Source organism: Megalobrama amblycephala, linkage group LG5 (genome assembly GCF_018812025.1).
Source record: "Megalobrama amblycephala isolate DHTTF-2021 linkage group LG5, ASM1881202v1, whole genome shotgun sequence".
Classification (NCBI taxonomy): Eukaryota; Metazoa; Chordata; class Actinopteri; order Cypriniformes; family Xenocyprididae; genus Megalobrama; species Megalobrama amblycephala.
This window is the reverse complement of record NC_063048.1, coordinates 4608600-4734419: the sequence shown is the minus strand read 5'-3', so window position 1 is coordinate 4734419 and position 125820 is coordinate 4608600. Positions and strand designations below refer to the sequence as shown.

Genomic DNA, 125820 nt, shown 5'->3' with positions numbered 1-125820 from the left:
ATAACAAGATCGTTCCGCCCTACTGATTGTCCAGCGATGGGCGAGTGAAACGCTGCAATGGCTGCTACGTAAACCTTGAGCGTGGAGGGGGCCCGTCCCAATTCCAAACGCTCCTGGAGGAAGGACAGTATAAAAGATACGTCGCACTCCTCCGGGTCTATGTTGCGTGTGGAACACCAGCTAACAGAGACCGACCACTTCTGGGCGTAGAGGCGTCTCGTGGACGGGGCTCTCACCTGGGAAATGGTATCTAGCACATTCCTCGGGAGGTCAGACAGCTCCCATCGAGGGTCCACAGATGTAGAGCCCAAAGCTCTAGCTGCGGGTGCCAGATTGTTCTGTTCGCCTGAGAGAGAAGGTCTCGTCTCAGGGGGATCGGCCAAGGGGCTTCCGTGGAAAGCCTGAACAGCTCCGAGGTCCAAATCTGGCTCCTCCAGAGTGGGGCCACTAACAGAACTCTGTGTTTGTCTTCCCTGATTCTCCTGATAACCTGAGCGATCAGGGCGATCAGGGGAAAAGCATAAAATAGGGTATTGGGCCAAGTGTGGGCCAATGCATCGTCCTCCTTCGAATAATAGGTTGGGCAATGAGAGTTGTCTTCTGAGGCGAAGAGATCCACCTCTGCTTTCCCGAAGAACTCCCATATAGTGAGAACCGTCTGGGGATGGAGCATCCACTCGTCTGAGGGGACGTTGTTTCCGAGACAGCATATCTGCTCCCAGATTTTTCTTCCCGGGTATATGAGTCGCTCTGAGCGACGGAACCCTTGGGGATGCCCATTCCAGAAGGCGCTTCGCCAGAGCGCACAAGCGGCTGGACGAAAGACCCCCCTGTCGATTTATGTAGGAGACCACCGTCATACTGTCCGACTGGACTAAGACGTGGCGATCTGTCAAATAAGCCTGGAAAGCATGGAGGGCTCGTGTCACTGCCAGCATCTCGAGGCAGTTGATGTGTAGGTGGCTTTCCTCGTGAGTCCACGAGCCGAAGACCGGACTGCCCTCGCACAGAGCGCCCCAACCCGAGTTGGACGTGTCTGTCGAAAGCACCATTCTTCGTGACACCGCCTGTAGGGGTACTCCAAGAGTGAACCAAGTGGGGTTCGTCCAGGGCTTCAGGGCTGCTAGACAGGCCTGATTGACCTTGAGGCGCAGGCGTCCGTGACGCCAAGCGTGAGGAGGGACCCGAACTTTCAACCAGTACTGCAGAGGCCGCATGCGAAGCAGGCCGAGCTGGAGGACTGGGGAGGCGGAAGCCATGAGCCCTAGCAACCTCTGGAACAGCTTCAGAGGGAGGTAGGCTTTGTTTTTGACGGAAGCCACGAGCTGCTGAATGGCCAGAGCGCGCTCTGGCGAGACTACTGCCGTCATACGGACAGAGTCAAAAACTGCACCCAGGAACGAGATACGTTGAGTGGGAAGCAGTGAGCTCTTGGCTGGGTTGACCCTGAGACCTAGGCACTCTAAGTGGCTGAGGAGCACGGATCTGTGGTGTTCCAGTTCTGTACGCAAGCTGGCCAGGATGAGCCAGTCATCGAGATAATTCAGAACGCGTATTCCCATCTGTCTCAGAAGGGAAAGTGCCGCGTTCATGCACTTCGTAAAAGTGCGAGGAGCCAGGGAGAGCCCGAACGTGAATCTCAAGAATCGCCTGTGATGGGGGGCTATCTGGATGTGAAAGTAAGCATCCTTCAGATTCAGCGAGCAGAACCAGTCCTCGTGGCAAATCTGCGCGAGGATCTGCTTCAGCGTCAGGACTTTGAACTTTCGCTCCATGAGGGAAAGGTTCAATAACCTGATGTCCAGAATGGGCCTGAGACCGCCGTCTTTCTTTGGAAAGAAGTAGCGGCTGTAAAAGCCCGACTCACTCTCTGGGAAGGGAACTATTTCTATAGCCCTTTCCTTAACAGAGTTAAAACCTCGGTTCGGAGGACATGCGCGTCGTCCGCTTGTACCGAAGTCTGAATAACCCCGCCAAAGCGCGGAGGTGGAGCGAAACTGGAGCGAGTAGCCCTGGCTTATGACTTTTAGAATCCAGCTTGACACCCTGGGGATGGCTTTCCAAGCCTCGGCCCGGGCGGCAAGAGGGAGAATAACATCGGATGACGGCCCGCTTAAGAGGGGGCCGTACACCGAGATGGGTGGAAGAGGAAATTTGCTCTTTTGTGGAGTGTTTAAAAAATGGGTCGCCGTGAAAACGGCGGTTGGAAAGGATGCAACACTTGTGGGCCCTGTTACAGTAGGCTGTGTTTCTCCCACGCCCAGAGATAAACGAGGCGGAGGGGAGATTGCATGAGAGAGCTTTTGGGGTGGTCCGGCTGCGGCGAGACATGCCCCAATCCTCTTCCTTCTTCGCAGATCAGGACGACTTCGGTGTCGCCGGGTCCAGCGCAATCCTGGGCCGGGGTCCCTGGGGTCTGGGGAAGGATGAGCGCTTGGAAGGGCGTGGGCGCTGGCGGTGCTCTTTGGGCGGCGCTGCTTGAGAAGCAGAGGGGGCAGGCTTCGTATGCTGAGCCGGCGCAGGCCTGGGGCGGCTGGAAGCAGACGCAGAGCTTGAGCGTTTCGGCAAAAAGTGTCTCATCGCTTGAGGAGACTTCTGAGCAGCCGTGAATCACTCCGTGAATCCCTCTACCGCTGGTCCAAAGAGTCCTGATGGGGACACAGGGGCGTCTTGTCCTGATCTTTAATTTCCGTCAGGTTGAGCCACAAGTGGCGTTCAGCACTACCAAGCTGGCCATTGATCTGCCAATGGCCTGGGCCGTGGATTTCGTGGTGAGCGGCCGCTGCTTCATCCAGGGGCAGCAGGTGCTCGTAGCCCTTCTCTTCCGAGCCGTCTACAGTGGTGAGGGCTGAACGGTGGGTAGTGTGCAGGCGGGCAGAGTAGGGAGCACGCCATGACTTTGTCAGCTCCTCGTGTACCTCGGGAAAGAACGGGGCAGAGTGCTGGCGAGGGGCCTGGCGACGGCCTGGGAGAAACCACTCGTCCAAGCAGCTCCGCGATGGCTCCTCTGGTGGGGCCCAGTCGAGGTCCAGATCCTCTACGGCTCTAGAGCTCGGCGTCCATACCCGTGCCGTGGTCGATGGGCTCCAGAGAAGGCAGGGGACGCCCCCGCCTCGCCAACCCATCCTTCTGGTTCAGAGGCTGCCATTGACATGGAGTCGAAGAGTGGCTCTTCGTCGGATCCGCCGAAGGAGACAAGATCGCTCGCATCTGCTGAGGGACGTTGCTCAGGGCGGGAGAACAAGACGGGGGAGTGTTCTCTGTTGGGAGAGGGCGAGGCACGCGGGTGCTGGGCCGACGTGGGCTCGTCCATCTCCATGCGCTGAACCGTACTGCCCCGAAGAACCTTCTGTCACTGATGCTCCAGAAGGATGCATTAAGAGCCGGGGGTGAAAACTTTTAAACATGATGAAAATGGAGGATTTGGGCAGTTAAACTGTTGAACAACCATCACAAAAAAACAAACAAAAAGAACAAACAAACGAACAAAAACCAGCCGTGGGTCACCCAGGTAATGATATACAGTAGCTTATTAAGAATCAAGCTTATGTAAAATTTTAAACAGGATCATTTTCATAAATTTTATAAATTCAGTTATAATTTTGCCTTGTGGACTATCTATAAATATCTTTTACTGGTATGCATTAAAAAGTGAGTGTGCACTACAAATTAAAATACAGGAATTCAGCACAACACCTGGTACTGCGCATTGGTGCGTAGCGGCTCACTTCAATCACTGCTTTCACATGGAACACTTCTCTATTGCCTAAAGTCTATAGCACCAAATGCAGCCCGTACTAATGATCTAAGTTCTCTTTAATTGAAAAATAGCCTATGCATTTTCATTCATACATACTGTATATGGTTGCAACAACATTTAGTTGAATTTGTGCATTCAATATAGGGCCATTGTTTAAAAAATGCTTTATTGACTGAAATTTCAAAGATGTTCAGTTGTTATATAAATTTTACACCACACATGCATCTTCCTTAAAAAAACAAAAAACAAACAAACAAAAAAAAAACATTTAAGTGTGTTGTTTTGAATAGAGGTTGATATTTAATTTGCATTAGTGTAGCTATATCCTATATAGAAAATGAGTAAAATTCAACAGTTTGAACATGGAGCCCAGGGGTGTAAATTTCATCTGACAGTGGGGGGGGGGGGGTGCTGGGGACAATAAACATAAAATTTCTCAAGTGCAATTTTTGAAGGGGACACAAATAATACAGCCAAAATTTACTTATAAAAGGATATATATAATGTTACACAGAAGAAAACCTTACTACTATATTATTGTAGCATGGAGACTGTGCCATTATGCTTTTTTGTTGTTGTTTCTCTTTGATCAATGAAAAACTAAACTGACCAAAATATTCAAAATAATTTATTTATTGGAATATTTTTAAAGTTGTTTACAACCAAGTCACCAAAATACGATGAATACACAACCCAACACACAACAGTAAATCAATTAGCCTTATTACAGTTCACATATTCTTATCACGATGTTAATTGTTGTTGGTGTGGGTGACTTAGTATTCAACAAGCTATCGTAAACAAGCTAGGTAGCAGTATAATCGCTAAAATAGCGGACTCACGGAAAAAAATACATCAGTTATCATCTTTTTTTTTCTTTTTTTCTGTTGTTATGATTAATTACTCAGCATCGTAAGTATTAACAGAAAATAATCACTTCATCCGATGTTTTTGAATAAAATAGCCTTGACAGCCTACTTACAGGAACTCTTCTCAACTAACGTTACTGTCTGTAGAACTGTTGAGTAGTGATGGCCGCCTGACACCGATGCTCCGACACAAGCTTCGAACTCGAAGCAGCATTTTTCTTGAACTACTGCTTCGGAGTTTGCTTTGGTGCGGAAAAACACACGTGACCGATGACGTCCGAAGCAGCAACTGACACCCAAAATGATGCACAAGATGTGGGTTTGTTGTATTAGGAGTTTGCATAGTTGTTATTATCACTGCATTGTTTGATCATCATCATGGAGCCAGCTAGGAAGAGAACATGTTCTCCAATGTGGGAACATTTTTATCTGATCAGTCCTATAATAAGGTGCTTTATTATACCTTGGTTATCCTACTGCACCTGGCTTATTTATTTGTGGCTGGTTTATTTACATCATTCACACAAACCCTAGTTACACTCATACAGACATTATATTGCTATCTACAATTTCACCACTAGATGTCACTGAAACGAAGCTTTGAATGAATGAACCCATTTTCAAAACAATTGATGAAGTGGTTCAATACTGATTCATTGCTTCATTTGGACATCACTACTGTTGAGAGCATAGACAGTAAAAGAAAGAGAAATTATTCTGATTAATTATTTTGTATAGTATTTTAAAATGTAACGCCAGTACGCCATATTAAGTTAATGCATACTATTGCCTGCGAGCTTCTCCTCCTGTCTGTACGGTAATTTCTCTACTGTGCGACAGAGAGTCGAGTGGTTATGACGCAATCGTTAGCCTATTTTTACAAAAACTGTTTCTACGGGGCCATAATGTAACATAGAAGGTAATGGAGCCCTTTATACATTGTCGTGTATCTTTAGAAATAAATAATGGACAAATTGAGTCTTTAAACGCCTCAGATGTAAAGTTATTTGCTGTCAAAGTGACGCCAAAATGAATGGGAGTCAATGGGATGGCTAACGCAAGTGAAGTTCTGCTACAAGATGGCGGCACGCGGCCGACTTCAACTTCCGGTCGACTTCCTTGGGCACTGGTTGAGAGCAGCATAGACATCATATAGGTAGACGCCCTATTGGCCACTGGGCGCCGAGATTTGCGGCCGCCATCTTAGACCGGTCGTACTCCTAAGCTGCGTCCCAATTCGCCTACTTATACGACGTCCTAAAAGCATTTACTGTTTTGTAAAGAAAAAGTACATACTTTTGAGTGTGTAGCAGAAGAGTAGACAAGCTTTGGGACATACTACCGTCATAACTGCGTCTTTAACGGACGTTATGTCGCTTATTTACGCAACCTGTAACTGTTTAAACTACCCTGTCAATCATCTTGTCACAGTTAAAATCCTCCACATTTAATTAAATTTATTTTCCTACCGTTTCGGAGAGATGTAGTCGCACGTTGATCTGCCAGTCATGGGTCTTTCATGCAATAACTCTCCTCATCTTTGCATAATGATGCATTTAAAAGTTAATGACCAAACGCATCGTTATAAATGTTCACAATGCTGTTGCAGATTAAATATAATGTGGATAACATTTAATAAATATATTTTCGTAAGGTTATATTGATTATTAATTATTCAAGCCCCTTTATCTTAACCGCTCTGCTTAACCGTCGGACCTCGCAAGTGTTTTCCACATAATTACTATTCAGATCAGAAGGAAGTTCGAAAGCACAAGAATGCGCTCAATGCACGAAACTTACTTTTAGCGTTAGGTAACGTTAAGTGCCTATTATCAACACAATCCAATCTGAATTTAATAAATACATTGTTCGACCGGACAAAATAGTTATTTGTGTTTGTGCACGTGATATCAGGAAGCATACACACATGACGGCAAAGCGCAAATCGAGTTACTTCTGCTAGTATTACTAAAATATCGTATTTTACTGCAACTATCTGTTTCTGCTTCTTTATTATATCTATAATGTGTGATTTATAAATTACCTTATATCCTACATCACATATTTTGATTTTGGACGTCTGGTCACTTTATATCTTATTATATCAGAATATTATATAACTGTTAAGTCTACTATGAATATTAAAATACATTCAACAATGTGTCCTGTATCATAGCTACATGAATTACCTTTGCAGCAAAAAAACCCGAGTCAAAATCAGTTAGGTATTCTGTGAGATATGATTAATTAAATGCGCTGACAGCTCATTGCACATGTCAAACAAGTTACACTGAGTGGAGCTGGCGACCGATCCAAGATGGCGGCTCCACGGCTCGTCCGTGCCAATAGGCAGTAGCATTCGATAGGGCGTCTAGCTATATATGATGTCTATGGAGAGCTTTCTTTTACTGTCTATGGTTGAGAGCGAGAGAGAGCTGAACTGTTCTCTTCTCTCCCGCCGGCGCTGCCGGACACGAGTGTGACGTGCGCGGTGGACCAAACCACTGTGAGGCAAGGGAGGGGTGACTCAAAATGTTTCTAAACTTCAAACGCCCGTTTGCGCTCGTATTGCTTTACTACTTACACAATTATATTGAGTATATATAATTTATTTACAATACTTAGCGTGGTTTTTAATTATATTTTTTTGGGGGGACAGCACTCAGATGGGGGGGTCCTGACCCCCCCGGTTCCCCCCGCGATTTACGCCCCTGGAGCCACATTAAGATAATCATATATATGGGATTGAACCATATAAGGCCTTTAAAATGAAGATTACAACAGAAAAATTTATTAAGAATAAGAATATAGAAGGATATTGAGATGTCTTTAATACTTTTAGGGCACACAAACTTTAGAAAAGACTATTTGGCACTGCAATTTAATTGATAGGGAAAAAAAAGAGGTACTTTACTAGTTTCAATATTATCTGTTCTTCAGAAAATGTGACCATTAAAAATATGTACAATTATAACAATTTACTCATACAGCCACACTGAGATCCCCCTATCTCTGAAAATTAACCATATTGGACCTTTATCCCTTGTAGTGTTGCAAAAATGCAAGCGTTTACAGAGCTTTATTTTGATTATCAATACTTTGCATCTTAAAATGTTGTTTTACTGTTCAGTAGTCCCGATGTAAAACTGTGGTGCTTGTAATTGGTAAAAAGCGGATGCAAAGCTTGTACAAAATACATATAGCCTTCTCATCACTGGAACAATAAAATGTGCAACACTTTGTTTTATTACCAAATTATATGTAATATCTAATTATTTTAACTTTTTGAGTGGAACTGGATTCATTGACTCATCCATTAATACTGACACATTTACACACTTCCCTGCTATATAATGTGTGAAAAGCAGCATGTGAAATGACAAGTATTCATGAAGGCGCAGGAAAACGATCATGAAGTTCATCAAATGTAGTAGCAGTGTTCTGGAACCATCAATTTGATGGACTCACTCAAAGACGGGCACCTGACGCCACCTGCTGGTGTGTCACAGTAAAACCCCTCACACACAGTCTGACTGGAACAAACACAAACTATCAGAGTGATGGCCCTGTCCCAAATGACACACTTCATATGCACTTTTGAACGTACAATGCCTGCCGTGTGCGCGTGTCTGTTAAGTCCACAAGACCGTAGGACAGGGGTGTCCAATCTCGCTCCTGGAGGGCCACTGTCCTGCAGAGTTTAACTCCAACTTACCACAACACACCTGCCTGCAAGTGTCCTGTATGCCTAAAAGCCTTGATTAGCTGCTTCAGGTGTGTTTAACTGGAGCTTAACTCTCCAGGACAGTGGCTTGGACACCCTATTTGTCAATTTTAGGTTTCAGAAGGGTGCTCGCAAGTGCCCACTTTGTGGTCCACATGCGCCCTCGATGCGCTCTTTTGCAGAGCCTGCACTAGTACGAGCTCTGCACTTCTTCCCGACAGTCAAATCAGAATTAAGTCACGAAAGTGTGGACTTGTAGGGAGACCACTAGTGTTTAGGGTGTCATTTGAGACAGGACCACAGTGAACAGACCCAGTGCTGTTGAACTGTTACATCAGCACTCCTGAAGCTCTGCTCAACCAATCAGATTCAAGGACTGGAGCGTTACATGATGCTAAACATGGAGACATACTGACAATGAGCTGCAAGAGAGAATCTGAGTCAAAGCACAATTAAAAAGCAAAAATAATGGAATAATTAAGAAGGATTTGCTCTGGAACTTTATTGAAGTAATGTTAAGGCTCATGATTGTGAGAACAACTGCTGATTGGTTCAGTTTAACCGTCTCCTCTTTCTTGCCTGCAGTTCCTCCAAAAAGTCCTGGAAACGCTCAGGTGTCACCTCCTAAAACCAAACCAGAGACCATTTAAAACTGAGCTTTACTTCTTATTGATCTCAGTAACTGACATGATCTCATCTTTACCTTACTCTGGTTTGACGACTGTTGAACAAACTCACGCAGCTCGTCTTTCAAGTCATTGTACTCTAGACACAAGCAAAAAAAAAAAAAAAGTCCACATTTCAAGAAAAGGCACTTCTATAAGAAATCGTGTGCGTCAGTTGGTCCTACTATAATAATATTGAAGGTAAAATTAACTTATATAGTATATTCTAGTATATAAGTAAATTACACTCGATGTTTTTATTATAAATAAAGTTTAGAATTACATAATCATTTCTACATTCAAACATGCATTAAATATTGAACACCGTTAAAATTTAGAATGAATATGTAACTGTGCATAGCTATATTTATCAGAATGTTTCTTTCTAGAGTTCATTTTTCTAGCTGACTAACGAGTTTATATTCACATTGTTTACAAGATGTTTTACTGACGTCTTTTCGAGGTTGAAGCACTGATTGAGCGATTACACGAGACATGATACAGATTTCAGTAAGTTGTACTCTATATTTTAACATACCTTCAGATGTTTATTCATGTTTATTTAGCGCTGTAACTGGTATTAAAGCGGAAGAGAGGATGATCACATGCTTCTCTTTAACTGAGGCGCTAAAGCGATCTGTCACGCCACATTAAACAGCGGCAAAACGGTATTTATTTTTTAAATCTCAAAATAAGATGGACATCACTTGAAATCTGAGACTTTGCTTCATATCAAAAGTAACAAAACACAAAGATTATTGCGATTTATTGGATGGGAGGCGCTACATATTCTGCTCATTCATCAACTGAAAACAGACTAGACTAATCGATTCTTGGGATTTAAGAATCGATAATGGTTTGTAAAAATGAGAATCGATTAAAATCAAGAAATCAATATTTTTTACCCAGCCCTAAGGGCCACACTTACGGTAAATGACCTCGAGCTGCTGCACGTGGGTCAGAGAGGTCAGTGAGGTCAGAGAGGTCAGGCAGGACAGCAGCAGGTCGTCACTCGTCAGCGCTTCAGTTTTGGCTTTCTCCTCATACGCGAGCAGCGTGTCCGACTCATCCAGCAAGAAAGGAACACCTGACTCTACATACATTCTCTATACAGAATATATATGAAATTAAAAATAATCAAAATATTACAGAAAAAGACCTCTGTAAAGCTCAACATGACGCCCACCTTGCAGTCGGTGCATCGGCAGAGTTTCGCTCTCCAGTAATAAGGCCAGAACACAGCGGCTTTCCTCACACTCGCCGCATCTTCAGCTTTAAGCTCTTTTAAAATGCATTTGCCAGCTTCTGAGTGCTGTTGATCTGAATCACGGCCCGCGGCTCCGGCTGCATCAGTCTGATGAACACATGATGTCAAACTCATTCACAATGTTTAGGTTGGGAGATTTGAATTCATGTTTGCACCGTTTGGCAGTCGCTACTCTACATACAATCAGGTTCATGACATACGACATGCTGTTTCTCACCGCTTCTTCCTGACCCGATGAGGGCGTATCATGGACACTTGAACATTTTCCCTTTTCATCTGACGTATTTTCAGCATTCACATGCACTGTACAAAGGCTTTCTTTATTCAAAGGAGAACCTAGAGGAGATCACAAAAATAGAAACCATTTAAAACAACGCAGTGACTGCAGAACTGAACTTTGTCATCAGCTGACATCAATGTATTTAAAAGCTGAACATCTTCAGTGCTGTAGAAACACAAGAGAACATCCTACAGACCTGCTAAATGCGCTGCATACATCCAGAGGAACGGCGCTCGATTCATGCAGTGAACGCAGATCATCTCCGTCAGCTCGTCACCGTCCACCGCTGGAGAATCCAGATGCTGAAACATCGAGATGCACTTTAACACAAGAAGACCAGAGGAGGAGCAGAATAAATCAGTGTGTGTGAGTTTACCTTCTCATGAAACCAGTCTTCACACACGATACACTGGATCATTTCTTCATTAACCTTCAGAGAATAAAAACAGCTCAAACCTCACAGATAATTCAGCAGACCTTCATCACAGCAGAGGATGAGGAGGGTCACACACACCTGATCGTCTTCATCAGGATACGGCCGGTCACATGAGCAGTATCGGCCAAAGTAGTTGTGATTGTACGAGTTCTTCGCATTTCGTGCTTCTTTTCCCTGTGAACATCAGATCACAGAACAACATATTAGATCTCATGCGACATCTGAACAACCCCAACACTGCTTTCTAACCAGACGTGTCACGTGATAAAAGGAGCGTTTTCCATGATAATCAGGGTTTCTGTCCTAGTCTCGCACAGCCAGACATTCAGAGTGACAGGTCTGGACTCTATCGCAGCTTTCATTGGCCAAGGATCGCCCAAGAGGACGTTTGTCTGACATGTAACCAATCAGAGTTCATTTTGTGCCGTGTCATGTTTAGGAGCATGAAAATAAAAAGTTGATGTCCCTACAATAACAGGCCAGTGTGCATCTAATAAATGATTCATTTAAGAGCATTGTGCAAGTTTACTGCAACAATGGAGCCTCGAACTCCACATACTTTTGAAAATCCAGCGTTTTGTTGATCCTGGTAAGCGCATGTAAACACAACGGCGCTCTTCTTCCATGAGGGGGTTTGGCATCATGGCATTTGTTTCCAGGCGGACCATAAAAGAACGCAACACACGTCTCCTGGACATCCTGTAGAATTCAACCAACCAGATGAAGACTTCGACTCCTGAAGTGTTTCTAGTCAAGTGTGCCATATGCATCAGACGTTCAGACAACAGTCGGTGGGCATGACGTCTGAGGCTGAGACTATTTCTGTCCTAACAGAAACAGTTTCTATTTCACTGACACAGTGAAATATTGACAGCAAATTTTGATTTAGTTTTAGTCGTAAATGTGCGCTATTCATTAACCGTGAAGCAGTCTGATGTGCAATAGTGCTGTGTTTCCTGCGGTTAGATCAGCAGTAGTTACACTACAAAATGTGTGCATCTTCCACACAGGACAGCAGTATCTTCCCAAATCGTCCCTCCCTATCATTTTCGTTTCATTTTTATTCGTTGACGAAAATTACAGTAGATTTTAGTCAGTTTTAGTCATTCAAAACGCATTTTTATTTAGTCATCGTCTCGTCTTTGTCCGTGAAAAAAAGTCGTTGACGAAAATTGACAAATTATTCATCAATGAAATTAACACTGCACTGACTGACATCAAACAACAAAGTATGACAATGATACTCTCAGCTACTGATTATGTGCTTCATTTAATATTAAAAGAACTTAGTGTGAATATCAAGTGTCTAAGACACGGATTGATTCAGTCACTCATTATGTATTTAAAAATGTTAAAATGGTGTAATATTTATGAATTTGATTATGTGTTTTCTCCATTTATTTGTGAGTGCAGTGCACTTGCAGAGAGACCCCGCCCATGCGCTCTTCTGATTGGCTGTGATTTTTGATTGATTTTGTCGCATCACATCTGGTATGGACAGGCAAACTGCTGGAATCTAATCTCATCGGGTCTGGTTCATAACACTTACCATATGAAGTTTGCATTTGAAGCCATTGAATTTCTCATTGCCACAATCACAACGAAAATTCCTGTGAGAAAACAAAAAACAAACAAATGAACAAACAGTAAAACTGAATAATGGAACAATCAGTTTCTCGCTCACAGATGCCTCAGTGAGTGAATGTCAGTCTCAAGCTCCAGAAGAGCCGATCAGAGTGTTTGAGGTGAATGGATGAATCTTTCAGACCTTTTGGTGTAAAGTTCACAGATGTCATGCCCATCATGACACGCGTTTGCACAGGCCAGACACACACCGGCCGGCTCCATGCCAGCCTGAACACACGTGTTACACGCAAACACTGCCTGCCTCTTCATGTAGCCCTGAAACACACAAACACACACCTGAAACACACCTGAAAAACACAAACACAGACCTGAACAACACAAACATCAGCATGCCATACCAAATAAACATCTGTACTTACATACGTCTACACACACACACACACACACACACACACACACACACACACACACACACACACACACACACACACACACACACACACACTCACACTCTCACTCACTCTCTCACTCTCTCTCTCTCTCTCTCACAGACACACACACACACAGGCAGGCAGGCAGCTTACCTTTGGATAAGAGCAATGATCAGGGTCACTTCCGGCCAGAACAGCGAACGCTTCATACAGTTCATCTACTGCACACTGATCCATCATCACACACACAACACAGCAAAAACAAACACAGGAAAACACACAAACACAACGCGTACACAAAGCAACAACACAACACACGCGCGGTTAGAAATCACGTGGTCAAAATCACGGCGAACTAAACATGAGGAGCCAATGAAAGAGCTGCTTTCCTAACCCCGAACCGCCGCAACACGTCACTTCCGGTGTCGAAAGATTATGGCGGGAATCGTGTTTATGTATTAGTGGGGGTTTTTTAACCCTCTGTTAGTTTAAGCAGTAGCATATCGTGTGGAATTATTAACACAAATATAAGCGAAAATCAGCTATAATTATTTAAAACGTTTATGCCATTATTATTTTATTATTATAATCAAAGCGCATAATTGTTGTTATTATTATAATGTTATTTTCAAATGATTTGTTATGTTTCTTACTATATCTCATAGGTGAATTTGCTTCTGTATTTTTGTTGTGTTTTGTTCAGCACGTGCTGTACTCCGCCTCCACGTTGTCAGGGTAACGTGATGCGTCCTGACGTCAGCAAAGAGCTAGCGCTCCTCGAGCAGTCGATAACGTTTCTTGCAGCATTTGTCGGTGTATTATCGAGTGCAAATGGAGGTGACCAGTCGCGATGGACCCGCTGTTTCTGGCCTGGAGCTGCTGCAGGAGACGGAAGTTCCAGAGATGCTCCGATATTTGCTCAAAGCTCTTGTCAGAAAGCCCGTATGACCAGGTCAGTGCGCTGTTAGCAGGTTAGCTGAGGAGCTCAGTGGATTAGTGCTCATAAGCTCATTATATCTACTGTCAGGTCTGAGATCTGTGTTTATTAAACTAGAATGTGACAGCCAGGTTTTATTAGTTATGTGCTGAAATACAAATAAAGTGTTCACACTCTTCCATTACTGTTTGCTAAGGAGCCTGGTACTGGTCCAAGTTTCTGAGGTAATTGTTTATAACGTTAACCCTTTGATTAAGCTTGCCAGCTGTGTTATGATCCCTAAAGTTCCAGTATTCCCTATTATTTGTTCAGTATTCCCTGTACCTTTCCTTCAGTGAACACAGTAGCATCCTCCTGCTCTCAGAGAGTTTGTTTAGATGTGACACACGTGATGGTCCGACTGCACACGTGATCAAGCCTCTTCTGAAGAGCTGAAGATGATGTTCTGGTTCTGATGGTTTCAGGCAGCATGGAGCTTGAAGACCCGGGCTCTGACGGAGATGGTGTACATCGATGAGGTGGAGGTGGATCAGGAAGGCATCGCTGAGATGATGTTGGATGAGAGCTCCATCGCTCAGGTGGCTCGTGAGTATATAACTGACCCAAAAAATAATTCACATAGACACATCAAGTTTATTTGTATATAGTGCAGCTCAGTTTTTCAACATCTTCAGGCCCCAGCTTTACAGGAACTACACTTTAACTCTTTCCTCACCAGCGTTGTTTAAGAAGTTTAGTCACCAGCATTCTTGATCATTTTCACATAAGTTTCATGTAGGGCTGTCAAAAGATTAATTGCGATTAATCGCATACAAAATAAAAGTTTGAGTTTGCCTAATATATGTGTGAGTACTGTGTGTAATTATTATGTATATATAAATACAAACACATTCATGTATATATTTGAGAAATATTTACAAGTATATGTATTTATTTATATTTTTATATAATTTATATTATATAAATAAAAATATTTTGTTCAGAAATAAGATATTTCTCTTAACTATATACATTAATTTGTTTTATATATATATATATATATATATATATATATATATATATAATTACACACAGTACTCACACATATATTAGGCAAACTCAAACTTTTATTTTGCATGCGATTAATCGCGATTAATTGTTTGACAGCCCTAGTTTCATGGCCCACAGTATATTTTGTAGTATGAATATCGGAACATGGAATATATCAAAAGAAAGAACAGATCCTCTAGCTTCCTGCATTCTTTTTATCAGCACTTGAATGTGGGTATGTTTTATTAAAAAACACCAACATTTTGAACAAAAATGTTACATCGAATTCGCCATTTTGCGCCGCCATGTTTCTACAGTAGCCCTAAATGGACAAACTGCTCTACAGAGCACATTTGCTTGACTGACTGCTCTCTGTTGTCTCAGATGACTACATCTTTGTCCTGTGTCGGCCACTGTAGCTTCTCTATATGCTTCAAAAGGGAGTTGTGTGTGGTGGACTGAGCCGTTGGTTGAAATTTGCTACCTCACTGCTAGATGCTGATAAAATTTACACATTGTACCTTCAAAGGGTTAGTTCACGCAAAAATGAAATTTGTCATCAAGAACTCACCCTCATGTCGTTCCACACCTTTGTTTATCTTCAGAACACAAGATATTTTTGATGAAATCCAAGAATTTTTTTTATTTTTTATCCTCAATAGAAAGCAATGAAAGCAAATGGAAAGCAAAATTACCATATTCAAGTTCCAGAAAAGTAGTAAAACTTTGTTAAAATAGTCAACGTGACTGCAGTGGTTCAACCTTAATGTTATGAAGCGACGAGAAAACTTTTTGTGTGCAAAAACAAAACAAAATGAGGGTGAGTAATTAATGACAGAAATTTCATTTTTTGGTTAACTAACCCTTTAATGTCTGTACGCCCACAATGTTGACGTTTAAGATGTTTACGACATTACATCTTGTTTTGGTTTCGTCAGGTCCAGGAACATCACTGAGACTTCTGGGAACGAGCCAGGGCGGAGCACCCACTCCAGCTGTCAGGTGCCTACTTCTGACCTCTGACCTCAGCTGTTGTAAAGCTACACTGTGTAACCTTTGGCCCTCGCGCTATTAAAGCATAAATTACTTGCAGAGCAACATTGTTTGTTAATTACAAGAGTGTTTTGGCTCTGGATGAATCTGATGGTGTGAGGTGTATCTGTGTATTCACACTGATCATCTCATCATTGCACATGTCACTAATGATGTCAAAACTCCCTCCCTCCTTCCAAAAAAGAAATAAATCAATAAATGATGAAAGAAAGACAGATATCTGAATAATGACCTGAGATATCTAGGTCTTATTATTTGGTAAGTCACATACATGTCACTCATTATGACTTTTTTTTTTTTTAAACGCATAACTTTTGCTACGGTTACACCTTTTGTTTACACTACTCTAGCGTTCTCGAACAAGCTGTTTGTGCGGTTTAGTCCAAATTTTCCATTGACAGCTACGCAACTACTCAAATATTTTCCATGATCCTCACATATGTTATAGTTCAAATGAGGGTTGTCAGGGTTGACATAACCTCATAGAAATATTAATTGTGTTTTGTGTCCTAGACCAATGACTCAGTCAGGACGTCCCATCACAGGATTTGTGAGACCAAGTACACTGTCTGGTCGACCAGAGACGATGGAGCAGGCCATCAGAACACCTCGAACCGCGAGCACAGCCCGTCCAGTCACCAGCGCTTCTGGGAGATTCGTCAGGCTGGGAACGGTAGGATTAACCCTAACCCTGACCATTCATATACAGCAGTTCCTGATTCTGATGTTTCACAGAAGAACTAGTTTGACTAACAAACATTAGTAGCTTTGAAGCATTGTAAGTTAACTGTCTTTTTTTGTTTCCATCTCAGGCCTCCATGCTGACAAATCCAGATGGGCCATTCATTAACCTTTCTAGGTTAAACTTGGCAAAGTACGCCAAGAGACCGAACTTGTCCAAGGTATTTTTAACCTAAATGGAAATTTAATTGAAGTTTTTTGAAAAAGTTACTTTGTGAAAGAAAGTCATGATTTAATGTAATATCTGTGATCTAATTGTTATTAACACACAATAATCAAGTGTTTGTCATGACTCGCTGAAACCTATTTAATTTTAACACTCTGTCTCTCCCTCTCAAACACAAGACCTTGTTTGAATACATCTTTCATCATGAAAATGATGTGAAAAATGTAAGTAGGTCTCATATGATTTTGTGCTAATAGCTGTTTGCTGTGTGTAAGACATTAATTTTTCCATCTTGCCAATCTGCAGGCATTAGATCTGGCTGCTCTGGCCACGGAGCACGCTCAGTTCAGAGACTGGTGGTGGAAAGTACAGCTGGGAAAATGCTATTACAGGTGAGAATCAGTGGCATCATGCTTTCTGATGGTGTTATTCAACGGTTTTACACAAGTTTATGAATCGTTTTGACCTGCATGAAGAGATTTGTTTGAAAGTACTGATCAGATGCAGTAGAGGATTTGTGTTTGTAGACTCGGTTTGCACCGTGAAGCTGAGAAGCAGTTCCGATCAGCTCTCACGCACCAAGAGTTTGTGGATACTTACCTCTACCTTGCAAAGGTACCGTTCGGCAAGTCAAGATTTGTAGCTTACAGCTTCCTGTGACTGCTTTCAGTAAGACTGTTTGTGCTGCGCAGGTGTATCAGCGTCTGGATCAGCCCATCACGGCTCTGAATGTGTTTAAGCAAGGCTTGGATCATTTCCCAGCGGAGGTCACGCTGCTCACGGGAATCGCACGCATCCATGAGGTATTGTAAGCTGAGCTGGGACAATACATTAATGCATCGTGAATCGAGAAATGACTCTGGATCGATCAGCAGATGGCACTTTGTGCTTTAGAAACAGCCGAGCTCTGCTTCCTTCCAGTTCCTTTACACACACCACTTGAACCTTCTATAAAATAATCATTCATAAAGTTCGAAAAGGTTGAAGTGAATTACGAGGGTGTTTGCATTGAGCTGTTTACATTAATCTTGCGTCATAAAAGCATTCTGAGATGCAAATACATTCTCAGACTCAGCCGAACACACAAGCGCTCTTCTTCATGAGCATTTGAACATGTGTTTAAAATCTAGCCTAGAGCGCCATCTGCTGTTAAAAACTAATCTATTTGCGATGCATTTGGAAAATATCAGAATCGATCCAGGAATCATGATGCATCAATATATTGCCCCAGCCCTAATTTTAAGCTGTCATTTATGTTCACATCACTTAATATACTTTGGATTCATTTGTCTGTCTCCTCCAGGAAATGAATAATGTGATCTCGGCCACAGAGTACTACAAAGAAGTCTTGAAGCAGGACAACACACATGTGGAGGCCATCGCCTGTATTGGCAGCAATCATTTTTACACAGACCAGCCGGAGATCGCCCTGCGCTTTTACAGGTGGGATTGCTTTATTCTTTTCCTCTTAATTGTCCTTGTTGCATGCATGTAACCATCAAATTTGAAATTCTAAATTTGAATCTGACATCTGGTCACCTGACCTACAGACTTGTGCTCTGATACCCATCCTCTCACTCGGCATCTGATCAGGGCTGGGTATCAATACAGATGTCTCCATTCGATTCAATGAATAATTTTCACTGGCTCCACCACAAAAAACTAATAAGTAAATAAAATAGTTATTGTTTTTGTTGTTTTTGATGACAACACACACCATTAATCCACTCGGATCAAACGGCAAAAGTCATGGATAAAGACTTCAGGCTGAGCTGTATTTGAAAAAATTCGTACAAAGTGCACACTTAAAAACTTTTCTCAAGTACAGTAATGAAGTACAAATACTTTATTGTCCACCGCTGAATACAGTGTTTTGATATTTTGTCAACCACTAATGATACTTTTAGGAGCATAAAAATAAGAAAATAAATTTCTTGCTTTAAAAAAACCTTATAAGTGTGAGAAAATTGAAGAGCGTGAACACTAAACATAATCGGTTGTGTTCATATTCAGCATATGAGAAATATTAATAGTGCTGCTGTCAATGCATTTTGGTGCAATACTGTAAACAGTGCGATATGTGTTGAATAAAACTTTAAAGGAGTAATGGGGAAACTTACAGTTATTATTTATTGGTAAGTTAACCAAATGATTAATCAACTATGGGGGTGGGAAAATTGATAGAAAGACTAATTGTTAGGAGCATCCCTTTAGTGAAGGTAAACACATGGGACATATGCGTGAAAGACGGGATCTGTGCATCATGACTGGTGTTTGGTTTCTGTTCAGGCGTTTGCTGCAGATGGGGGTGTTCAACTGTCAGCTGTACAACAATCTGGGCCTGTGCTGCTTCTACGCCCAGCAGTATGACATGACCCTGTCGTCCTTCGAGCGAGCATTAGCCCTGGTGTCCAGTGATGAGGAACAGGCTGATGTCTGGTATAATCTGGGACATGTTGCAGTGGTGAGCAGACACTCTGTGTCCAATGTCACACATGTTTAGGTCAACTGTATAACAGTCTGCAGACGAGGAAGAAATCACTGTCCCGCACTGGTGGAACAAACTCCTCACTGGAGTATCACTCAGCAGTTCTGACTTACTCTGACATGTGATTTAGAGACTTTGTGATTTATACAGAGTCAGGAGTTTGATTCAGACTGATTTCACTCGATGAAGATTTTTTGCAAACCAAACATTTAATGGAGCAAGAAAAGGCAGATATACTTCTACAAACAAACACAGTATATTTACTTGTTTTGTTCCTCTTTTACTGTAGATTTTCTGAGATTTGTGTATAACAGCTGGTTTAAAAATGTGTGTTTATAATAAAATTGCAAAAGTATTAAATGTTGCCATTGTGCCCAAAGCAGAAACATTGGTTACACTTTATTTTAAGGTGATGTAGTTACATTTTACTCACTCAAAGTAAGTACTGAGTGATATTAATTAATTAGATGTAACTTAATATAGAGTTACAGTAATTGTTCAGGGTTTTCGTTTAGGGTTAGTTACTTGTAATTATTCATAATTTACTGTTATTACTATAGTAAGTATATGTAATAACGTGTAACTACATCACCTTAAAATAAAGTGTTACTGAAACATTTGATGGAAAAGCTGATTCCACGTGTAGTAGGTCTTTGATGGATTATGACATATTGCCAGTAATAAACAAAGTTATTAATGAATATATTTTTTTGGCTTTTCTTTCTCTCTTGCACAGGGCATTGGTGACTTGACTCTGGCTTACCAATGCTTCAAACTGGCCTTGGCTTTCAACAACAACCACGGTGAAGCTTATAATAACTTGGCCTGTATTGGAGCTACGGAAAGGCCGGATCGAGCAGGTCAGGTTCTTCCCAAACAGTCTCGTGATAGCTAACGTAATCTCTACGTTAGTCCAGGATCAGGATTGAACATCTCTGTAACTTGTTTTGTCACAGGCGAAAGCTTTTCTGCAGACGGCTGCTTCATTGTCTCCTCACATGTATGAACCACATTTTAACTTCGCCACACTCTCTGATAAGGTACGGCTCGCAACACTGATGTGTGTTACTCTGTCATTGTTTTATGATGATATGGCTTCTGGTTTATTGTTTTATCTTCAGCTATATTTAGATATTACTAATCAAAATGACAAAAATAAACATGTTTACATCCCTCACAATATTCAGAAATATATTTTCAGGGTTTTTTCAGCTAAATAAATTTGACAGTTTAATGAGCTTTCTTTGTGACTTGAAGGTTGGAGATCTTCAGAGTAGTTACACGGCTGCTCAGAAATCAGAGGATGCGTTTCCTGAGCATGTGGACACTCAGCAGATCCTGAAAGAACCTCAGACAGCATTTTGCCACTCTATAAGATGATCAACTCTTATATCATCACATCAATGTTGGGAGATGCAAATGACTTGCACAGACTGGCTTTACATGTAGGTTTCTCATTTAAAAAAAAATAAAATGAAAATAATCTTAAAAATTGCATTTTTTTTTTTTTTTTTTTTTTTTACCACTGCTCCAATGAGGCAATTTATTTCACATAAAACGGCTCCAGCTCGCTCCAACACACCTGCTCAGAAGCTTCTAGTAGTCTAACTCCTGAAGACCTTGATTTACTGGTTCAGGTTATAATAATAGTTTAATGTATATATTGTTTTTCCCCGAGCTCAAAGTGTGTTACAATCAACAATACATCCAAAACAGGTCAAATACACTAAACAATACATTATACACATCAAACACCACAGATGACCATGAAATCTGAGTCAAATGATTTGTCTGAGGTGTGAAGTTTTGTATTTTTTTTATCTACAACAGTCAGAATTTGGGTATTGTAACGTGTGGTCACTGGCAAACAGATGAAGAAGATGAAGGGTAATTCCAATAAGAAGTTTAATGACAATAATTCAGGAACAGGTATCAACACACACATGAAACATACGGGACCGGACACTGAACTGAACACAAACAGGAACTGATTTACACAGAGCAGAAGATGAACTACTGATGAACAGTGATGGTGAGTTAGTGTCCATGTGACTGATGAGTGGCGGGAACTTAGAACAAAGGAACGTGACGAACAGAACATGACAGTGACCGTGTGACAGATGTAACTCTATATTCTGTACTGTAATGCTCTTTTTATCTGGACTACCAGCACACTCCATCTCCCGCTTGCAATATATTCAAAATTCTGCTTACTTACACTTACACTAAATCTAAGTAACTTACACTAAAGGTTCTGCTCATATTACTCCCCTCTTATTTAACCTCCACTGGCTATCCCATTGTCACAGTCTCAGTGCCATCCAGACCTGTCAGCTCCGCCCACTAGACAGCACTGAAGTTGAACAGAAGATTAGAGAAACAGGTGAATACAACAACTGAACCGCTTAAACAAGACGGACAAGGAGCAAACTGAAACTGAGGGATTATATACATGGAAAACAAGGGAGCAAATTAACAAGACACACCTGAGCAGAATACTCAAATCAATCAGTAACCATGGTGACAAACAAGCAGGTGACAGAACTAATGAACAACCTAGAAGATTAACAAAGAAACTCAGACAAAAGAGATCAAAAACATGACAGATATATTATAAGCTGGTCAGCTGTTGAATTCTAATGGTCAACTTTTGAGTATTAATGAACCATGTCTTGAATTTAAGTGTCATATTTCAGTTTAAGAATATTGTCATGAATTCACTATCTCTGTTCAGAAATCAGGCACTTGGTGTAACACTGCAGGAAGAAGGTCTCCATAGATCATTTAATGAATAAGTGCAGTAACCAGTCGATCAGATCTCTCTTTGTTAATATCTCTTCTCCCCCATCAAAATTTGTGTATGTTTCCCTCATTTGTGTGGGAACATTTTTGGGGAGTTCTTAGTCTGTATTGTTTAACAAATATATATGAAGCTATTTCAGGCATCCAAGGCCAAGTCCTATCTATTTGAATGGGGGAATCCTGAAATCTCAAAAACTGCCTGGCGAACTCACAATTAAATAATATATTTCAAATCAGCAACAAAACCTGACATGAACTGTCCCATAAATGTTGTTTCTTATGATCAAAAAAAGATTATTTTTCAGGCTAGTGCAGTCATAAGCGCGAGTCTCGGGTTTCTATGGGAACCGGAGCTTAACCCATTTTAGCTCAGAGTATAGTTGTCATTTTCCGTTTGTTTTTTTATAGTTGTAATTTTCCTTTTGTTATTTTTCTAGGTGTTTTTCATGTTTTATGTCTCAATGACATGCAAGAAAACAACCAAATAAACGATTTCAAGAACAAACAAAAAAAAGGTATTGACTTCCTTCCTGTGACATGAGGCTGTCAACTTCCTACCCCTACTTATAGGAAGCATATTGAAGGCAAACCCTCCCAAAGAAAAGTAATTTTCATGTTAATATGAAGTATTTTTTGTTGACATATATATATCTACGTAATCATGAGGGAATCATCCAAACAAAACAAATCTTACAAGAGATCTATAGTTTTTTGTATACTTAGTCAAAAGTCCAAGCGGCAACTATAGTTGAGATAGTAGATCTTTACTTAATATCCTAATGATTTTTGCCATAAAAGAAAAAAAAAAATCTGTAATTTTGACTCATAAAATGTATTATTGGCTATAGCTACAAATATACCCGTGCGACTTATGACTGGGTTTGTGGTCCAGGGTCACATATAGGAGTAATTTTTTTTGAACAGTGTAATTTAACTTTTTTGATTCACAATGTCCTGTTGGAGCATCTTAATGGCTGCACTTTGTTCTACACTATGTTTTACCACTTTAAAACAAACAGATTTGTTGTTTGTTATGTTTTCATATTCAAGAGATTATAAGCTAGATGCAGATTTTTTGGGTTCACATAGAATGTTCTTTGACTTTGATTGATCTGCTGATCTGTTGAAAGCAGTTATTTTGAGTTAGATGCATAAATGTTATCCTCCTATTCAAATTTTACATTGAAGGGGTGCATACAACATATTTGCCCACCGGCAACTATAGTTGCCACACATTTAAATACATTTTGTAAGGAAAAAAAAAAAAAAAACCTGTGGAAAACAAATGCAGAACATGTTCACACAGGACATTATTAATAGGACTATATGCATGAAATCATTCAGAAAAATTTGGGCACAAATGGGTTAATGGCAGCTGCAGTGATGCAAAGACTTTATCAATCAGCGATTGGCTCTTTTACTTTAGACCGTTTTTTTGTTTTTGTTTTTTTTACGTATTCCACCAAGTTGCAGTTTCTCCCATTCATAATAGGAGTGATCCGTCTTTCTATATCTAATCTTTGATATCACAAATGTTATGTTTGTAGGCCCTAATTGTGAAAGAGTCTATTGTGAATATCTTTCTTTTGGTATGAAATGTCACAAATGAATTGCAACCTAGTCTTAAATATGTCACCTTTTTTACTTTAATTAAATCAATGTCTTTTCCAAAAGAAAAATATATATTATCGATATATTTGTCTCACTGCACATGGTTCAAATCTGAGAATTTGAAGTTAAATTCAATTTCAGTCTCAAGATTTTATTACGCTGCAGTCGCTGCTTCCGGTCATGAGTATGAGGAAACGCAGCTCTGTTTATCATATTAGATACACTTGAGAGTGTTAAAAGATGTTATAACGTTACTCTGTGCGTTCACTCGGCGGCTGCTGTGAGACACTGTTACACACTTGATGCAGAAACTTGAGAAAATGAGATCCAGGCAGTAGATAAAGTTGATGAAAAATTATTTATTCATTACAATTAAATTTAGCCTCACACGCAAACTTTAATCGATAATGAAATTACCTAATAAAACCAAAAGGTAAAATAACAACCATAAAGAAGCAGTTAATAGTTAACAATGAAATTTAGAGTATTGTAAAATCCAGAGTATTGTATCTAATAGATGAAGATCAAAAAGAGCAATAACTAAGACATTTGCAGATAAGAGACAAGAAGTAGAAGCCCAGGAGAGCAAAGGAGGGAAAAAAGCTGAATTATCAACAACTCAGTCCATATTATAGGCTACCATAAGCATACATGGAAATTCTCAACCCACACAAACGGATGTTTTTATATTAAAAGGAAAGGTTAAATGGTTTTACCCATTAGTCATAGACTGGTCCAATGTCAAAAATAGATATAAGAGTTGTTTTGACCCCCTTTGGGGAATTTTGCAAATCTTACCTTTTTAAATGTCATCAGGAATAATAACAGACATATTTTGATCAGATTTCAAATTCAAATGGTTAATTCTGAAAAACATCACTTATACAGTACTTGGCAGGCGTCCAATGTCTAACCACAAACGTGTCAGCGTGACCTGTCACACTGGAACACTTGAAGAACAATTGAACATAACATACTCTTAAATATAAAATAAGAATAACCATAAAGGTACAATCACAAGTGAATACTTGAAAATATGATGTGAATTAATATGTAAAGTAGAAGTACATAAATATAGGAAATCAAAAGTGAAACTGATAAATCATAAGCCATAAATGATTAAAATAAATATTAATAGAAATGCATGAATATGAATATTGACCATTTTGGATCCATCAACACTGCAGTAAGATAGATTCGATTTTAGAATATCATATTAAATGCTGGATGGCTTGTGTTGATAAATGGCAATACATTTTAAAGCGTATTTTATGATGGAGAAAAAAATAATTATGCTGTAAGCTATGTTAGCTACTTGACAAAATAGTGTTTTTCTCTGAGGCATGATTAAAAACATGGTACTTGCGGAAAATCGAGTAAAATAGATTTAAACAATAAGACTAAACGTGTTGAGCTATATAACAATAATTAGTTTTCTGTCAAAAATAAAACTTTTCATATCAGACAAGGGAACAACTGTTTGGATGCATTCATTGACAGAAAACTAAAACACATGATATATTAAAGTGTCTTTGGTGTGTTCATGGTTTCTACAAAATCAAGGGTAACGCAGGTATGATGTCATTGATAAGCGACACATGGTCCGTGTACTGATTAAAATTACTTATTTCTCTGGATTTAAGCATTCTTGGAAACATCTGGGATAATGTAAGTACACAAGTCAACAAAATATATAACACTGATCTAGTGGTTTTTGGATATCATATTTTAATCCAACAATCCCACATATTGATATTGTGCCTATGAGTCAACACTTTATTGAATGCTACCACCATTAATTATTTTATAAAGACATACTAAATACATTAATACAAATGTAATACAACTATAACTGTAATAAAACTATAGTTTGTATTCCAAAAGTGAGCTTGAACTGTTTTTTCTCTCTCTCTCCATAATTATGAAAAATTTATCTTTCATTAGTCTTTGTCTCCCTCTGCTGGTAAAACAAACACAAATATATTCAGGCTCTATATTTTCTCTGTAACAAAACTTCAGCCTTTTTGAATTTATACTGTGTTTATACAAATAAAATGGTTAATCAATGAATGAGAAACTGTAATTTGTTGCTCTGAAATAAAAGGTGCTTCACTGCCGCCTCATCAGGTCTGTCAGAGGATCGTTGAAATCTAAATGAATCTTAATTTATAACAGTGAAGTCACTGTATCTTCAGTCTGTTGATTCTGTTGACTGTGAGTCTCTGTAGTGGATCCTTATTCACCATCAGATGAACATGAGGAGATCAGACTGTCATGTGCTAAAATAAAACACAAACAGTCACATGTGCAGAAGGAAACATTACGTCTGTCACATCTTTTCCTAAGAAAACTAGATAAGCTTTATCAATTCATTCTCACACATGATAATATAGCTTCTGTCTGATGCTCAAAGTCACTTTACAAAATCAAGAGGTCATGAAAGGTCACTTTCACACAACGGACAGCTGATCCAGAACCAGCAGAAATCATCATTACACTCCACTACAAATTTAATATCAGATGTTGCAACTCATAATATAATAACTGCACATAATGTAATACGTATTACATTATTATTGTAATAAATTGTTCATAATGTAATGATTTTATCAAAACAAAATAAAATCTTGAGCTCATAATGTAATTTTACATTATGAAAAATTTACATTATAAACTCACCATATTATCATAACTGAAAATAGTATTCTCTTTTAAAAAAAAAAAAAAAATTCCAGTCTTAAACTACCTGCAAAATGCAACAGATTTTAATATTCATCCAATTATTATGATTATTATTATTATATTTTTGTTAAACATAAAGCATTGGTATTCCCTTACAGTACATTTTAAAATCTAAATACAATCTTAACCTGCCTACAAAATCCACCAGATTACGGATATTATTATTATTATTAATATGATTATTATTACTATATATATAATGTTTACATACTGTTAAATGACAGTTAAATACCAACACTGTACAAATGCTGTGTATAAAAAACCCTCACGGTTTCAGTGTGTGTGTGTGTGTGTGTGTGTGTGTGTGTGTGTGTGTGTGTGTGTGTGTGTGTGTGTGTGTGTGAGATAGATCACATTACCTGCTTCAGCCAATCACAGCACAGGGTACAAGTTCAGCAAACATTTCTTCACTTTAATACAAGTTACAGCAAAACAAATCCTGAATGTACATCAGAGGACATGTTGAAAAATACAGTATAACTTACAATCATGTACAGTGGTTATACAGGTGCTGGTCATATAATTAGAATATAATCAAAAAGTTGATTTATTTCACTAATTCCATTCAAAAAGTGAAACTTGTATATTATATTCATTCATTACACACAGACTGATATATTTCAAATGTTTATTTCTTTTAATTTTGATGATTATAACTGACAACTAAGGAAAATCCCAAATTCAGTATCTCAGAAAATTAGAATATTGTGAAAAGGTTCAATATTGAAGACACCTGGTGCCACACTCTAATCAGCTAATTAACTCAAAACACCTGCAAAGGCCTTTAAATGGTCTCTCAGTCTAGTTCTGTAGGCTACACAATCATGGGGAAGACTGCTGACTTGACAGTTGTCCAAAAGATGACCATTGACACCTTGCACAAGGATGGCAAGACACAAAAGGTCATTGCAAAAGAGGCTGGCTGTTCACAGAGCTCTGTGTCCAAGCACATTAAAGGAGAGAGAGGCGAAGGGAAGGAAAAGATGTGGTAGAAAAAAAGTGTACAAGCAATAGGGGTAACCGCACCCTGGAGAGGATTGTGAAACAAAACCCATTCAAAAATCTGGGGGAGATTCACAAAGAGTGGACTGCAGCTGGAGTCAGTGCTTCAAGAACCACTACGCACAGACGTATGCAAGACATGGGTTTCAGCTGTCGCATTCCTTGTGTCAAGCCACTCTTGAACAACAGACAGCGTCAGAAGCGGCTAAAGTCAAAAAGGACTGGACTGCTGCTGAGTGGTCCAAAGTTATGTTCTCTGATGAAAGTAAATGTTGCATTCCTTTGGAAATCAGGGTCCCAGAGTCTGGAGGAAGAGAGGAGAGGCACACAATCCACGTTGCTTGAGGTCCAGTGTAAAGTTTCCACAGTCAGTGATGGTTTGGGGTGCCATGTCATCTGCTGGTGCTGGTCCACTGTGTTTTCTGAGGTCCAAGGTCAACGCAGCCGTATACCAGGAAGTTTTAGAGCACTTCATGCTTCCTGCTGCTGACCAACTTTATGGAGATGCAGATTTCATTTTCCAACAGGACTTGGCACCTGCACACAGTGCCAAAGCTACCAGCACCTGGTTTAAGGACCATGGTATCCCTGTTCTTAATTGGTCAGCAAACTCGCCTGACCTTAACCCCATAGAAAATCTATGGGGTATTGTGAAGAGGAAGATGCGATATGCCAGACCCAACAATGCAGAAGAGCTGAAGGCCACTATCAGAGCAACCTGGGCTCTCATAACACCTGAGCAGTGCCACAGACTGATTGACTCCATGCCACGCCGCATTGCTGCAGTAATTCAGGCAAAAGGAGCCCCAACTAAGTACTGAGTGCTGTACATGCTCATACTTTTCATGTTCATACTTTTCAGTTGACCAAGATTTCTAAAAATCCTTTCTTTGTATTGGTCTTAAGTAATATTCTAATTTTCTGAGATACTGAATTTGGGATTTTCCTTAGTTGTCAGTTATCAAAATTAAAAGAAATAAACATTTGAAATATATCAGTCTGTGTGTAATGAATGAATATAATATACGAGTTTCACTTTTTGAATGGAATTAGTGAAATAAATCAACTTTTTGATGATATTCTAATTATATGACCAGCACCTGTAAAGAGTCTACACACCTCTGTTAAAACAGTTTGGTTTGGTCAACATGCCCTCTGATGAAGAAATGTTTGCTAAACTTGTACTCTGTGCTGTGATTGGCTGAAGCAGATAACGTGGTTTTATGTTTTTAAAGCTGTTACAATTATGACAATATGACATGTTTTGGTGAGTTTATAATGTAATAATTTTCTCATAATGTAAAAAAAAAAAGTTATTACATCGAGCTCAAGATTTCATTACATTTTGAGAAAATTGTGACATTATGAACATTTTATTACAATAATAATATAATACTTATTACATTATGAGTTTCTACAAACCCAAATCTCAGATTATCACAAACACAGAGACAGTTAAAGGGTAAAAGCTGGAAATAACATTAATATTATTTTCACAATCAGTCACAACACTATGAGCAGAATTAAACTCAATTTAAACAGTTTAAAGTTCAGAGACCTACAGAAACTGAAGCTGAATTTAAGACTCATTATCTGATGATCTCAGACACAATATTCACACACATGTGCTGTTACTGAACCTGGTACAATTTCCTTTTATTTCTAGAGAGTAAAACAGCCATTTAAACTTTATATGAAAATATGATGATGAAAATTGTTAAAAACTATTCTTACATTAGTATCTCCAGTTTATAATGTGGATCATCCTTCAGATCAGAGAGCAGCTTCACTCCTGAGTCTCCTAGATAATTCTCAGACAGATCCAGATATCTCAGGTGTGAGGGGTTTGATCTCAGAGCTGAAGCCAGAGCATCACAACCTTCTTCTGTGACACCACAATCCCACAACCTGTAGAGAACAATGACACACTCTTCACTCTCTCAGATCAGATCAACACACATTAAGCCTCCAAATCTACAAATCTTAACATAACCAGTTAATAAACAAATAAATAAATAAATAAATAAATATCAATGCTGTCAATATGAAATACATACTCATTTTGTCATAAAATACATCAGTTTGGTTTAGGGGATATATAATATAATATAACAGTATAATATCATTATTTCTATATTAAGTCACCATAAAACATTGAAACCCAATGTGTGTGTGTGTGTGTGTGTGTGTGTGTGTGTGTGTGTGTGAGTGCGTTTATTGACATATCAGGACACAAATGTGTATAATGACATGGGTATGACATAAGTATTACAAAAAGAGGTGACTTATGAGGACATTACTCCATGTCCCCACTTATAAATCACACAGAATGAGTTTTTGTGAGAAAGTAAAAGTGTGCAAAGTTTCCTGTGATGGGTAGGTTTAGGGGTAGGGTTAGTGTAGGGGGATAGAAAATACGGTTTGTACAGTATAAAAACCATTACGCCTATGGCATGTCCCCACAATTCACAAAAACAAACGTGTGTGTGTCTGTGTGTGTGTGTGTGTGTGTGTGTGTGTGTGTGTGTGTGTGTGTGTGATTAATGTATTTGTAAACATTTTAAGGAACTCTTGATAATAATGTAATTAATGTCCAATAAAGTCGATGACTCGATGACATTTTCAGTATTTCCGTGACCTAATCTAAAGTGAGAACTCTTTATGGTTAATAAGTTTTTAACAAAACATTATTTAACTCTTTACATATGAGCTAATTAAACAATAACAATGAATGAAGAACTAATTTTCCGCATATAGTCTATTAATGTATTAACTACAGTTTATAAACTATTAATTAACAATGTAAGAGCCATTATGTCTGTAATTCTGTTTTTTGACCACTGGGTGGAGTATTGGCCTTAATGAGTATATAGGTAGGCAAAGAGTAAGAAAGGGCAGGTGTGTAATTAGAGGGAAGCACAACATTTTTTGACCGTGTCTGGAGGTAAATCTGTGATGGTATCCGATGGTATTTTATATCTGCACTGGGCAGAGGAACTGTGAGATAAAATGACCTGTACGAACTGTGTGATGAATAAATCTGATAAAGCAGTATTTGGAGGACGATTTATCTTGATTGGATCTCACGCGTCAGAAACCACCCTACAACACCTCAAGTGACAAAATGGCTATTTATGTCACTACAAACTATAAACTAATAGTTTCAGGGCTCGACAATAAGGACCGCCCGATGGCCGGGGGCCAGTGTGAACGACGCTGGCGACAGTAGACAGAACGGTCACTTGCCCGATCGGGCCAATGCTGTAGGGTGTGAGATGTATATCGTCTATGATATCGAAATTGTTGATTTAATGATCTGAAATTATCAAGTATGTCCCTCACTTTACAAAAACACACCCATTGAGCACACGCATGCACTACGTGACGTAGTCTAGTAGGTCTAGTAGGTAAATCACACCTCTGAGCTCAAAAACTGGGCGTGTAAAGCTCTGGAAAAGTGGGAGTGTAGAGGGAGAGAACAACCAATGAAGCACAGACATACAACACACTCATTATACAGAATAATGAATATTAATATATGAGCACAGAGAATATGACAACAAACTCCCGAGCACAAGGGAGAAATGCGAAAGAATATTTAATAGGGCGGATAATACTTTGATTACGTTTACGAGCACTGCAGTCTCATGATGAACAACACATAGTTTAACACGGAAAGAATAAAGACAGTTTATTTTTTGTCCATTTTTCTTTGAATTTTCAATCTGAATCAGTCTTTTGTCTATTAGAATAATTGTGTCATCGTGTTCAGACACCACTGTATCAGTGTCCAGTTTGCACATATAATTCATTTGAAGAAGACTTGATGAAATATGTGTGCATAACTACACCGTGCTGGTTAATGTTTGGTGCAGGAGAATGTGTGAAATAAAAACTTTAAACACAGATACTTTATTCTGTATGAGCTATGAGACACGTGGCTAGTGTTATTAAACTCATCGTGAAGCTCCGCGCTGAAACCGATCATATGCGCGCTACGCGTCTATATCATAACAGTCGTATTTTTCATGTGTTCATATTCAAACTCCAGTTCTGACCGCATCGCGAGCAAAAAACAAAACAACACTCATGTTGTGCTGAGGGAAACATACACACGGCTCGCTGTCCGAACACAGAGGTGAATGAGCCGCACTTTTGTGACATTTGAATTCTCCGCTGTAATGCGATCTCATGCGAACATATTTTCCATTTGTGCTGGTAGATTACAGCAAAACAATCCACATGCACACAAACCTCTGCTCTGGTCGCAGGAAAACGCATTTTTGTGTTGTAGCACTGAGGAAACGAGCAACAACGATATGTCTCTGAATGACAACAACAGAGACAGAGGAGAGAGAAGTGATACTTCCTCATTCATAATACCGCAATTATAATCTTATGCATACTACAGCGCAGTGATTGGATTGAATGAGCTTTTTGTCATGAATAAATGTAGAAACTGATGTCAGCATGTTCGTCCAGCCCATATTTGGAGCCAACCAGCACTCCGCATCTTTCTGGTAGTACACGATGACGTCAGATTTTGTGACGTTGCTCCGACTTTGCTTTTCAAGAAAAGCAGAAATCGCTCTAAAAAATGCAAAAATAACTAATTTCAACTTTTAAGTAAAATTAATGAGTACCTTTAGTGTTTTCAATGATGTGCAGCCTGTACATATCTGTTTACATCTCAAAAAATGTGTTCTGGGGTTTCATGACCCTTTAAGCATCTGTAACTGCTCTTGACTGATATACTTTAATAAAGTTTCATCTATAGGCTAGTTATATTGTTGTACATTAGATTACAATATCTGTAGCTTCCTGTTTAAACCTACATGAAAATCTTGAAAAGCAGTTTCATTTCTATGTTTGTTCTGATGTATTTATTTTTGCTATTACTCATAATTTGATTATTTGTTACTATTTTATTACTTACTGTTTATTTGTCTAACAATATTTAAAATTTAATTGAGTTAATCTAGTAGTTTTTGGTGTCATAACCCTATTTATAAAGGTTACATGTATCAAAAACAACAAAAGCAATAACTAGGCTTATTTTATAGGCCCATTTTCTTTTCTTTTACTTTATTAATTTTTTGTTGTGGGGCAAGTGAAAATTTGAATCACTGGCCCGACTGGGGAATCAATTTGTCTGATAGCATTATTATTATTATTATTGTTATTATTATTATTATTATTTTATTATTATTCAAGATTTCTATAGATATATTGTTATCGTGAATTATTTTGGTCATGATAATCACAGTGAAAGATCTGATATGGTGACAGCTCTGGTTCAGGTGAAACACAAAACTTCCCTCTTTTCAGCTGCAGATACACATTTTGAGGCAATGATCACACTTTTGAAAGGTTGGTCTGTTTGCTCAAGCATTACAAGATAAGTTGATTTACACCAAACATTTGTGATTTAAAAAACCCTCTTCACTGTAACCTGTGTCTGTTGTCTGGTTTGTAGTTTGTTTGGTTTATTTAACTGTTAGTTTTACTTTCTTTTGCAGGATAATAATTAGGGCTGTCAAAATAACGCCTTAATTTCGATTAATTAATCTGAGAAAAAATAACGCGTTAAAAAAATAACGCAGATTAATCCATTTCGTATTGACCTTTGAACCTGGAACCGTTCTAGCCACCATTCGACTGTAAAATGAAGGAGGGAGACGACTGCTGCGCTGATGGACAGAACAAGCAGAGCTCCTCCATCGTGCGCGCAAGAAAGTAAGCACCGTCTTTGCACTCTCTCTACCTCACACATAATATCTAAATCAACTGACACAATGCTAAAAGTTCGTAAGACCGAATCCATGTTTCACGAGGCGCATTCGGAGAATGTTTTTCCTGAATAACTGCTGGGTGTGAGTAGTGCTCAAAAGAACGTCACGTCATCTTCTCTGACAGGCGCCCTGCACGTGCAGCTGACATAAACCACACTTTCAGTAAACAAAAAGAAAATCCTATCCAGTGGTGAAGTGTTTTCTGTGTTGACTAATCTTTTGCGATATCCTAATAACAGTCGCGATTCGCACGCAACGCGTCAACGTCCGCTAATGTCCGATTCGCGACCTAATGACTCATTTGAACAGATTCATTTGAATGAATCATGACAACAACTGATCTGTCCACACGGGTCTATAATGAATAATTTACTCGAACAACTCTGAAATGAGAACACAAGTGTGCTTACCCCATTTAGCAAGAGTGGTTAGTAAAATTAGCCTTAATAATCCACAATATTTTCAGGTTATTTAAATGACAATGTGTAGTAAATTAGGCCTACCTATAAAATCAGTTAATTTAGACTGGAGTGAGGTGAAACCAGAACAAAGCAAGTTGTTGTTAGCTAGGTGCATTCAATTGTATATGGTAGAAAATTATATTATTAGTTAATATAACTTCTAAATGCTACTTTTTAATATTTTTCAAGTTTAGCAAAAAAGCATCTTCTCTTACAAAGCTATAAAATCACTTTTTTTTTTTTTTGCAAAGAGGGCAAGAAGGAATTATTACAGTGAGAGTGACGGGTACTTTATTGTCAGTATCGGGCTCGCAGATCACGTGTGTAGGGCACTTTTTACTGTTTGTGTGGATGACCATGTCTATCACCACCGAAGACCATTTTTGACCCAGGAAAACCCTGCATTGATTCATTTTAATTGAAATATTTAATACTTTCACAGCAAAAATTATGTATGCGATTAATTTAGATTAATTAATCACAGAGTGTGTAATTAATTAGATTAAAATTTTTAATCGATTGATAATATATTTAGATCTAAATTTTCTTTTTTTCAGGTAGACTCCTCACTCCTTCCTTCTACTGCCGGCAGGATCTGACGGTTCAAGCAGGAATCTGTCACTGAACCACCGGATGGGGTTTACGCCAGAAGATATTTAGTATGAACTATCTACATATTAATCCTTATTCACTTCGAGTCTTTATGATAGAGATGATCTTACTCTAGTTCCTCCAGTTTACAGTGAGGATTCTCCAGTACAGCAGAAAACAGCTTCACTCCCAAGGTGAGAGAGACAATGAGAAAAAATGAATCAATTTAAAGATGAATAAAGCCAGTTTCCTCTGAAATCTTCTTCTTCATTTGCCGCTGAACACAATATTCAGAAACTGAAACTCTGACATCAAATTCTACTACAGATTTATAATAGTGAATAAGAATAATTGATATGACATCTATAGCTCTCCTATCAACACACTGATGTGAGAATCACCCAAATACATTTTCAGTAACACTTTCTATGAAGCCTGTGTTTATAATGCATTACAATGATATTCTTAATGCATTATAATACATGCATAATGCCTTATAAACAACCTTATAATATGCTGCATCATCTTATAAATAATCATAATAATAATAACAATATGATAAAATACTTGGCTATTTGTGGTTATAACTTTTAAGAGTATGATGCATTATAACACCAGATGAAGCCTGCATTCATAATGCATCATAAGGGTAATCTTAATGCATCATAATGCACACATAATGCCTTATAAAAACGTATAATGTTGCATCATCTAATGAATATTCATAACAGTAATAATACTTAACTCTCTGTGGCAGGGGCGGAGCCAGGGGGTGGCCAGGGGTGGCCGTGGCCACCCCTTTGGCTGCTCATAACCGCTGTTTCTGTATCCTTTTTTTTGTTGACAAGAATTGCGTTTATTTAAATGCAGAACCGTCTCTTTAAGACCACAAAAAAACCCCCCCCAAAAAAAAAAAAAAAATGGGAGACTATTCAGACGCGCACTTCAGCTTCACCTCAGCGCCAGGCGCAAGTCAAACACGCGCGGAAATGATACAGGTGCCGAATGAGCTTCAGCAGAACAAGTGAACGGCGCACATTGTATATAGCTTACGTTAATGTTTCTCAACTGGTGGGTTGCAAGACGCGCACTTTTCAATCACGCGCAAATACGGCGCGCTGTAGGTATATTAGGCTACTCACTATAAATAAAGCGCAAAAGAAACTACGAGCATGCAATGTAGTTCTGTCGTCTATTAGCTAAGTCATGAAATAACCAAAAAGGCGATTAAAGCTGCATTAGAACTGTGCATGCATGTACGTAGGCCTATTTGAGATATATGCGTCACATGTCTCTGGACTAAAATATTCTGCTATGCCAGATCACAATATAAGGCACAAACTGATATGTAAGTTTTTAATGCATAAATAAATGTGAGAACTGTGCATTTGTTTTAGAAGATGATAATTTTGCAATCATTTATAAAGTACAAACAAAAGTTATCACTTTTAAATGCATAAAATAATTAATTTTACATTCTGGCATTTATGTGCTGTAGACTTCCGCATCAGCAAATACAAATTCAAAAGAGAACACATTTTTTGTCTTTGTACTGAGTTTAATTTAGGTATCATAGAACTGTTGCAATTATTTATTTTGACAATATGGAAAGTTTGAAATTTAGTGTTTACTTTTTGGTTAATTTTTGAAACAGAATAATCTTTGAAGTACAGTATGTAGGTATCTGCATGTCTCATCCATGGATATGCAACAATGGAGAACAAGTTATTAGGGGTTTTGAGAACCAGAACAAGCTGACTGAACAAGTTGAAATTTAGCTATAGCTTGAGCCACTTTACGCAAAAGAAAGAAAAGAAAAATTCTCAATTAATTAAGTGCAAATGAACTGTACTCAGTTGTGTTGTAGGCACAGTTCAGTACTTTATAGTCAGACTCATTTTTATGTTGAAATTATGAAGATTTCTGTGCCACCCCAGACTGGTTGCCGGCCCCTGCCTGGCCACCCCTATGAAAAAATCCTGGCTCCGCCACTGCTCTGTGGTAAGAGTATGATTATTTATAACACACAATGAACATAATTTTATCCACTTAAGTTTCATATTTTAGTTTCCCAAGTCTCATATCTTCACATTGTTTCCTGAAGATCTGCACAGTATAATACTGCATCTTATGAGTGTAATTTTACTGCTTAAAGTGACTTGAGCGACGCCTACTGAACAGGAGAGCGTGTGCTGCATCGATTGAGATATTGTCATGCCACAGCTTGAAAGTTTGGATAATTCAGACGAGGAGACGACACATGTATCTCACATCACCACACGCATGTGTCATGCTGCTTTAATGAGAAGAAGGAAGAGAGGAAATTGTTGAATAAAGTCATTATTTTTGTTTTTGCCGCACAAAGTATTCTCGTCGCTTCATAACATTAAGGCTGAACCACTGTAGTCACATGACTGTTTTAAATATGTCTTTATACCTTTCTGGGCATTGAAAGTGTAAATTAACCTGCTGTCAATGGAGGCCTCACTGAGCCATCGGATTTCATCAAAAACATCTTAATTTGTGTTCTGAAGATGAACGAAGGTCTTACAGGTGTTTATTCAGCATTGTCTTCTCTTCCGGGTCTGTTGTCAATCCACGTTCACAACTTCGCAGTGACGCTGCTGACATGTCTAAGGATTTCAACACAGAGGAAGACTTGCATTTTTTTGCTCAGCCATATTTATTTGATCCCGAATACACGGACGAAGAACTAAGAGCGGTGGGTGGAAGAAGCTCCTTCACTGCGGAGTCGTGAATCCGGATTGACAACAGACCCGGAAGAGAATACAATGCTGAATAAAGTCGTAGTTTTTGATATTTTTGGACCAAAATGTATTTTCGATGCTTCAAAAACTTCTAACTAACCCACTGATGTCACATGGACTACTTTGATGATGTTTTTATTAGCTTTCTGGACATGGACAGTATACCGTACCTACACTTTCAATGGAGGGACAGAAAGCTCTCGGACTAAATCTAAAATATCCTAAACTGTGTTCCGAAGATGAACGAAGGTCTTACGGGTTTGGAACGACATGAGGGTGAGTCATTAATGACGTAATTTTCATTTTTGGGTGAACTAACCCTTTAAGTAATTAAATTGATTTTGATCAAAGTCATCACAGCTAAAACTTTAGTTTATGGTCTAATTCTCACTATTAAAGTTGCTAATTAGAATGCATATTACTAGGATATCGGCTGTTTATCAGTACTTATAAAGCACATAACCTTATTCTGCATGACCATATTCTACATCCCTTAATCTTAATATCTTAACTTATCCAATAGCTTACTAACTATTAACAAGCAGTAATTAGAAGTTTACTGAGGCAAAAGTTGTAGTTAATAGTTAGTTAATAGTGAGAACTGAATCCTAAACTAAAGTGTGACCTCATCACAACATCAGTTGATGAACAAAATAAGCTACAGAAGATCAGAGTTTGCTCAATCACGTGACGCTGCACAAGCACAGAAAAACATACAGCGGGTGAGAGCGCTAAATACAGAGGGAAGAAGAAAATCTCCCAACATTGTTTCTTTTGGATATAAACACTTTGAAATAGATAATATTTATCAAAGGAGATTTGCAGCATAAAAACTGTCAAGGGATATCGATCGGACACGACCATCACAACCAACTTCAAAAAGGAAAGCATGTAAGCTAACCTGTTCGTTAGTTAATTTGACTAAATCTAGAGAGAAAAAATGGTCAAAACAGCATGTCTTTATACAAAACTATTTTTCAACTGTAGCTTAAGGTTGTCAGTATATTAAAATGATAATTAATGATGGCACGTTTTATTTTAAATCATTGTGCTTTAATGTAAAATATTGGTTTACCAATTGAACATAGTGGTGTTTTAGAGGTAAAAAATTATATAAATACTGTTCAGTTTCTCAGACAAACCGATCGTTTCGTGTCTTAGGACATCAATGTGTCATCACAAGCTGCAGGGTTTTATTTGGATTTGTCTATGCATTTGTCTATTTTTTGACTCTTATAAATTGTGATACCATTAACACCCATGATACGGCTGACAGACGGCAATGGTTGGAGTTAAAAATCATCATTTGTGTTCTACTGAAGAAACAAAGTCACCTACATCTTGGATGCACTGGGGGTAAGCAGATAAACATCAAATTTTCATTTTTGGGTGAACTATCCCTTTAAGACAAATTGCAAATAAAAATAAGTGTTGTCATTTCAAATTCCTCAACTGAACTGAGTTAATTTGTTTTATTTGTTCTTATTTAATGTTTATTCGTCTTTTTTGTAAATTCAGTTCAGTTTGAAATCAAGTTTGAAATCAATCTTTCTTGCGCTGCATGTAAGCTATTGCAACAAAGTTACTCTATTGTAAAGACAAATACACAGAGTGAACAAATGTTTAAGTGAGATTATATGATATTTAATCAATGTTTAAATATGTAAACAAAAGCCTAAATTAAAATCTGTTCATCATATAAAGTGGACGTGTCTCTTCAGAAGACTTGAATTAAACCGCTCCATTCAAATGGATTACTGTTACAATGAGTCTTGTGCTTTTTGAAGCTTGAAAATAATGATGGCCTTGACAAAATGTACAAAAATTGAGAAATTAAAATATCTATATGGCAGTATACAGTATGTTGCGGTTTTCCCCACGGTATTGAAAATTATACTGAATATTGATATTTTTCAAGGTATCGTATTGAAGTTAGAAACTCCAGTATCATGATCACTAATTCAAAAAGGTAAATCTTTGCTATTTTCTACACAGATCTATGATTTGACTGAATATATATTAGTACAGTAATTCATTAAATATCGCCAGCTAAAAAGTAACCAGTAACTAGTACTCTGAGGAGTTTTTGAGAAGAGACTTTGTAACTTTTGACACCAGTAATTTTACTTGTAATTGAGTATTCAGCAATGTAACAGCACTTGTATTTAAGTACAGATTTTCAGTTCTGACAGAAGGAAGTTATTTCAAACTGGTATGCGATGGTGTGATTCTTCAATAAATTAATGAATTAATTAAAGATCAATTTGACTGATAGCATTTTTTTTTTCAAGATTTCTATAGATATCGAAATATTTTGTTATCGTGATTTATTTTGGTCACATTATTCATGTAAAAATGATTCAGGTGAACCACACAAAACTTCCCTCTTTTCAGTTGCAGATACACATTATGAGGCAATGATCACACTTTTGAAAGGTTGGTCTGTTTGCTCAAGCATTACAAGATAAGTTGATTTACACCAAACATTTGTGATTTAAAAAATCACACCCTCTTCACTGTAACCTGTGTCTGTTGTCTGGTTTGTAGTTTGTTCAGTTTATTTAACTGTTAGTTTTACTTTCTTTTGGAGGATAATAATATATTTAGATCTAAATTTTATTTTTTTCAGGTAGACTCCTCACTCCTTCCTTCTACTGCCGGCAGGATCTGACGGTTCAAGCAGGAATCTGTCACTGAACCGCCGGATGGGGTTTACGCCAAAGGATATTTTGTATAGACTATCTACATATTAATCCTTATTCACTTCAAGTCTTTATGATAGAGATGATCTTACCACAGTGTCTCCAGTTTACAGTGAGGATTCTCCAGTACAGCAGAAATCATCTCCACTCCTGAGTCTCCTAGTTTATTCCCAGACAGAATCAGTTCTCTCAGGTGTGAGGGGTTTGATCTCAGAGCTGAAGCCAGAGCAGCGCAACCTTCATCTGTGACACTACAATACATCATCCTGTAGAGAACAATGACACACTCTTCACTCTCTCAGAAGCCCATATATGTTTTAAAGATAACTAATAAAGCATCTCTGTATGATATAATGTAGCTAATATTCATATAATCATGTTCACACTAACAGAGTTATAGATGGAGACAGAAAATATAATGTGAATTTAATGAGATTCTTCTTCAGTTATCACAAATTAACATTCTTCGTTTTGCTTCTTTCTGCACCTTTTTTCATCATCATGTTTATTGATAGAGTTTATTTGTTTTTGTACTATTTATTATTTCATTAGTTTAGTTTTGGTCTCACTATGAACTATTTAAAAATATGTCTCTCTGAGCACCAGATCATGTGACTATCAGAGAAATGATCTTACCCCAGATCCTCCAGTTTACAGTGAGGATTCTCCAGTACAGCAGAAAACAGCTTCACTGTCGAGTCTCCTAGATCATTCCAAGTCAGATCCAGTTGTCTCAGGTGTGAGGGGTTTGATCTCAGAGCTGAAGCCAAAGCAGCACAACCTTCATCTGTGACATCACAAAAACTCAACCTGTAGAGAACAATGACACACTCTTCACTCTCTCAGATCAGATCCTCCAACAGAGACTTCATTATTAAAAAGAAAAAACAAAAGCACAAATCCCCATGTTTGATTTTAGTTTTACTATGTGTGTGTGTGTGTGTGTGTGTTTGTGTGTGTGTGTCTGTGTGTGTTTGAGTGAGAGGGAAACTAATATTAAAACTGATATAACAAATTATGTTAACAAATTATCACATTAAATAATATGGAAAGATGATCACAGAAAAAAAGATGGATGTGATGATCATTAAGGATGAATTCATGTTCTTCAGGTATCAAAGTCCTGACTGTGAGAGTTTGTATTTACAGTTTTTTTTTCAATTTCTAACATACTTTTATTCAATCTGTATCACAGTTTCAAATCTCTAAACACATTTAGCAGAACGTCCGTCTGTTGTGACCTTACCATTAACACAATTCATGTCGTTTTCACACAAAATGCAGTCAATTAACATGTTTCTGAAAGGTTTAAATTTTCTCTTCATACAAGTTTACCCCATACCAAAATCATGGATCTTTCTGATCTTATTTACAAATGCTGAAACACAGCATCACAGAAATGAAGACCGAATGTTTCACTCTTTAAATATAGTATAAACCTCTACTTCTGTAACAACAGCAGCTCAAAAGTATTGAAAAAAAACCCACATAAAACAAATACTGAAACAATTGATAAGCATTTTTAATTAGCAGATCACTGAAATATTGAGAAATAGCAGATTTTACACTTGCTAAAACACATTTCTTGAAACCACTTATTTTCTCAAAACATTAAACACAAACACAAATCTTCCAACTAATTTCACAAAACCTCTGACTCTTATGGCAAAATCAAACAAAGCTTTCAGATCGTACACACGTTAGGCAATATATAAACACTACAGATCATTCATTAGACACTACCAAAGCCACTGCAACCTTTAGCCAAAAGCGTAACGGCTAATGCTAATGCTCCGTGCCCGGCGGTACGAATGGAAGGAAACCAGAGGCTGTTTTTTGAATGGAAGTCAATGGATGAGAGGCTTCACTGTGCTGATTAAACAGCTTTTGTGGGGAAATAATCATTTAATTAATTGACAGCCTGTTCTCCAGCATATTTTACACTAAACAATACTTTCAATGGGAACTATATGTAGATTTTAGCTTGATAAAAATGTATTTTAACCCTCTACCGCATAGTGTTGCCATATGGCAACATACACTTTGTGTTCATTTCCTTGCCACTGTCTCTTTAAGAGAACATTCTCGTTTTTTTTGTTGGTAAGAGAAGACCTTAGTTTAGCCAATGATGTGCTTTGGTTAAGTCACATGACATGCAATTTTTTTCTGTGGCACGATTTTCTGACAGACTGCCGTCTTGTATGTAGTTGCTGAAAGCAAATTAAAACTTCAGTAACAAACAAGAACCCGCCCATGTCACGTTCACAAAAAAATTGTTAACATCTCAGGTAAGTTATGATAACATATTCACTACTCAAATTTTTTTTTAATGAAATTAGTTTTTGGTAAATCGATAAAATGTCTGTGTTGCCATATGGCAACACTGTGCAATAACGGAATGACATTATTATAATAGGTTAGCTAGCGAGGAAAGGCCAGCTGCAGTCTGTTAAGCTGTAACAATAACAACATTAATGCTAGTGATATAATGTTGAATAGTCGTATGTTAAGGACTGCCATGGCATTTATATTATGGATTAAATCAACATCAGAGACCTGCCACCACAGCCAGTATACTGGCCCAGACCAACCACTGGCCTACCATGGTGTCTCAAAAAGGCAGGTGCAAGTGGCTGTAAGTGTATTGTTAGGGTAAAGTGCACCAAATGTGATGTGTACCTGTGTCTCACCTCTGAAAAAAAAAGCTTTTTAAAGTTTCGTAAAGAAAAAAGGTGAAGTTTCAAGGATTATGGGGGGTCCATGTTCATAACCTTCCTCTCATAAGATTGCGTAATGTTGAATTTTCATGAACTGCAATGTTTTTGGTTTCATGTCAATGTTTTATGATACATGATGATACGTATTATATTTGTTTTTAACTGTCTACATTTGCAATTTAAATAATATTCAAAGAATATAAAGCATTATTCAGCAAAAGAGAATGGAATAAATAAAAGCACAAGATGTTGGAAAATAAGTATAAGGTGTTGTTTATATTTACTGCTAAAGCTTATAATAGCACCAATTGATTCAATACAAACAACATTTTTGAGGAAAAATATTAACTATATACACTTACTCTTATTCTAATTTATTTCCACTATTATATGTTGTTGCCATATGGCAACATATCATAAAGTACCTTAAAATAATATTTTTTTCCAATTTTTTTTTTTTACAGCACTTCAAGTTAAGCCATTCTAAGATAAGAAAAAGAGTCAAATTTATTTATTTATTTTTTTTAATAAATTTATCATAATACGTGCAGTAGAGGGTTAAGAGAAGGCAGATTAGGGAATATTGTGACTGATGTCACTGCCATGATAGGCTGAGAGGAGCCGCTCGTGATTACAGTTTTTCAAACTGCTTACACACAAAATCTTTTCATGTCACACGATTTTTGAAACTTGACACTCAAACAGCAGAACCACACACCAAATCTGCAAAACCACACACTAATTCTTGGCCTTTGACTCATTTTTCAATTTCATAAAACACTTTTTGCAAAACACAACACACAATTCTCTATGTAAGAGAATCTAACAGGAAGTATCTTGATTTCCTTTTTCAAACTCAACCAATCAAAATGCCACACTAATTCATCAGTGCCTCACACTAACTCCTTACATGCACAAACACTTATTGCTTTACTTAACACCAACCAGTCATGGCTTTAGAATAGGCCTATAATTAGGCCAAAGGTCAAGTTATGGGTTTTGAACAACGTTTCTGTTGTATACTTGCTTCCACATTGATCATTTCTAAACCCTATTGAGGATTTTTTTTTCTCCACATGGTGCTGGAAAGTCCATGATCATTGCCCTATGTCAAAATAACACTTCTCCAGGCAATGGAGGAGGCATGTGGAAGACACCGACCCTGCTTCCATTCCACAGGCATAATGGTTTTATACTGTACAAACTGTATATTATATCCCCCTACACTAACCCTACCACTAGACCTACCCATGACAGAAAACATTCTGCTATTTTAGATGTTCATAAATACAGTGACCGGGAGGGGACATGTTCGGTTCACTTAGTTTTGTCGTGGCCATGACATATAAACTCGTGGGAACGTGATAGTAACTCGTGGCCACAAGATCGTTTTGTCGAGGTAATGACATCCTTATGTCGTGGTCACGTGATGTAAATTTGTGGCCTCGAGATCATATGGTGAGGGAACGATATATTTTTCTCGTGGCCACAAGTTAAATGTGTAAACAACCTGCGCTACCATAGCAACCTGGAATTAAGAATGATAAAATAAGGGCGGAATTAAGAAATTAATGCTGTCTATATAGTCAACATCGCGCTCAATGTAATAAGCTATAAATAGCCTATTGCGCACAATGTTGCCACTATAGCATTCAAATTAAGTTTGTTATTATCAATTTGATAAACTTCATTTAATGATAAAAGAATATGTAAGAACATTAAATAATAAAGGCCTAGAAGAAAACATTTATCCATCCCATCTCACAGCCTTTTAATCTGATCGTGTCTTTATTATAATTATTATTATTATTATTAATATGCCTATTAATATTAGTTCAGAGTTTCAATGTCAATGATTGTAATTACCTCGACAAACTATACATCATTAACAAGATCTCAGACTCAAGCTTCAGTATTTGACCTTTATTTTATTCTGAAAAACTTATTGTGCCAGTTATGTCTTAATTTGTGTCAGGAGTTATGAAAATTAAAAACAGATTAAATGCCTTTAATATGAATTATGAGCATAAGCAGCATCCATTCAGAAAAATACTCCTGTCCTTTTCTTTATTAAAATGGTTGACAAAACAACGTCTCTCAGGGCTTTTAGTTCACATTTGGAGAAATGTTGATAGATCATCATATGTTTACGTCAAATTTCTAAAGAGAGGAGTAATATTTACAGGGTGGTATTTGCAAGCAGAAAAACTGAATCGAGGACTCTATACTCTAGCGAGGAAACGGATCTGCTCGTGCGCGAGGTTAAAGCCAGCAGACCATCTACAGGAAAAGCTGGATTCCACCAAAGCACTTCCATCTTTATGCACACAGTAATAATCTCTTTCATTGTAATCCTTTTATTTTTAATATTTGGCATGTTTGTGTGCTGCTGCGCGTCCCTGTGTGTGTAATAATCAGAGTGTACATGCAGGTTTCAGTTGGTCAATGGCTCAGTCTATTTCATTTGCCTCAAAATAGTAACGTGCCATCAATGCCCCTGAACACACCTCGTTTTCAGATCAGCACAACCACAAATCGCACAAATGCATTCGCTATTTACACAACGTGGCGCAGGCTGTGAAAATGATAAATACATCAGGCTTGTGCCGTGCCGGGTGTATCATATATCATGTGACATTCCAGGAAATCTCTTAACATAAACAGTACTCCCAGAGATCACTATAACATGCAGATAGAAATGTTTTGGAGACAATAAACACATGATTGCAACAATATATGGTTTATCTAGAGCTGTTCAATGATTAATCACGATTAATCTCATCCAAAAGAAAAGTTAGTGTACATAATATGTGTGTACTGTGTATATTTATTTTGTATATATAAACACATACACATACATGTATATATTTAAGAAATATTTACATGTATATAATTTAAATTTTATATATATATATATATAATTTTTTTTTATATATATATTTTTATATTGTTCTTAAATATATACATGTATATATATAAATACAAAACAAATATACACACTACACACACATATTATCTAAACAAACTTTTATTTTGGATGAGATTAATAATTGGCTACCAGGTTGAAAAAAAAAAAATCATTTTTGAGTGAACTAGCCCTTTAAATTGATGAATGTTAATTTGAATGAATGAATGTAATAATAGGTTTCCTTGCATTTTATTCCATTTTAATTGAATTATTGAAATTGCAAAATTCACAGTGACAGTTTCATATGAGAGTCACGTATGATCTTACTGTAGCTTCTCCAGTTTACAGTGAGGATTCTCCAGTACAGCAGAAATCATCTTCACTCCCGAGTCTCCTAGATTATTCCTAGTCAGATTCAGTTCTCTCAGGTGTGAGGGGTTTGATCTCAGAGCTGAAGCCAGAGCAGCACAACCTTCATCTGTGACACCACAATCACCCAACCTGTAGAGAACAATGACACACTCTTCACTCTCTCAGAAGCCCATATATGTTTTAAAGATAACTAATAAAGCATCTCTGTATGATATAATGTAGATAATATTCATCTAATCATGTTCACACTAACAGTGGTATAGATGGAGACAGACAATATAATGTGAATTTAATGAGATTCCGGTAACGCTTTAGATTACAGCCCGGAAAGTACTGCGTAATTACAACAAATTTACAGCATAACTTTCGATAATTATAGTGTAACTATACAGTAAATATGTGTAAGTATAGGGGAACAGTATTTAAAGTCTTGGGAATAAAGGGGTAACAACCAGGAAAATAACAAATTATTTATACTATAAATATTTTATAACTAAGGGGTACTTATGATAGGGGTACTGTTATGATAAAAGAAAATACTGTAAATTCAAATAGTATTCCTTACTATAAAAACACTAGTATGTTTACTTGATTTTAACCAAAATGTTGACTTTACTACAAATTTGTAATTGTTGCTGAAATTTTAGACCAGATAGTTCCCATAACTAATGTAATTTGAGTAAAATTACAAAAAATTTTCAAGACATGCCAAGACATCCCTCCACACAGTGCAGAATTACACGGACTGAGGATTTAACATTATGTTTGCAGAGTGGATCTACTTCGGTGAAATAAAAGTAAAAGCTATTCTCGCTGTCTATTAATGGCTTGTTTACTCAGAAAACCCAAGTTAAGATCAATTAGTTTGATGTTGATTTTCCTAAAAAGTTTTTTTTTTTTTTTTTTTTACTTACCATGGTGATTCATGTTCCCTTTGGTTGGGCACTTGGAACTTTGTTAAAGATTTTATAATTCTCTCCATTTTGGTGCAGCCATGCATCAAGAAATCATTGTTTGTGATTTCAAAGGAAGAGAAGTAATACAAAAAATAACTTTTAAGAGATGATCTGGGGGGTATTGCACAAAAGCAAGATAAGGGATTAAGCTGGGATTTTCCAGTTATCCTGGCTGAATTTAGCCCTGACTCGGTTGCATGAAGGGAGGCTAAATTAATCTACATTAAGTTACTATGGAGATTTACACTTTGCAGCTAGCCTGTCGGAGCAGGCTAACTGTCAGGCTAAGCTGAGCTCCTCTAACACTGACCAATAGGAACGCAATGATATTACAACTGACTCTCTCACATACAATTATTTGACTTTATTAACACACATATATATATATATATAGTGTGTGTGTGTGTATATTATGTGTATATTATTATGTGTGTATATTTTATATATATATATATAACACATTTACTAAATTGTGCTAAATAAAAATAAGAAGAATACAAGAGGATTACCAAATCATTGTTTTAAGTGTGAAAATATAGCAAAAGTAACACAGAAATTCAAAATCAATAAACCTGTGACAAGGCCCCTGAAACAATCAGGCCTTCATTTGTAAGCTTTCATTAAGTGATGAGTGATTTTTTGCTAGACAAAGAGCAGGAGAAATACCAAGTGAGTGTTTCAGAGCCAGCAAAAGCTATGAAAAGAGTGACAGAGTAAGATGCAGCCTGCAGAAGTGGCATGCATGGTTGTTGTCCACACTGAAACTACCCACTGTAGTCAAAGCACAATAAAGTCAGCTAGCCTTTTCCAAGGCCCATATTTAATCTATACTCTGGTCTCATATATATATATATATATATATATATATATATATATATATATATATATATATATATATATATATATAGGTTTTCCTTTCTTACTGGCTAAATGTTTTGTGCCCAATATTTAATTAGATTGTTTTAAAATATATGAATACATTTCTCTCTGGTTTTGTTTGGCAGTAGTACTCTTTATGGTTTTTAGAAGAGCAGAAATTAAAATCACAAAATTAAAAATTAAAATTAATATGCACAGACTAAATTTTAATTGGGAAGATGAATCTAAACTCAGTAATTGTCCCAAAGTATATTGATTTACCCCATTACAATAGTCCATTTACAGTTACTATCATAAAAATACTCTTACTTGTAGGTTTGAAAGTGTACATAAGGCACATTTAATGTCCAACATCAAATATTTTAGCGAAATGTATATTTTAGAATTAGTGCGCTTCTATTGCGTCCCGTCTGTTTAGCGCGCATGCGCGCAGCAGCGCTCGTTCACTGTGAAGTTTAGCCTCAAAATGGAAATATTTGCATTGACTTTCTAACATTTACAGATGGAAAGTAAGTTATGCACTAAGGAAAACACCATGTCTCAAACGCATAAAATAGCACAAAATGTATGCCGTTTCCTATGGTGGATCGATTTGATCCATGATCGACCTCTAGGGCTGCTTAAGAAAAGTGTGCACGCTAAATTATCTTGACTAGGTGAATCTGGATCAAATTAGCAGGACTGCGTGAACTTCAATTACCTTTTATGAAACCGTTTTAGCCCAAACTCATTTGTTAGGTTAATTCAAGTCAGGTTTTGGAGTTTAATCCTCGCTTTTCTTAGCATCTTTTATGAAACAGCCCTCTGATTTCTAACTGAATGTTGTTTAGTTAGATGTTTAATTTTTGTATTCAGTAGTAATGTTTTAAAATGTTTGTGCTAACACTATGTTATCAACATCTTGTTAAACTTTTAATTGAGTATCTGTAACAGTAGCTTACAGCTGACCACGCTTGAGCCACACACAGATCTCAACATTCAGCATGCAAACCACAACAATGGTGACAATAAAATTTTATTTAAAGTAAATTAAGTACTCTCTACAGTTCTTCTTTTAGTTAGTAGTACTCTCGTGTAAGTGAACTATACTAACAAAGCTTTTGTCAGTACAACATACTATTCTTCTTTCACTTTACTTGAAGAAAATGTGGAAACCGATTGCACATAGTTTTTTAAGTCTACGTAGCATAAAATGACAGATTAAAGCCATGTTGAGAATAATAGTATTTAAGATGTTTGCAGAACACAATATAACACTGTTAGTTAAATGGAATTTCTCGTGTAATCTTACTACTGAATCTTAAGTAAGATTAGTAAATATTCTAGAGTATGTTAACTAGAATTGACATTAAACTAACTTGATATGTATTACTTAATTTACTTGGGAAGAGTTAGATTTCTTTACTTTTAATAGATTATTAACTTAACTTCAGTTTTCCCTTTAAGTTTGCGTTGCAAAAATAAGGCAATCGGTTTCCAAACTTTTTTTAAGTAAACTGAACTTGTTAGAATTTACAGTGTAGCCTACACCCGGAAATGTGCTTGTTTACTCATCTTTTACCCTCATGCCATTTGAGATGTACGACTTTCCTTCTTAAGATGAACATAAAAAGGTTTTTAGGAAAAAATAAATCATCTGGGAACGCAATCATCAGCAAACTCATGTGTTCCTAAAAGTCGAAGCATCAAACAGCACAAACAGTAATAACTACAGTAATCCATACGACCCCAATGGATGAATCAATGTCTTCTGTAGTGAAACGATACGTAATTGTAAGAAAAATACCAAATATTTTAATATTTTTAAAACTTTCGACCAACTGTCTTCTGCACGTGCATGCGAGGGTTGAGAGTTCATGCGTGACGTAACTTGAAGCGTGACGTAAGCGTGCCGAGAAACTCGTCGGACAAGGGGTTTCAAGATGGCGCCCTAAATACATGATGTAAGGAGAACCGCTGAATTTAAAGTGTTATATTAAAGTAAAGCGACAGTTTAATTATCACATAGTCAAACAGTGTTGGCTATTAATTGTCTAAACAACTTCTGGATTACTAAATGACGACCTTTGATCGTAAAAGGGAGAGAAATCAAACAAAAACGAAGTCTAAATCAACCATCACGTCAGATGTTAGCATGGAGGAAAATGTCCATGACTATATATCGGCCGAGAAAGATTTTACCCCTATACCTGTCACCCCCAGCAAATCACCTGTGCCAAAGAAAGGTAAATCGGATCAGTTACCTACCTCAGTCGCAGTAATGGAGACTTCTGACATAGTGCTACAACTCTCGCAACTCATTAACTCCAGATCTGATGTGCTGGAGAAACTGATCTCTGATAATACCCTGCGAATTGAGGGTCTCAAGAAAACCATTGACTTTGCGTGTGCTGAGATAAAGGACGTTAAGGAGAAATCTGCAATTCTTGAGAAGCGCATCACTAACGATGAGGCGCGCCTGGGCTCAGCTGAGTTGCGCATAGCAGAGTTGGAGAGTTATTCACGTAGATGGAATCTCCGCTTATTCGGAGTACCGGAGGCAGATAAACAAGATGTGCGACAAGAAGCTATCTGCATATGTCAAGCTGTGCTGTCCTGCCAGAGAAGGCCAAACTCCCTAGTTTCATTGACAGAGACAGGCACGCACAGCGCTTTATATCACAAATATGCAGTGTTTTCAACCACATAATGTTTATTTTAGGTTTCGGTCATTTAAATACACTTGAGTACAAACAAAACGATACATGTAGAGTTATTAAAATACACAATGATGTCTATAGAAGCGGCAATAACAATCCTTTATAATTAGATGACACGTTTTATTCATATCAGATACACAATGTGTAATAGCTTTAAAGTTTACTCTGTTCTTCCCCAGTTCAGCGGCTCAATTACTTTCATGTATTTCAGGAGAAGTGGGTGAATTCATGTGTTGTAAATCCAACAGATTCGATTCTCTGTGCAGCACAAACTAACATGGCGGTGCCCATCGCGAGTAGCTCAACTAATACAATCGTTATAAAGGTGCTTAAACAGCAAAACATCCACTTGCACATATTTGACAATCGCAATATCACATATTTCATGCTATAGTTAACAAATAGATTTACAATCTCTTTATGAACTCTTTTAGTTCTGTAGCTGTCTATGGAGGGACAGAAATTGCTTAGATTTCATTAAAAATGTTTTCAAATATATAAAGAGTCTTATGGGTTTGGAACAACATGACTGTGAGTAAATTGGGTGAACTAACCCTTCAACACTGTTGCTGCAAACCCTCACCCACCACCCTAATAACTGTTTTAGCATTTGCGGGAAAGGGAAGATAATGTTCTCCATTTTAAACAGGTGCTGCAGCTAAATCATCTGTTGCTTTAAATGCTTGAGCTCTTTATTTCTGATTGGCTTCTAATGTTTTTGTTCATCAGTTGGAAAAATAAGTTCCCCAAAAGTGATTCCAATGATATTGTTCCTCTTGTGTCATTATTGTTACAGTTATGGTACAGTTATCACTATTGTCTAAGAATGAAAGTGAGAATTATGCTAATTTGATGGTTGTAGTCAGTGGCATAACTTAGTAATGACGGGCCCCAGTGCACGCTATTCCGATGGGCCGCCTGCGGCACAGTTATGAAACACATACAAACACACGCGCTCGTCTAGAAAGGAACCCTATAGCTATATAAGCAAATTTGTGTCTAATCTACTAAATTTAGACCAACTAAAATCAATATCTTATCAATTAATTAAGTATGCCTAATTAAGATGTAATGTATTCTAATTAATGTATTCAAGAAATGTATTAAAAAAGAAAGACGCAGTGTTTCACAACAAAAGCCTTACTTTATGACTATTTACACCAACATTAGCTAGCTTGATCCTGAGGCTAGACTACCTGCTACATGATGGCAGCGGTGTAGTTGGTGAAACATGCTGAACTGATAACGACAATGTACAAATATTGCAGATGGGAAGGGACTTGGGCTGAGACAAAATTTCATCTGAGTTTAAAACATCCGAATATAACTTTTTAAAAGAAAAAAAAAAAAAAAACTTCAGGAGGTTTTGGCTGAGTTTACAGTAAAAACACTAGATTTTGTTGGTGTTTTTTTTTTTTTTTTAATTCTGGGAATTTTATCCATTCTCAGACAAAATAAATGTAAAATTGGCACTTTAAATGAGCAAAACTGAAACTTCAAATTGTCCTGTTTAAAATGATATATGGCACTTGATGCTGACTGCTAGAATGGGTTAGAAACCCAGAGAAAAGTGCAGGCGAGTCAGGAGCCCCAAAAATGCTCTAGGTCTTTAAAGGTTAAACCTGGAAAAAAGTTAAACTTTCTCCAGTTTTCTCCTACAATTAAAATAAATGGACTGTGTTAATACTGACTGAATGTGTTTTTCAGTGTGACTATCAGTACGAGAGCAACACGACGCATGTGTGTTGTTGATGCGAGACCAGATGTTGATGTGAGAATGTGTTGGAGATTAATATTTTGTAAATTAAGTGGTAAATAATGTTGTTTTTTTGCACAAACAATGCACTCGTGACACTTCATAAAACTGAGGTTAAACCACTGCAGTCACGTGGATTACTTTAATGATGTCTTGACTGTTTTTCTGGTGATTGGAAGTGGTAGTTGTGTAGCTGTCAATGGAGGGACAGAAATCTCTCGGATTTCATCATAAAGATCTTCATTTGTGCTTCAAAGATGAATGAAAGAAACAACATCAGGGTGAGTAATTAACCTCTTCAGCTTCATCTGGACCGTCGATGCGCTGAAACACTGTTAATATTAGTTCAGAGTTTTAATGTAAATGATTGTAATTACCTTTTAAACTATACATCATTAACAAGATCTCAGACTCAAGCTTCAGTATTTGACCTTTATTTTATTCTGAAAAACTTATAGTGCCAGTTATGTCTTAATTTGTGTCAGCAGTTATGAAAATTAAAAACAGATTCAATGCCTTTAATGTGAATTATGAGCATCAGCAGCACCCATTCAGAAAAATACTCCTGTACGGTCCTTATGAAAATGGTTGACAAAACAACGTCTCTCAGGGCTTTTAGTTCACATTTGGAGAAATATTGATAGATCATCATATGTTTACGTCAAATTTCTAAAGAGAGGAGTAATATTTACAGGGCAGTATTTGCAAGCAGAAAAACTGAATCGAGGACTCTATACTCTAGCGAGGAAACGGATCTGCTCGTGCGCGAGGTTAAAGCCAGCAGACCATCTACAGGAAAAGCTGGATTCCACCAAAGCATTTTCATCTTTATGCACGCAATAATAAGCTCTTGCATTGTAATCCTTTTATTTTTAATATTTGGCATGTTTGTGTGCTGCTGCGTGTCCCTGTGTGTGTAATAATGAGAGTGTACACACAGGTTTCAGTTGGTCAATGGCTCAGTCTATTTCATTTGCCTCAAAATAGTAACGTACCAACAATGCGCCTGAACACACCTCGTTTCTGGATGGGCAAACCCACAAATCGCACAAATGCATTCGCTATTTACACAACGTGGCGCAGGATGTGAAAATGATAAATACAGCAGGCTGAAACTAGCAAAAAACACTCGCGCCGGGTGTATCATATATCATGTGACATTCCAGGAAATTTCTTAACATGAACAATTCTTCCAGAGATCACTATAACATGCAGATAGAAACGTTTTGGAGACAATAAACACATGATTGCAACAATATATGGTTTATCTAGATGTTCAACGATTAATCACGATTAATCTCATCCAAAAGAAAAGTTAGTGTACATAATATGTGTGTACTGTGTATATTTATTTTGTATATTTAAACACATACACATACATGTATATATTTAAAAAATATTTACATTTATATAATTTAAATTATATATATATATATATATATATAGTTCTTAAATATATACATGTATATATATAAATACAAAACAAATATACACACTACACACACATATTATCTAAACAAACTTTTATTTTGGATGAGATTAATCGTGATTTATTGGCTACCAGGTTGAAAAAAAAATTTTTTTTGAGTGAACTAACCCTTTAAATTGATTAATGGTAATTTGAATGAATGAATGTAAAAATAGGTTTCCCTGCATTTTATTCCATTTTAATTGAATTACTGAAATTGCAAAATTCACAGTGACAGTTTCATATGAGAGTCACGTATGATCTTACCTCAGTGTCTCCAGTTTACAGTGAGGATTCTCCAGTACAGCAGAAATCATCTTCACTCCCGAGTCTCCTAGATTATTCCTAGTCAGATCCAGTTTTCTCAGGTGTGAGGGGTTTGATCTCAGAGCTGAAGCCAGAGCATCACAACCTTCATCTGTGACACCACAATAACTCAACCTGTAGAGAACAATGACACACTCTTCACTCTCTCAGAAGCCCATATATGTTTTAAAGATAACTAATAAAGCATCTCTGTATGATATAATGTAGATAATATTCATCTAATCATGTTCACACTAACAGTGTATAGATGGAGACAGACAATATAATGTGAATTTAATGAGATTCTGGTAACGCTTTAGATTACAGCCCGGAAAGTACTGCGTAATTACAACAAATTTACAGCATAACTTTCAATAATTATAGTGTAACTATACGGTAAGTATGTGTAAGTATAGGGGAACAGTATTTAAAGTCTTGGGAATAAAGGGGTAACAACCAGGAAAATAACAAATTATTTATACTGTAAATATTTTATAACTAAGGGGTACTTACACTGTTATGATAGACAACAATCTTACATTTGGGAGCAATTTAGCGAGAAAGTGCACTGATTAAGTTGTTTCAAGGCAAGTAGAAAGAACTATTGCAATCTTTTTTAATACATGGGGAAATATGCTTTTGTTTCATGTAGTTTCAGGGTAAATATGACATTACGGGCCGTAAATTAAAGTGGAGCTTGTTACCCTCTTATTTCATGTAGTTACAAGATAAGTAATTAAAAAAAAAAAAAAAAACGCAAACAGTCATATCACTTGGAAACCTTTATTTGAAAAACAACTTATTTCAAAACAGATTTACAGTTACAACACTTCTTATTAGTTTCTCTTGCTTGGCTTCCTCCTCCTCTTGTTCCTCTTCTTCTTTCCTTCCACCGATGAATCTTAAGAGTAAATCCTATTTGCTATTCTGTATTATAAGAAAACACAGTAGCCTACACCCGGAAATGTGCTTGTTTACTCATCTTTTACCCTAATGCCATTTGAGATGTATGACTTTCCTTCTTAAGATGAACACAAAAAGGTTTTTAGGAAAAAATAAATCATCTGGGAACGCTTTATATTGCAAACTCACGTATTCCTAAAAGTCAAAGCATCAAACAGCACATACAGCAATAACTACAGTAATCCATACGACCCCAATGGATGAATCGATGTCTTCTGTAGTGAAACGATATGTAATTGTAAGAAAATACCAAATATTTTAATATTTTTAAAACTTTCGACCAATCGTCTTCTGCGCGTGCATGCGAGGGTTGAGAGTTCATGCGTGACATAACTTGAAGCGTGACGTAAGCGTGCCGAGAAACTCACGCAGATGTTGGATGCTGTCAGTTTTTCTTTTTTTTATTATTAATGCTCACAACAAAATACACAGAATAACAGATATTGATAATGAGAAACAAACAAGACAGAATAACAGAGACGTCAGTTCTCACGTGAGTTTCACATGAATCTCTCGCGAGAACGTCATGAAAGCTTCACGTTGCTCATTTCAATGTGCTTCGAATGCGAAGTCGACTCTCATGCAGGCAGTGGTGATAGTTGGTCAGAAGCGAAAAGATGAATAGCCTCAACCATGAGAACATTTGTGGGTGTACTCTATTTTCTTATAATGCAGAATAGCAATGGGATTCCTTCTTAAGATTCATCAGCTGAGAAACAAGAGAAGCCAAGCGAGAAACAACAACAACAAAAAAAAGGACAAACTTGTTACATTCTCTCAGGACTTTAGAATTTAAAATGAAAAATTGATTTAAAAAAATTTGTTTCAGATTGTTTGCATTTTATTAATTACTTACCCTGTAACTACATGAAATAAGAGGGTAACAAGCTCCAATTTAGCCCGTAATGTCATACTAACCCTGTAACTACATGAAACAAAAGCATATTTCCCCATGTATTAAAAAAGATTGCAATTGTTCTTTCTACTTGCCTTGAAACAACTTAATCAGTGCACTTTCTTGCTAAATTGCTCCCAAACATAAGATTGTTGTCTATCATAACAGTGTAAGTACCCCTTAGTTATAAAATATTTACAGTATAAATAATTTATTATGTTCCTGGTTGTTACCCCTTTATTCCCAAGAATTCCCCTATACTTACACGTATTTACTGTATAGTTACACTATAATTATTGAAAGTTACTCTGTAAATTATTTGTAATTACGCAGTACTTTCCGGGCTGTAATCTAAAGCGTTACCGAGAATCCTCTTCAGTTATCACAAATTAACATTCTTCATTTTGCTTCTTTCTGCACCTCCTTTTTCATCATCATGTTTATTGATAGAGTTTATTTGTTTTTGTGCTATTTATTATTTCATTAGTTTAGTTTTGGTCTCACTATGAACTATTTAAAAATATGTCTCTCTGAGCACCAGATCATGTGACTATCAGGGGAAATGATCTTACCCCAGATCCTCCAGTTTACAGTGAGGATTCTCCAGTCCAGCAGAAAACAGTTTCACTCCCGAGACTCCTAGTTTATTCTTAGTCAGATCCAGTTTTCTCAGGTGTGAGGGGTTTGATCTCAGAGCTGAAGCCAGAGCAGCCCAACCTTCATCTGTGACACCACAATCCATCAACCTGTAGAGAACAATGACACACTCTTCACTCTCTCAGATCAAAACTTACAGGGCCACATTTCCCAAAAGCATCATAAACCTTGTAGAAACAATTGTATGAATCATCCTAAAATTACAGTCTGTTTCCCAAAACCAGGAGTGTGTTTGTGTAAATGTAATTAGGGAAGCGCGGGACACAAACTAACGTTGAGTTAATTATAACACACATGGTTTAAATACTTCCACACATGATGAAAATTAGCATATTTACTAGATGCCATATTGGCAAAATATAGAGAAAACAATGGTCCAAAATTCAGAAATCTTTGGAAGATATCACTGAACATTTATTTAACAATAGCAAAAGTAAGTGTTCATTTTTCATCTATATATTTGTTTTTTATTTAAAATGAGACAAATCTGATATTATTTTAATCTCCAATCTGTTCGTCCAATCTGTTCCTTTAATGTTTCACTAACTAGCAGAAGACACTAACCAGGTTTAAATTCCAGTTGCACAGATAGGGTTTGTTGTAACACTGCGTTACAATGTGACCCGCTGTTAGAGCGATGCTATTCTATACAGTTACCAATACAATTGGCAAAATTAACTTTCATGAATATCTGTTCAGATACCATGGAGAAAAGGTGAATAAAGACTGAGAGGAAGAACCTGAACATTCATAAATATTATTTTAATCAATGTTCAGCATTGGTACTGGCTCGTCTATTTGTCTGGTGTTCAGTGAGAGCTGTGAGTGGAGGGAGGAGAGTGTTGAGTTCAGCTCTGTGTGTTTCTGAATGTGTTTCTTGAGCTGTTTGTCTGTATTGTTTTGATCTAGGCTGTACAGCTGTGTTCTGCAGTGTTCATTGTCAAAATTATTTCAATTTGAATTTCTAAACAAATGCTATTATTTTATATGAAAGAAATAATAATTGTCTTTTAATGACAATATTTTAGTTTGTCATGTATATTATTTCTTTAGATCAGATCACATTTTCAGCTGTCATATGGTCATGTTACAATGTGCTCCACCTATGGGACATGTTGTCATTCCCTTCTTTCGGGGTAAATAAAGAAAAAAGTATACACTGCATTAATGAAACAAATCCACACATTTGTACCAGACATGTGTGAAATTAATGTGGAACAAAATAAATTCTCTGAACCCTGAGTAGATTTACACAAACTGAGAAAGTCAAAAAGCGTTAGTGTACTGAAGGTTATTTATGGCTATTTTGTATCTGTTTCTGAGCATCAAAGTTATTATCAACTTTTACTTTCTATTTGACTACATTTTTAATAAATATGTACTCTTTACTCTAATACATTTGTAATGAGTTATGCAATTATTTGTTACATTTTGCATGGCACCTAACCAGTGTTAATTTTGGCAGCCATTTTTTATTTAGTCTTAGTCTTTATCTTCAGACAAAAATGCTCCTAAGTCTTAGTCACATTTTAGTCATTTTTGTCTTTCATATTTTAGTCTAGTTTTAGTCGACGAAAGGTCATTGCATTTTTGCCAAGTCTTAGTCATTACTTTTAGTCAAGCTACAGTTACCAACATTAATTTGATAGCTATTTTATCTTTAGACAAAATAGTCGTAATTTTTCTCTTTAGACCGATTCATTTAAGCTTATGAAAAATGTGAATCAAGTTAACAGGCTGTATTGACATTGCACTCTTAGCAGAAGCACTTGTGCAATTCTACAAATCCCTTTTCAGTGGTTCTCAAACTTTCTAGAGTGTCGTACCCCTGAAGGATTTAACATCCTTCTGCGTACAGGTACACCTTTTCCATTAAAGGACAATATTTGCCCTCTTAAATCAATTTTTCCAAAGCATTTTTTTTACCTTTATGAATATCTTTATAAAAGAAATAATTCTTAAAAAATTCAATAAATACAATGATGATAAAAATGAAGTGATACTTTTAAATATTACATTAAATCCACCAGTAGGTGGCGGTAAGTCTGTAGTTATGAATGGGTCATTGAATCATTGGTTCATTCAAAGCTGCAGATTCGTTCACGAAACAGCTTGTGTGCTGCAGTTCTGCTGTGGCTTTCATTGCAAAATAGAGCAAAATACTGACAATACTGTTTAAAATGTACATCACGTAATAATACCCTTTTGTTTGTTGAACTGTTGTGTAAAATCAACGTCACATTTGAAATCGTGTGGATATTCGGAGGACCGTGTACCTTCGGATAATTTGTTTTCTCGTTTTTGTCTTCTAAACGGAAAAACAAAGAAAGCATTCATTTATCACATATTCGACCCTCCTCATGAGCATAAATAAACAAATCTCGAGTCATTTTTACATATTTTTATTTGTGTTTTAATCACACTTTGCTCTAATCAGCCAAATGGAAAAACAATAAAACCAAAATGGATAAACAGCTTGAATATTCGATCTCTACATGGGCAGGAATAAAACGGCCCTTTCCGCTGATTGGTCAACCAAAGATCAAGCCGCGCCATCAGAATAAAAATATGAAAAAACAACTCGAGATTTGTTTATTTATGCTCATGGGGAGGGTCAAATATGTGATAAATGAATGCTTTCTTCGTTTTTCTGTTTATAGGATAAAAACAAGAAAACAAATTACCCGAATGTACACGGACCTTTGGGAAACATTGTATTCTTGCTCGTATAATATGATCAACATTAAAAACAATAACTCGCAGAGTTATTTGTATCGAAGAGAGTTTTAATCTTAAATCTATATGCAGTCTGTATCTATATTTGTTCTTGTTAGTAAGTGGTAAATCCCCATTTTTACAAAGGAATATTGTCGAGAACAGCACTAATGTAGCTCAATTTGCTGGCGTGGAGTCAGTCAGTTTTGACCGCGAAAGATGAGGTAATAGAGGTGAATGAATGTCGTGTATTTAAGGCATTTTACCTGCTAGAAATACATGTTCAGTTTTTATGTTATTTTAACTCAGCATTTTGTTCGCATACGTCAGTTTGAGAGCCACTGCTGGATATCAGCCTACAATTTGGTCGCAGATTTAGTCAGAAAACGAGCAGCGCAATATAGACCGACTGACTGACACTTTAATTTAATTTAGCCACATTTCAGTCTCGTCTTTTTTCGTCAACGATATGGAACGTGTTGTTTTAGTCACGTTATCGTAATACGGTATTGGTTTCGTCTCTCATTGTCTCGTCTTAGTCATGGAAAAAAGGTCATCAACAAACATTTTGTCATAGTTTTCGTTAACGAAACCCGGAAGTTAGCGGCGCATGGGTTCCCTTGATCGAAAGCCTATTCGTTTTTCCCATAGACTTTTGGAAAATTGCAAAAAATAAGCTCTGTGTTTAACAAATGGTTATGACACTTACACGTTTTGTCTATCAGGATAATCTTTACAAGTTAACACAACATTTATACGTTTTGAAACCTAAATAAAGTCGTCAGATATAAAAAGCTAACAGTAGGCTATAAATGGACTACAGCACACCATAGTCGTGGATCAACGTCACCACCAAGCTTCCTCAAACTTTATTTAAAAACATGCTCTCTGATTATGATCTGCGCTGTGTATGAATACTTATCCACTTTTTCATGAGAAATGCTGTCCAAATGTCCTGTTTGTCATGATGTTGTCTAAAGTCCCCGCCAAAGGAAGTAGTCCCTTTTAGCAATTTGTTAGTAACCACCGTTTTTAAGACACAATAAAGGTTTGAAAAAAATCACAAGTGGGTTATAACTGGTGTGTTTTATGTCATAGATCAAAATGTGAAAATATTTAGAGGCTTTGTTAACCACAGACCTTATTTCAGGCGATTTAGCAAAAACCCATTCAAAAAACCCATAGACTTTGGGGCGATGGTACCAGAAGCCCTAAAATGCTAACTCACTTCCGCGTTTTGCCTACAAAAATACGTCATCCCTGAGGTACCCTGAGGTATTTTTTTTACAGTCTATGATGTAAATCTGTGGTGAAAAAATGAAACTGCAGCGCGCTGTCATTGAGAGCCATTGGGCCAGATTTCAGACAGCCGCTTATTTATGTTATCCTACATAAACCTCACTCCAGACCAAGACGATATCAGTCCACTTCAGATAGGCCTGTGTGTCTGCATCAGGTCAGTAACTAGTTGGCATATCTGTTCTTTCTATGTGGAGTAGCGTATCAGATTAATGAAAGTATAAATCTTTTAATTTAAACATGCTCATGTGAATAGCCTTTATACAGTAGTTCTGTTGTGTTTGTTTTGTGTTTGTTCTGAGAAAAGACTTGACTTTGTTTTCCTCACTGGAACTTCTAACTTGTAATATTCTAAAACAACATTTGGACGCAATAAATACTATATTAAGGCAATTCTAAGATGGCATTCTATGCGTTTGTTGTGTGTACTAAAGTCTGTCAATCATCGATAGAGCGCCACCCTCAGACTGAATAACGCAAGGACATAAGAATTCTGCCAAAAGTGTGTCTGATGTGTTCAGCGATCAGGATATAAAGCTTACAAAATGTTTAAAGTGTGAGTCATTGAATCATTCATTCAAAGCATTCGTTCATTCACCGTGTGTTGCTCAGACACGCAAATCAGTCCTGACTCCTGCAGCTTTGTTTGGAAATATTTCTGTTGGTGAGACAGAGCGAAAATAGGCAATATTGTATCTAAAATGTAAGTTACTAAATATTAACTAATTGATTTTTGAACTGTTGTATAAAATCAATATCACATTTGTAATCATGTTGATATTTGGAGAAAAACGGCACTCTTCATGTGATATTAATTAAATGATATAAATATTTAAGGCATATAAGGATGTACTTTTATCCCCTTATCTTGAATATTGGATGCATTATAAATGTTTTAATCACATAGTGAAAGCGTGATCTCTAAATGCACCAGTGCACTAGTCTAACCTACTAGACTAACTTTACATCACGTAGTGTATGCGTGCAACTCTCTGTGTGTGTTTTTGTAAAGTGAGAGAAATACTCGATAATTTCAGGTCACATATCGTTAAAACACCAATCACAATATTATCTCAGGCTATATATATCGCACACCCCTATAACGGACTCAATATCAGAAGCGACTCCTGGCTGTAAGTTTAGGTAGGGCAGATTGTGGGTCTCAGCCATATGCGCTGATTTATGTTTCCGCCGGTGGGTGCCCAGTGCCCCACGTCACCCCCCATTACATCCAAATTATATTATAAATAAATCCATACTGAGTTTCAGTTCAACCGTGATCTAATTGACATGACAATCAGTGGCACAATTCCTCAACAAACTGTCCATACCGGCGTGATGAATACGATCCTCAACTGGATGGAACTGGAATAAATCATAACAAAGCACCGTTCGCCAGAGGAGAACTGGCCCCCCCCGATTAAGCCTGGTTTCTCCCATGGTTTTTTTCTCCATTTTAACACCTGTTTGCCACCTGATGTCACCTGTTGGAGTTTGGGTTCCTTGCTGCTGTCGCCTTTGGCTTGCTTAGTTGGGGACATTTGACTTGACATTTGATATTCAACAGTGCTTTACATCTGCCTGCTTTACCATTTTCTTTAAGAGCTTCTGTGCAGCCAAAATTATGTACCAGTTATCACTGTAAAGCTGCTTTGACACAATCTGCATTGTAAAAAGCGCTATATAAATAAAGGTGACTTGACTTGACTTAATTATCAGGTTCGAATCTGCCATTATATAGTTTTTTTCACTCATTAAGTTAAAAGAAGTTCATTAATGTTTGTATATTAAGAACAGGGGCATGTTTGTGTGCATTTTGTTAGTGATTTCCCTGGAAAGAAGAGTCAAGCGATAGATTGACGTGCATGTCTGAAGATTAACTTACACGAGCCACAACGTTCCTCAGCATGATTTCAAAAACAACACATTTCAGCGCTAGTTCGCTTCTTATTTAACTCAAATTAACGTCAACTGGATGTTTCATTTCCATTATATCCACGCAGCGAGATGACAATTTCGACCCAAAAGCACATTGTTTTCACGAGTGTTGTCACGAGTCATGCTCTCGCTGATATCTGATGCAAGGAGAGTTTGAGTTTCAGCACACGCATGTATCTGATCGAGAGCAGAGCCATTTGTGCTCACGCATCACTTGGATGCGCTCTCGACGTTTGCCATTAAAATATTGCCATAGAAACGGCCTTAAATAAACTATAAAAATGGTGAAGATCATGTCTGAAAGCTTCAATCAATATTTTATTGGTTAAAATATAATTGGTTAGAATATCTCGTATTTTTCCATGGGTGCTCGACCATTTCCGTGGGTGCTCCAGCCTATGGTCTCAGCGCTAGTTTATGATAAACATTGTTCCTGAAAGAATCAGCAGTTTGAATGAATCAACTGAAACTAATGACTCACTCATTGACAGTGACTTGATGTCACATAGTGGTGGTTTTAATGTCACATTTAAACTATCTTTTCATTTTTAATAATTTCAAAATATCAGTATTCAGCATTTTATGTTTAAAACATTATTTATGCATTTGTAACTGCAGTTTAAATGCATTTGTCAGCTCTGAACTTCATCAAACAGTGTGTATAAATGCATATAAAAGCACTTTAGATTCAGTTTCTGTGTTTCCATTGCATTGCAAAGATTAATTTTGTTGATATTGATTTCATTTGATTGGTAACAGTCCTAGTGTAAATTATTGCTATAAATGAATTTATTGATTAAATGACACACAAGATTTGTTAATTAATTTGACACAAAAGATCAGGCATAAATTTAATTAGGTTATAAAATAATGGAAAAAATGGTAAAAGGTAAAAAATCATTTTAAACTTATTGGAAAATATAATTTCAGGCACTGCTGCAAACTAACCACCGTTAGTGGTAAATATGTAGGCTATAGGACCCTACGTGAAAGTGCCTGCTCACTTCTGCCCAGACCCACTACTGCAGACGGAGTGTGTGTGAAACAGGTGTAAGTACTCACGCTCTGTATGAACAGCAGCTTTATGTGTTCCAGGTGTGTGTGCTGACTGCGCTCTGAACCGCTCTCAGAAACCATGAGCTCGTATCGAATGAGCGCTGTTTCACTTCTTACTGCACAATGTTCTTAAATCAGGCTTAAAAGTGCATTGTTTCATGAGACCGTGTAATAACTCCACACTGGTGATGAAATTTTATTTTATTTTATTTTTATTTATTTATTTTTAAAAGAGGACAATGCACATTAATTAACACAAGAAACAAGTCTCTTATGTAAATGTGCCAGATTTAGCCATTCTGGCTAATTTTCATCTGCAGTCCCTGGCAGGTTGATGGTAAACACACACACAAAAGCAAAAAAATACATACAAGACCAAAAAACAAACAAAGAACCACTATTTATGAATACATATTTGATTATCCAATAACCACCCTTTTATCATTTTAGAGAAAGAAGAAAGATATGTAATATTTCTTAGTTCTATGGGTATAGTATTCCAAGTATGTACTGCTCTATAAGAAAATACTGACTGCCCAAAAGCACTTCTTCTATGAGGTATTATACAGTCCCCTCTAGTAGTGGCTCTAGTAGATAAGTTAAAATTTTGTTTAATAAATTCATTAAGTGGAGGTGGGGCCATACCATGCAAAATTTTATACACAAGTAGGATATCTGCAAATTTAATCATATTTTCCCAACTTAAAAACCCATATTTAGTTAAAATTTTACAATGGTGATATGAATTAGACCTTTTGTCCAATATTTTCAAAGCCTGCTTATAGAGTCTTTCTAATGATTGCAGAGTAGTCCCACTTGTTTGTGTCCAACTGGTCAAACAGTAATTCATGTGTGATAAAATCATAACATTAATATATAACTTTGAAGCCTCAGTGGTTAAATTATTCCTAATATGTCTAAAATTTACCAAATTGAATTTAATTCTATTTCCAACTTTTTTAACTTGTTTTTTAAATGTGAGTTGTGAATCAAGTACTATACCTAAATATTTATACTCATGAACCACTGATAACCTTCTACCTGCTACTGTAACATCAGGGTCCGGATCTCTATTTGCAGACTTCGAAAAAAACATACATACAGTTTTACTAACATTTAGATGTAAACAAGAGTTATTTAACCATTTAGTAATTTTATCCATTTCTGCTGATAATTCTTCTGCAGCTTGCTTCTTACTTTTAGCATGCAAATATATGATTGTATCATCAGCATACATCTGGCAGTTTACAGTAGGTGAACAAACATCAGGCAAGTCATTAATGTACAAACTGAATAGCAAAGGACCTAATATGGAACCTTGAGGTACACCAACTGAATTAGTAAGCAATTGTGAAATTGTATTATCTACTCGAACACACTGTTGTCTATCGGTTAAATATGATCTTATCCATTTAATTACTTTTATTGAAAAATTATAATTTAATAATTTATTAATTAAAATCTCATGATTTACTGTGTCAAATGCTTTACTTAAATCCAGAAAAACAGCTCCCACCACACCACCTTTATCCAATTTTAATTTAATATTTTCTAAAAGAAGACAATTCGCAGTTTCTGTTGAATGATACTTTCGGAAACCAAACTGCATCGGATGCAATGAGAATGGAGTATTATTCAAATGTGATACTATCTGCTCGGAGATCCATTTTTCTGCAATTTTTGAAACTACTGGGAGAATACTAATGGGTCTATAATTACTAACTAACATATTATCACCAGATTTAAACACTGGTGTAATTACTGCAGTTTTCCAAGTATTCGGAAACACTCCTTCTTTTATAGACCAATTAATAATTTTTAAAATTGGAATAATAAGTGCCTCTTTATAAGTTTTTAAAAATATTGTGTCCATTCCATACACATCCTTTGCCCTTGAACTATTAAGAGAAGAAATAATTGTGTGTACTTTGGTATTTGTCAATTCTTTAAAATTCAAAATTGGAGCATTACAATTCATAGATAAAACTAAATCACCTGAACCAGTGTCATTTTTAATCAATGTTTTTGTAGAATCTATAAAATAATCATTAAATACTTCTGCAACCTTTCTTGAGTCATTAATCATGTTCCCATCTGTATTTAATTCTATTGATTTATGTATCTTATATGTTCCAGTTAATTTCTTTAAGTTCTGCCATATTTCTTTAGTATTTCCTTTAGCTTCACTAATAACCTTAATAAAAAAAGTAGCTTTTGCTTTTCTAAGTTCCTTTACAACCTTATTTCTTAATATAACAAATAGACGCCTATCATGTTCTGTTTTAGACTTAAGTGCTAACTTAAGAGCATGATCCCTTTGTTTCATAAGTAATCGAATTGTTTCATTTAGCCAAGGTAAATATTCTTTTTTTCCTGGTTTAGGTTTCACTTTCCTTATATGACAGTTTATAATTTTTTGAATTTCAGTCATAAAAAAATTACAGTTTTGGTCTACACTCTCAGATGTCAAATAATCATCCCAGTCTATTTCATTTAATGTTTTTTTTAAATTATCCAACTGACTTTTAGGTATTTTATATTTTTCTACCTTCTTATCAGGTGTTAGATTAAATCTGCTTTTAGTGAGCTTTCTTACTATCAAGATCATATTGTGATCAGATAGTCCAGTTACCAGATTATAACACTTCTTTATCCTTTCTGGTCTATTAGTAAAAGCCAGATCAATACACGTTTCTGAGGACCTAGTTAACCTAGTTGGCCCTTCAATAATCTGTCTAAAATCATAATGCCCAGTTGTAATTTGTAACTTCTTCCTTTGTACTTCATCATTCCAATTTATGTTAAAATCTCCTAATAAGATAATCTCCTTGTTTGTATCACATTCTTTGATAAGAGCATCCAATTTTTCATAAAATACAGCCTTAGCAGATGGTGGTCTATAGATTCCAATTACAGTAAATGACATTTGCTCAGACAATATTAGTTTAAGACAAATACATTCTAACTCATTTATACATGACCACTGAATTTGCTCACATCTTATACTGTCCTTAACATAAAATAACACACCTCCACCCCTACCATCAATTCTATCTCGTCTATACATTTTATAACCACACACATTTAACATATCAACAGGGGAATTTTCATGCAACCATGTTTCTGATAAACATAAAAAGTCTAAATTTGACTCATATAAAAGATGTTGTATTTGATCATTTTTAGGAATGACACTTCGAATATTTAGATGTCCACCTAGTATTCCACTTGGTTTCGATTGAAGATCCCAGAGTATGCGAGCATGATTTACTGTTCTAAAAAGTTTAAAACTCCGATGCTTTACAATCGCCGAATTTATCTTGTGCGTTGATTTATTCAGTGACGTTAAAGTAGCCCTCTGCACATGATTCGATGTAACCGATGGAACAGTCTGAAATGTAGTCACTGGCATCGAATCAATGAAAGACTCACCCAGTTGGCCAGCATCCACAGTAAGCGAATCGCCGTCAATAGAATGACTACATACCAAAGTAGTGTCCTCTGAAGACGAACGCTGACACACATTCCCCGCAAATGCCGTTAGATGGTACCGATTTAGGCCCATCTCATCCGCACATGGCCCGGGATGCATGGCCCGGGATTCCAGACCCACCTCATCCGCACATGGCCCGGGATTCAGATGCACATCCCCCGCAAGCAACAGCGTAACAAGCAAGTATCCAGAAAATTTCCTCAATAGTTTTGATGATTTGTATTTTATCATATTTTTCGATGTAACAGTTGGAATCGCCTTCCCATGATTAAGAACGCTGCGATAAGATGCAATTTGTCCAACAGGCAAAGATGTACCAGTATATCCACGATAAGAAGGAAGCACTAAATGATTGGAACAGGTGATCACATTCTCCGTGTAGTGAGCTTGATTATTTGTTATACACGGTCGTACCGAGTTGACCACAAGTGCGGCAACATAAAACATCGTCCATAAAATAATCTTATTTCGTAAAAAGTGACTAGTATGGCATGGCTTTTGAACAGAAGGTTTTTTAAAAAACTGATAGCTGGATGGCAACAAGCCAGCACCTGCCCGACCTCTCGCTACCTCCGCCATCTTACTCTCCATGACTTTGACGCTGAAGTCTGACATAATCAATAATGTGTTTGGCTGGTGAGATCGGCCTGTTTTAGTGACTCCTGATTGATTTATAAGCTGTGCCCTAATTCAGAGGCTGCATCCTTCGAGGGTCAGAATGAGCGTTGTTAAATGGGACGGTCTAGCCTACGGAGCACTGATATTGGATTTATCTGATGTACCATCATTTCATGACAAACGAAAGCCACATTTGGAGGAGTCTTCTAATTGGGACAGCCTTCACTGTGACACACTTGGCCTTCGAAGGATGCAGCCTCTGAATTGAGTCACAGCAATAGAATCTGATTATCGGCCGATAATCTGCAGTCGATCATCCCTAATTTTAAACGATCTTTATTTTAATGAACTGATATCAGTCCATAAATCCAGAGAATCAATCTTTTAGTCTGTGCTGTTTTCAGTTGATGCACTTTTGATAAGAAAATCTCAGCTTTCAAATTCTGTCAAATGTATTAAGAAATTCAAACAATAAATGTGTTTTTGGCGCTCTTTAATGTGGCTGACAGATCGCTGTAGTGTCTCAGTTCAAGCAGCAGTGCGGAGCACGAGTGAACCAGTTATCTTTTCCTCTTTACTACTAGTTATAGCATGAAAGAAACATGGATAATATTAGGATCGCCTCAACTCACAGCAGAGAACATACATTTACCTCAGCTAAAACACATTAGCTAAAACACAGAAAGTAATTTTTATCATGTCTCAGTTTGTAAAAATGAACAGAAACACATTTACAGTAATGCTCTTACAATAGAAGTCTAGCAGGTCAGATAGGTGGAGGGTTTAAAAGCTGAAGTGTGACGCTCATGTTTTTTGTTGAACCATTAATTTATATTTTTAAGTAAAAAATGTTATAAAGTTTTAACAGTGATGATTGTTCTCAGTGTTACTTACACAGCTGTTCTAGTTGCTGTAACCACAGGCAGCATCTTCTGAAGAACTTCATCTGCTGTATTTACTGCAACACTATTTGAAAATAAAAAATATATTAATTATTAATGCTAATAATATGAATTAATATTATTAGTAAATAATACATGAAATACCTTAAATAAACACTGCTTTAAAAAGGACATATGAAAGAGTTTTATTAGTATCTAACTGAAGAAGTTACTGAACATATTCTGCCAACACAGATTAGTTTTTTCTTTTTCTTGTCAGTGTTGTTGTGGTCTATTAGTCTGCATTCACACTACAACACTTAGTGACAGATCTATTTTGACACATCAGAATTTTTTCCCCCTTCCGTTGCTATGGTTATCACTATGTCAACCATTGCAATTTCGGGAGAGACATTCCACCTCTCCCGGAAGTTCCAGGATTCTCCCGCATATTGATATTGGGTGTTTCTCAAACAGAAGGCTGAATCCTAGTGAGTTTGTGTCTTTATAGTCCAGTCCTTCTGAGGCTTGTAGACTCGAGTCCTCCTCAGCATTAAACACTAGAATGAGACGCTCTAGTAAGTGCGCATGGCTACGGCACACATGTTCCTGCTCCAACAGCACAAAAATACTAATAAAACTTAATTTTGGAAAAATACTTTGTATTAAAAATCTTTTCTTAATGCAATACAGTGAATGACAACCGTCTGTGTCTCTCAGTGGCTTACATTACTGACAGTTTAGTGTTAGTGATTCATTTACACCAAAACAGAAGATAACATGTATGCCTTCATCACTGAAAACATTATTTTTCTTACATTTCATAATGAACTCAGATAAGTGCAGACTCGCTTCCATCAGTTATTTTTCATGGATTGGAATGTGTGCAAAGGATTGTGGGTGAATGAAGGACATAAAGGATTTTTAAGGACAGCTTCAAATGCACGTTAATTCCACTGGAGAAATATACAAGCTTTGAACTTCAGCTCTTCAAAGGTGGATTTATCATTCACAGTTTATTGTGCTCTTATTTACCGCCCTCCAAAGTATGACAAGGATTTCATCCAGGATTTCTCAGATTTTCTTTCTTTTATTGTGCCAACTGCTGATAATCTTTTAATTCTCGGGGGCCTTTAACATTCATATATGCTGCCCGTCTAAACCTTTAGTAAAGCAGTTTTCTGATCTTGTTGACTCTTTTAACTTAATACAGTCAGTATGTGATGCTACTCACAGGCATGGTCATACCCTTGATTTAGTTTTGTCCTGGGGGTTATCTGTTAGTAATGTGTGTGTAGTTGACAATTGTATATCCGATCATAGTTCTGTTATATTTCACTTTGATCTTCCATCTGTTATCTCAAAAAACAAATCTGCAGTCCGTTGTGTCCGACCAGTAAATGAGACTACAGCAAATTGTTTTGCTGAGGCCTATGCGGCTAATTCAATGTCTTCTATCATCGAGGTTTCTGGATCCTCTTTAAATACAGAGAAGTTGACTACTGTTTTTAATTCTGTTTGCTTGGACATATTGAATGATGTTGCTCCACTTAGATATAAAAGGTATAAACCTCAGTCTCAGCCATGGCTGAACAATGAAATTTGTGGGTTTAGAAGGGCTTGTAGGAAGGCTGAACGCAGATGGAGGAGAGATCGATTGCAGATTATGAATTGTTAAAAGATACGCTTAGAACTTACCAGCATGCAGTCAAAGCTGCAAGAACAAAATACTTTTCAGACCTAATTAATAGAATGGCCCATTGCCCAAAAGTTTTGTTTAGCACAATAAATACTGTACTAAACCCATCGATAGCACCTTTTTTAGATTCCACTTTATATACTTGTGAGGACTTCTTGAACTTTTTTGTAAGTAAGATAGAACATATTAGAAAAGATATCGTTCCCTCCAGTATTGTTCTGGAAGTCCCCATGTTAAGTTCTTGCATATTTGACTCTTTTGATCATGTCTCCCTTCCATGTCTTGCAAATTTAGTCAAGAATATAAAACCATCGTTCACCTCACTGGATGCCGTTCCTCCACAGTTTTTAAAAGCTGGGCTCAAAACGATGGGCCCTAGTATACTGTCAATTGTGAACAGCTCTCTATCTAATGGTTCTGTTCCATCTTGTCTTAAACACGCAGTGGTTTCTCCTTTACTTAAAAAACCAAGCTTAGCAGCTACAGAGTAGGGCTGGGCGATATATCGCATGCGATTCTCACGCGCATTTCGTCAATAAAGCCGGTTCCCTGATTACCGCTAAATCGCCATCACCTGCTTTCAAATGGAGCGCCTTTTAATAGACAAAGCCGTAGTTCACGGACAAGCCACGCAAAATCGCGTTCAGTATCGAAGATGAATCGACTTCGATAACGAACCCGATTTTGCGTGGCTTATCAGTGAATTACGGCTCTGTCTATTAAAAGGCGCTCCATTTTTAAGCAGGTGATGGCGATTTAGCGGTAATCAGGGAACCGGCTTTACTGATGAAATGCGCGTGAGAATCGCATGCGATATATCGCCCAGCCCTACTGTACTACAGAGTTGAGTAACTTCCGTCCCATTTCTAAACTACCGTTCCTATCTAAAGTCATAGAAAAGGTTGTTTTTTCACAAATTGCTCCTTTTTTATCTATGAATGCTCTTTTAGATGAATTTCAATCTGGTTTCAGAGCTGGTCACAAGTACAGAGACTGCTCTGGTAAAAGTTTTGAATGATTTGTTTTTAGCATCTGACTCTGGGAGGGCTGTGGTTTTAATCATGTTAGATCTCAGCGCCGCATTTGACACTGTGGATCATTCAATTCTTTTAAAAAGGTTGGAGTGCGAGGTTGGGTTTAGGGGTTCTGGTCTGAAATGGTTCCATTCAAACCTTAAGGATAGAACATTCTCTGTTAATTTTGCCAATGTTTCCTCTTCTGTGGTTCCTTTAAAATATGGTCTGCCTCAGGGCTCCATTTTAAGTCCTATATTGTTTTCTTTGTATATGCGCCCCTTGGGATCCATCTGTCGTCGTTATGACATCTCGTACCATATGTACGCAGATGACACACAGATTTATTTTCCCCTTAAATTTGGAGATGAACAGTCTTTGCAATCTTTGTTACTCTGTCTGAATGAAATTAAAATTTGGCTCTCTAATAATTTTCTTCAGCTTAATGAAAGAAAATCTGAAATCATAATATTTGGGCCATCAAATTTTAAAGAGCGCATAGTCAGTATTCTTGCTCCTTTGGAGATGACTGTGAAGGACAATGTGAGAAATCTTGGGGTCATTATTGATTCATCACTTAGCTTTGATAAACAGACTAACTCAGTTGTAAGAAGTAGTTTTTATCATCTTAAAATTATCGCTAAGCTTAAACCTTTTCTTAGTTTTAATGATTTGGAGACTGTTGTTCATGCTTTTATTTCTTCGCGACTGGACTACTGTAACTCCCTCTATGTAGGGATCAGCCACCAACAACTGTCACGTCTGCAGCTTGTACAGAATGCTGCAGCTAGACTTTTGACAGGCACCAAAAAAAGAGAGCACATCACTCCGGTGCTGTGTTCTCTTCATTGGCTACCAGTCAAGTTTAGGATTGATTTCAAGATTTTACTGGTTGTTTTTAAAGCTTTACATAATTTGTTTCCAAATTATATTTCCAATCTTATAGAGCCCTACATCTCAGTTAGGTCTTTAAGATCGTCAAATCAACTGTTGTTAGTTACTCCTCAGTCCAAAAAGAAGTCAAAAGATGATCGTGCTTTCTCAGTAGCAGGCCCTAAACTGTGGAACAATCTCCCTCTTTATATTCGACAAGCTCCATCAGTGGAGGTCTTTAGGTCCCAGCTGAAGACTTATCTGTTTAGCTTGGCTTTTTAAGTAGTTCTTATTTAATTTCTGTACTTGTAAATTTGTATGTCTACTGTGTTTTATTTTACACTGTGAAGCACTTTGGGCAACGAAGTTGTGTATAAATGTGCTATACAAATAAATTGAAGTTGAAGTTGAAGTTAGGATACACTTGATGCATCCTTCAAAATGAGCTGAATGAAGGATGTGAAACGAAGTCTGCCTTCAAAGGATCCTTCAAACTGAGACGACCTTTAGAGGTGCTTGATGACGTGGCAGCAGATATATGCAGCTTTACTAGGACACAGCCTTCTGTTTGAGAAGCACCCAGCATCTCCCAGATGCCCGCAAATTATGTACAATATCCCAGAAATCGATTTTTGCCCTGTGATATACACACATCTGATTGGCCATTGCTTTCAAGCACTCAACAGACATGTCTGTGATTGGCTACAACACTCAATGCTGCAAAAACACACTAAACATAAACCTCTGTGCATGTGATATGGTTATTATTTACAAATACACACAGAAGTTAAAAATGTTTGATCACTCAAATGACCTATTTTGGATTTAAAACAGAGAAGTTTGTATCCCTGTACTTTATTCCTGTATGGAGGAGTGATTTTGGGGAGTGTTTGTGTGAGAGAGAAATAAAAAACATTAAAATATGAACTACTAAACTCTGTGTGACATCTGCAGGATTACAGATTTATCAGATTCTTGTTTCTCTTTGTTCATAATGTTTTAGACTGTAATGATTGAACTCAGTGTTACTTACTGATCAGTTTTGACTCCAATTAAGACTCTCAGGTGAAACTCCTTCATTGTCTCCTCTGAGCTCAACAACACAAAAACTAAAGCTGACCACTGAGATGAGGAGAGTTTCACATTACGTAATCCTCCAGACTTCATATGAGGTTGAGCTTCATTCACTAGTGAAAGATCACCCAGTTCATTCAGACAGTGAAACAGATTGATGTATTTATCTGGAGAGGGATTCTCACTGATCTTCTCTTTGATATAGTCAACTGTTTCCTCATTGTTGTGAGAGCGGTTTCCTGTCTGTGTCTTTAGTTCTTGTAAGAGACTCTGATTAGACTCCACTGACAGACCCAGAAGGAAACGAAGGAAAAGGTCCAGATGCCCATTTTTACTGTCTAAAGCCTCATCCACAGCTCTCTGATGGAGGTCAGATAGTGAAGCTTTAGTTGGTTTGGTAATCTGGTCAAACACATTGATGTTCTTGTTTATAAAGGAGAGATGCACATATAGAGCTGCTAGATGTTCCTGAATGCTCAGATGAACAAAGCAGAAGACTTTCCCCTGATACAAGCCCAACTCCTCTCTGAAGATCTGAGTGCACAATCCTGAGTACACTGATGCTTCTGTCACATCAATGCCACACTCGCTCAGGTCTTCCTCATAGAAGATCAGGTTGCCTTTCTTAAGCTGCTGAAATGCCAGTTTCCCCAGTTTGACAATCATGTCTTCATCTTTCACTTTCTTCTCATAGTCCTTCTCATGTTTGATGTTGGTCTGAAGGATCAGGAAGTATGTGTACATTTGAGTCAGAGTCTTGGGAATCTCTCCTCTCTCTGCTTCACTCAACATCTTCTCCAGAACAGCGGCTGAGATCCAGCAGAACACTGGGATGTGACACATAATAAAGAGGCTCCTTGATGACTTCAGGTGTGAGATGATCCTGTCGGACAGACTCTGATCACTGATTTTCTTCCTGAAGTATTCCTGCTTCTGTGGGTCACTGAAGCCTCGTACCTCTGTCACTCGATGGACACACTCAGAGGGGACGAGATCAGCTGCTGCTGGTCTGGAGGTGATCCAGATGAGAGCAGAGGGAAGCAGATTCCCCACAATGAGGTTCGTCAGCAGCACGTCCACTGAGGCTGATTCAGTCACATCACACAACCTCACATCGCTCTGAAAATCCAGAGACAGACGACACTCATCCAGACCATCAAAGATGAAGGAAACTTTATACTGATCACTGGATATTTCCATTTCTTTTGTTTCAGGGAAAAAGTCATGAAGAAGATCTGAAAGACTGAGTGTTTTGTCCTTCATCAAGTTGAGCTCTCTGAAAGGAAGAGGAAATATGAGCTGGACGTCCTGATTCTCTTTCCCTTCAGCCCAGTCCAGGATGAACTTCTGCACAGAGACTGTTTTTCCAATGCCAGCGACTCCCTTTGTCAGCACAGTTCTGATGGGTTTGCCTTGTCCAGGTAAAGGTCTGAAGATGTGACTGCATTTGATCGGTGTGTCCTCTGTTTCTGCTCTCCTGGACTGTGTCTCAATCTGTCTCACCTCATGCTCATTATTGATCTCTCCACTTTCACTCTCTGTGATGTAGAGCTCTGTGTAGATCTCATTCAGGAGTGTTGGGTTTCCCTGCTTTGATATTCCCTCATACAAACACTCAAACTTCTTTCTCAGATTTGATCTCAGTGTGTTTAAGACCTCAGGTTTAGAGTCACGGCTGTAAGATTAAAGTACCAGATTATTACACAAGTTTAAGAAGTAAATATCCATAAATTACAAAATAGATCATTTTGTTTGCTGTATTATGAGACACAGAACATCATTAGTTTTCTTAAATGTTTCAATTATTAATCATGTGATTGAGTGATGTGTGATGTGCATTGCAGCACCTAAAATTAAACAACAACAAAAAAGTCCTCCATTTTACCTGAAACCAGGATTCATGCTGTTAACATGTTATTCCTCCCCTACTCTGTTCATTACAGCATAAGGTGCTTCTATTATGTTAAATACGGTACGGTGTGCCGGAAGTTGTTTTGCGCATGGGCAGCGCGGGTTGTTCAGTGTGTACGTGACGGTGATGCCGAAGGCTGAATAAAGTTGTGGAAGAAACAAACGTCGTGTTTATTTAAAATAACACATGCTTTCATTAAAGTCTTGTGGTTGAATCACAGTTTTGTTTTTAACTGGACTGGATAAAAGATTTGACCTTAAATCAGAATGAAGAGGGTAAAGAATCAGACACACTGATATTGATGTAATTGTGTCATTAACGGAGTAACAGACCAACAGATTTTACAGTGAATGTTTTAACAATACAATACATAGAGCTTTGCACAAGAACACAATGGAAATCATTAATAGACTGAAACATACAGGATCTGAACTCATTACACTGCTGTATATTAATAATGACTATAAGCATATATTTTATAGAAGTAATATACCTGAGATCAGGCTGTGTGTTTCCACTCTTAAACTTTATTGGCTCGCCCATAGAGCAGTTACTCTTCAGAGACACACAGCTGGACTCTGGGTTTGAGCTCTTCTGCTGGACTGAACTGTAACAGAACAGATTCAGTTCAATCCTTTAGATTACTGTGTTCATTCTTTATGATAGGAACCATATTAATATAAACACATTCATCTTTCATCAAAAAGCACTTTGAAGAAATGTTATGACCTTTTCTTTAATATTTCATGTTAATATTAAAACAAACAAAAACATACAAAATAGGATACATATTTTTTCTCTAAACTGTTTCTGCGATCAAAAACTTTGATCTTTTTCTGTGATGTAATACAATATTTAACAGTGTTTGTTGAAAGTACCTGCATCCTGGAGAAAAATCTCCATCTCTGGATCCTTGTGAATCACCCATGATGAAGCTGCAGGAGAATCTGATGAGTTTGATCTCCTCCACTGACTCTGAGGGGAAAATAGACACTAAATTAACTGATTAAACAATCTTCATAATTTAGCTGAACATATGTTGAGTGTGGGAGAAAAAGGATCATGTGACTGCGTTAACTCAAGATCAGTCAAACATGTTTACACTGTTAAACTTCTTAAGAATCAAAGACATCACGAAACACACAATAAACATTGAAGTGAAGGTGAAAGAAACACTTTATTTATTTATTTTTACCAAACAATCATATACATTCATATTAGTATGAGGAAGTCTCCACACATGAACACTCACCTTGATCAAACTTTCACAAGTTACAGGTTCTCAAATCCTCCAGCTTTAACATCATAAAGATACATGGAAATTCCTGCATAAACTTTGATAAATGTTTCTATTAAACACTTTGACGCTCGTATTCGTATTTTACCTGCTTAAAATGGTGACAGATGAACTCTAACTTACTTTCACTTTCTATTTGTGAGAAAGAGAGAGAGAGAGAGAGAGAGAGAGAGATTTGATTTGATTTTGAAAAAAGCTTTGTTACAAATACACCATAAAACCTTAACACAAATGGGTTAACCAAACCATACAATCAACAATAGCACATTAGCAATTGATAATAATAATAAATCTTAAAACTCTAGAAAAAAAACAAAACACCTTCATGTACTGCACACAAAGCACCATGGCTACACCATATTTGCTCAAAAGTGGAAAGATCATTCATTGCTTTATAAAACTGAAAGTCAACCAACACTCTTGATTTAATAAAAGATACAAAACACAGCATAACATCATCACTAGACTTTTGTTCAATCTTATTTTTACGACTAATATACATAGCCAATTTAGCTTGTCCTAAAACAAAATTCAACAACTGACAGATAAAACGTTTTTTCTGGAAATATTTGAAACCCAAAATGACCGTTTCCATAGAAAACCCTTCATTAAATTTAAAAAACAATTCTTTTAACTTAATAAATAAAGGCTCTAACCTAGTACAAAACATAAAAGCATGAAACACAGTTTCTCTTTGCATACAAAATGGGCATTCAGGACTGACTTCCGGATTCAACACAGAAATAAAAGAATTCACAGCAATGGCACCATGGAGAATTCTCCATTGTATATCACCTACCCTCTTTGATAATGGTGGTTTATATAGAGATCTCCATTCAGGTTTTACATCGTTGCCCAGTTTAAGAACAGAACGCCATGGTGTGTCAAATTTTCTGTCAAAAAGCTTCTTATTAAACACTAAAACACATGCTCTATACAGTTTTTTTCCTACACATGACAAGAAATCCAAGGACAAAGAATCACATGACAAAAAATTAAAACTGTCAGCAAGATCAGGCTTAACAACTAAACAGGGAAAAGGATCCGGTCCTCAATATCAGGAAAAACACTCCCTGTAAAGAAGTCCTTCAACAAATGGTCTTCATCAACTGTAAGACATGAATTAAGTTTAACCAAAAACTGAGTTAACAAATGAACAGATCTAATTCCCAAAACCTTGGATGTTGCCTCCACACACTTAAAATAAGGTCCAGTTAAAGTCAGTAAGTGTTCCAAAGTGAAAACCCTAGAAGCCTGAAGGGAGGTACTAAACCCCGGTAAGTTTCAATGTGTAGTCATATCCAACCGGGCCCCACAGATCAATGGTTCCTGTAGCAGCCAGTAGAGAGAGTAAGAATTATCAGTCTTAACACGAAAGAGGCTCCACACTTTGAACAGATTCCGATAAAAAAAACAGCAAATCCGATAAATCCAGTTTCCTAGGGTCCATTAAAAAGAGGGATTTGTCCAGTCCAAAACCACCAAGGGTATGCAAAATTGTGCAGCTGATAGCACGCCAGCTACAATCTGTTGAACCGTCCAAAAAACGCTGCAGGAACTGTAAACGAAAAGCAGCAGTTCTACTTTGCAAGTGAATTAAACCTTGCCCACCTTCTTCCTTGGGGAGGTACAAAACACTCTGTGGGACCCAATGTAATTTGTCCCAAAACAAGTTCACAAGAACCGCTTGAACTTCAGCTAAAAGTTTTGGCGAAGGGTCAACACATGCCAACCTGTGCCAAAGAGACGACGCCACTAAATTATTAGCAATGAGAGCACGCCATCTATAAGACATGTTTGGTAATAACCATTTCCATTTATCCAAACGTGCTTTAACTTTGTCCAACACCCCCTCCCAATTTTTCTATAAAACACTGTCATCTCCTAAATAAACCCCTAAGTATTTTATACCTCCCTTACTCCAACACAGCCCATCCGGAAGGCAAGGTTTTCCATCAATCCATCGTCCTAACAAAACAGCTTCACTTTTTTTCCAATTTATTTTAGCAGAGGATAGTGCTCTAAAATCTTCAGCTAGGTTAAACAAAACCTGTACATCGCTTTGCCTAGTGACAATCACTACAATATCATCAGCATAGGCTGACAAATGAACATTTTTGTTACAATCTGTTAAACACAAACCACATGAATTATTCCTTATTTGCTGAAGTAGTGGCTCAATAGCCAAGGAGTACAACATTCCAGATAAGGAACAACCTTGTCTAATCCCTCTAAGAACCTGAAAAGGAGCACATAAACCACCATTAATTTTTAGTGTACTCTGAACGTCACTATAAAGTACTCTTATCATGTCCACAAATTTTTGGGAAAAACCAAAAGCTGCCAAAACATTCCACAAATAAGAGTGCTCAACTCGGTCGAAGGCTTTCTCCTGATCTAAGGCCAGCAAACCACAATCTAACTTTAACAAATTAGAGACATAGAAAATGTCTCTAATTAAGGAAACATTATCAAAAATAGATCTACCAGGGACACAGTAAGTCTGGTCCGGATGGATAACCTGATCCAACACTCCAGCCAATCTATTAGCCAATGCTTTAGAAAGCAGTTTATAGTCACTACAAAGTAATGAGACCGGGCGCCAGTTCTTAATGTCAGTAAGGTCCCCCTTCTTTGGAATAAGAGTGATTACTGCTCTTCGGCAACTCAACGGCAACCTGCCCTTTGACAAGCCGTCATTAAAGTCCCTGTAAAGTCATTTTAAAGTATGTGTTTTGAGCTTGTCACACCACAGAAAAATGTGTTATTAACCACCCAGCCAAATTTGAATGATTAAAAAAATCTGCAAGTAAAATGAAATAAGTTATCAAAATCGCGAAAAAATAGGCAGCGCTCTCTGCTCTCAAACGCTGGGGGCGTGTCCGCTGTCGGCGCTGAAACCACACCCACTCGCGAGAGCTGCAGCCTCAACTGACTTAAGTCTAATGAGTCAAACATACTGATGCATATAAACAAAAGAATCATGTTAGAGGGTTACACATTTTAGTAGAGTTACTGTGGACTACCTACTAATTATAACATAAGCACACACGACAACTTACACTCATTGGGCACGTACTGCCGGACTGTTGTCGAGTCGACAAATGACGGTGCCGCGAGACGGGAGGATGAAGGCCGGGACGTGAGAGACTCTGTCCGGCCCCATATATCATCGGTTATCGTCGGGACGGTAAGAAGGCCGGGGGGGGGGGGGGGGGGGACGAGGTCTGTTCAGTCACATTCACCAAAAACAGCGGATTATCTGTGAATCCCAGCTGTCTGATGAAAGTTTGTAAAATTATCCAGTGTAGAACGATCACTTTAGAATCCTTCATATCATCGTTTTAGGAAATTTAAATAAGGAGACCGAGCATATTGTATATTTTAACAACCATGTAATATGCATTTGCGTGACGAAGGCATTACTAGCTAAATGTATAAGGGGCTGTATAACTGTAATGATACTCGAGATTGAGCGAGTAAATTGACTTTACAGGGACTTTAAGTACCTCTAGCAGATCCATTCCCAACTCCAACCAAAAAGTCTTATAGAAGTCAACTGGAAGGCCATCCACTCCTGGTGCCCTTCCTGACTCCATACTTTGCAGGGCCTTATGAAGCTCTCCCAGGGCCAATACTCCTGAAAGAACCTCATTACCCTCCTCAGAGACTCTTGGTAAGTTGTCAAGAAAAACACTATCCACACAACACCCTGGCTCAATCTCACTACTATAAAGATTTTGATAAAAATTGACTGCTCTCTTACGAATTTCGGCAGGATCTGACATTAACACTCCATCTTCAGAGCGCAATGCATAAATAAAACGTTTCTGCCCATTCTTCCTTTCCATGCTGAAAAAGTATTTGGACGGTACATCCATCTGATCAATGCTTTGAAAGCGTGAACGGACCAGAGCCCCCTGTGTTTTATACCCCAGTAGATCTGCTAATTGAGCCGCCTTCTTAGAGCATAGCTCCAAAAAATGACTTTCACCAGTAGATTGAGCCAAATTCATAAATTCAATTATTTCTTTTTCTAAAAACTCCAAGGACCGATTCAACTCTCTAGTGACGTTGTGAGTATACTGTTGAGTGAACTGCCTTATCTGGACCTTACCAAAATCCCACCACTGTTGCAAAGAATAAAAAGAACCCTTCACTGTTTTGTACTCTTCCCAAAAACTCTTAAAAGATTCTTTAAAAAATTGATTATTAAGCAAATTGGTATTAAAATGCCAATAAGCACTTTTTGCTTTTAATGAAGTTAAAATGAACTTACAATGCACCATACTGTGATCTGAAAAACTAACTGGTGTGATGTAACACTTATTGAAAATGTTCAAATGATGGTTAAAACTATAAAATCTATCCAGTCTTGCTAAAGACAAGTCATTGTCACGCATATGAACCCACGTGTACTGTCTTTCATTCCCATTTAAAATCCTCCAAATATCACATAAATCATACTTTTTAATAATATGAATGAGACGATTGCGGGAAGCCAAATGAGGCTCCATATGATTTCTATCTAGATTTAGTTCAGTACAATTGAAGTCCCCACCTAGAAACAAAAAGTCCTCAGAGCAACAGTCTTTTAAAGTTGAACAGAGTATGTCCAAAAAAAGCATTCTCTCAAAAGGTGTAGTTGGAACGTACACACAAATAAAATTTAGAGCATATCTTTCAAAAATTGCTCTAACTTCTAAGAGCCTACCTTTTACAATTTCATCCACCTCAAAGGAGACTGGGCTAAAATTCTTTGCAAATAAAATAGCCACTCCCCCACTAACTGAGGTATTGTGAATTAACACAGGTGTTCCACCAAACTCTCTCTCCCAATCAACAGCATTCTTTAAATCACTATGAGTTTCTTGTAAAAAAGTAACATCAATATTTTTCTGTTTAATCACTTCATATATTATTGTTCTTTTTCTAACATCCCTTGCACCATTAACACTCAGTGTAGCTAAAAGCACTTCATTCATGACTAACAAAAAAGAAAAAAAACCATAGAGCCAAAAAACATCAACCTTCCTACTTGTGGAGTTAACAGACATCGTCATTCAGAGCATTGTTAATATTCCTCACAATTTTCTTCAAACGGTAAACTTCTTTATTGGTAAATAAGCCTTCTTTGACCTTATATTTGCTATAAAAGCTTTACATATAACAATAGCATGATCAGAAAAACCAGAAGGACTAAATGTCACAGGTTTTCACAATATTAAAATGATGTTTAAAGCAATATAATCTATCTAATCTGGCCAAAGAAATTAAATTGTCTCGAGTATGTGCCCAAGTATATTGCTTATCATTTTTATTCAAAGGCCTCCATATATCACACAAACTTATGAGTTTCAATCAAAGTTCGTATGGCACAGCTTGAGGCTGCATGAGGTTCAGCATGATGCCGATCTAGAACATAATTACTAGTACCTAAAAACAAATACTCATCAGAGTTACAATTTTGCAAAATCCCATTAAGACTATTAAACAAACAAACTCTCTCAGCACCATTAGTGGGAGCATATACATTAATAAACACAACATTAAATCTTTCAAATTGTGCCCGTATAAAAATAAGTCTGCCAGGAATTTCATACTTGACCTCAAAAGCAACAGGAGTAAAATGTTTAGCAAATACAACAGCCACCCCTCCTCTAGTAGAACTCATATGAGAGCACAATACCACTCCTTCCCATTCTTTCCTCCAATCAATTTCGTTTAAACCATCACTATGTGTCTCCTGAATGAACACAACATCAATTTGCTTTTGTTTTATAAATTCAAAAAACAGTGCCCTTTTATATACATCTTCGTGCCCCGTTCATATTAATAGTGCCTACCCTCACCACACTCATAAGAAAGAATGAGAAAAGGAGTGGTCTCAAGACAAACTTCAGCATGTGTGAACAAAAAAAACTATGTTGTTTCAAAGCCATCCTCTGCTTGAAGTTCTGATCTCAGTTTTGCAGCAATTTTCTTTAATCTATATATTTCTTGAACAGTAAACTGTTCTCCACCCTCGCTTCTCATTAACACTCCAACAGAGTCAACAAACATTTTGCGATCTGGAAAAAAATCTGTAACCTGGACATTCTTCATATTTTTTGTTCTTTGTAAAAAAGAACCCTTCCAAAAGAATAAGCACTACACCTATTCCTTCTATTCCAAGCATCACTATCAGAGTCTTCAACAGCACTGCTTTCAACATCATTACATGCATCAACTTGTAATTCTAACAATTGTTTTGACTTTTCATCCCTTATTTTCACTTTGTTCCTTTTCCTCTTAACAGAAGGCATTTTGAAAAGTGCATCATCACTCACATACTCTGCATTATTTTCATCATCTTTCACCAGATCAGCTATTTTGTCAATATCATTTGAGGTTTCCCCCTCTACCACTCCTGATTCTTCCATCCTTGCATCACTTGTCCAGCTTCTGCTGTAACACACACACACTTTCAGCCTGCTCACGTTCGGCTGCCCTAACAGCATCATCATTTACAGCTGCCTCGTTGGCCGCTGTATCGGCCCTTGCATCGTCAGTCTGTTCTGGACACGAACTTCTAATGTGCCCTTACACTCCACATTTAAAACATTTCATAGTCTCAGAACTTGCAAACACAACATAATCAAAGCCATCGACTTTAAATTTAAATGCCACATTTATTTCATCCAATTCACTTTTTAATACCATGTTGTCGTCTAAAAGAGACCACATGCTTAAGTAAAGGGGATTTACAGCCCAACGGAACTTTCCTCATTTGTGAAACATTTTTCCGTGTCTGGATAACTCTGTGATCAGCAACTCATCTTTTATGAATGGGGGAACGTTGGACAAGATTATCTTTTTTGCCGGTTGAACTAAGGGCATTAGATACTGGCGTAAAAGTCTCCTGTATGACAATTCCGGTTTTGCACCACGCTGTTTACTTTTTCAATGTTATCTAAAAAAAATCACCACAGCGCTATTCATACGAGACGCTGACATTATGCGCTCATGCCCTACAACATTTCCGACCGCCAAACTGCACTCTTCCACAGAACAATTCATTGCTGGCGAGATCTTAATGCCGTGCCTGCGTGAAAGCCGCTCATAACTTGTGCGTTCAGAGGACGCCATTGTCAACCAGCAGACTGCGCTCCTCAGTTCACCTCAACTTACTGTTGTTACCCTCAAACTTAATTCCACAAAAATAATATATGCCAGACACCAAAAACAAGTAATAGGGAGAAAAGGAAAGAGGACACACTCTCACCGTAGAACACTCACTCTCACACAACGCCGCCCACTCACTCCGCATGCGCACAGAGAGAGAGAGAGAGAGAGAGAGAGAGAGAGAGAGAGAGAGGGTCAGTATCAATCAACTTTTCTCTTTCTCTGAACTCGATGAGAGATTAAACAGTCTGATCCAAACACATATCCAGAAGCTCATCATCAATAACATTCAAGTATTCGCAAATACATTTTAATATTTCAAGACAGTGTAAAATAAAGAAGTATTTTGTCGCTGTAGTGTGTGTGTGTCGCCCTCTGCTGACAGAAAACAAACGAACAACAATAATTATGTTTTGGTTTTTATTCGACCAAATTTAATTAAAGGGTTAGTTCACACAAAAATTATAATTCTGTCATTTTTTTCTCACCCTCATGTCGCCAGTAAGACTTTCGTTCATCTTCGGAACACAAAAGATCATTTTAATAAAATCTCTATGATTTCTCTCCCTCCATTGACAGTAAAGAGTATAAAGACATTATTAAAGTACTCCATGTGACTCCAGTGGTTTAAACACAGTTTCATGAAGCGACGCGAGAAAAAACAACATTAATCTAATGTTGCATGCAGCATGCATGACGAACATCTTGTAAAGATCCATTTGAGGGTTATATTAGCTGTGTGAACTTTGTAAATGCGCTGTAATATAGTCGACACCTCGTGTGGCAGGAAGCTCGCGTCTTAAAGGGGCGGCGCCGAGTGTAAATCAGTGCATAGTTAATGGTGCCCCCAAAATAGGCAGTTAAAAAAATTAATTAAAAAAAATCTATGGGGTATTTTGAGCTGAAACTTCACAGACGATGGCGACGTCCATAAAACTAAAAAGTATTATCACTTTTCACATGACAAGAGACTAACTGAACCACGAGTTCATCCATCAAAACTTCATTAACCAACAGCAGCATGTAAACGCGCTAGCCGGAGTTTTTAAAGGGGCTCTAGGAATGACACCCAGTGTTCAAAATAGGTACTGCAGTCCAAATTCAAAATATTGTTTGGCCCGCCCCCTCGTTCAGAGACGCAGGTTGCCAGCAACAAGAGGGAGCGCAATTCACAATGAAAGCTGAGGAGACTTACACACTGTAAGCTGATGAGTTTATTTATCTGTTTTAATATGCTGTTGTTCATAGAGATTTTTAGATGGATGCAGAGGCTTTTTAGGTCAGGTAGAATCTGCGATTCTCTGACCCAGTTTGTTTGCTGGTTTCCATGGCTGCAATATGCGGTGTTTTCCGCCAACTGGCAACCTGTGATGTCGAAATACTATTGGATAAACTGCAACACAAAACAAAGACAGACATTCCGACACGGAACGCACATTTCAAAGCAGAAAATCTGGCTGTAGCATTGTTTTTCTGAGAAACAAGTAGGTGAACTTAGCATGTTTCCTAAACATCTGCAAACATATTGGGGTATTTTTATGCTTTATTAGAGTAAAAATCTTACATAGAGCCCCTTTAACCGCTGCACACAAGTGTCATGTCCTTTGTGACATCTCGCGCATTACACGGCATTTGAAAAGAAACACAAAACTGACATGAGCCGCTCCGGTGGAGAACAGTGACTGGATCTAACACCTTGAAGGGTTAGTTCACCCAAAAATGAATATTCTGTCATTTATTACTCACCCTCATGCCGTTCCACACCCGTAAGACCTTCATTAATCTTCAGAACACAAATTAAGATATTTTAGTTGAAATACGATGGCTCCATGAGGCCTTCATAGGGAGCAATGACATTTCCTCTCTCAAGATCCATAAAGCTACTAAAAACATTTAAATCAGTTCATGTGAGTACAGTGGTTCAATATTAATATTATAAAGCGACAAGAATATTTTTGGTGTGCCAAAAAAACAAAATAATGACTTATTTAGTGATGGCCGATTTCAAAAAACTGCTTCAGGAGGCATCGGAGCATAAATGAATCAGTGTATCGAATCTGCTGTTCGGAGCGCCAAAGTCACGTGATTTCAGCCGTTGGCAGTTTGACACGCAATCTGAATCATGATTCGATACACTGATTCATTTGTGCTCCGAATCTTCCTGAAGCAGTGTTTTGAAATCGGCCATCACTAAAGAAGTCGTTATTTTGTTTTTTTGGCGCACTAAAAATATTCTTGTGGCTTTATAATATTAATATTGAACCACTGTACTCACATGAACTGATTTAAATATGTTTTTAGTACCTTTATGGATCTTGAGAGAGGAAGTGTCATTGCTCCCTATGCAGGCCTCACTGAGCCATCGGATTTCAACTAAAATATCTTAATTTGTGTTCTGAAGATTAATGAAGGTCTTGTGGGTGTGGAACAACATGAGGGTGAGTAATAAATGACAGAATTTTAATTTCTGGGTGAACTAACCCTTTAAGATGACACTCATCTCACATCTCTGTCACTGTAAGTTACTGAAAGTGAAACCACACACAAAACACCGGCTCTCTGACTCTCTGTATGACGTGACAGAATAGTTGTCCAGTCCTGTTCCGTTCATACAGCACGAATATTCCGGGAATGCGGTTGCAAGTCCTGAAAATGTACAGGTTTGATTTCGTTTATAGAATGCGGTTGTCACTCCCGTAAATAACTGTACTGCGTGTGAATGTAACTGTATTAAGTACTCAAATACAGGACTGACAACCGTATTCTGCTGCTGTGTCAACGTAGCCTTTCTGAATCTAATGTTTGCACTCTGCTCCAGGTTATGGGATGTACACTTGCTTGTGTTTTTCCTGCTGTTTATAATGTACAGGTCAAATTTGTGTTGAAGGATGTTATTTTTGTGATTTCAGAATCTAGCAACATCCTCACCAAGAAGAAGATTTTTGATGCGTACATGTCAAAAGTGTGTCTTCAGGAGGAAAAGATCACTGTGATGAGGGAGATGAGACGGCACTGCTCCTCTCTCGGAAGACTGGAAACATCTGGACAATGAAATCAGAAATGTCTTCTAGCAGAAACAGTGGGAAGAAGATAACTTTTATTTCCTTCTTGCTGTTATGCTTTTGGGGAAACCACCGCTACATATCCTGGTTATGAACGCAGTCATTTTAATAAAGTTTATTCATGTTTTCCTTTAATTTGCTGTCTGTGGCGATGGGGTGAAGTGGGAGGGGAAGAGCGCAGGTTTATACTGTTGTGGGAGGAGTGGTTGGAGCTTCATTCTGGGTTGGGATTTGACAACAAAGAGAGAAAAGAGGTGGAAAACAGCAAAATGTCTGGACCTAGAGACTTGGTATAATTAGGGGTACAAAAGTCTCCATAAAGCACGTCAATTTCAGGATTTTTAAATCACTTTCCTTTGTCCTTTAGTGATAATAAATCATGGATCATCTAGATGATCAGACATATTGAATATCAAATATGACAATAATTCCCCACTCACTGTGAGATCCTCAAGTGTTTCATTGTGGATTCCTTGTGGCTGGATCTAAATGGTCTGTAGCTCTTCAGTAAAGTCGGCTCAATAACAACTCAATGGAAGTATTGTCACGCCTCACTTTCATTTCTCCTTCTAGGCAGTTTAAGTGAAGAGGGTCATCGCGGCTACTGTGTCTTCTTCAGAAAAGGCTTGCAGATGTGGAGGAGGAGGTCCAAGTCATGTGCTCAAGTTACAGCCAGGCTTCAGGACCAAATGCTGCTTCTCTGCTGAAGGATGGGCCGAGGAGATACTGGAGGACCATGAAGAAGTTGATTATGAGAGTTCAGATGACAGTGATCTTGAAGCGGTGTAAATGAATGGTTCTCAGCTGCTGGGATGCGTTTAGACTGCGTGTCATTTCTGAGTGGACTGCAGAAAACATTATTTTGTAGTATAATGGATGTCTGATACAGTGCAGTGTGTAAGCAACATTAGCTTCAGAGATTGATAGGAAACTACTGTTAAAATTGTTTTTTATGTGGTTCTCCAAAACTCATTTTACAAACAGCAGGTCAGTTATTAAGTTTCCCTCCTTCAATGTTTCACAGACTATTTCTACAGTCGACTATGCTGTTACAGCTTCAAATGACACCAGACTCTTGTTGAGGAGACTTCTCCAAGCTTTGTCCATCTAATCTTCTCAACATAATGACCTTTACTGTAAAATGTTAATCTTACATTGATGTAATATAGTTAGATTGTTTTATACTGTATACTCCTGTATGTTATTCACAGTGATTATGGATACTTTTGGAGTGAACCATTTACTGTACATGTTACTACATGAAATACTGTCCAGAAATGACTGATCAATACCCATAGTTGAGTCTTGAGTGTTTCCTGTTGTTACTGCTGGTACGATGTTTAACATGTTTACCACGCCATTCCTTCATGTAACTATAAAACTAAGCTGTACATGCAAACTAGTTCATGCTGAGGTGTTTAGTTTGTGTTTGTCTTCTTGAAAATAAGATATGAAATTACTGTTGTGAAATATTGTATGCCAGTTGTATACAGGGTGTAAATAAAAGTAAATCACACAAAATAACATTTTCAAATGTTAATTGTCAAGTAGGTATACAGTAGGTATACATGTGTTGTTGTATTATTTAATTAGTAAATTATAGCTACAAATAAAGACACATTTTTCATTGTCCTGCTGCATAACTTTGCTCTGGATACAAGAATTAACTCTAGACAACTGGTACTGTAAATATCAGCTGATAATAATAGGCAACCATTTTATACATATATGTAGAAATGTCCTTGTGATCTTTGTTTTAATGCGTTTCACTTTGTTCTTTAATCATGATTTGCTGTATTTTCTCTATAAATACCTATAAATTGGAAAAAATAAAATATAATAATATAATAAAAATATTTTTAAAAATATAATAAAATCTAGTGCCTCGATTCCAACATGAGAATGGAATTTTAAATAAAGAATTACATATTTTTAAATTATTTGTTTGCAATATCAGTTATTCATGTTTCCTTCCCTAACACAATAAAATAAAAAAAATAACGCGCCTTCAGTGTCTGTTGTCAGGCTGCACCAACTCGGTTGCCTTAGCAACGAGCATTATCCTCACCAAAAAATATTTTTTTGGCTAATAATAATCACCATAAGACGATGCTTTTGGTCTGAATTCATACAACATATATTATGCTTTTGCAGTAGCATGTCTGTTAGGAAGTTACTTTATTTGAAACCCCAATTACTTACAACCCTAGTTTGCAAACCGGAAGAACTACATATTTAAGGGACTGTCTATCACGGAATTGTAGTTTTTTTGTTTGTTTGTTTTGTAAATTACTCTCTCTCTCATAAGGGTTTCTTTAGGTGAAACGTCAAAGTAATCCCTTAAAAAAACGTAAGTGTTGCACAAAGCCCCTTAACCGTCATTTCCCTAAGTATAACATTCGGAAAACTTCACCTTAAGTGTTACACGGAGTGAGCAGGTTCAATCCAAGTCTTCTAACGAGACACGATCGACCGCTTTACATGATAAACAAATTGTACTTTAGCAGTTTATTCACATAAACATTGATGAAATCACATATGTAGCACATATCTTATATGGTCAACGGAAGCGCAAATGTGCGTGCGTCACACGCAAAAACAAACCTCATTGGTTCTTGCGCGCACGTTTGAGCTTCCGACACAGCTGTAATCATATGGATGTCTTTCAATAAATGGACATAAATGATGAGAGAATATTTAAAAAATATCTTTATTTGTTATCCAAAGATGAATGAAAGTCTTATGGGTTTGGAATGACATGAGGGAGTGAATGACGGCAGAAATCTCAATTTTGAGTAAACTTATCAATTTGAGTTTCTCGTCTGGTCGTTCTCGTTCATATTTGGTTTTCTTTTTTGTTTTCCTTATCCATCTTATGTTGTTTTCTGTGAAAACTTGCCACGATATGTATTAACAAATAACGTGTCCATGGCAACAGTAGAATTTTATAACAGCAAAACCTGGGATGCTGTCGTGAAACACTTAAACTGTTCTCTTAGGTAAGGGAAACTGCTAAGAGATTATATGCAACACCCTTAAGTCATTCCCTTAGTTAAAGGCAGGGTAGGCAAAAAAATGTATAAAAAACTTTTTTTCAAAATTTGTTTAAACTTTATTTATATATCAATACATAATTAAAATGTAAGTACTCTGAAAAAGAAAGTATAAAAATCGAGTGTCTGTAGACCTCTCACGACTGTTTTAAAGACAGCTCATTATTTCCATTCACTCCACCCCCTCCCTTCTGGGCTCCTTCCAAAGCCACGCCCCCAAAACGCATGAACGTGTGACTCCGACCACTGAGCTGGAAGACGCATTATTTACCTGAGACGAGCGGAGAGGAAGGAGCACAGTGCATGTAGTGACATCATGTCAGAATCACATGTAATAAAAATAACTTTAAAATTATGAAGATAAACAAACAAGATGTATTTTAGTACTCACTATCAAGCTAGCATATTGATATTGGTAAAGTTTAAAATATATATTTTTTGATTCGCTAACGAGCTAGTTATCTATAAGGCAAAGCTAAAAACAGGTTGCATGATACACGTTTTTCCATTACCATCATTTACACTGTGATGAAGATGAATTTCGTGTAAGATTCATAACATATACGTTGTTCTACAGATCAACAGAGTAACATACACTCAAATATCAACTCACAACTGCATTGCAGACACAAAATAATAACACACACATACAACAAAGTGTGTACGACACACACAGATACAAGATAAAGACATCAGTAAACATAGGTAGAGAATATAAAAACAAAACAAAGGCGAAAAAAACGTGCAGGTAAACTTGCAGGTGAACATGGTAAAAGACTTAGACAGAGGGTAAAATTATGCACAATTCAACACTATAGCTATCATTATTTATCGTCTCTACTACGGCTCGCTAAGTAATGTTATGTTAGCTATATTACGCAGCTACGTGTGCTAATGACACATGCTTCATGAAAAAATAAACAAAAAAATATGTATGATCAAAATACAAAAAGAAAGATTTACCTGTCCAGCAGAAATAAAGCCATCAAGGAGTCACTTTTCAGCCCCTTGAGTTCCCTCAGTTCTCGCCATCGCTGGAAAGCCACGCCGATATTAACTCGCGTTTTATTTCTTTGTTTATCCAAAGACTTTTTGTTCATTGCCTTTTCTTGTACTGTTACTGTCTTCCTTTTTTTGCCTGGTTTGCCTTCACTAACTGCATAGGCCGATACTGTGAATTTAGCTTGCTGTTTCTCTGCCATTGTTTTGGTATTCCTAGGATCCGTGCCTCTTGGATTCCCCAAATCAAACGTGCGCGCGCAAGTGGGCAGGTCATGTGTGGCAAAAGGGTGGTTGCCATGGTTGCGAGAGAGTGACAGCCGCCTAAGCCAATCCTATGTTTCGTCCCGGATGGAAATAATGAGCTGTGTTTAATACAGATTAAACGGTCTAGAGTCACTCGATTTTTATACTCTTTTTATCAGAGTTCTTACATTTTAATTATGCATGTATATATATAGAAAGTTTAAACAAATTTGGAACAAAATTTCTTACCTACCCTGCCTTTAAGGGGAAATCACACCTTAAGTGTCATACTTAAGGGAAAAACTTAAGGTGCTTTATGCAACCGGGCACAGGAGCTGCTCAGACACAAGAGATGAAGGAAAGCCTGACACACTGTTTGCTGAACAAGTCAAGTCGAGTCACCTTTATTTATATAGCGCTTTTTACAATGCAGATTGTGTCAAAGCAGCTTTACATTGATAACTGGTATATAATTTTGGCTGCACAGCAGCTCTTAAAGAATAGTGTCAATGCAGGCAGATCAAAGCACTGTTGAATAAATGTCAAGAATACGGTTGAATATCAAATGTCAAGTCAAATGTCAAGTGTCCCTGTAACGAGGTTAGTAGATATGGGAAGAAGGAGGCGGGAACCGGCGAACATTCAGCAAAAGTTTAATTCAAAATAAACAAAGAACAAAACGAAAGTAATGCCGGCAGACCCTCGCGGACGTCTGCCGGCCACACGAACATAATAAAACATAACATAAAGTCCAGGCCTGGTCCTCTCTCGTCCTCCACGGTCGTTGCTCCTCCTTTTATGCTCCCGGAGCTCCTCCGTGAGAGACTCAAGGCCGGTGCGCCTCCCAGGTGATGCTTGTTATCACTTGCGTCACCGGCCTCGCGCCGTTCCCTCACGGCTCTTGCCCGCCCTGGTCGCCACATACCTCCATCGCCCCTCGCAGGCCGGGGGGTACTCCCGAGACTGCGCTCTACTCCCCCCGGGGCCTGTCTCGGCGGCCGCAGCACCTGGGGGTAAGGACAGACGAGACGAGAGAAAGGAGACGGAAGCAAGGGGAGCGACAGGACGAGAGAGGGGAGAGAGGAAAAAGAGAAAAAAAAATTCTTGGTCCGGTTCCCCGACACACTGCCGCTCGGTCCTCAGCCTGCCAAGAGGCTCTTCTTCGCGGTGCCATGCGGTGGCACTGGACGCTCGGTGGACGGCTCGATCCTCGACAGCCTCCTGGCGGCCGGCGATAGCTCCTCCGACTGAGGGCAGCCGGCAGCGAGTCCCCCGTCCCCTGCTCCTCCCCTTCATGGCGGACGGCAGCAGGCTCCGGCCCACGGCGGACAGCGGCGACTCCTCCGCTCCCTCCAGGTCCAGGACGGCAGCCACCCCACCTCGTCCCAGGGGCACGGCCTCGAGCTCTCCGTCCCACCTGTCACTAGGCTCCAGCACCACCGCCTCGGGCAGCCTCTCGCGGTCTTCACACCCCCGCGCTGCCCGAACTCCTCAGCACCGCGATCCCCCTCAGCAGCGAGGGCTCTCCGACAGCATGTCCCTCCTTCCTCCCGGGTTTCGGCACCAATGTAACGAGGTTAGTAGATATGGGAAGAAGGAGGCGGGAACCGGCGAACATTCAACAAAAGTTTAATTCAAAATAAACAAAGAACAAAACGAAAGTAATGCCGGCAGACCCTCGCGGACGTCTGCCGGCCACACGAACATAATAAAACATAACATAAAGTCCAGGCCTGGTCCTCTCTCGTCCTCCACGGTCGTTGCTCCTCCTTTTATGCTCCCGGAGCTCCTCCGTGAGAGACTCAAGGCCGGTGCGCCTCCCAGGTGATGCTTGTTATCACTTGCGTCACCGGCCTCGCGCCGTTCCCTCACGGCTCTCGCCCGCCCTGGTCGCCACAGTCCCCAACTAAGCAAGCCAAAGGCGACAGCGGCAAGGAACCCAAATTCCAACAGGTGACATCAGGTGGCAAATAGGTGTTAAAATGGAGAAAAAGCATGGGAGAAACCAGGCTTAGTCAGGGGGCCAGTTCTCCTCTGGTGAACAGTGCTTTGTTACGATTCAGGTTGCTATCATAAGTCTGATAGGATCACAACATTCGGAGTATTTATTTCAGTTCCATCCAGTTGAGGATCGTATTCATCGCGCCGGTATAGACGGTTTGTTGAGGAATTGTGCTACTGGCTGTCGTGTCGATGAGGCCTTCACAATGGATGACACCACAGTGTCATGACCAACCTGCTCTTCTACACTGAACACAGCTCTTTATGACACACTGCCTTCTGTCAACATCTCACTTTTACCAAGAAAAGAGGCAGACAGATCTTAGCATTTGAAGATGATGAAAAAATGATGAAACAAGATATTTAACCCTGAACTTGTATCAAAATGGCACTGTCATGGTCCAAGGATCAGAATCTGCTCTCAAAGTCTTCATTGAGGATTTTGAACATATAAAAACGCTGGCACTGTCTGATGAAGATGACGACAAGGACATGAACACTGAAAATCAGTCCAGAAGATGACAGTGACCTCAGCAACTGTGATTCCTTCTCCAAGGTCAAGAATGAAAGACAATTTTTCACTTCTGGAGGTAGAAGTAGTGGAGCTAAAAGAATTGATACTGCGCCACCTGAAAGACAACAACATGAACAGCTGACAATCGACATAAAGAATCTGAGACAAGATGTTGAATATCTGCAGAGACACAGAGAAGAAATGACAAAAGATCTTCAGCAAACTTAAGATGAACTGAATGAAGTAAAATCAACTTAACAGGAAGAACTAACAGAAGTGAGAACAGAAATGCAGCAGAAACTCCAATGACAAGAGAAGATCTCAGTCACCAAGAACCACAAAGACGATTTGAAACATTCGATTAAAATTGTTAAAATTGAAAAATCTTCTATTTGTCTTGAAGTGAAATCCGTCATATCACAGTCTGATCTTCACCTCTGTGCAGTCTATATTCCTCCTCATGATGAAGAGCAAAGCTTTCCAAACTACAGACTGACATCTTACACTTTCAGTCCAGAGGGAATATCCTCATATGTGGAGACTTAAACGCCAGAACAGGGAGAGAAACTGATTATGTAAATATTGTAGATAATGACCATATACTCAATGACACCATGTTTCACTCCTCATCAAGATTCACACAAGAAAAAGCTACGATAGTGTCGTCAACATGAATGGAAAGCAAATTGTCCAAACTCTGAAAAGGTTTAGGGATTTACATCATTAATGGCAGAACTAGAGGAGATTACATTAGGTAGATTCACTTATTGCTCCAGATTAAGAACCAGTGAGGTTGATTATTCAATAACAGATATTGATCCAAATTTTATTAATGCCTTCACAGTCAGACCTCAGCTCCCGATTTCCGATCGCTGCCAAACAGAGCTTTACCTGAAACCACCATGTGAAAGGAGCAGCACTTCTCCACTCGAATCTGAAAAACTGTTTCCTTTGAAACCTAAACTAAAGTGGAGCCAATCCAGCTTCTGAACAATTCAAAGAAAACATGAACAATCCTACTAGATTAAAAATGCTGGATGACTTTATGTCCACTGACTTCACCTTAGATGTTAATGGGATAAATTTAGCAACAAAAAACTTAAATTACATATTCAAAACATTGGCAACTCTATCTGACATTAAACGACAACACAAACGTCAAACAAATCAACAGTCAATAAGAAAGGATGTTTGGTTTGATGATGATTGTGCAAGTCTCAGAAAAGAACTAAGAGACTTTCAAAGATCCGTCCAGCCAGACATTACAGCTTATTATTCTGACTGTCTGAACAATTACAAGAGACTAATGTGGAACAAAAGAGAAAATTATTATAAAACCAAAATTTATGAAATTGATGAATCAGTAGATCAAAATACTTTCTGGAATCAAAAAAACCCAAATCAGAAATATCACTACAGAGGGGCACAATTTGGAAATCTTTATAAAAAAATTGAACATCCTGACCTTAACCAGCCTCAGAGTAAAATAAAGAAAACACTTGGAGAAAACGATTAAAAATGATCAAAATCCATTAGATAAATTTATAACAATATCTGAAATAACAGAACATATTAAAAGTCCTTAAATTAAAGTCATTTGATCCCAATAATTATCGTGGCATCTGTGTGGGCAGAGCTTTAGGAAAACTGTTCTGCAGCATCATAAACAGCCGGATTGTCACACACATCTCCACACACAACATTTAAATAAAGCACAAACTGGATTTTTACCAAAACAACGACATCCGACCACATCTATTCTCTTCACACTCTAATCAACAAAAACATCAAGGACAAACAAAGGAAAATATTTGCATGTTTTGTAGATTTGAAAAAAGCATTCGCCTGCAGGGCTGAATTAGGTTTGTACCGCTGAACATTGAGATCCAGAAGAGATGTGTTCAGTTCTGGCATCACCTCCATCAGTCTGATCCTGATTCAGTCCTAATATAAAGTCCTCTTCGCCAATGAAACTTCAGCACAATGGGATTAACTATATTTTTGGACAGAGCTTCCCACAAAACATTGTAAACTTCCCAAGGTATAACTCTGATGCCCAAGTAAATAAAAATGGGAAGCATCTGATTGAGCTCTGTCAAAGCCTCGGTCTGTACCTCGTCAATGGCAGGATGAGAGCGGATTCTCTCGGGAGATTCACCTACAGTTCATTTCATGGTTGCTCAACAGTTGACTACATGATCACAGATTTAGATCCATTCACGGTCAAACCACTAACACCTCTGTCAGATCACAGCCAAATTACCATTGATCTTAAAAGGACAAAAAAACACTAACATAAATTCACAGCCCAGTAAGCTGTACAACATTAGAGAGAAATACAGATGGGCGCAAAACAGCACAGAAAAGTGTGTGACAGCAATGGACCGTCCAAAAGTACGGTCGCTTATAGGCAACTTCCTCGACAGAATTTATCCTCATGATGGAGATGGAGTAAATCGAGGCCTAGTTTCTGGTGCCAGTTTTGGTTGTCTGTCAAGTCTTCACTGACACTGGTAAGTTGTTTTTGCCATGGAGGGGAGGGGGTTGGGGTCAGTAGGTGATTCGTGCATTACATTCAATACTGATTGCACTGATTCAGGGCTGGAGCAAATGATTGCATATGCTGCGTCCCAATTCGCATACTTCATACTACGCCCTAAAAGTATGTGCTCTTTTTGTGGAGAAAAAGTATAAACTTTTGAGTGTGTAGCAAAAGAGTATGCAAGCTTTGGGAGATACTACTTTGTCATCTTTAACGGACGGATCTGTCGCGTGCATCCTGTCATCGTAAAATCTTTATTGTGAATGGTTACTTCAATTGTATTAAGTTAATCCAATGTTTCGCTTTTACAGTGTAGAGAAGGCAGATCGTGACACTGACACGCTTCCTCTAGTGGACCAGTGTGTGTATTACACGCTTTGGTGTGATCGAGGCTATTAGACAGGTGGCGCTGTCTAAAGTAAAATTTTTGCTGAGAAAAATGAATAACAAAACAGTGAGCTTAGTGCAAAAGTGGTTTGGACTTAATACACACAGCCCTCGTGATATTATTTTTCATCACCAATGGGAAGGAGGGTTGGGGAACCAAACGTGATATGGATTTATATTGACAAAAATCAGGATTTCAGTAAATGAGCCTTACATTGTTTTATGCCACTGTAAGACAGATCTGGCTGAAAGTCTCTTGGTTCTTGGTACTTTGAGATTTTAATCCCGTCTGAATCTGCCATGTCTGTGTTTTTCTTACACAACCTCTGTAAAAATTACAGAGCAAATTACCTACTGTTTTTCAGCAAACTCAGCGGTCCTGTGAGAAGATCTAAGCCCATCTGAATGCGAATGTCTGTGATTGCTGATATTGTATTATACTAACGCTTCACCTCATTAGCTTTTTGACCTACATGAGCTATCGTATGCTCACCAATCTTCCGTAGACTTTCATTTCATTTCAATATGGATAGTATCCAATGAAATAAATGATAAAACTAACAAATAGAGCCAAATCATGAAAATTGTAAAGGTGGCCCACTTTTTTATTTCAGCGTGAAATAAGAAAGATACTACATTTCGCTGCTCACATAAACTCGTGAAGTTTACTTAAATAGGGTTTTAATAATAATTAAAATTATCAATAAATAGTGAATTAAAAGATATATATGCCATAAATTATGCATGTAAATACAGCACGTGAGCTTCTGTAACGCTCTCTATCTAGAGAATCACTATCTAGAATCACACACACCCGTCCGAGTCGGTACATGAAATGACAGACATCAAGTGATAAGAATTGTAACTCAAACATTGTTTATCTCATTGTTTGAGATTCTCCAGCTTTGTTGTTGTTGAGCTGTTAAAGCTCCACCCTCTTCTGGAAAGGGGGCGGGAGCAGCAGCTCATTTGCATTTAAAGGGACACATACAAAAACGGCGTGTTTTTGCTCACACCCAAATAGGGGCAAATTTGACAAGCTATAATAAATGATCTGTGGGGTATTTTGAGCTCAAACTTCACAGACACATTCTGGGGACACCAGAGACTTATATTACATCTTGTGAAAAGGGCATTATAGGTCCAGCCTATAACCAGCTGTTCGAGTGGTTTAGTCCAAATTTTCCATTGATAGCTATGCAACTACAACTTTGACTCTTCAAAAAGTTCATAAAGAAATCATAAAAGAAATTCATATGCTGTTTAGTCAAAATTTTCTGAAGAGACTTGATCGCTCTATATGATGAACAGATTTAATTTATACTTTTATTCACATATAAACATTGCGTATGTGCTTGACGTGTGAGAACAATGTACAGTAAGACTCTTTGTGCTGCGCAGGTGTATCGGTGTCTGGATCAGCCCATCACGGCTCTGAATGTGTTTAAGCAAGGCTTGGATCACTTCCCAGTGGAGGTCACGCTGCTCACGGGAATCGCACGCATCCATGAGGTATTTTAAGCTGGGCTGGGACAATACATGCATCACGAATCAAGAAATTCTCTGATATTTTCCATATGTATCGTGATTCTCTCTCAAATTGATTCTGATCTTAGTTTTCAACAGTAGATGGCACTGTGCTTTAGAAACAGTCGTACTCTACTTCCTTCAGATTCTTTCCACACACCACTTGAACCTTCTATAAAATAGTCATTCATAAAGTTTGAAAAGGTTGCAGTGAATTACGAGGGTGTTTGCAGTGAGCTGTTTACATTAATCTTGCGTCATAAAATCATTCTGAGATGAAAGTACATTCTCAGACTCAGCTAAACACACAAGCGCTCTTCTTTGTGAGCATTTGACCATGCGGTTAAAATCGAGCCTAGAGCGCCATCTGCTGTTAAAAACTAAGCTCAAAATCTGTTTGCGATGCATTCAGAATTGATCCACGAATCGCAATGCATCAATATTGTCCCAGCCCTATTTTTAAGCTGTCATTTATGTTCACATCACTTAATATACTTTGGATTCATTTGTCTGTCTCCTCCAGGAAATGAATAATGTGATCTCGGCCACAGAGTACTACAAAGAAGTCTTGAAGCAGGACAACACACATGTGGAGGCCATCGCCTGTATTGGCAGCAATCATTTTTACACAGACCAGCCAGAGATCGCCCTGCGCTTTTACAGGTGAGATTGCTTTATTCTTTTCCTCTTAATTTTACTTGTTGCATGCATGTAACCAGCAAAAACGAGATTAGATTTTTTTGCCATCTGATTTGAGTCATGTGATCACCTGATTTGATAACCATCCTCACACTCAGCATCTGATCAGGGCTGGGTATCAATACAGATGTCTTGATTCTATTCAATGAATAATTTTCACTGGCTCCACCACAATAAAAAAATTATAAATCAATAAAATAGTTATTGTTTTTGTTGTTTTTGATGACAACACAAGCACCATTTATCCACTCGGATCAAACGGCAAAAGTCATGGATAAAGACTTCAGGCTAAAATTCTTACAAAGTACACACTTGAAAACTGTTCTCAAGTACAGTAATGAAGTACAAATACTTTATTTTCCACCGCTGAATACAGTGTTTTGATATTTTGCCATATTATGGTTATCAAATCAGATTTTTTTATTTATTTTTTTGACGAAAAGAATTTAATTGATATTAAGAAGAATCATTTTTAGAAGTGAAGGTAAACACATGGGACATATGCGTGAAAGATGGGATCTGTGCATCATGACTGGTGTTTGGTTTCTGTTCAGGCGTTTGCTGCAGATGGGGGTGTTCAACTGTCAGCTGTACAACAATCTGGGCCTGTGCTGCTTCTACGCCCAGCAGTATGACATGACCCTGTCGTCCTTCGAGCGAGCATTAGCCCTGGTGTCCAGTGATGAGGAACAGGCTGATGTCTGGTATAATCTGGGACATGTTGCAGTGGTGAGCAGACACTCTGTGTCCAATGTCACACATGTTTAGGTCAACTGTATAACAGTCTGCAGACGAGGAAGAAATCACTGTCCTGCACTGGTGGAACAAACTCCTCACTCGAGTATCACTCAGCAGTTCTGATTTACTCTGACATGTGATATTTCCAGTATTTTATTATTGATGGACTTTGATGATGGATCCTCCCTCTCTCGGTGCTCGACAGACGCGGATCATTTGAGACCAGGTGACTCCCATGATCACTCGTCGTTCCTGATTGTTGACCAAGTGGAAGAGGATACAGTATCTTTGTTAGTCTGATTTTCCTCAAGCATTTGCAGGTCTAAAGTAAAGGAAGCTGTCGGGAGGTGGAGCCGTTTTCTTTGCTCTTTCACTGCCACCTCATCAGGTCTGTCAGAGGATCGTTGAAATCTAAATGAATCTTAATTTATAACAGTGAAGTCACTGTATCTTCAGTCTGTTGATTCTGTTGACTGTGAGTCTCTGTAGTGGATCCTTATTCACCATCAGATGATCATGAGGAGATCAGACTGTCATGTGCTAAAATAAAACACAAACAGTCACATGTGCAGAATGAAACATTACGTCTGTCACATCTTTTCCTAAGAAAACTAGATAAGCTTTATCAATTCATTCTCACACATGATAATAAAGCTGCTGTCTGATGCTCAAAGTCACTTTACAAAATCAAGAGGTCATGAAAGGTCACTTTCACACAACGGACAGCTGATCCAGAACCAGCAGAAATGATCATTACACTCCACTACAAATTTAAGATGTTGTAACTTATAATGTAATAACTAAATTGTTCATAATGTAATAATTTTATCAAAACATAATAATATCTTGAGCTCATAATGTAATCATTTTTACATTATGAGAAATTTATTACATTATAAACTCACCATATTGTCATAACTGTAACAACTTTTAAAACATAAAAAAATAGTATTCTCTTTTTTAAAAAATAATTCCAGTCTTAAACTACCTGAAAACTGCAACATATTTTAATATTCATCCAAGTATTATGATTATTATTATATTTGTATTAAACATAAAGCATTGTTATTCCCTTACAGTACATTTTAAAATCTAAATACAATCTTAACCTGCCTACAAAATCCACCAGATTACTGATATTATTATTATTATTACTATATAATGTTTACATACTGTTAAATGACAGTTAAATACCAACACTGTACAAATGCTGTGAATAAAAAACTCTCACGGTATCAATGTGTGTGTGTGTGTGTGTGTGTGTGTGTGTGTGAGATAGATCACGTTATCTGCTTCAGCCAATCGCAGCACAGAGTGCAAGTTTATCAAACATTTCTTCACTTTAATACAAGTTTCAGCGAAACAAATCCTGAATGTTCATCAGAGGACATGTTGAAAAATACAGTATAACTTACAGTCATGTACAGTGGTTATAAAGAGTCTACACACCTCTGTTAAAACAGTTTAGTTTGGTCAACATGCCCTCTGATGAAGAAATGTTTGCTAAACTTGTACTCTGTGCTGTGATTGGCTGAAGCAGATAATGTGATTTTATGTTTTTAAAGCTGTTACAATTATGACAATATGACAATGTGTTTGGTGAGTTTATAATGTAATAATTTTCTCATAATGTAAAAAAAAAAGTTATTACATTGAGCTCAAGATTTCATAACATTTTGAGAAAATTGTTACATTATGAACATTTTATTACAATAATAATATAATACTTATTACATTATGTGCAGTTATTACATTATGAGTTTCTACAAACCCAAACCTCAGATTATCACACACACAGAGACAGTTAAAGGGTAAAAGCTGGAAATAACATTAATATTATTTTCACAATCAGTCACAACACTATGAGCAGAATTAAACTCAATTTAAACAGTTTAAAGTTCAGAGACCTACAGAAACTGAAGCTGAATTTAAGACTCATTATCTGATGATCTCAGACACAATATTCACACACATGTGCTGTTACTGAACCTGGTACAGTTTCCTTTTATTTCTAGTGAGTAAAACAGACATTTAAACTTTATATGAAAATATGATGATGAAAATTGTTAAAAACCTATTGTTACCTTAGTATCTGCAGTTTATAATGTGGATCATTCTTCAGATCAGAGAGCAGCTTCACTCCTGAGTCTCCTAGATTATTCCCAGACAGATTCAGTCCTCTCAGGTGTGAGGGGTTTGATCTCAGAGCTGAAGCCAGAGCAGCACAACCTTCATCTGTGACTCCACAATCCATCAACCTGTAGAGAACAATGACACACTCTTCACTCTCTCAGATCAGATCAACACACATTAAGCCTCCAAATCTACAAATCTTAACGTAACCAGTTAATAAATAAATAAATAAATAAATATCATAATGCTGTCAATATGAAATAAATACTCATTTTGTCATAAAATACATCAGTTTGGTTTAGGGGATAGAAAATACAGTTTAAACAGTATAAAAACATTATTTCTATATTAAGTCACCATAAAACATTGAAACCCAATGTGTGTGTGTGTGTGTGTGTGTGTGTGTGTGTGTGTGTGTGTTTATTGACATATCAGGACACAAATGTGTATAATGACATGGGTATGACATAAGTATTACAAAAAGAGGTGACTTATGAGGACATGTTCCCACTTTTCAAAAGGCTTATAAATCACACAGAATGAGTTTTTGTGAGAAAGTAAAAGTGTGCACAGTTTCCTGTGATGGGTAGGTTTAGGGGTAGGGGTAGTGTAGGGGGAGAGAAAATACGGTTTGTACAGTATAAAAACCATTACGCCTATAGCATGTCCCCACAATTCACAAAAACAAACGTGTGTGTGTGTGTGTGTGTGTGTGTGTGTGTGTGTGTGTGTGTGTGTGTGTGTGTGTGTGTGTGATTAATGTATTTGTAAACATTTTAAGGAACTCTTGATACTAATGTAATTAATGTCCAATAAAGGCTGTATTAAAGCACTTAATGATATTTTCAGTCTTTCCGTGACCTAATCTAAAGTGAAAACTCTTTATGGTTAATAAGTTTTTAACAAAACATTATCTAACTCTTTACATATGATTTAATTAAACAATAACAATGAATGAAGAACTAATTTTTCACATATAGTCTATTAATGTATTAACTACAGTTTATAAACTATTAATTAACTATGTAAGAGCCATTATGTCTGTAATTCTGTTTTTTGACCACTGGGTGGAGTATTGGCCTTATCTATAGGCTAGTTATATAGTTGTACATTAGATTACAATTTCTGTAGTTTCCTGTTTAAACCTACATGAAAATCTTGAAAAGCAGTTTCATTTCTATGTTTGTTCTGATGTATTTATTTTTGCTATTACTCATAATTTGATTATTTGTTACTATTTTATTACTTATTGTTTATTTGTCTAACAATATTTAAAATTTAATTGAGTTAATCTAGTAGCTTTTGGTCATAACCCTATTTATTAAGGTTACATGTGTGAAAAACAACAAAAGCAATAACTAGGCTTATTTTATAGGCCCATTTTCTTTTCTTTTACTTTACTAATTTTTTGTTGTGGGGCAAGTGAAAATTTGAACCACTGGCCCGACTGGGGAATCAGTTTGTCTGATAGCATTATTATTATTATTATTATTATTATTATTATTATTATTCAATATTTCTATAGATTCAATATTTCTATAAATTGTGAATTATTTTGGTCATGATAATCATGTAGTGAAAGATCTGATATGGTGACAGCCCTGGTTCAGGTGAAACACAAAACTTCCCTCTTTTCAGCTGCAGATACACATTTTGAGGCAATGATCACACTTTTGAAAGGTTGGTCTGTTTGCTCAAGCATTACAAGATAAGATGATTTACACCAAACATTTGTGATTTAAAAAACCCTCTTCACTGTAACCTGTGTCTGTTGTCTGGTTTGTAGTTTGTTCGGTTTATTTACTTTCTTTTGCAGGATAATAATATATTTAGATCTAAATTTTATTTTTTTCAGGAAGACTCCTCACTCCTTCCTTCTACTGCCGGCAGGATCTGACGGTTCAAGCAGGAATCTGTCACTGAACCGCCGGATGGGGTTTACGCCAAAGGATATTTTTTTATGTACTATCTACATATTAATCCTTATTCACTTCGAGTCTTTATGATAGAGATGATCTTACCACAGTGTCTCCAGTTTGAAGTGAGGATTCTCCAGTACAGCAGAAAACATCTTCACTCCCGAGTCTCCTAGATTATTCCCAGTCAGACTCAGTTCTCTCAGGTGTGAGGGGTTTGATCTCAGAGCTGAAGCCAGAGCAGCACAACCTTCATCTGTGACACCACAATCACTCAACCTGTAGAGAACAATGACACACTCTTCACTCTCTCAGATCAGATCAACAAGGAATTTCTCATGATCACATTCAAACTAACAGTGTGATGATAAGGTGAGAGAGACAATGAGAAAAAATGAATAAAGTCAGTTTCCTCTGAAATCATCTTTTTGCCGCTGAACTCAATATTCAGAAACTGAAACTCTGACATCAAATTCTACTACAGATTTATAATAGTGAATAAGAATAATTGATATGACATCTGTAGCTCTCCTATCAACACACTGATGTGAGAATCACCCAAATACATTTTCAGTAACACTTTCTATGAAGCCTGTGTTTATAATGCATTATAATGATATTCTTAATGCATTATAATACATGCATAATGCCTTATAAACAACCTTATAATATGCTGTATCATCTTATAAATAATCATAATAATAGTAACAATATGATATAATACTTGACTATTTGTGGTTATAACTTTTAAGAGTATGATGCATTATAACACCAGATGAAGCCTGCATTCATAATGCATCATAAGGGTAATCTTAATGCATCATAATGCACACATAATGCCTTATAAAAACGTATAATGTTGCATCATCTAATGAATATTCATAACAACAGTAATAATACTTAACTCTCTGTGGTTATAAATAAGAGTATGATTATTTATAACACACAATGAACATCATTTTATCCACTTAAGTTTCATATTTTAGTTTCCCAAGTCTCATATCTTGACATTGTTGACTGAAGATCTGCACAGTATAATACTGCATCTTATGAGTGTCATTTTACTGCTTAAAGTGACTTGAGCGACGCCTACTGAACAGGAGAGCGTGTGCTGCATCGATTGAGATATTGTCATGCCACAGCTGGAAAGTTTGGATAATTCAGACGAGGAGACGACACATGTATCTCACATCACCACACGCATGTGTCTGTACGATACCTGTGAGAGTGCCCTTCAGCCATTAGAGGGCACTCCGTCCCGACTGTCATTTCCACCTGTCTCATGACTACATTCCCCATACAACTTCCCGGACTAATCACCACTCATCATGCACCAGCTGTTTGTATTTTCTCATTAGTGTCTGTCTATTTAGTCTGAGTTGTTTCTGTCTGTTCTTGTGGTTCATTGTTTGATGTCACCCTCGAGTCTGATCCCTGTTCTCCCGTTTTGGTTTGTAGTTTCTTGTTTCGTGTTTCTTGTTTCATGTTTGGACTGTCTATTTATGGATTATGACCTTTGCCTGTACCCTGGATTACGCCTTTTGGATTTGCCCACAATAAACACCATTGCTGCAATTGGATCTATCCCGTCTTCATGAGTTACGTGACAGAATGAACCACCACTTAAGATCCAGCAGCATGAGGACTATTTTGTCAGGCACATGCAGGGAGCGTGTGGCTCTGCTTGGGGCAGTGATGGCGTTACGCCAGGAGGGAGAAGAGGTAGGATGCTTTGCCAAGGTCTTTTGGACGATGGCGGTGGGGCTGAGGTACAACGATGCGGCACTGAAGGATATCTTTAATGGCTGCATTGACGATCCTCTACCTCGGTGTGAGATGGAGGGGCTACTGGACTTGGATTTCTGGAGATTCGCCGCCTATCTTCGCCACCGGATAGATTGGGCCTCACCAAGTCAACCAGGCAGTGTGCATGCTCCTGACCATGAATCCGTCTCTGAAGTCACCGGGGAGGTGGGCACTGAGCCTCAGCTTCACCCGGTAAAGCGAGGAGGAGGAGAAGGAAGAAGGTTTCCTTCGGACGTCAGGGCCCGGAGGCCGCTCCGGTCAGTGAGTCCGCTCCAGAGCCCGCTCCAGCCAGTGAGTCCACTCCAGAGCCCGCTCCAGCCAGTGAGTCCACTCCAGAGCCCGCTCCAGCCAGTGAGTCCGTTCCAGAGCCCGCTCCAGCCAGTGAGTCCGTTCCAGAGCCCGCTCCAGCCAGTGAGTCCACTCCAGAGCCCGCTCCAGCCAGTGAGTCCACTCCAGAGCCCGCTCCAGCCAGTGAGTCCACTCCAGAGCCCGCTCCAGCCAGTGAGTCCACTCCAGAGCCCGCTCCAGCCAGTGAGTCCACTCCAGAGCCCGCTCCAGCCAGTGAGTCCACTCCAGAGCCCGCTCCAGCCAGTGAGTCCACTCCAGAGCCCGCTCCAGCCAGTGAGTCCACTCCAGAGCCCGCTCCAGCCAGTGAGTCCACTCCAGAGCCCGCTCCAGCCAGTGAGTCCACTCCAGAGCTTGCTCCAGCCAGTGAGTCCACTCCAGCCAGTGAGTCCGCTCCAGAGCCCGCTCCAGCCAGTGAGTCCGCTCCAGAGCCCGCTCCAGCCAGTGAGTCCGCTCCAGAGCCCGCTCCAGCCAGTGAGTCCGCTCCAGAGCCCGCTTCAGTCAGTGAGTCCGCTCCAGAGCCCGCTTCAGTCAGTGAGTCCGCTCCAGAGCCTGCTCCAGTCAGTGAGTCCGCTCCAGCCAGTGAGTCCACTCCAGAGCCCGCTCCAGTCAGTGAACCCGCTCCAGCCAGTGAGTCCACTCCAGAGCCCGCTCCAGCCAGTGAGTCCACTCCAGAGCCCGCTCCAGCCAGTGAGTCCACTCCAGAGCCCGCTCCAGCCAGTGAGTCCACTACAGAGCCCGCTCCAGCCAGTGAGTCCACTACAGAGCCCGCTCCAGCCAGTAAGTCCGCTCCAGCCAGTGAGTCCATTTTGGGTGAGCCACCGCCTCACCCTCATAAGCGGAGGAGAAGGAGGAAAAGGGCTTCCTCCGTCCTACAAGGCCTGGAGACCACTCTAGAGGTTGTTCGTTGGTTCTCCAAGCGCCTTTCCCTGCCGGCGCCACCGAAGCGCCTTTCCCTGCCGGCGCCAACTAAGCGCCTTTCCCTGCCGGCGCCAACTAAGCGCCTTTCCCTGCCGGCGCCAACTAAGCGCCTTTCCCTGCCGGCGCCAACTAAGCGCCTTGCCCTGCCTCCTGAGCAGCCAGAGCTGGCCACGGAAACCGTCACCGAGCTGTCCGCTCTCCCTGATACGGCCACGGAGGCCGTCACCGAGCTGTCCGCTCTCCCTGATACGGCCACGGAGGCCGTCACCGAGCTGCCCGCTCACCCTGATATGGCCACGAAGCACCCTTGGCTAGTCCTGCCGCCGCCGTCCAAGCCTTATGCCCTGCCGCCGCCGTCCAAGCCTTATGCCCTGCCGCCGCCGTCCAAGCCTTCTGCCCTGCCGCCGCCGTCCAAGCCTTCTGCCCTGCCGCCTCTGCCCAGGCTACCAGAACCGTTGAGACCCGCCTGGTCTGTTCCTCCAGCACCGCCCTGGCACTCAGCCAGGAATCCAGACCTGCCAGTGCCCGCCTGGTCAGTTCCTCCAGCGCCACCCTGGCACTCAGCCAGGACTCCAGAACCGCTGGAACCAGCCTGGTCAGTTCCTCCAGTGCCACCCTGGTGTTCAGCCTGGACCCCAGACCTGCGGGAACCTGCCTGGTTAGTTCCTCCAGCGCCACCCTGGCAATCGGCCAGGACTCCAGGCCTGCTGGCGCCCGCCTGGTCAGTTCCTCCAGCGCCACCCTGGCAATCAGCCAGGACTCCAAGCCTGCCAGTGCCCACCTGGTCAGTTCCTCCAGCACCGCCCTGGTGTTCAGTGAGGTACCCGGGATCTGGCCCACCATCCCTCCCCTGATCCTCCTCCGGTCCACCTCCCTCCTGAGTTTTTTGTGTTTTTGTTTGTTGTCTGGTGGAGCGTCTGGTAGCCGCTCCTTTGAGGGGGGGTAATGTCACGATCACCTGTGAGAGTGCCCTTCAGCCATTAGAGGGCACTCCGTCCCGGACTGTCATTTCCACCTGTCTCATGGATTACATTCCCCATACACACTTCCCGGACTAATCACCACTCATCATTGCACCCAGCTGTTGTGTATTTTCTCATTAGTGTCTGTCTATTTAGTCTGAGTTGTTTCTGTCTGTTCTTGTGGTTCATTGTTTGATGTCACCCTCGAGTCTGATCCCTGTTCTCCCGTTTTGGTTTGTAGTTTCTTGTTTCGTGTTTCGTGTTTCTTGTTTCATGTTTGGACTGTCTATTTATGGATTATGACCTTTGCCTGTACCCTGGATTACGCCTTTTGGATTTGCCCACAATAAACACCATTGCTGCAATTGGATCTATCCCGTCTTCATGAGTTACGTGACAGTGTCATGCTGCTCTCGTGAGAAGAAGGAAGAAAGAGAGGAAATTGTTGAATAAAGTCGTTATTTTTGCCGCACAAAGTATTCTCGTCGCTTCATAACATTAAGGCTGAACCACTGTAGTCACATGACTGTTTTAAATATGTCTTTATACCTTTCTGGGCATTGAAAGTGTAAATTAACTTGCTGTCAATGGAGGCCTCACTGAGCCATCGGATTTCATCAAAAATATCTTAATTTGTGTTCTGAAGATGAACGAAGGTCTTACAGGTGTAGAACGACATGAGGGTGAGTAATTAATGACATCATTTTCATTTTTGGGTGAACTGACCCTTTAACCCTCAGGGGTCTGAGGATTTTTGGGGCCCTGGAGAAGTTTTGACATGCCCTGACATTTGTGCTTTTTTCAGTTGTTCATAAACATATTAATGACAAAAGTGTCATTACACTGTATTCAGCACAAACTAGACTACAATAATATGTGAGGAACATGTATGTACATGTTTGTGTTTTTGGTTATTGAAAAAACAAAAAACTTAAGTCACTGAAATAAGGCCAAAAATATATATTGAATACAGTTTTGTCCATTATATCGATGGTATCATGATACAGTGATTCTGAAAAAGCCTACTCTATTCATTGCCGCACAATTTGATGTAGAACTGTGTGTAACAGAAGAGGCAAAAAGTGTTTGTTCACAGTATTTGTATTTATTCAAGACATTGTGATGTCTGTTTCAAAAAAGTCTTGCACAGTGCCTGAAAACATAACATTTCTGGACTTCTGGAAATAACAGAAATACATAAACAAATAATGAATGCGAAAAATAAATAAATACACATTTCAGTTCTCAAAGAAGTTAATCCTCTGCAGCAGCTCAGGTGACAACAGCACCTCTAGGGTCATCATGGCCACCAAGGCAAGCCCCCATTGCCCCTGGGCTTCTTCATCTCCTGCGGTACACATAAAAACAGAGCAAAAATAGTGTTATCAGCCCTCAAAAATCTGTATTGTTTTAAACCCAATACATATTCATATTTCATATAGCCCATTCATAAAATCAAAATGCTGCATTAGAGATCAATTTGGCTTAAGAGCTTCCTACAGGAAATGAGTATAGCCTATATATATTTGCTTCGTTAAATACAATACACAGTAAACTAACTGCATCAGATTTGTGAACACACATAAGACTACACAGAACACATAAGACTAGTGTACTCACCAAATAGTTGATTGTCTATCTGCAATACTTCTGCCCTTTCCTGGCTGCATCCAATAGTTTTTTGTTTCCAAGGAACTTCTTGTACATATCTGTGCAGGGAAAGGTGAAATTGACACAAACTTGGAGCTCAGCCTTGACGCTGTCCACATCCAGACAATTCCTCTCATTTCTCCATGCAGATGTCATCATTGAAAAGACTCGTTCTGTGTGTGCATTGCTGCATGGGATGGAGAAAATATAGCCGCTGATCTTCCTGAGATTCACAAGTGGTTCATCTGCTTTGGAAAACAGTTTCAGATATCGCTCCTCACTGTGGCAACCTTCCATTTCCGGAGAGGTGAAGGAAGCTTTCACCATGGCATATTCCTCATACAGTCCAGTCTTCAATGTCTTTCAGATTGCAGGCCTGGACAGCATCACTGTATTCTTCATGTGACACAGCAGTTGTGAGGTCAAGCTTTGCCACTTTGCTATGAAAGCTGTTCTCAGAGAAGTCATATCTTTCACTTATGTATTTCTCGGCTCTTTCATAGAAACCAAGAAAATCTTCCACACATTTATTTCCCAGGTAAGGGGGTAGCTGCTTGAGTCTGCTGTTCACAGTAAAGCCAAAGAACCTGTCCGTCATCCTTCTCTCAAGTTTCTGTTTCAGTTCAGTCGTTACCTTAAACACACACGTTATGCTGAACGATTTGGCCTCAAGTGCTTCAATGGTGTCTGAGAAGACTTTAAGAATGTGGCTGAGGAAAAGAAAATATGTCTCAGACGCTTCGATGCTTTCCTCTCCAAAACATTTCCACAAAAACTGGGAGCATTGCTCCTCACCTTCACTCTGAAAGTAGCTGGTCAGGGGCTTCCAATACTTCAGTATTCTGTCAATAGATGGAAGCAGGACAACCACCTTGTGACGAAATGCCGTAGCAGGTTGCATTCTTCCACTTCCACAAACTCACAGAATTCCTTCAACTGTGCTGTTCTGCTTGCTGACATGCTAAAATGGCTGTAAACCTTGAGCACAGCATTTTCAACATCAAAATCCAGGCTGCCTGCTGCATATCTTGTTGCATTGTGTAGGATATGGGCTAAACAATTTGCAGGTAGCACATCCTTCTGAGCCAGTTTCAATTTCTGATAAACACTGTTGTGTTTTCCATAGTAGACACTGGCGTTGTCTGCTGCATATGCAGACATGTTTTTCACATGAAGACCAGACGTCTCCAGTTTAGCCAGCAGCTGGTTTGTTAAAGCCTCTGAAGTTTCGTTGCTGTCACTATAAAAATCTAACAGTGCATGTTGCACACCTTCCTCAAAGTGCAAATATCTCAGTACAATCGGGAAAAACTTGGTCGTACCTCTGTTTGATGCGTCCGTTGCCACTGAAAAAGGCAGATTGTTTAATTTGATGTAATCTGAATGTATATGTACAGAGTAGGGCGCTAGGACATTCTCACACAAAGCCTTAGCTTTTGTTTTCCCACAGGTCATCCCCTTAGCTGTAGAGTCACTAAAGATCTCTCTGTCCACTTTCACTCCACAGTCGACACTCCTGTATGACTGATGATGCTTGACTGCATGATAGACTTTACAAAGCTCTGCAGCGGAGATTTTGTCATCCTGAGCTGATGATGCTTCTCGAAAAAATGACCTCAGGGAAGACGTACCTGCAGCTCGTCAGTGTCACGGATCCCTTGTCTCCCGGACTCCATATCCCATGATCCTCTTGTCTCCACACCTGCACTCACTTCCCTCGTCTTCTCCTCCTCATCACGGATTGCCTGCACCTGTTCCTGATTGTCTTCACTCCCTATATAATGGACTCACTCCCTTCACTCCTTGTCTGTCCTAAATGTTATATTGAGTATGTCTGGTGTTTCCTTGCGTTGTTCATTAAAGACCCATTGTTATTGTGGAGATCCGTATTTGCCTCGTCTTTACACCAACTACCGTAACAGAAGGACAGACCAGAACCGTTGGATTTCCACACTGAAGGAATGGGTATTCTCCTGTTTCCCGAGCCTCTAAAACCTCTCAGGGCGGACGAAAGACTTTGCCATCTGCGGCAGAGTGGCAGGCCATTGGAGAGGTATGTGGAGGAGTTTTTGGAGGTTTCGTATTTGGTGAGCTGGACTGATGCCTGCCTTAATGCTGTTTTTCTGATGGGACTGGACAGGGACGTTATTCGTTATAACGAACCAGCCTGTAATTTCTCCTTAGTCGATTCCCTGAATGTGATTCTCCTGTTAAATGGTTCTAATTTTGAAGTGGATAAAGTTCCAGAGAACCAGAGTCCTTGTCCAGCCCCATCAGCAGCTTATCGGGCATCACCAGCTCACCTTACCCCAAAGCCCTGCACATACCGCTTCAACGGTCCTGCCCACTCCTGGCCGCCAGCTGCCACCGCCGGCGAACAATCCGCTCCAGCCGCCGCCGCCGAGCAATCCGCTCCAGCCGCCGAGCAATCCGCTCCAGCCGCCGCCGCCGCCGCCGAGCAATCCGCTCCAGCCGCCGCCGCCGAGCAATCCACTCCAGCCTTTCACGAGCCGCCAGAGGATACTGGCTGGTTGATAGACTTTATTACAGAGTCCATCGCCGTGGCAGCCCACTGCACCTGACCCGCCATGGCAGCCCACTGCTCCTGACCCGCCGTGGCTGCCCGCTGCACCTGACCCGCCGTGGCTGCCCGCTGCACCTGACCCGCCATGGCTCAAGGACCCGCCCTGGAGACCTCCACTCCTACCCATGCCTCTCCCTGCACCGGCATGAGGTCTCCAGGGCCCACCCCCCTCCCCGGTGTTTCTCCTACGGCCGAGGACCGCCTACCGGGAGGGGGAGGTACTGTCACGGATCCCTTGTCTCCTGGACTCCATATCCCATGATCCTCTTGTCTCCACACCTGCACTCACTTCCCTCGTCTTCTCCTCCTCATCACGGATTGCCTGCACCTGTTCCTGATTGTCTTCACTCCCTATATAATGGACTCACTCCCTTCACTCCTTGTCTGTCCTAAATGTTATATTGAGTATGTCTGGTGTTTCCTTGCGTTGTTCATTAAAGACCCATTGTTATTGTGGAGATCCGTATTTGCCTCGTCTTTACACCAGCTACCGTAACAGTCAGTTACTTTTATGTTTTTCCATGCTGGCATGTCAGTCAATGGCGGCTTTCCCTTGACAACTAACGTCCACTTCACAGCGACACAGTGTGCAAAATTCATGAAAGCGTCTCTGCTGCTTTTTGCTATAAATTCGTGCTCTTTTGTCCATTCCGGATTAAACGAGGTCTGACGTTTCGGCATGTTAACGTGATGATATGACGTAGCCAGCATGTGGAGGCTTGTTTACGTTTTTAACCAATGATATATCAGATATTTATTTGACACCGCTTTCAGCCAATCGTTTGTTTGACCAGAGATCTTACGGCATTAGACGCTATGCTGCTGCGTCCTAATAAAGATTCTAGAGCGGGTTTTTTAGGCTGATTCAGCGCAACTCTAAAAAGGAGGACAAATGAGTGTCCAGTTTGAGGCTGTGCCGGACGCCGGACAGGGGGCTTAAAATCCGGACTGTCCGACCAAAATCTGGATGTATGGCCACCCTAATTTTGAGTCTCTTTCACACTGGTAAGAAAAAAACCGTGGTGGTATCGCCGGCGATACCTCAGAGTGTTAAGGACTTTACACTTGCTTGACTAAATGAAGAAAATGACTTTGACTTGAGATCCAATGACTTGAAAATGACTTTATAACAACTAAAGTAATTAAATTGATTTTTATCAAAATAAGCTACAGAAGATCAGAGTTTGCTCAATCACGTGACGCTGCACAAGCACAGAAAAACATAAAGCGGGTGAGAGTGCTAAATACAGAGGGAAAACTGTTATTTATATACCAATAACACAAAACTGTTAATGATATATCAGTGATTTATTGATGTTCCTGTATAAAGCAGGGTCAGACATTATTACAAATGACACCAGAATTAATAAAATGCACCCAAAATTCAAAATGTAGTGGCCCCAAAATGGCCCTAGTATGAGCTTTTTATATTTAACATGTGATATTTAAGCAATATTTCCAGAATATTAGCACGGCTGCTAATGTGATATTAATTTTATACAATAGTTCAGTGAACTAAAAGTTAAATGTTTTTGCTCTATTTCTCACAACGACAATATCTCAAACAAGCCACAGCAAAAGAGGCATGTGTCTCTGCAGCACCAACACACAGTGGTGTTTCATTATTGAATGAATCCAGAGTTTTGAACGAATCGGTTCAGTGATTCAGTGATTCAGTCACTTGCTTCATTCCAGAATGAATCGGTCATTTTGAATGAATCAGTTGAGTGAATGCTTCTATGACTCATTCATTAAGACAGTGATTTACTGCCACCTACTGGCTGTTTTAATTTCATAATTTCAGTTACTGTTGCTTTGTCTGACAAGCCGTGGCGCTGTCACGCCACACAGTGAAAACTACATCGCGGAGCAAAGAGGACACTGACAACACGTCGACAGACAAGACGGCAGGTTACTTATAATATTAAACAAAGTCCCAGCTTTCAAAATGTGTAGTTTTTAAAAAAAAATTAAAACAATAAAAAACTTTTTTTTTTTCTTGAGCTCCTCAGCTCAAGAGTCTCGTAAACCGATCATCTACTAGTTCATTTATAGCATCAAATAAACATGAATGAACATGAGAAGGAATGTTGTTTCAAATGCAGAAAGACGTCAGTACACACCATTTTTCAAGTTTAAGTCCACCGAGGTTAATCTTCTAACTCCTGACTGCTTTGTGGGACAAAATGGCAGATTCGGCGTTCTGATTGGTTAGACTGCTTGTCATCAAACTCCCGGCGAAGGGTCAATTAAAAGTATAATATATAATTTTTCCCCCATCTAATTTTTTTCTATATTCAAAATTCTATATTTAAAAAAAATAATCTCAACATGTTTAATGCTGTTAATTGCAGTGTAAATGCATTCACCTTTAAGATTACATATACATTAACATGGTTAAAAATCCCTTTTGGTTTGAAAATGTTTAAAAATGTCCCTGAAAATCAGTTTAAAGGTGGTACAGAGGATGTTTTCGTCGACTGAGTTTTTGAAATGAGCGTTTGAAATGATACACATTTTACGACTAGCTAAAACACTTAGTGGATTCATTATGTCGGACTCACCTCATAATCAGTTGTTACTCCTGTCTCCTGACAAAAACATTGCATGCGGCACCTGTGGAGTGTGGAAAGTTACTAGAGCGCGCAGCCTCGCGTCTCTCACAAGGAACGTCATGGCAGTGATTGACAAGCCAGAGGGCTGATGTTTTTAAGGCCCTACCTCGTGCACAGATGATGTATATTAATAATATTCCTTTCAGTGCACCTAATAAATAGTCTTTTATCACTTAGTAAACACAGTTTCAAGTAATATTGCAAAAATGTATAAAACAAAACATCCTCTTTACCACCTTTAAGGAGTCAAATATTGGCTCTTAATATAAAGTTAATTTCTGTCACTTCCCTGCCGGTGATATTCCATAAAATATATTTAAGTAAAGTTAAATAAAATGACATTTACTAATAAACCAATATAATTAATGCATCACACTTGTGAATTCACCTTCAACATTTTACGTATTATTGTTATAATAATAATTCATATTAATATCAATTATTTTACTAATTGACTTTAATCAGTGTTTTGATTAAATTGACGATAATCATGATATTTAAAAATGAAGTATCATCATCATGTTAATTAGGTGTGTCACAATATACTGGTATTGGTGATAACCATAATATTTAAAATGATGAATAATACACATATGATAATGACACAAATAAATAATCCAGCGCCAGTATCTGATCAAGGACCACGGTTTCAGCTAAAGATCTTCTTTACTGTTTTCTACTGAAGAAAACAGTCACCTTCATCTCTGATGGTCTGAGGGTGAGTAGATCAACAGCAGATCTTCATTTTGGGGTGAACTATCCCTTTAATTCTCTTTCCTTCTGGATTAAACGTTGTCAAAAGTTATCAACCAATCAGAATAGACCTCCTGACCGATGAAAATGCTACAGGAAATCTTATTGGCTGAAACTAAAATGCACCAGAAATTAGTTTGAAAAATCAAAGGTGGCTTTTCAAACCCCTCTGATGTTCGATTTATTTAAATAAACAACATATTATATTCTCTTAAGACACACTGCATATAAAAAAAGTGTTGCCATTTTCCTCAACTGAATTGAGTTCATTTGTTTTTATTTAATGTTTACTTGTCTTTTTTGTAAATTGAATTCAGTTTGAAATCAAGTTTGAAATCAATCTTTCTTGCGCTGCATGTAAACTATTGCAACAAAGTTACTCTATTGTAAAGACAAATACACAGAGTGAATAAATGTTTCAGTGAGATTATATGATAATTAATCAATGTTTAAATAAGTAAACAAAAGCCTAAATTAAAATCTGTTCATCATATAAAGTGGACGTGTCTCTTCAGAAGACTTGAATTAAACGCTCCATTCAAATGGATTACTGTTACAACGAGTCTTGTGCTTTTTGAAGCTTGAAAATAATGATGGCCTTGACAAAATGGATGGACACAAATTGAGATATTAAAATATCTATATGGCAGTATACAGTATGTTGCGGTTTTCCTCATGGTATTGAAAATGATACTGAATATTGATATTTTTCAAGGTATCGCATTGAAGTTAGAAACTCCAGTATCATGATCACTAATTCAAAAAGGTAAAACTTTACTATTTTCTACACAAATCTATGATTTGATTGAATATATATTAGTACAGTAATTCATTAAATATCGCCAGCTAAAAAGTAACCAGTAACTAGTACTCTGAGGAGTTTTTGAGAAGAGTACTTTGTACTTTTACTTCAGTACTTTTTGACACCAGTAATTTTACTTGTAATTGAGTATTCAGCAATGTAACAGTACTTGTATTTAAGTACAGTTTTTACAGTACTGACAGAAGGAAGTTATTTCACACTGGTTGCCATTAAGTGTAATGGTTACACTTTATTTTAAGGTGTCAGTATTACAGTGTAATTATACATTTAAGTACTGAGTAATGACAACTACATGTACTTACTATAGGGTTAGGGTTAGGATGAGAGTTTGGTTTAGGGTTAATTGCACATAATTATGCATAATTTCTAGTTATTACTACAGTAAATACATGTAACATATGTAACAATGATGCTGTAAAATAAAGTGTTACCGGTGTAATTGTTCCCTTTTGAATGCAATGGTGTGATTCTTCAATAAATAAATTAATTAATTAAAGATCAATTTGACTGATAGCATTTTTTTTCAAGATTTCTATAGATATCGAAATATTTTGTTATTCGTGATTTATTTTGGTCACATTATTCATGTAAAAATTATACAGGTGAACCACACAAAACTTCCCTCTTTTCAGCTGCAGATACACATTTTGAGGCAATGATCACACTTTTGAAAGGTTGGTCTGTTTGCTCAAGCATTACAAGATAAATTGATTTACACCAAACATTTAGATCTAAATTTTCTTTTTTTCAGGAAGACTCCTCACTCCTTCCTTCTACTGCCGACAGGATCTGATGGTTCAAGCAGGAATCTGTCACTGAACCGCCGGATGGGGTTTACGCCAGAGGATATTTTGCATAAACTATCTACATATTAATCCTTATTCACTTCAAGTCTTTATGATAGAGATGATCTTACCACAGATCCTCCAGTTTAGAGTGAGGATTCTCCAGTACAGCAGAAATCATCTTCACTCCTGAGTCTCCTAGTTTATTCAAAGACAGATCCAGTTTTCTCAGGTGTGAGGGGTTTGATCTCAGAGCTGAAGCCAGAGCAGCACAACCTTCATCTGTGACACCACAATCCCACAACCTGTAGAGAACAATGACACACTCTTCACTCTCTCAACAGAGACTTCATTATTAAAAAGAAACAAAAAACAAAAGCACAAATCCCCATGTTTGATTTGAGTTTTACTATGTTTGTGTGTGTGTGTGTGTGTGTGTGTGTGTGTGTGTGTGTGTGTGTGTGTGTGAGTGAGAGGGAAAGCTAATATAAAAACTGATATAACAAATTATGTTAACAAATTATCACGTTAAATAATATAGAAAGATGATCACAGAAAAAAGATGGATGTGACGGTCATTAAGGATGAATGAATTCATGTTCTTCATGTATCAAAGTCCTGACTGTGAGAGTTTGTGTTTACAGTTTTTTTTCAATTTCTAACATACTTTTATTCAATCTGTATCACATTTTCAAATCTCTAAACAGATTTAGCACAACATCCGTCTGTTGAGACCTTACCATTAACACAATTCATGTCGTTTTCACACAAAATGCAGTCAATTAACACGTTTCTAAAAGGTTTAAATTTTCTATTCATACAAGTTTACCCCATACCAAAATCATGGATCTTTCTGATCTTATTTACAAATGCTTAAACACAGCATCACAGAAATGAAGACCGAATGTTTCACTCTTTAAATATAGTATAAACCTCTACTTCTGCAACAACAGCAGCTCAAAAGTATTGAAAAAAATATATAAAACAAATACAGAAACAAGTGATAAGCATTTTTAATTAGCAGATCACTGAAATATTGAGAAATAGCAGATTTCACAGTTGTTAAAACACATTTCTTGAAACCATCACTTATTTTCTCAAAACATTAAACACAAACACAAATCTTCCAACCAATTTCACAAAACCTCTGACTCTTATGGCAAAATCAAACAAAGCTTTCAGATCGTACACACATTAGGTGATATATAAACACTACAGATCATTCATTAGACACTACCAAAGCCACTGCAACCTTTAGCCAAAAGCGTAACAGCTAATGCTAACGCTCCGCCCCCGGCGGTACGAATGGAAGGAAACCAGAGGCTGTTTTTTGAATGGAAGTCAATGGATGAGAGGCTTCACTGTGCTGATTAAACAGCTTTTGCGGGGAAATAGCTAATCATTTAATTAATCAACAGCAGTTTGCTAATCTCCAGCATGTTTTACACTAAACAATACTTTCAATGGGAACTATATGTAGATTTTAGCTTGATAAAAATGTATTTTAAGAGAAGGCAGACTAGGGAATATTGTGACTGATGTTACTGCCATTACACGATAGGCTGAGAGGAGCCGCACGTGATTACAGCTTTTTCAAACGGCTTACACACAAAATCTTTTCATGTCACACGATTTTTGAAACTTGACACTCAAACAGCAGAACCACACACCAAATCTGCAAAACCACACACTAATTCTTGGCCTTTGACTCATTTTTCAATTTCATAAAACACTTTTTGCAAAACACAACACACAATTCTCTATGTAAGAGAATCTAACAGGAAGTATCTTGATTTCCTTTTTCAAACTCAACCAATCAAAATGCCACACTAATTCATCAGTGCCTCACACTAACTCCTCACATGCACAAACACTTATTGCTTTACTTACAGTTTTTTACGATTGCTTACACACTAAAATTAAAAGTAGTACACTATTAGCAAAACCTTACACTCAAGAAGCAAAACATCAGCCCATATTTGCACAACTATAAGCACATTGTCAACCTCACACTTGTTGCAAAACTCTACACACAGTGATTTGCAAAACACTAAACACACTTAACATACACTACACACAAAAATCTATCATGAAGTCACTTCCTTGCAATACCAAAGCACTGACTGTCAAATTACCGCACCGTCCAACCAATTGGTTCAACACAGTCATCAGGTGTGCAAACACTTGTTTGCTTACAGTTTTTTACGATTGCTTACACACTAAAATTAAACTTTTCCCACAATTAGCAAAACCTTACTCTCAAGGAGCAAAACACAAAGCTAGATCTGCACAACTATAAGCACATTCTCAGCCTCACACTTTTTGCAAAACACTACACACATTGTTTTGCACAACACTACACACACTTCTCTACATTAGACACAGAAATCTAACATAATGTCACTTCTTTGCCATTTCAAGACACTGCTTTCCAAAATACCACACCTTTAAACCAACTGATCAAACACAGCCGTCAGGTGTGAAGACACTTGGGTGCTTAACTGTAAACTCAACAATCAGGTGCTATAGTACTATAAAAAGGCAAAATGTGAGTTTATGAGTCTTCAACAAAATGAAAGGCAATGTTGCAGTAAGAGGGAGAGGGAGAAACATAATTTTGAATCATTTTGAATGTCCCGGGCCAACGCGGTGGTAACATCCCAATGTATGTTGCAATCACACAGAATGTTATCCTCCACCAGCATGCCAACTTAGGCTCTTACAACATGGCCACATATTCACATTTTAGACAGACTGCACAAAATCGTCACAGCAGAAGACCAAATGGATGCAGAGCAGATGAGACACATTGTCATATGGGACAATGTAAATTTCCACCTATCTGCCCTGGTCAAAAAACTGGTTTCATTAGCATCCACAATTTTCACTCCAATACATCACACCATACGGTCCCTTCCTTAAACCCATTGAGGAGTTTTTTGTTTGTTTGTTTGTTGTTTTTTTTGGCATTGAAGGTTTACAATCTCCAGCCCTGTGTCAGGATATCCCTCATTCAAGCCACGGAGAAGGCCTGACTGAACTGATGCAGGATCTGTGCAAGGATGGATTCACCTTTCAAGAAGATTCTTCCCTCGCTGTCTTGCGTGAAAGGACATCGCCTGAGATGTGGATGAAGCGCTATGGCCAGATCCGGCTAGGCCAAGAGATGATGCTTTGGTGTTTTGTCTCCACAAATATTTTTGTTCGTGTAATATATTATATTTAGAATATGTTCTAATTTTCAGTGCAAAATATAACCTTTGGAAAGGCATTGATGTATTGAATGGTTTTACAATGTGGTGAGAAATAAATATTTTCATCAATGTGCAGTACTGATCTTTTGTTTTTATATATATATTTATATATATATATATATATATATATATATATATATATATATTCATGTACTTTACTCTAACAATATCTCTGAAAAAATTAAACCCAGACTATATAATTAGAAAAGTATAAAAGTTACAAGTGTTTAAGATTGAGCACAGCAGTGTGTAAATGAATCAAACAGAATCAGAATGTATGAACCATGTGTGTTCCATACAGTGTCAAAGTTGGGTTTTGTTAAATTAATGTAAAGTTTTGAATGAAGTGTTTCATTTTGCAAATGATCTGAAGTGTTGTGCTACTTTGGTGTAGGGTTGTGTTAATTGTGTGTAGTGTTTTGACAAACCGTGCCCTGTTTTCAAAATTGTGCTTAAACAATCGTAAAAAACTGTAAACAGCAAAACATCCACTTGCACATATTTGACAATCGCAATATCACATATTTCATGCTATAGTTACAGTTTTTTACGATTGCTTAAGCACAATTTTGAAAACAGGGCCCGGTTTGTCAAAACACTACACACAATTAACACAACCCTACACCAAAGTAGCACAACACTTCAGATCATTTGCAAAATGAAACACTTCATTCAAAACTTTACATTAATTTAACAAAACCCAACTTTGACACCGTAAGGAACACACATGGTTCATACATTCTGATTCTGTTTGATTCATTTACACACTGCTGTGCTCAATCTTAAACTCTTGTAACTTTTATACTTTTCTAATTATATAGTCTGGGTTTGATTTTTTCAGAGATATTGTTAGAGTAAAGTACATGAATATATACAGTATATATATATATATATATATATATATATAAAAACACAAGATCAGTACTGCACATTGATGAAAATATTTATTTCTCACCACATTGTAAAACCATTCAATACATCAATGCCTTTCCAAAGGTTATATTTTGCACTGAAAATTAGAACATATTCTAAATATAATATATTACACAAACAAAAATATTTGTGGAGACAAAACACCAAAGCATCATCTCTTGGCCTAGCTGGATCTGGCCATAGCGCTTCATCCACATCTCAGGCGATGTCCTTTCACGCAAGACAGCGAGGGAAGAATCTTCTTGAAAGGCGAATCCATCCTTGCACAGATCCTGCATCAGTTCGGTCAGGCCTTCTCCATGGCTTGAATGAGGCACATCCTGACACAGGGCTGGAGATTGTAAACCTTCCATGCCAAAAAAAACAACAAACAAACAAAAAACTCTTCAATGGGTTTAAGGAAGGGACCGTATGGTGGGATGTATTGGAGTGAAAATTGTGGATGCTAATGAAACCAGTTTTTTGACCAGGGCAGATAGGTGGAAATTTACATTGTCCATATGGCAATGTATCTCATCTGCTCTGAATCCATTTGGTCTTCTGCTGTGACGATTTTGTGCAGTCTGTCTAAAATGTGAATATGTGGGCTGTGTTGTAAGAGCCTAAGTTGGCATGCTGGTGGAGGACCTCATTCTGTGTGATTGCAACATACATTGGGATGTTACCACAGCGTTGGCCCGGGACATTCAAAATGATTCAAAATTATGTTTCTCCCTCTCCCTCTTACTGCAACATTGCCTTTCATTTTGTTGAAGACTCATAAACTCACATTTTGCCTTTTTATAGTACTATAGCACCTGATTGTTGAGTTTACAGTTAAGCACCCAAGTGTCTTCACACCTGACGGCTGTGTTTGATCAATTGGTTTATAGGTGTGGTATTTTGGAAAGCAGTGTCTTGAAATGGAAAAGAAGTGACATTATGTTAGATTTCTGTGTCTAATGTAGAGAAGTGTGTTTAGTGTTGTGCAAAACAATGTGTGTAGTGTTTTGCAAAAAGTGTGAGGCTGAGAATGTGCTTATAGTTGTGCAGATCTAGCTTTGTGTTTTGCTCCTTGAGTGTAAGGTTTTGCTAATTGTGGGAAAAGTTTAATTTTAGTGTGTAAGCAATCGTAAAAAACTGTAAGCACCTTTATAACGATCGTGTTAGTTGAGCTACTCGCGATGGGCGCCGCCATGTTAGTTTGTGCCGCACAGAGAATCGGATCTGCTGGATTTACAACACATGAATTCACCCACTTCTCCCGAAATACATGAAAGTAATTGAGCCGCTGAACTGGGGAAGAACAGAGTAAACTTTAAAGCTATTACACATTGTGTATCTGATATGAATAAAACGTGTCATCTAATTATAAAGGATTATTATTGCCGCTTCTATAGACATCATTGTGTATTTTAATAACTCTACATGTATTGTTTTGTTTGTACTCAAGTGTATTTAAATGACCGAAACCTAAAAAACACATTATATGGTTGAAAACACTGCATATTTGTGATATAAAGCGCTGCACACGCCTGTCTCTGGTTAGCGCCAGCCAAAGCGCGCACGCACATTTGAATTTGACAGTTGATCACGTGATGCGCTGAACCTTCTAATTACACCGGTGTGATCGTACCATCGGCTGTTTCTCAATATGCGTTCTTCAGCGATCTTACATCCTTGTGTTCTTGCTCTACATCATCATCAACAGTCGAAGTTCGTTCCAGTACTAATGCGAACTTGAGAGAATCGAACTGTTAAAAATCCCAGAAGACGCTGCGGGCGGTCGACATACGGAAACCTGCAAGCTTTAAAGTTCTCGTACTCACTGAGATTCCCGCTACAAGCTCGCAAATACGTGACGGCTCCTGAAAGTAAACCGTTTGTTTTGCTTTATTTTAATAAAGTGATAACCTGAAGAATGCCTGCAGTATTTTTATTGGAATATAAAAAATAATCTTAACATTGACAAAGCATGTAACACAAAGGCTACTCATTTTCATAAATACACGCGGTGAAATAAAAATATATAAAATTATATGAAAACAATGTCTAAAATAATATGAAAGAAAGCTTTTAACAGGTTATGACATTTGTTTGTGATGATATGTTGTATTTATTGTGCATTAGCCACTTATAATATGCTGGGACGGTCAGTTGAGCAACAAGATCGCAGCACATCTCAATTCTCAAATGATGCGTTCTGTGTCCTCGTGTCCTTCCGAGTTCGTTCTTTCAAGGTCGCCTGGCAAGACTGGACTCCACGAGAACACAAGTCCGTTCTCTGCATTCTTGGAATTGAGAAACAGCAATAGACTGTAAAAAAAAAATCATACAAGATCGTAAAGATCGTACTCCTCAAAGGGTTAATGCGGGTTCTCTGGTGTTATTATAATGAAAAATGTTGAGCGCATTATTGTAACACGAGCACATCAAATGCGCGAGCGGGAATCTCTCAGCTCACAGGCGCGCGCTCTCGCTCAGATATTACATGTGCTCAAACTTTGTCCTCCTGAATCTAGAATTGTCTTCTCTCCAGGATTTAATGTTGCCAGAAGCGCAATAATAAGTGGACACCCACCGCCAGAAACATTCATTGGCGCATATGCCAAGTTTGCCAACAAATGTAAATCCATATTTACAGAGCGTAGTAATTGTAAATCTGTCTCGCACGTGTCCCTCATTGTCCCGCAAAATCACATCTACTGTCCTGCAGCAGATCAATAGTCAGGTGGTCACTCTAGGCCAGACCCAACATGAAGATGTGATGCTGAAGCAGAATGAATCTCTCACTTACTTTGGTTTTGCATTTTTATTTATTTTTTACTTTAACATGCTTTTTATTTAGAGTTTTCTTCGACCTTTTAGGCTTTTACATTTAGACTGATGTATTTTTACAGTATGCAAGTTCTGAATATACAGACATCCAATACTATATAATATTCAATATAATACTGTACTTGCAGTACATACAATATACTATATATTCACCTTACTTAGTTATGATTACTGTTTTTACAATTGCAAAATTAGTTTACTGTGTTACAATATACTTTTCTTCTGTAACTACATGCTCTGGATGCTGTTCTCCATTTTTTGATGTCGTGTCAGAGATTGTATATTATAGGGAGATAAGAGGGTCTGTTTCTCTTACCATTGAAGAAAGCGTAATGGTTAACTTAGTTTTTTTCCAACTGCTTACACACGTTTTCAAAACTTTGTCTCTTTTTTTCAAAACTACACACAAATCCAAGAATTGCACACACAAAATGCAAAATGCCTCACATCTCTTGCAAAATGAAGCACTGCATTCAAAATATCACAAACACATCTCAAAAGCAAACATTTGTCTTACTTTGCAAACACATTTGCCATAATATTCTATTTTTGGATATATCATATACACACAGTTATTAAAAACCTAAAGCTCTTCTTTCATAAGCTGCTGTGTACATTTCTGTACAAGATTGAAAGTAATTGGCAGAAAGATGTTGAAAAATTCATGGTAAGCATGAAAGCAAGATTGAAATTTTTTTTTTTTTTTACTGCAAGCATTTGTGGTTGTGAATACAGTGTTGCACAGTACAAAAGAAAATAAATGCATCAACCATATGTATTTGGACCCCTCCCCCCCAAAAAAAAATAGCAACCAAACAAACTAGCATAATTTTGAAAAAGGTGAATATTTAAAAGCAATGGTGCATATGTGTGTCCTGGTAGAGGACCAAATGTCCCCACAGGTAAAGTAATAGCAGTGCATTTTGACTTTGTTGGGACACTTTTACAGTTTTTGCCTATTGCTTGAACACTTTTTGCAAAACTTCGGCTCATTGTGTCAAAACTTTAAACACAAGCACACAAGACACAACACTAGGAAATAAACCATTCACATCTATGTAGAAATGAAACTCTGCTATCAAAACCTAACAATCGTTTGTCAAAATGTCACTCTGATGACAAAATGATACACACTTGCATCATATGAATACACTTTCAGATCAGCAGAAACACATTAGTCTACTTTATATAAAACTCTGAAGTGTTTAATTTTCACTGTTTTTATTCAGTTCATCAGTTAGCATTCTGTGAAGCTCAATGCAACACTTACAGTTTTTGTTCTTTTTTCCAACAAAGGTTTTCACAACAACCAAAAATGAAAGTACTGAAAGGTTACAAATGACATCAACTCAATACTGCACATCACAGTACTACTTCACAGTACAGTATACAGTAAATGCAGTAACACAAAAATAATACAAAAATAAAACAAAATACACTACTGTAAATACAGAAAAACAGGCCAGTTGTGCTTGGACGGGATTACAGATCCTGCCGTCTGTTTGGGTCTGGCCACATGATCCACCAACGTTGCTCTAATATCATCTGAAATACTGTTCTGTGCCTCTTCGACCATGTCCTACTCCTCTCTCTCTTTGTCTTCCTCTTCCTCTGCCTCTACCTCTTGCTCTCCCTGCCTCCATGCTTACAAAGTTCTCAAAGTGGCTCAACTGAGGCCTATTTGTGGTTGGCTGATTGGTGATCAGTTTTGTAAGTAAGTGTTTTAGGTGTGTATCTAAGTGTTTTCAGTCACTCAATGTGTTTTGTATTTTTAATAGATGTGTTTTCCCAATGATGCCCATGAGATTTCATTTATGAACGAAGTGTCTTATGAATGAAATAGTGTGTAGTGTGCAGAAGCAAGTGTGTTGTAGAATTGCAAATGAAGTGCAAAGCAGCGCTTTTGTTTAAGGTAAGGTTACACTGTGTTTAAAGTATAGTAACAAAAGTTTTGTAACTTTGGTCTAAGCATGCGTCTATAGTGTTCAAGCAATAGGCAAAAACTGTAAAGTCTCCATTATGAAACAAGCTTATTCATAAATCATACAGAATTAGGTTTTATGAACATCTAAAATAGCAGAATGTTTTCTGTCATGGGTAGGTCTAGTGGTAGGGTTAGTGTAGGGGGATATAATATACAGTTTGTACAGTATAAAACCATTACGCCTGTGTAATGGAAGCAGGGTCGGTGTCTCCACATGCCTCCTCCATTGCCTGGAGAAGTGTTATTTTGACATAGGGCA

At 38.2% G+C, this 125820-nt stretch overlaps 5 protein-coding genes across 15 annotated transcripts; 2 read left to right on the top strand and 3 right to left on the bottom strand.

Annotated features, from left to right (window-relative positions):
- Window positions 1–8830: 8830 nt before the first annotated feature.
- On the bottom strand, window positions 8831–13438 carry LOC125268300 (putative E3 ubiquitin-protein ligase UBR7). 2 transcript variants are annotated; one of them, XM_048190374.1, is made up of 11 exons: window positions 13173–13438; window positions 12770–12903; window positions 12551–12611; window positions 11080–11175; window positions 10942–10995; window positions 10762–10867; window positions 10503–10621; window positions 10205–10372; window positions 9947–10124; window positions 9057–9118; window positions 8831–8977 (listed from the first exon to the last, which is right to left on the bottom strand). In XM_048190374.1, exons 1-11 carry the CDS (start codon window positions 13257–13259, stop codon window positions 8906–8908), a joined length of 1137 nt encoding a protein of 378 aa, XP_048046331.1. In that variant the 5' UTR covers window positions 13260–13438; the 3' UTR covers window positions 8831–8905. The 2 variants fall into 2 exon arrangements, with proteins under 2 accessions (XP_048046331.1, XP_048046332.1); XM_048190375.1 differs by having other exon boundaries at window positions 9062–9118.
- Window positions 13439–13715: 277 nt separating this feature from the next.
- Window positions 13716–20925, top strand: LOC125268299 (tetratricopeptide repeat protein 8-like). Its single transcript, XM_048190373.1, is given in 16 exon segments — window positions 13716–13971; window positions 14421–14541; window positions 15924–15987; window positions 16552–16711; window positions 16851–16940; window positions 17125–17169; window positions 17252–17337; window positions 17473–17560; window positions 17638–17748; window positions 18249–18388; window positions 19235–19409; window positions 20170–20259; window positions 20261–20293; window positions 20390–20473; window positions 20691–20780; window positions 20782–20925. Coding segments are annotated over 16 exon segments (1506 nt in total). The 5' UTR covers window positions 13716–13869; the 3' UTR covers window positions 20809–20925.
- Window positions 20926–25069: 4144 nt separating this feature from the next.
- LOC125268076 (NACHT, LRR and PYD domains-containing protein 12-like) lies at window positions 25070–83655 on the bottom strand. Of its 9 annotated transcripts, none has more exons than XM_048190169.1 (15): window positions 83613–83631; window positions 76304–76385; window positions 75930–76026; window positions 75545–75658; window positions 75238–75306; window positions 75025–75039; window positions 73099–74814; window positions 68494–68565; window positions 56396–56569; window positions 53927–54100; window positions 45857–46030; window positions 40541–40714; window positions 39997–40170; window positions 29325–29498; window positions 25070–26125 (listed from the first exon to the last, which is right to left on the bottom strand). In XM_048190169.1, exons 3-15 carry the CDS (start codon window positions 75977–75979, stop codon window positions 26119–26121), a joined length of 3087 nt encoding a protein of 1028 aa, XP_048046126.1. In that variant the 5' UTR covers window positions 75980–76026; window positions 76304–76385; window positions 83613–83631; the 3' UTR covers window positions 25070–26118. The 9 variants fall into 9 exon arrangements, with proteins under 9 accessions (XP_048046126.1, XP_048046125.1, XP_048046127.1 ...); XM_048190168.1 differs by having other exon boundaries at window positions 83607–83625; XM_048190170.1 differs by lacking the exon at window positions 76304–76385 and having other exon boundaries at window positions 83607–83655.
- Window positions 83656–97672: 14017 nt separating this feature from the next.
- LOC125268133 (tetratricopeptide repeat protein 8-like) lies at window positions 97673–99642 on the top strand. 2 transcript variants are annotated; one of them, XM_048190243.1, is made up of 4 exons: window positions 97673–97828; window positions 98367–98506; window positions 99097–99271; window positions 99486–99642. In XM_048190243.1, exons 1-4 carry the CDS (start codon window positions 97688–97690, stop codon window positions 99498–99500), a joined length of 471 nt encoding a protein of 156 aa, XP_048046200.1. In that variant the 5' UTR covers window positions 97673–97687; the 3' UTR covers window positions 99501–99642. The 2 variants fall into 2 exon arrangements, with proteins under 2 accessions (XP_048046200.1, XP_048046199.1); XM_048190242.1 differs by lacking the exon at window positions 99486–99642 and having other exon boundaries at window positions 99097–99337.
- Window positions 99643–99687: 45 nt separating this feature from the next.
- LOC125269397 (ribonuclease inhibitor-like) lies at window positions 99688–125153 on the bottom strand. Its single transcript, XM_048192351.1, has 5 exons — window positions 125064–125153; window positions 116705–116907; window positions 103435–103608; window positions 101365–101538; window positions 99688–99820 (listed from the first exon to the last, which is right to left on the bottom strand). Exons 1-5 carry the CDS (start codon window positions 125151–125153, stop codon window positions 99814–99816), a joined length of 648 nt encoding a protein of 215 aa, XP_048048308.1. The 3' UTR covers window positions 99688–99813.
- Between the last annotated feature and the right edge of the window lie 667 nt (window positions 125154–125820).

Coding starts and splice junctions, on each gene's coding strand:
- LOC125268300 (XM_048190374.1), bottom strand. CDS start 13,259: ATGATGGATCAGTGTGCAGTAGATGAACTGTATGAAGCGTTCGCTGTT. Junction 10,996..11,079: donor ATCCTGATGAAGACGATCAG/GTGTGTGTGACC, acceptor TATTCTCTGAAG/GTTAATGAAGAAATGATCCA. Junction 10,868..10,941: donor AAGACTGGTTTCATGAGAAG/GTAAACTCACAC, acceptor TCGATGTTTCAG/CATCTGGATTCTCCAGCGGT.
- LOC125268133 (XM_048190242.1), top strand. CDS start 97,688: ATGTACAGTAAGACTCTTTGTGCTGCGCAGGTGTATCGGTGTCTGGAT. Junction 97,829..98,366: donor GAATCGCACGCATCCATGAG/GTATTTTAAGCT, acceptor TGTCTCCTCCAG/GAAATGAATAATGTGATCTC. Junction 98,507..99,096: donor ATCGCCCTGCGCTTTTACAG/GTGAGATTGCTT, acceptor GTTTCTGTTCAG/GCGTTTGCTGCAGATGGGGG.
- LOC125269397 (XM_048192351.1), bottom strand. CDS start 125,153: ATGGTCGAAGAGGCACAGAACAGTATTTCAGATGATATTAGAGCAACG. Junction 116,908..125,063: donor CCAAACAGACGGCAGGATCT/GTAATCCCGTCC, acceptor CTCTGTTGAGAG/AGTGAAGAGTGTGTCATTGT. Junction 101,539..103,434: donor TTCAAACTGGAGACACTGTG/GTAAGATCATCT, acceptor TGTTCTCTACAG/GTTGATGGATTGTGGAGTCA.
- LOC125268076 (XM_048190170.1), bottom strand. CDS start 75,979: ATGGGTGATTCACAAGGATCCAGAGATGGAGATTTTTCTCCAGGATGC. Junction 46,031..53,926: donor TGTAAACTGGAGACACTGAG/GTAAGATCATAC, acceptor TGTTCTCTACAG/GTTGGGTGATTGTGGTGTCA. Junction 40,171..40,540: donor TGTAAACTGGAGGATCTGGG/GTAAGATCATTT, acceptor TGTTCTCTACAG/GATGATGTATTGTAGTGTCA.